This window comes from Excalfactoria chinensis, chromosome Z (assembly GCF_039878825.1).
Source record: "Excalfactoria chinensis isolate bCotChi1 chromosome Z, bCotChi1.hap2, whole genome shotgun sequence".
NCBI classification, from domain to species: Eukaryota; Metazoa; Chordata; class Aves; order Galliformes; family Phasianidae; genus Excalfactoria; species Excalfactoria chinensis.
In genome coordinates, this window is record NC_092857.1 from 65,309,909 (window position 1) to 65,454,087 (window position 144,179).

Here is a 144,179-nt window from a genome sequence, read left to right on the forward strand (position 1 = left end):
GCAAGCAATCCCTGTTGGTGCGGTACTGCTGTCTGTGCACTGTTTTTGTAGCAAGCGGTACCTGTTGCTCTTTAACTCAAATTGTGGAAGTCCTGCCCAGGTGGCACCATGAAAAGGCCAAATCTCTAAAAGACAGCACTCCCCAGATGAATATAGTTTAGAGATTGCAAAACAAAAGAGGAAAAATAATTATCTTTACCGGAACATTTATACAGTAAGCTCAGAGCTTCAGTTGTCAGCTTTTCTAAACCATTCCTGAACAAAAGGAAATAAATAAATAGTAACTGACATGCTGCATTAGTGGCTAAGTTAAAACTTCTAACTCATTGATGTTAGAAAACTGCCAAAAGGTAACAGCTTCTGTCTTCGTTAATTTCATCTGCTTCTGACCAAGTGTAGGGAAATGCCTTATTGGACTGCAGTGTTCCCAGTTATTTGACAGTGTATTGTCAGCAAATCAGAAATAAGGGCACAGAACTGGATCTTCTGTGTGAAAGTTGCCATTTATTCACATCTTTACAATTCAGAAATAAAAGCCTTGGAGCTCACAAGCCTGTGAGCAAATCAGCTGCTGAGCTGACAGCGAGTCTTCGTCTGCCTCCTTTATATTCTAGCTGGGTCAGCCTGAGAAAATATCCATAGACTCCCCAAAACTGAATTCCATTTAGACTGAGTTTCTGCAGTAGCAGGCCCAAAACACAAATGGCATCACTAGCTAAATCCTATAAGTAGGACACTTTAAATTTCTTCTTGGCAAAGCAGTGGAGCGTACTGGTTTCAGCATACAGACACTGGGGCTGTTGCTGGGACCATGCCCAAGCCCAGGCAGGGACTCCAGGCCATGAAGGAATCTCAGCTCACTTGTGGGGCAGTGAGTGCACGGTTGTGCGCTGTTATCTGCCTGACAGGTTCTGTCACAGCATGGAGAAGGGACAATTCAAATTACTTAGCAGAAAGTGATTCTTATGTCAATTCTTACTCTTATGTAATATGGAGTGAAATGGTTTCACAGGTGGCAGCAGAATCAGTTGGTAAAGTAATGAAATTACTTCAGGATCACTTGAGTATCATTTATGTCAAAACCAAATTCAAATCTTATTTCTAGTATTGATGGTAGCAAGCCTATTTGAAACGTTAAAGTGATATGGGAGTAAAGTGTAAAATAAAACAAAATCATTATAATTAAAACAAAACAAAACAAAACAAAACACATTACTAGTTGTGGGAAAAATAATAATAATTAAAGCCATTACTGTGCTTTTAGTTCACTCTTTTGACAGTTTTTTAAACAATCTTCTTTAGATTGTTGTAATAACCTTCTATACCTGCTATATTGTCCAGCTCTTGCAAAATGCTTGCTTAGAGCATGTCCTTAAGGAAACAAAGTTCTGAGGCTGCTTTTGGAACCTGCACACCTTGACAACCCTCACACATGGAGGCTCACAGCATCACAGCCAGGATCTCAATCCCTCCAGCAACAGCTTCCTTCAATTCTCACCGCAATTAAAAAGTGGGACTTCTTACCTTCCTTTCAAATGGTTGGGAGAAGCAGTGGTAAATTACACAACAGTCTTTACCCATCACAGGGGACAGACACAACATCTCTGGTTGTCTTTCAGTTTGATTTCGCTAAGTGTACAAAGAGTCCATCAGTCTCAGTTTAGGGATATTAGAGCACGTTTGCTTCACACATCACAGAAAAATCTGCAGAGAGGTGCATATTTTCTCCATGCTTAAGGTTTTTATATATCTTTCTCACAAGCTGCTTCAGAATAATGCTTATGGTGGTTCATTTCTGCTTTTCATGGATCTCATCTATGGAGATAATAAGGGCATCTTTGTCTAATATGTGCATGTGAGGGGGAAATGTACAGGATGGTAGTGATCCCATGCAAATACTCGTTGTTAGTTCATGTTGAGCCCGATTTCTGCATTCTTATGTTTAATGGGACATCTGACACACAGAAATGCCATCCAAGTCTGAGAACATGCTCATTTCAGTCAGATAGCTCCAGTCCTTACAAGGACTGGGCTAGCTGGGAAAATGAGATTGTAAAAAAGCATTAACACCTGAAAATAAATACAATGAAATAAAATAAATCCAAGGAGAATTTTAAAGAATGTTACAGCATAGTGCCTGTTACAAAGATGAGTGCTCAAATTAATGTCCCACAGAGGGTCTGAAGATGATTGAAACAAATAGAAATTTACTTGTATTTTGATTTTAAGTGTTACCAATGCCCTTACATATCCTCAACCTTCCTGTATTGGAATATCCATTAATGATTAAGAAGCTCCATTTGCTAAAAGCATCAAAACAATAACAAGAAGAAATAATTGTTTTGGGAGTTTCAAATTTAATTCAGAGTGCAGAAGTGTCATTAGGCCGTGGATCTGAGGTGTGAAAGGAACATTTGATCAAGAGGGAACAGTGCAGCATTTATTTTTTATAATTGCAAAAATGTGGTTTAGTGAATGGGGCCTCCTGTGTATGCATGGCAAACTCACTGTCTTCCAAATTAAGCTACTTTCCCAACCTGCTGTGAAAAGTGCTTTCCGAGCCAATTATTTGTTAAGCATTTGTCCTTATGAAGAGATTCTTTTAGTCTATAGAGAAATAATTGGTTTTCTCTCCTTTCTGTTTTACCTGTGAATATGATTTTTGAATTAAATATAATCACAGATGTGGGGGCTGAAGTCAGAGTGGAAATTAATAGCTCTTACTATTGAATCTTCACACTTTGCAACCACTCAGCAGATGATTCGCACATTATTGTCCCTTAGATAAAACCCAGCACCACCTGCCCAGCACCTTAACCCCTCTCTACTCTCTTCTCTGTACTGCTCTTCAAGCTCTTCCTAGTTTACTCTGCCTCAATAACCTGGTCAGCCAGTGCAAAGTATTCTTAAAAGCCTGGCTTAGCAAAGTACCCTTGGTCAGGTCAAGCCACTGAACTAAACTGAGTCACTAATTAATCACATAATTGTTAGTACATTCGATGGCGGATTAGCACTGACTGCAGAATGTGATCAGCCTTGAATTCTGGTGGCAATCCCTTATGATTCTACATCACAGCCTTCTACATAGTGATGAGAGACACCTCACACACAAACGTCTGCATAGGTATAACTGGAGCTGTTGGAAAGGGTCCAGAGGAGAGTGACGAAGATGATCAGGGGGCTGGAGCACCTCCCCTATGAAGACAGGCTGAAGGAGCTGGGCTTGTTCAGCCTGGAGAAAAGAAGGCTGCAGGGTGATCTCATTGCAGCCTTTCAGTACCTGAAGAGAACCTACACCCAGGAGGGGAGTAAACTCTTCAAAAGGACTGATAATAGCAAGATAAGAGGAAATGGATTTAAGTTGAAGGAGGGAAGATTTAGGTTGGATGTTAGGGGGAAGTTCTTTACTAGGAGAGTGGTGAGGTCCTGGAACAGGCTGCCCAGGGAGGTTGTGGATGCCCCGTCCTTGGAGGTGTTCAAGGCCAGGTTGGATGGGGCCCTGGGCAACCTGATCTAGTGGGTGTGTATGTTTGGTGGCCCTGCCAGGCAGGGGGGTTGGAACTACATGATCCTTGAGGTCCCTTCCAACCCCGGGTCATTCTGTGATTCTGTGATTCTGTAACTGCACAGAGCCTGAGGATTGCCCTCAGCAGGTAGTTCTTGTGCGGTCGACTTAGCCACATTAACAACTGTACCACTGTGATGGACCACAAGGTTATACATACATAGTATGATTTCAGAAAATACAGGTTTCATTATTGTAATTTCACTGATGATGGGCATAGAATTTCTTGTTGTAGGTTTGCACATTTACACCTTTATGCCACAAGACCAAAAAGATAGTAAATTAAATTCATCCTAAGATGTGTGAGTGAAAAGCATTTTGACAGTAAAAAGTAGTTTTATGATAGAAAAAAAATGACTTAAGTGTCAAAAAAATAAAAAAATAAAAAAATAAAAATCAAACCAAAACAAACCTCAATTCCTGAAGGTAAGACAATACCATTTGTCAAGCAGCCAGATTAAGAGGAGTAAGCAACGCACAAATCTTTCTCATCAAGATGAAAACCATTCCCATAAGCTCTTTTCTTCTAACTGATGGGGTGTGGAAGGACAAAGAAACTAAGGCAAAGTTCCTTCTTAGTGTTGTAGATGAGATGCTTCATGCTCTTTACTTCAGTAGCCAAAAAATGTAGTCCTTCAGCTTCCACCCATCTTGGGTTTGTAGACATCTTCTCAGCCTCCTACCACAACTCTCAGATCCATCTATTCACTTTCTGTGTGAAACTTCTTTTGAGTTCTTATTCCTTTGACTGTTAAGCTATATTTCTGTGATGTTTCCTGTATTTTTGCATCTAATGGTGTCTGCCCTTCCTCTTTCCTAATTAAAAGCAAAGCCTGTGAGGACAACTGATACAGAGCAGCAACTGGAAGGAACAAACTGGAAACTAACAGACTTCTTCCCATTTATGCGCTTCCCACATGAAAATATGAACAACTTTCTGTAAGAGTCACTGGAATACTTATCCCCTACACCTCCTGGAATAACTAACTCTTGAAGGAGTGGAAGCTCATGACAGTGACAGTGATAACACTGTCCTGGGAGGACAGATGAGAAAGTTGGCATTCCTCTAATCACCATGAGGACATGAAGTGGGGTGAGTCACTTGCTTTTAAAAGTGGGCTTAAAGTGGAAGGAGTGAAAACTAACTGATGTTGCCACTATATCATTAAACAGTATAAGTGCATCGTGACAATGACCGATAATGCTGATGCATCATTAGCCATGACACAAAAAAAATGTCACAAAGTAATGGTTTAGTGGCTCTCTGCAGTGCTGTTTGATGACAAGATGCATCTCCTACTGCTAAAGGCTGGGTACTTCTGTGTTCTGAATAAGACAGTACTCTATTAATAGACAACATTTTTCATACTTTATTCTGAATCTACTTTCCAGATGGTACCTAAATATCTCCAGGCCCCAGGGCAGAAGAGAAAATTGGAAACTGCTTATGCAGAATCTCAAAATGAAAAGCAGAAAGAAACAGACCAGTTCCTGTTTTCTTCAGTTAGGATATTCCCATCGATTTTTAGCAGCAGATGAGGCTGCCACTTAGGGGAGCAATTCAGCTACACTGGGGATGGTAGACCAGTCACCTTTGGTACCAGGAGAAGTATGGCCATCTCAACCTGACAAAAAGCCAAGCCCAAATATTTTTATTTTATTAATATTTACTTTCCAGAATCCAAAATGAAAACAAAATGTTCTGATCCAAATCGACAGTAGACAATGAAGCCTATATTTGTCTTCATTTTGATAATGCTATGAATGAAATTAAATTCTGGAGTATTTATTTGCAGAACCAATAGATACTCATGAAGTTATATCTATAAATAAGCATACACATATGAATTAAAAAGAAAAATATTAGCCATCATCCTGGAAGACATAACGAGAAAAAACCTAGCAAACACATTATAATCTGATGATATCTGCGTTGGCTGATTAAAATTTGAGGGCATGACATTTGCCTAGCAGCTAATGAGAAACTAATTGTTCTGTGTTTGTCATGTTACATAAATAACATCAACCTAAAAACACAGATTGTAAGAGCATAAAATACTCTGAAGTGGTGAAGGCAGATATCCCTATAGGAGATGTAATTATATTAAGAAAAATGCAGATTTATTAAAAGAATTTTGACTCCAAAATATCTCGTGATCAGGCACTGTAACGTCCCAACAGCTGAAACCTCGCATCTGTACTTCACTTGAGCTCATTTACTCTCAGTAATGGACTTTTTTCAGAGATGGGGTCACCTAAATCACCATGAATTCCAGGTAATCTCAAGTAACTTCACTTACTCTCCAAATACTTCCAGTAACTTAAAAGTGAATTTACGTAACAAGTAGGACAGAAATACATGGCAGAATCCAAAAGGAAGCTAAAGACAAAAAGTTATACGCAGTCCAGTGCCGACTGTATAATATTGTCACGGGTTACCTAGATTTACCTGTGCCCGTGACAGGGGCAGCCAGCAAAAGGGAAGGGAAAAAGGGGAATGGGAAAAGAGAACAGCGGCGGCAATCTAAGGAGGAAAACTTATTTTACTAAATACGATATCAGAATACAAGATAGACTCTTGCTAGGCAGCATTTTGGAACAATTATAAGTAGAATATACTTCCAAGTTAGACCCAACTTCCATCACAAGTCACTGTCTCTTCCTTCATCCATCCTACATGGACAAACACTGAACACCAAGGGCTTTATAACTGCCAAATGATGCCTAAGGGCTTTACTAAGGGGTTTGTCCTGTCTAACATTTCATAACACACCATCATCTCCAGTCATTGTGCAGAGGGTCTCAGAAGAAGCCATGATGGAGGAGAAGAGCAACATTTCCAGGTTGATTAGGAATGGAAAAAGCCTAACTCAACACAGACCTCTGTTTTCACTTGAACTTCTTTTTCTGTAGAAGCCAGCATACTGATTTATGGGCAGAACCTTAAGCCCTGGAACAAGCACGGTCCCAAACTCAGGTTCTCAGATAAGACTGCCACAGTCAGCCAGTCATGTGTATTTTTATGCATCTGCTATTTTTTAAGCATATACTTTGTTTACATAATTTCAGGAAAGAAAACATCTCAGGATTTTTTGTGCGTTCTGCTCTTCCTCTGAGGCACAGAGGAATGCAGTTAATGTGCAGCCCGTCCTTCAATACTCATCAGCAGATACAAGCACCTCAGCAGTGTTAATAGCAGTTTATTAGTAGCTCTCACCACATGTGGGGAAGTGATACAGAGAAGATGAACTAAGGTGAATAAAGCACCCACGAGAATTCAAAAATGTGAAGAACTGTATACAGCAGCATATGCCTTTTTAGCAATGCAGCCATACACCTCCATAACATAAACCCCAGGTTACACCGGGTCCCTAAACACACACACCACACACACAGACGAAGTTCAGGAAAGTGATTTACCTATATTCCCAGGATAATCCTGAGCTTAGAGACCAGAGGTAGCATTTGTCCTATTTGTACTAACAAGGGTATAGTTATGCTTTCCCTTCTTCCCCTTCTCCCCGCAATCTTTAAGTTCTTACAACACACTGTCACAAAGAGATAGGCAGTTCCTACACTCAAAGAGCCTCTGTGAGAATTGGCAGGCCTGCCCTTGAGCATCCCAAGTCTAAAACTCAATTCCAAAGTCTTTCCATTTCCTACTCACGCTCTCCAACTGGTAAAGCATCATCTATGAGGTGGGCAGCAGCAGCAGCACCAGTGCCAACCCCGCAGCTGCTAGTTATGAAGGACTGGGTCAAGCAGAGGCTGGATAAGTAATGAGCATGGCTACAGAGCTGTCTGTCCTCTGCAGAGGGTTGATCAGAATGAGCCTCCAGAGTGCCCAAGGCACCTCTCTGCTGAGTAGCATTAGCCTGAAGGTTTTGGCAGTATTTAGGTACCTGGAAAAATGAATCTATCACTTAGGAATTGTTCATTTCAGACAACAAAGTGAAGCTAAGCTCCCCCAGGCCACCTCAGAGTAAAGCATGCTTTAGATGCAGTTTAGAAATTTGCGAACGCCGTCTCTGGCATGCCCAGCTCCTTTTCATTTGGCTCATCCTATGCGGCTCATAGTGAATTCCCGGAGAAAAGCTGCACTGATTGAGTCATTGAAACCAATGGTCTAATTGCTGACCCAACACCAAAGCCCTTCCTGAGGTTGTGCAGTCTGGTGGGAAGAACACTGTGCTGGCTGTTACGAGACAAGGTCAGTTTCTCTCTGAAGAAACTGAAATGTTGCTAAAATTGGAAAAGCAAGAAAATGGAAAGAAAAATCAACAGAATTTAACATCATGAAGTAAACTCAACAGCTTAGCTACTTTTATTTAGCATTATTATTATTATTATTTTGTAATACAAGCAATAGGTTATTTCGCATAGACAATATTCAGACATTCTATTTATTCATACTCCATCCTTCTTGAGAACTACAAATAAAGCTACTGATTTGCTTTAAGCTCCTGTTAAGGAGGGGGAGAGAGACAGAAGAGTGTGAGTGAGAGAAGGCATTAGATCTTTTCACCCTGGAAGATAAGGCTTAAGGGGGACTTCATCACAGCATTCCAGTCTTTAAAGAGCAGTCATAAAAGGGGTGAAGGCTCTCTCTCCATCGGAACCAGATGGAGAAGAGCAGTGGGTGGAGGAGGGGTGGAGGTGTTGACAAGTGTCCTATTTTTTTTACAGTGAAACACTCTACCACCAGAACAGCCTCCACAGGGACTTGGTCAAGTCCTCGTCACTGAGGGCTTTCAAGATGCAACTGGACCCTATGCTAGAAAATGTCATCAGGTCCTCCTTTTCCCACGATGGATCGGATCTGATGGCCTTCTGGGTTCCCTTCCTGCCTGGGCTGTTCTGTGGTTCTGTGATCCTTTTTCTCTCTCCAAACTGGTATTGTGATCCAAAGGAACAGAGTACACCATTGGGCCAGGACAGGGCTTAACCACGCGAAAAGAGCTTAGATTTTTGTTGATCAGTCTTGGGGCATGAAGAAAAATTGCCAAGTGAAATACAAGAAGGAAACAGCAAAAGGAAGAAGGAAGGCTGCAAGAGAGGGCAGATGCCAGCTTCTGGGAAGGAAAGGAGCAGCAGCTTGAGGTGGGGATGCTGCAAGGGCATTCTGCAAACATAAGCCTTCTTGCATGGCTGTTCATGCTGAGCACCAGCACTCCACAGGACACGTGTCGACACCTCCACCCCAATGAGCACAAGCAATTATTGTCTTGGATAGTCATTTTGGGGAAGGTTCACTGAACTGAGGCTGTTACACCTCCCCACCCCCAACAGCAGGGGCTGAAGCAAAGGCCCGTCTCCTGGCGTGGTTTCCCCTTTCTCGTTCTATCTTTCGATTATTACTTTTTTAGCAGGCATTTCCTAACGCCGGGTGGAGTCCGGGTCCTCTCCTCTCTACCCCCGCCTCCAGCCCACCAATGCTTTCCTGCCGGCTCCGGAGGCGGGCGGAGTGCCGCCCTGTCGGTGCGGGATGCTGTGCGGTGCGGTGATTTCGCGATGCAGAGCGCCGACAGTGCCTCCTCACCGCGGTCCCTCCGTGCCCCCAGCGCAGCTGTTCTGAAAACGCGCAGACACGTGCGTGTGCGCCTGCTTTTCCCTAAGCCCGTCAGAAAGCGCTGGGAGGGCAGAATGGTAAGTGATTTAATAATAATAATAATAATAAATCGCAGTTTCTTTTAGAATCAAAAGGAAAACGGCCGGTGCGTCTCCGCGCCCACAAACCCCGCGTCCAACCGCGGTTCGAGACGGGGTTTGCGAGCTGTCCGTGCGGGGGTTGAGGGAGGTGCGGGGGGTGGGCGGCGGTGCGGAGCGGCGGGGCACGAACCGCCTCGCGTCTGCGGCTCCTCCTCGGCGGGGCGGGGGTCTGAGGGCGGTGTCTGCGGCGTGCTCGAGGTCTTGTATGGTCGGGGAGCGCGTCTGCTGATGGAGAGCAGAGCTGGTTCACAAAACCAGCCGTGCTGTACATCCGTCGTCTTATTTATTTCATTTCATTTCATTTCATTTCATTTCATTTCATTTCATTTCATTTCATTTCATTTCATTTCATTTCATTTCATTTCATTTGCTGCGTTTTACTTTGTTCCACTACATTTTTTATCTCATTTTATTTTACTACATTTAGCTTCATGATAAAAATGTTACGACGTTGCTGTATTATTTTACCTTATTTCTTTTCTTTCTGCTTTATTTTAACATGCGTGTTCTGTTTGATTCTTCTTTTGATTTTAGTTTTAATTTTATTTATTTTAGGAGTTGGACATTTATATCTGCTGTAACCCAATCAAGGGAATAGTGAGCTTCTTGACTTTGTGGCTCTGTAGGGTAACTTTCTGATTCTTGGCAGCAGGTCTGGTTTTATTTCATGTGGCAGAATGCAATAACTAACTAAAGCTTACTCTGTTTTCTGTGGGTATCAGAATCCTTTCTGTAGAAAGCAGCTGTAAGTCAGTATTGCTTAACTTTGCCATTACAGAAGGCTGTGCAGGCCTTCTCTAATGATAGGTCTGCCTTATCACTGTTCAGATGACACTTCTGGGCTATTGGCTATCACTGGAACTGATCACATTTTACATCTGATCTACAGTATATAAGCAGAAAACATCAATAACCCCCTTAATAAACAGATTTTGTTGGTTTCCTTTTTTTTTCTGCCTGCCCAAAGGCAGTAACGTGCAGGTTAACACTTCCCACAGGCGCAGTTGGATGGGCACGTGGATGCTCTGCATTAACTTGCCTCAAACCAACTCTTTCTGAAAAAAAACAATCCTTCTTACAAAGACCTGCAAAATGTAAGCACGTGAGTGCTTTAATATTCATTAAGGACCTCAGCACTTTTACGCTGTGCAGGGCTGAAGTCAGCAGAACCACTCTGATGGACTGCAGGTGGTAAACTGCACACACATTTCTACAGCCAGGCTTTTTGCTGCTTCTCCAAGAAAACTGGATATATCAAACGCCTTAATATGTATAAATATATATTGGTTACAACAACCACTTAAGTGTAATTGTGTAGGCTCTCTCACTCGTGGTTCACTTGCCCTTCCAGCAAGAAGGGCAAGTGAGCAAAAGGTGCTGAATTTGTTGGGAAGCTCACCCAGCTAGAAGAAAAGGGATCTTGTTATCTTGCAGTAGTTCTCCACAAGCATCATGAACTTTATGGGTGGGCAGGAGACTGACCTCCTGCCACCACGCAGCCCTTTGTGCTCCCATCCAGAGCTGCTTGCTGCAGTGTGATGCAGCAGAGGACATCCCTTGGGCTGCACATGTCTGCACACCAAGCAGGCAGTGATCAGGGCCCCAGGGTCAGCAGTGCTGGCTGTAGTGCCCTGTGCACAAAGGATGAGACAGAACCATGCACTGTCAGCATGGGTGTTATGGGGGTAGGAGTGAGGAGGGGTGGGCACCAGGATTTGAAGCAGATCTGAGAAAGTGATTTTCTGCAGCTCAAAATAATGTATTTTTTTAAAGGTTTCTTTTTGATGAAAGCATGTTTGTTTGTTTGTTTGTTTGTTTGTTTTGCTGTTAATGGGGTAGAAATAAGAAGGAAAGGAATTACATGTGTGTGTACGTGTGTTTATGTACATGTATAAGTATGCAATAGATGAAACATAATCCGAAATACAAGGTTTTGGCTACCAAGAAAATGGGAAGATTTTTCGGTGCAAGACTTAGTGGCGTTCTCTTGCATGTCAGTGGCTGCAGATGTAGCATTGTAGGTAGCCGGTGGCAGAGGGAAGGCCTTCTGCTCCCTGGTGACTGGAGGCACATGAATTGGAGTTGTGTGCCCTCACCCAAACACATTGCGTGCATTACCTTGCCAGAGAGCATATGGCTGGGTGTTCTGATGGCAGTGTTACTGCAAACTGAAGCAGAAAACCGTGAGCAGGATGTACACAGATACTGCTGTGTGACATCTCAAGAGGTGGGGTGGGAAGCCCACTTACCGACCTTGCAGCAGGCTGGCAGGAAGTGAGTTTAAATTCTTCTGATCCGTGTGTATAACAGATGTTCTTGTCTCAAAACCGAGCCTTACTCTGCAAAGCAGAGTATCTCCCATATGAGGAAAGGGTGAGGGACCAGAGTCTGTTCAGCCTGGAGAAAAGAAGACTGAGGGGGAAGTCAATAAATGTTTATAAATATCTAAAGGGGGTGGGAAGCAAATGGGAGAAGCCAGGCTCTTCTCTATGCTGTCTATCATTAGGACAAGGAGTAATGGCCTAAAACTTGTACATAGGAAATTCTATACAAACATGTGGAAGATCTTCTATATGGTGTGGGTGACAGAATACTTGGACAGGCTGCCCAGAGGGGTTGTGAAATCTCCTTCTGTGGAGATATATAAGGCTGGATTCCTAACTGCGCAACCTATTGTAGGGTACCTGCTTTAGCGGGGGGGTTGGACTCGATGATCTCTTGAGATTTCTTCCAAGCCCTGCGAATCTGTGATTCTGTGAAGTGGGAATCCAAATTAGAGAGCAGTCCCAAAAAAAGTATCGGGACAGCAGGAAATAGTGTGAAGATTTTCTTGAAAATTTAAATGAAGGGAAATCTGATCGTCTCCTGCATTCCGTGGGCTGAAGTTTTAAATGGTGATTTCTTTAGAACTGTCTGAATGTCCGTGCTGGATGCTAGATATTAAGTACCAAACATGCGCAGAGCATGGGATATTTAGTCTGTTAGAAGGAGAAGTCTCACTAAATAAGTTGTTTCACACTGAAGAGACTCGGGAAATAACAGCCACGGGTACCCCTCGTTGGAGCACCTTAGCACAGTTGTAGTGTTAAAGTGATCAAACAGAGAGATATTCAAATCAGATAAGCACAGTCCAAATGCTCCCCTATCTGCCAGACTATCTGTATGACTGTTTATGTTTTCCAGAAGGATAATCAAACTGTTCTCTAGTTCAACTAATACATTTCATTAGTAAGTGAATTTAGCTAATAAGTTTCTCCTAACTCAGAAAAGTGCTTAAAATTTTGTGAATCCAGGCTCTAAATGAGACTCCTTTGCCTTCCTCTGCAGAATCCATGGGTAAATAAGATCACAGCTGTTGCAGGGTTTCCATGTTTAAATAATGCAGATCTCTATTAATCGGAAGTGAGAGAAACGTTTAAAAATGTATCTTAGCCTAATTCAGGAAATCATTGCAGCATCTGACAAATTTTAAGCTAAGCTGATTGCAAGCTGAAGACTTTTGATTTACAAGGTTATATTTGTGGAGAAATAAAAACTGAAATAGCCATACTTAGAAACCACCTGTGCCTTTTTGGATAATATTAAGCCCAGTTAACATTCCTAAAATGAACACTGACTAATTATTGAATGGAAAACTGTTGCCTGAAAAATTGCACATAGTCATGCATGCCTGTAAAGTTAATAAAGCTTTAGGAATGTTGTTAGTGAAGTACAAATACCTTTGTTGCTTCCATCAATAGCGTTGGTACCCCTTGATTAGCATCAGTTCCTGCAGGTAACTGGCAGGTATTCCTGCACAGGTATAGCACCTTGTAGTCATTAAAGAGAACTGAACATTTGTGATTTTGCCTTTGAGTTAAATTTCTTTAAGGATCATGGAAATGCGCTACATGCCAAAATGCCTAAATGAAGAACTGCCCCTTAAGTTCCTAAGAGGTCCTTAAAAACCTGAATGCTTAAAACGAACATTCGCTTTCATATACAAGTCTGTGGTACTAAGGTTAGTACCTCAGATTTCGCATGCTCAGAGACCTCTGCCCCTTGAAAAACCATAGCTGCGAAGAAGGACTTGTACTGAAATCAAATCACTTGGAGTGCAGAGTGCCATTCGCCAGAGCTGTGTTTCTCTTGAAAGTTGGCTCGGCAAGTTGTCTGCTTGCCCTGCATGTTGTTTGGTAATTTGGTCATAAAAATGTCAGACCAGTCTACCATGGGAGAAATAGAGCTGCATTTGTTGGAAATTACAGGTATAAAACTGGGGGTTAACATGACCAGGGTGTTGCTCTATTCAGCAGTCAGTCAGTAAGCTGGGTTTACATCTAGACGAGGTGTTGCTATGCGCAGCACAAAGCCTTGCTCAGTTTGTTTTTATTGTGGTGCTGGTCCTTGGCTTCTCGCAAGGTTACGAGAAGACTCTCATCTCTTCTAGAATCACAGAATTCTGTGATTCTGTGACTCTACAGCTGATGCTTATGTTCAGCCTGAGAGTTAACATTTCTTTTCTCAGAATGAAATTTACAGCAGCCTTCTTTGGCCACAGAAGTGTAAAATTGGGGTATTTAAAATATATATAGAGAGAGTAGAAAATCTAAATACTTAATGCCATTAACAGTGTCAAAATATATGGCCACATTCAGCCTCAGTGCAGGGACTAATTTACAAATATTTCACCATTAAGCGCTTTTCACCCCTCCAACAGTACAATCTAATGTGAACAAAGTGTTTTCATCCTCACCGAGTTCTTTTTCTACTTCGCTTCTGAGCTGCTGGGGTCAGCACAGAGTGGCCATTCCCTCTGGGTATGGCTCCACACTTTCTTGTTCCTGTAGCCCTGCTGACCCGTCAGACAATCTGCAGAGTGGCAGGACTGGGGCACTGAGGTTCACCAAAAACAGGAGGCTGAGTTTTAGCAGTTTATCAGTAAGTGAAGGTTTTGACTCCTCTAGGTTATACGATCCTATTGCCTGTTGAGCTTATTTTGTCTCACTAGTTACAGCCGTTCGTAAAAGCAGGCTGGGGTACTAAGTACATATGTTGTAAAGTTTTTGGACATATATTTTGAAATATAACATGTAACACAAAAACTAAAAACAGGGACAAATAAATAATAAAAAATACCACCAACAACCCCCCCCAAAAAAAGAGGAACAGTTATCAGGGGAAATAAGAATTGAGCAAACCTGATTCTCCAAGTAGTGTCACACTTTCTGTTATGATTTGTTTAAAAATGATTGTCTGTTTCAGTCCACGTTAAACTTAATGTGCTCTAGTTGGGTTTTACATCCCATGGTGTGCTGTGTTGTTCAGTGCATGCAGAATATGGAACAGATGGCTTGGGAAGGCTGTCAAAAAGACCTGCTGGGCCTTTTCTGGTGTTACCTTCAAGCAAGAGAAGGGCTGAGTAAATGTGCTGCATTTTTTGGCCTTAGCACAGCATTCAGTAAGCTGAGTCTCCTGAAAGGATGCTTACTCAATCACAGTAACAGATATCAAAACAAATATCTATTTGGGAGCAATGAAACAATAAAATTATTTTAAATTGAGATGCGTAATGGAGAGAAGAAAAGGGAAAATTGCAGCGGAGGAGTAGGAAAGCGCAGACGTTTGTGTGAAGGGGCTCATCAGAAGGGCTGAATAATGCAGAAAAATAAATCTATTCAGGAGTCTCACCATCCGTCTTTAGGTATTTTAAACACAGTGTAGTAGGAGCTAAATCTTTCAGTCTTTAATTTTGATATATATATGTATATTTTTTAAATGATGATTTCAGAGGTCTCCCTATGGAAAGAGCAGCTGCACCCTCAAGACCTGCTTTGTTTTGGCATCAAGCACCCAGAGCACGTAGGATCTTCTAGCTACAATCAAACTATGCATTTTGCAGGGAGAATCTTAGGCGTGAGAGTCAGACCCCAGGGTATAAACCAGAGTTTACAAAATGCTGTGTACTTTTCAGAGATGTTTGATAAACTGGGAATATATGCATGCACGTTTCTGGTGTTAAAAACAGTACGCAACACAGACTCCTCATGTGCTTGTCCACTGAGATTTGGATTTTGGAATCTCATTCCCACCGCTGCATACTGCCTTTTTAAACTTTGATGGAGGTAAGCAGACATCCTATTTTAAGACAAATCGACTAAAAGTTCTACGTGTTAAAAAATGCATTCTGCCTTTGGGTTCCAAGCTTACAGAAATGATTTCTTTACAGAAGCTCAAATTAGTAAATAACAGAAATGCGAATGTTGCAGAGTAAGGAATGCGGTTTGCTTTGCTGGTTGTTGAATTTCTCTTAACTCTAAAAATGCCCATGCAAGTGTTCACCGAGAGCTGCATTTCTTGTGTTACAATGCGAGGGCATCACGATTTACAACTTACCTGCTCTTTCTGGATTCCTTTTACGTGTTATCATTGTTCACTCGTCTGCTAAAGCTGAAATGTGCAGCAGTATTTCATTTTCCATGGCTTTGCAATGCATTTATCTCAGAGCTCTGGGACATTAATGCCTGTTGAAGATGGTTCTACAACACCTAAGTTTGCTTGTTATTTTGAAAATACACCTGTATGCTGTCTCCCCCAAGTCTCTTTCTTGGTGCTGTTTTTTCATTACCATGTTTTAGGAAAATCCTATAGATGTTGTTATGTTACCACTTTGGAAAGGGGAAAAAAAAAAAAAAAAGAGTGGGGAAGAAACATGTAAAATACTGTTGAACTCATTTTGCTTGTGGTGGTTTTGAATAGCTTTCAAATTAGAATGATTTTCCCAGATTTTTTATAGGCTTGCCCAATCCAGCTGTATATTTTATATGCTAATCTGAGTTCTATTTTTGTTCCCCTTGGGATTTAAAGTGATTATAATTGTTGCTCTTCAAAAGCCAAACAGATGATGATTGCTGCTTCAGGAATATACCAAAAGAAACTGGCTTTCATTAAACCTGCTCATCCACTTCATAATTATCTCCATTTGATCTCACTAAGAAGCGGGAAAATGGCAACTACAGTTCACTGAAGCCAGCTCAGTTATTTAAACGTCACTTTACTGAGATAACAGGAGGTGTTAAAGCAGGGGGCCTTTTTCTTTTCAGGCACTAAGACATAGTCAGCACTATAATAGCGTTGCCAGACCCCTCAAGTCAGCTTGAAATGCAGAGGCCAGAGATGGCAGGAGATGCCATCTCCAGAGGGTGGCTGGGGCCGCTTCTGGAGGACACACATAAAGTAGGTTGACAGTGATGTTGCAGGGCATCTGCTTGTCTGACCCCTTGGCAAGAAACAAGAAATCAGAATGAGCTCAGGCATGTGAATGGAGGAAAGGAGGTCAGGGCAGTCAATAAATAGGTGAATGATAGATATTTTCATCAAGGATTCATGCCTAGATCTGGTGTTCACATCAGACCAGATGGTGTTTGGAGTGGGCTGGAGGGAACCAGGTTTCTCCAGAACTTCAGCAGTAAGATTCAGGCTAATTTCATTATAAGAATGGCACTGGAGAAATTTTGCAGTGAATATATAGGTCAGAGAGGAGCAGGTCCCATGATTTGCATCAAGATGCTGGCAGTCCATGAGCACTAGGAGCAGAGTACAGAGGTTTCCCAACACCCATAAACCTGTTCCCTACTCCACGCAGTCAGCTAAAAAACCTCATGTATTCAAATCTCTGCAAATCTCCTCGTCTTTCCTTTATCTTACCAACAGAAAATAGTTTTGTTTCTACCTGTTCCCTGAAGTGAGGCTCTTGCAGTTAGCTGGAAGAAGTCTGACCATATGCGTTGCCATTTGTCCTCCGTTGCTTGTTTTATGCTGGCAATCAGCGCAGTGCTTTTGCATAAATCACAGCTTACCACTCAAGGGGACCTGTAAAAAACTGGTACCATCAACAGTTTCTTCAAAGACGGACTGCAGCAGCTGTCTGAAAAGCTGGTTCTTTCATCAGAGAGAGCAAGAGCCTTTCACAGCTTCAGTCTCCTGCACGGTATGTTTATGTCAAGCAGATGACCAGGAAGAAAAAGGAAAAGATAGGCGTGCATAGTGAGGCTGATGTGGATTTTCATTTCTTCAATTTAAATGCCTGTATGAGAGCAGAGGATAAACTTTGCTGGGCCATCGGAAGCCCTTCTCCATCAATCACAGGAGCAAAGCTTTTGTCAGCTGGCATCTTTCTTGCTGGAGTGTTGCCAAAGTTTGGCCATAGAGCTGTAAGCAGAGGGGAAAAAAAGAATGGCAGGGCCTGTAGACTGAAGGAAGAAAAACAGCTGCTGCAGATAGAGAGGACGGCACAGAGATATTTATCAGCTGCAGCACTGGGGGCATTCTCCTGCAGACCACTGAGGCTCAGCAGAGAGACTGACCAAGAGACAAATCCCAGAGTGATGGCAGCACGGTGCCAGGAACAGCCCGTGTGCAGTTCCAAGGAACAGTTCCTGCTCAGTTTTGGCTGCAGCACTCTGCTGGCACTGCATGCTGAATGCAGAGCGGCAGCACTGAGGTCAGCCCAATCTGTAGAGCAAGCAAAGGATAGGTGGCAGATGATAAGAGCAGCCAAAGCACTGGTTTGTTAGAGCTATCACCTTCTTCTCATTCATTACCAAAGAAAGATTGGTCATGTATCTTCAATTGGGAAAACCCAGAGTTAACAGGGGTCAGGATCTCCTGAGATGCAAATCCTGTCTCAAACTCTTACTTATTTGCCTTCCACCCTCCCTCATCTGATGTGAAATTGTACTAAATTATCCTCCGAGTGTATTTAGGACTCATTTTTTTTCTACTTCTGGGAATGCAAATTTCTATCTGGAAAATATCATGCCCTTAATAAGGAAAGGAACAGGAGGTGGCTTTGGGAAAGCAGGTGGTACAAAGAGAATTTTTTATGATTTTTTTTTTTTCTTATGTTTAAATGGTTTATCAAACAAAATGCTATGTTTGGCCTTAAGCTTATTATCTTTCTAAGATAGCTTAGTTGCATATCTGCTTCCTATTTGTGCTGTGTTTCTGCACTGGTGGGTTTATGGCATAATGATGAGCGTTCTGTCATACCAGTCCCAAACCAAGGTCTTTGTAAACCCTGCATTTCCTCACTGGCAAATGGTGCTTTGTAGCCCTTGCTGCAAACTAGCTGTGCTATATACCTTTACTCACACAGAGTTCTTGTATTCTACAGCTGGAGAGTTATTTATGCAGTTTCTTCAATCACTTGCTTACATTTACTTCTTCATACACCGTCATTCAGAGTAAGTATTTTAAAGGAAATAAGCAAGGAAGGTACTGAAAACATGTGCAGCATTAGTACCAAAAGAAATCTGTGTAAAAGTAGAATGTTTAATAATGAACTGCAAAATATAATCTGCTGTGTTAGCAGTGCTCCACTCTAATGGAAAACAACCATAGTTTTTGCTTCCTTTTTATTAGTTTGCAGGTTTTGCTTATTTATATTAGATACCTGACCTTAACTTTATATTTTCTGCTTCTTGTATAATTACTTTGTTCAAGTCAGAGTTTAAATTTGCAGGGTTAGAAAATGTTCTTACAGAATCTGTAAACTGTAGTAAATTAGCTGTGGTATTACAAAGAAACCGAGGAATACGATGCCCCAGTACTTTGAATTATACATACAGACTGATCTGATATGTTGAGGAGGGATGCTTTTAAAAATGTGGCATCTTCGTTCTCAAATATGGGTCTCAAAGTTCTACAAGTTGTCAAATAAGAAAAGGAAAAGGAAAGTTCCATTCAGGTAGTGATAATAAAAACACCGCAAGGAAGAAGAAAAGACATAGCAGAGAAATGCCAGCACAGTAGGATTTAAAGAATATAACACAAGGAAAGATGTTTCTTTCCTCAGAAATCTAAGGTAAGCAAAGAGAGAATAAAAATGGGTGTTTTTCACAGTACGGACTGTCAGAATAATTCATGAAAACATGTTGCTACTCAAACAGTTCAAAAAAGTCTTTATTACAATTTACATTAAGGCGTTTGATTTAGGATTACTAAAACAGGTTCAACAGAACAACAATAATATTTTATTTCTTGTGTCACAGTGAAGCTGCCAAATGAAGGAGGTAGCATTTTTTGTGTTCTTCCCTGTTATATCTGGTATGATGGTTATATCTGAAATGCACAGAGCTAAGAGTCACAGGTTCTTGGCAGTTAAGGAGATGAAGTGTTCTGCAGGTTTTACTTAACACACTGTAAATATTTCCATTGATCTCAGAGAGATTACCATAACAAGGAGTGCTAAAAATGTGCTGAAGTTTTCACTGTGTGGTGGCTTCATAGAGCTACTCCCAAGCACTACAACAAAAGAAATGACAGAAGTCATTCTGTGCAAGAATTGGAAGCAAGAAATGAAGCATTCTGTGCCCTCATTGGGCAAACATTTTCTGGATTGGTATGTTTGTTTTTGCAGGAAAAAGAATAGAAACACGTACAATCCGGCAGTTATTTCTTCCTTCTGTTCAAAGCATTCTGACTGCTCAAAACAATACTTGGATATAGTTGAATGTGGAATTGGGGGTTAAGCTGTGAGGGAAAGTCAGAGGAGCAGAAAAGGTGTGAAGAGCAGCCTCAGCACTGCTATTTCAAATAACACAACCTCCCCTTCTCTCAGCATTTCCAAGCACTGGGAAAACCATAGACCTACAGACTTATAAGAGATGTTAGAATGCAAAGAGCAGAACTTGGTCAACATTCCTGTGTTCTCTGGAGATGAAAGTTGGGCTGAATCTCCTTTTTCTTCTTTATTAGCTCAAGAATGACATTCCCAGGAAAAATAAATAATCAGTTCTTTACAGTGAGGAAGATATATTCCAAATCAAGCCTACACTTCTCCACCTTCTCAATATAAATCTCTCCCATCCAAAGCGAAAGTAGGGGAGCAGCTTCTAATTCTGCTTTCAGATGCACAAAGGCAGTCTCTCCCTAAAATAACACATTCTAGCATACTTTCTTCACTTGTTAATCCAGGTGTGCTTTTAAATACTGAGATATACTTAAGAGGCATACTATACTGAAGCTATGGTAAAACTCTACCCAAGTACGAGCTAGAAATATTTCATCTCCCTTCCATATCAAAGATGGAAAACTGAGTTATTCTGGGTACAGTGTGTTCAGTGAGAATAAAAGACTGTTACATGTTACATGATGTATTTGCATGACATAAAATGCTCATGTGCAGAGTTATTACATGGTAGGCTTTTCATATCTGCGCCACCAAGTTCAAATAAGAAAATACAACAAAGTTTTCGCCTACTTGAGGATGCTAAAGAAACAGAGGGATCTGAATACATACAAAGAAAGACACAAAGAATTAACAGGCTCCCATATGAAGACAAGTAGCTGTCACATATCTGGGAGGTAAGTGGTGAAAAGATGGATATAACTTTCAGCGTTAGTTACTATATTCTTGTTTTGAACGCTCCGTGACAGTAATAGGGATATTTTACAAGGATTAATGAGGATCTTTAGCCAAGAAGTATTAAATAATTATTTGTGGAGTGAACTAGCATTTGTCTTTTGTCTTACAATAGCACCTAGGAGCAATGATTAAGTGCTAACTGGAATAAATACAGCTAGCTCTTTTCAACCTCAAGATTTGCCATATAGGAATAAAAAGAAAAGGAGAAAAAGGGATGGATAAAAATATTAAGTAAACCTTCTTACAGGAGTTGTAGTAATTACATCTTAGGTATTTTAGGTATTTTTCTTCTTCTACCATCTTTTATGCACACTGGAAACAAGGATCTCAGACCCTTCAGAAGAATGTGTTTTCAGAACATGAAGAAGCCATCCCATATGTCTGTCCCTCTGTTCCCTGTCAATCAGGCTCTATATGGTTAATGTAGCTTGAAGGTTGAAAGCAGGTCTTAGGGCTGGGATACAAACTTGAGTATTAAGAAAGATACTTCTGATCAATTGGCTATAAAAGCCAAAATAAAAACCAAACCAAAACAGAACAAAAGCAAAACCAAACCAAACACCCAAAAACCAATTTATTCATTGTGGTGGTGAATGGCGTAAAGCGCTAAGGAGCTTCAAGAGATCACAGAATCTGTTCTAGCTCAAAATAAAGTGTATATATAAGTTTGAACCTGTGATCCAGTACTTAATTACCCTCACAGAATATTTCCCAGGTGTTAATCTGGGGTTTACATGCTGTGAATAAAGCCATTTTCCATTTTTTACTCACCTTATGGCGCACTTGAAGACTCTTTGATCACAATCCGTCAATAGTGATACAGTTTAATAGATCCTTTGCCACTGTTCCAAATTTCAAACAAATTCTCTCTTAAAATATCTCTTCGTCTCCATGTTTTGTACAACCTTGTGGCCTCTCCCCACTTTTCTTAATACCTGGGCTGACTGGGCACAGTGTTCACTTTTGGGCTCATCAGTGCTAAACAGGAAATGCATTCAGGTATCTCTCTTTGTTTTCAGCACCACGTTCCCAAGACTCTGTGTGGTGAACTGGTGTCACTCATCCACATATCCTGAAATGTATACTCCAATAAGAAGTTATTCGATGAGACCATCCTTTTTCCCAGTGAACTACGGTAAAATATCCTCTGGATATATTTTTGTATACTGGCTTTATTGTAATCTAATTAATACTATCTTTTCTTGTTATCCCATGAGATTGCAGTGCAGGTTGGCAACTAAAAGCTTTAAAATCAACATATATTACTTCTCTGCCTTGTGCAATGTGCTATGCTTGTAGAAGGAAATAGGTTTTGTCTGATAATTTGTTCCTGGCACATTGAGTGTTTCTTATTGCTGTAATTTTACAATCTTCTTTTGAATTAATAAACAGCATGTTTTGGCATGTTGAAATAAGTCTGAGTGGTGTCCCTTTTCCTGAAGCTCTTTTTACAAAAGGAAACAGTATAGTACCTTTGAATCCGTTCTGAAGTGTGTACACATATTAGCTAATGAGCAGATACATGGGAGAATTTTCAGCCGTGGGTAAATATCCTTGTCAACATCAGAATAATTGGCTGTAATCTTATCACACATTTTATTCCAATAAATCATAATACTGCTCTGTACGTTGCTATTAGTTGGAATAACCTTTTAGATATTTGCAGCTACATGATCATTTATGGTCTGGGTTTTGCTGATGACTCATATCCAGCAGAATCACAGTAGCAGAAAGCTCTGCAGAAACTGATGCAAGAAACTGAGTTGTATAAGCAGAAGAAACAAAACCTCCACCATTTAAAGGCAAGAAAACTAGGGCAGCACTAGTGAAAGACAATAAAGTCATCCACAAGTGAGTAATCTTGATATTAAAGAGAAGATAATGTGATTATTTAGAATACTTTCAGCCTGATCCATACAAGTAAAATCTCGATCATCACTGTGAGATGCTCTTTGGAAGTGCGATCGGGTCTTCATAGCTAAAGAGGGCAAGGAGTATTCAGAAAAGACTACTGCATTTGAATATCGAATCACTGCCTCATACTCTGACTGTAATATAGGTGATTTATATAGTATCTGTAAAAAGAAGAGTGTAAAGAACTGGGTATCATTTTGTCACAAGCATACAGGAGTACATATGAAGAAGGAGGCTTTTAGTGTAACATTAAGAAGTGTTTCTAATATCCTTTCTCAAGCATGCTGCTCATCTGCTCTCAACCACCAAGCCATTAGAGTAGGTGTGTGTTAAAAAAAAGAGATGAACTCTGTTTGGAGGAGGAGGAAAATGTGCAACCTTCATATATCTTCAGAACCCATACGTGTTAGAGCACTCAGTGTGCAGAAACATAATTGCCAGCTGGTTTCTTATTAGCTTAACTGAAGGGGAAAAAGGGGAAAAAACTAAAGCTGATATTTAATATGATACGGAGTGTGTTTCAGAATTGTGCTATGAGGTCAAAAAAAATCTGTCTGCTATGCATGTGATCTGATTATCTGAAGATCATCTAATTACGTACTGTGGAAACACTGGAATTTATCGGGACTTATTCGATAAAATATTGGTAGCAACATCGTCCCCTTTATTCCTCTGTGCTGTCAGCAGGAAATACGCTCGCAGACTTAAAAGCTCTATTTGTGTAATATGTGCTTTTCCCTCAACAAATGAAAACAAATGCATGCTTCCGAAAAAGCAAAATCTATCTCTCAAGTCAATATTGCTGTACCTCACTACCGTAATAGGATATACTAATTACTGTAAGTTTATAACTATGCCTCCCTTTCCTGGAGAAACTTGTTACGGTAGACAACTAATCTAACCGAACTGACAGCATTTGAGATGATTCACAGGAGAATTTAAAAGCACTTTTTATTTTTGGATAACAAACAGCATTAAAAGTATTGATCGCCTTCTTGCTTTCGATTGCCTCTTTTACTCAAGGTTATTTCTCTCCCATCTGCACAGCACTTTGCGGGCAGGGCTGTGACTTCAAGCCCTGGTTACGTGCTACAGATTGGCAGAGGCAGGATGGCATTGCTAAAGCTGAGCTATTTCTCTCTGGTTTGTCACCCTCATTAGAATACCTATCTGTCTGCAAGCTATTGAGCTTCATCTGAAATAATACCATTTATTTTTGGCTTTTGCCATGGACACTTGGCACTAATTTCTCTGTGTTAAGACTGCACAGTCCTCTCAAGTTCTTGTGTGTGTTTGACCTTACCAACAAAAGCCTGCTCTCTGCCACACTGTTAGAAGGGCCCCCAGATTTCAGAGACAAGCACAGAAATGTTTCCAGCAATCTGCAAGATCTCCCAACCCCTCCTTGCTTCCGTCCTTGCTGTTAGTTCTGGTAATGCTTACAATCCTATAGCAAGTAAAAAATCAGCAATTTCCTTGGTGATTCCTCCTTGGTAGTCCCCCTGTGTCAGATATGTTTAATTGACAGGCAAAGGCCAAGTGTATGTGGTTGGATTACCGGGAGGATAGCAGTGGTCTCACCTCTCTGCCCTCCATTTAACAAATCGGAGTGATAAGCATTTATGTTGCTGTTGAAGTTTCAAGTTTCTCTTGGCATAAGTACCCGGCAACTTGTCTGTTGTTAAGAAGAAAAGCCTACCACAAGTCTTAAATTATTATCCAAAGAAAATGGATAGTTAGCTTTAATGGCTAAAATTAGATAACATAATGGCTTGTAAACCCATCTACTTACTCTAGCTCTTAAGGAATCAATCACAAGGAGTCAAGTGATTGTAGCTATTCCTCCTTCACAGCATAATGCTGTTTGACCTCAGTTTACATGCTCCATCTATGTTCATTTTAATTGCATTTTCCACAAAGGCTCCTTTAGAAAATAAATAAATAAACGGGGGAAAAAAAAAACCAAACAAAACCCAAAACAAAGCTGGACTGAAGTCTGTCTATGCTAAGTGTTTCTACTGAAGAAAGGCGGAGCTACAGAAAAGTAATCTGCTGGCATTAGTCAATCAAAGTGCATAGTTTGAAACCAGGTTTTCTACTCCTATAGGATGTCTCAGCATGTAATTTGGCTGATATTTTGTCAAGCAGATATGTTTAAAGGTGGTTATATCTCCTTTACACATCAGCAGTTTGGTTTTGTTGTTGCTTGTTTGTTTTTATACGTGCTTACAGACACATGATTTCTTTTTTTTTGCCTGTTGCGGAACTGAGCTTAAATGCTTTAATGTGAGTGTGGCTGTTGTTTATTAAAAATCACAGTGCACTTCCTTCTCCTGCAGAGGAAATGGGGAATTGGAATAAACTCCTCCATTTCCAGAGTGGAAGATTTTGTTCTTTGGACAGTTTGTGCCATGACTCACAGACGTTTCACAGCAGATGAGGAGCCCACCCCAGCTCAGGTGCTGCTAAGGTACCAATTAGGGACGGGGGTGTTAGAGTATTTTATTAAAGCAGCATCAAGTAAGAGAAACCTATTTCTCTTTGCTGAAAACATCCTAATGACAGTTTACTTCAGTGGATTATCAGCAGCATGCTGGCTGTGCCACCTGAATTTCAATTTCTTAATTTACAGCACAGATAAAACAGAATGGAGCTGCATCTCTGCTGCTCTCTACACCGGGCTGGTCTTATCAAGCGTGAAGTTTGGTGCATTGCAAACCTATTCAAGCGATTATCTGTTGAGGACCTCTTGAGCCATCTCCATCTCTGCAGCGTGCTGATAAGACAGCTGTTTCTGTAGCTGCAGTGTCTCTCTGGGCCTCAGTCTTCTTTTGGTGCAAACTACAGCTTTGTCACTGTGCCGTGATGCTGTCACTTTGCCTGTTGTACAAGTGTTTGATCCAAGCACAAAAGAGGTCGATGGAAGTGATTGATTGGCAGCCAACGCAGTCTTATTATTTCACGATTGAATGCGTATTACACACTGCTGGAAATAAAAATCCTTAATAAAAGAAGCTGCCTAAGCTGTGGTGTAGCAGAAATCTGCCTCTTGTCCAGTCGCATTGGGAAACAAGCAAAAGTACAGCCGTTTCAATAAATAGACAGCATCTTTCAGATGTTGTGTTCGAATCAAGGCAACACAGTTTTCTGCAGAACTCCCTGCAGCTGTGATAACCTTGTGTCAAATGGACTTTTGGGATATCTTCTCAGTTTCAGACAAATAAAACACCTCCATTTCTTTGCGCAAGTGCTAACTCCTATTTGCAAAACAGGTTTTATTCGTATTCAGACACTGCTGCGTAATAGAGAAGAGCAGAGCTGAGTCATTTATAGCATTCATCCCAAAGTATATTCACACAGTTCCCATATCTTATGACCACAGAGAGGCTGAGGAAAAAAGGAGGCAGAGCAATCATACATCTATACTGAAATGCAGCCTCTGCGTGACTTTTGCAGCAGAAAGAGCTGCTCCAAAGCATTCTTCTGAAGCCTTCCAGCCCATTACTGTCCACGTATCGAATTCAGAGGAGTGTGCACTGTAAAAGTGACCCACGGAGGCCCCAGGGTGACCCCCCCCACACACCCTCCCCTCCCCCGTGCACGGCTTCGCACATGATCACCACCGTTTGGCTGAAGTGCCTTCGAGAGGGACCAAGCCCACAGCGACACCACGTACCTTAACCGGAGTCGCTCTGAGGGGAGGAAGGGCGAGCGAAGGGTCACGGTCCCCGCTGGGCTTGACGCTGCCTCAGGAGCCGAACGCTGCCCACGGCGGCCGAGCCGGGACGCTCCGTCGGGGCGCCGCTGTCCGTGGTGCTGGACCTCCGCCGCACACCCGCGGCCGCGGCTCGCTCCCGGCACGGCCCTCCCGGCGGCCGCGGCTCCTCTTCGCAACGGAGCGATGCTTCGTTGCTTAATTCCTCTTATTATTCTCTCTTCCCTCTCTCTCTCTCTCACACACACACTTTTTGTTGTTGTTGTTGACGTTGTTGTTTAATCTCTTTCCCCCCCGCGCACTGCAGCTGCCGCTTTCTTCCCCTCCCTGTCCCAATCCGGGGCTCAGCGTGCCTGAACAAACAGCAGTGAGATCTCTTGCAGTTTTCCCTTGTGCAAAGAACATTTAATAAAGCTGTACACGTTCTGGCTTTAGGCTGTGCTTAGCCAGGCAACTAACACCGATCTTAAGCACCTCTTTGCAAGACGCATCAACACAGCAAGGAGAAGCTTACCCTGAAGAAATGATGCGTCCAAGGAAGGACAGAGTTCAGCTTTACTTCTGCCACCACTGTATCCAAGCACTCTGAAAATGCACCAGGGCCAGGAATGGCAAATGCCAAGACAGTTCACTTTAGCAGCTATTTTCTGGCTGATTTCATCTTAGCACCACGTATTGACAAACGTGATAAACATAAGTGCATTATTGATACAGATATTAAATCCTTAGAAGAAAATGACTCAAATCTGGCTTTTACTGCTACAAGCTGGTCACTAATTACAGGCAGAATATCATTCCCTGTGGTGGAGAAGGGAGAGATGCCATTTGAACATTGGGAATTGGACTTGACAGGGAGGCTGCTTAGAGTGGAGTCCTTTAATTTCCTGGAAGTTCAGAAAAGCCATGCTTCTGGTTTCTAGTAGTATACATTTTGGACTGCTCTTTAAACTAAGTTTCATTTCTCTTGAGAGCATCTCAGCATTTTTTTGATCTTAGAATTGTTATTGTTTTTTTGCTTTTTGGAGGGAGGGGGTAGGGGGTGGGGGGGGGGGTGGGGAAGAGTGATGCAACACATTGAACTCCTATGGAGTTTCAGAAAGTTCTTCCCCTTCCCTCACACACTGCTAACTTTCCACAAAGGAAACTGGTCATTTGCTAAAACACAAAGACTGAATCAGTTGAGGAATCAACCAGCAACCAAACTCAGCAGTTCCTATAACCGCAACAGAGTGCACTAATTTTATGTTTTCTTTTTGCTCCCTAAACCATGCCTCCAAACTAGGCCTAGAAGAAATAAACGCCCCTTTTCTTTCCTTTCCTTTCCTTTCCTTTCCTTTCCTTTCCTTTCCTTTCCTTTCCTTTCCTTTCCTTTCCTTTCCTTTCCTTTCCTTTCCTTTCCTTTCCTTTCCTTTCCTTTCCTTTCCTTTCCTTTCCTTTCCTTTCCTTTCCTTTCCTTTCCTTTCCTTTTCTTTTCTTTTCCCCAGAAGATGTGTGCAAAGTTGGAGATATTTGCACCTACAGTGCTAAGAAGTGGAGTGAGTTTGCTAATGGCGGCATCACTGGGAACCATTCACAAGCAGGTCTATGGTTCCAAGGTGTGAAAGTTGCCACAGTGAAACAGAAATCATCACTGCCTGTATCACATGTATTGGGCATACATGGCATGTGCTGAACTGCTTGAGACGCAGAATTAGGGCCTGTGCAACACAGAGCTACTGCCACAGAGACGGGATGCGGTGATTGCAAGGAACGACCGGTGAGCATCTTTCCTCCTTTGCATTCATCATTTATAAATGCTCAAGGACACTCACAAGGAATACTTTTATGCCTCTGTCTGTAACCGGTGTCTAACTCTGTGCCTTGCTGCACACGAATGCTAGAAAATCCTAAACACGTGCCCAAAGCATTTTCTTTCTGCAAGTTCTCTGCTGTTTGAAGTCTATCACATGCACTTTATCACTGTGTGCACTTAGACACTGTGCATCAGGGTGAGACCTATGCCCAAGTTGCTCATCAGGCTGTGGGGCCAAGCACAGTGCAGGAACAGCACAGGAACATGAGGCCTCGCGGCCTCATGCAGGTGTCTTCTTCCACACAGCTCCATCTCTTCAAACACAACTCATGGTCCATGGAAGACACAGGAGGCATTCCTTTCTTCCTTCCTGGCTGCCTGTCTCTCTTCCTTTCTTTTCCATTCATTTTTTCATCCTTCCTCCCTCCCTTCCTTTCTTCCCTCCTCCATTTTGCCAGAAGCTTTATGCCAAGGAATCACACTCTTTGCACTGGTTCTGCCAGCAGTCAAAGTGTGAGAACAGCCCTTGGGCAGTGGCATAAGCTTTACATACATGCTGCCAACATGCCACTGGCAACAGTGGTGTGAGGCAGGGGAAAGGATGAGAGGAGAGGAGAGGAGAGGAGAGGAGAGGAGAGGAGAGGAGAGGAGAGGAGAGGAGAGGAGAGGAGAGGAGAGGAGAGGAGAGGAGAGGAGAGGAGAGGAGAGGAGAGGAGAGGAGAGGAGAGGAGAGGAAAAAAAAGAAACAAAAAAATAAAGGAAAAGGAAAACAAAAAACAGATAAGTGAGAAAAACTGGGAAAATAAGGAAAAATATGAAAAAGATTTAAAAAAAAGGAAAAAGAGGGAAAGAAATTAATGGGGAAAGGGGGGGGGGGAGGAAGGAAAAGGAAGAAGAAAGAAAAAAGTGAAAAAGGGAAAATTAAAAGAAAGAAAAAATTGAGAAAACTAAAAAATAAGGGAAAAGAAAAAGGGGAAAAAAAAAATGAAAAGAACGTAAGAAATTGAGAAAAAGAGCCAAAGAAGAAAAAAGGAGAAAAAGAAAAATAAAATAAGAAACAAAAAACGGGGAAAATGGACAAAGGGTGGGGAAGGAAGAAAAGGGAAGCGGGGAAAATAAAAAAAAGGAAAAAAAAGGGAAGAGTAAAATGGAACGAGGGTGAAAAAAAGAAAGGAAAGGAAGCCAGAGGGTAAAACCGCGCACACAGACGCATCCTCCCGGGGCTCCCGGCTTCGGGTAGAACCTCGCCCGCTTCCTCGCGCTGCCGCCCGCTCCGACTCCCTTTCCCGACGCCGCGTCCGCACTCGCGGCCTCGCGACCCGCAGCGCGCCCTTCTCCGCGGCGCCATGGGGCCGGTCCGAGCGGCATCCCGCTCGGCCAATGGGCGGCAGCCGTCTAGCCGGCGGGCGGGCGAAGCGGCGGAGGCTGCGCCAATGGATGCGCGCGGCTCCGGCGGCACGCTGCTCTGCGCCGGGCTGCGGGGCGGTGCGGCGGTTGCGGGGTGCGTGTGCGCGTTGGGGAGGGGGGTGCGGACAGCCGCCCCCGCGCCGCGCCGGCGGGCGCGGCACACGCAGCCGCACGCAGCCCGGCGGCGGGCAGGAGCCGGCGGCGCGGCCGCTATAAATCAGCGCGGCGGTCCGCCTCTGGCACGGCGCGGCGCGGCACGCGTCCTCCCCCCCGGCCCCGCACGCAGCCCGCGATGCGGCAGCGGGACCCGGCCCCGGCGGCGCGGTGCTAGGAGAGGCGGCGGCAGCGAGCGGCAGCGCATCGCCCCGCAGCGCATCGCCCCGCGCTCGCTGCTCTTTGTTCGCGGCTCTCCCTCCACCCCTTTTTGTGCAGCGGAGCACAGCGCTGTCACTGCCGCGCCGTTGGGTTCTCCCTGCTGATTTTATCGCTTTTTTTTTTCCCCATTTTTTTTTTTTTTAACCCCCTTTTTTATTTCTCCCCCCTCCTCCCTCCCCTCCTGCTCCCCCACTCCTCCGCCCTCCCCCCCCCCCCCGCCACCCCCAGTGTTGGACTGCAGGGAGAGGGAGGGAAAGGATTTATGTCTGCTTGTTTTATTATTTTATTTTTACCCTTTTCCACGCCCTTTCAGAACTATCCGCGATTTCTCTCTTTGCGCCTTGTCCTGAGCAGACGCTGCCTCTGCCCCTCGCTCCTTACCCGGGAGAGCTGCGCCGTCACTTTTTGCTCTCAGACGAGCGGACGGAGGTAAGTCGTGCTTCGCTCCGGCCGGCCGTGCACCGCGCCGCGCTCTGCCCGAGGGGACGGCCCCGGCGGAGCTCAGACTCGGTGCGACCGCTCCGTCCGATCGCCGTGCGGAGCTGCGGGAGGAGGGGGGGCAGAAGTTGCGGGGTGGGGGCCGTGCCCTTTTGTCGCCCCATCACGGAGGGCCAGAGCCGGCCGCTGCTATTGTTGCTTAATGTATGCCCCGCACGTCGCTCCGCGCCCACCTTTTGCCGTAGGGAAGGGACCCGCACGGTAGCGGCACAGAGCGGTTCCCGGCAACGGAGCGGCATGACGACGCTCCCTGTGTATCTTGCCGGGCGGAGGGGCACGGAGACACGCGTGTCCGATCTCGCGGGCGCGGAGCCGCCGTCGGGCACATGGTGCAGGTGTCCGGCGGCCGCCGCCCCGTCACTCCCTCCGCAGCGGGGAGTGGGCAGCGTGCGGATAGGGAAGGGGGGATCCCGGGGGCGCGGCCCCGCGGGCGCGGGGCTCCTTGAGTGGCCGCCGGTAGTGTCACTCAGGCGGGGGCGGGCGGTGGGCGCTTTTATCGGCCCGACGGTCCGGGTTGCTGGCTTCTTCCAGCGGGGTGATATCTGCGGGTGCGGGCTGCGGTGCCGGAGCTTGAGGGACGAACGGCTGCGAGGCCCCACGCAGCCCTCGGAGAGCCGCGATGCAACGCGGGTGTTGGGGCGGGGGGCGGCGGCGGGACGGGGCGGGAGGGGGCGGCGGTGGTGGTGCGTGGGCACTGAGCCGCGTGGGGCGGACGGAGACCTCACCCTGCGCTGTCGTCGTAGGTAACCTGCGGTTTTCCGGCAGCATTGGATCGCTGCACTCCGAACTTGAGAGCTCCCAGGTATTTGCGGCGTGGCATCACGAGGGCTTACGGCCGCTGGCAGCCCATTCCCTGCGGACAGACTACCCTTCCCCCCCCCCCAGCCCCCGCCTATCCCTCCCCCCGCCTCGAGGTAGATGTTCTGCGGCGCGCTCCAGGATTTTTGCGGACGTTCCGCTGGACCCACCCTTGGTGCGGTGCCGACATCGCCCCAGCACGGCGTTGGCCTTTTCCCCGCTCTCCATCCGTGGCGGAGCCGTTCGCCGCTTCGGTGCGCTGCGGGGCCGCGGGTGGGGTCGGGGCGCGGCTGCCGTCGCGGCTCTTCTCTGCCGCCGGCGCTGTGCGCACCGAAGTAGCATTTTAGGTTTTTTTTTTCTTGTTGCTAGTTTTTTTTTCCCTTAATTTTTGGCGTGGGTTTCGTCCTGAAGGAAGCCTCTTATTCAGAGCTTTTGCTGCGGGGCGTCTGTGCGCTCCGCGGAGCCGTACTGCTGCGTTGTTCCACCCCCACCCGCGGGGATGCGCGGTGTGTTCTGCGCGGTCCGGGCGGTACCACGGGCTTCTCTTTACAGGAAGAAAAGGAAATTCACGTTATTGTAGTTGGTTTAGTCGGAGTCCAGAACTATAAGGCGTTGCCGCAGCTGGGAGTTCGGAGGACAACTCTGACGACTTGATGGAGAATTTCGGTGTCCTGATTTCTTATTAATGGCATTTGCTACGAATTGCACGCGGCAGTATGTGCACATGTAGATCTCTCGAGAGGGAGGTGTGCCGATGTTTGTACTAAAAGCAGCACGTCCGATTCCGTTTGCCTTCTTCTGACTGCCTTCACGGTGAACGTTAAATGAAGCTGATGGAGGTGGGGAAATACTCCTGTGAAAGGGAGAGTTGGGGCGTCAGGCAGCGGACATGTGGCTATAGCGTCCGTTCGGTGCCTTTTGCGTTTTCCTGGCTCTGGAAGTGGTGCTCAGCGCCTCTCCTGCCCTGCCGGTCTTTTGGGATTGCTGCACTGGGGGTGGTAGCTGAGCGCTGGACTGTGAATCGGGGTTAATTTACTCATAGATTATTTTTATTTTAAAGTATAGAATCGTCAGTCAGACTAGTTTTCTTTAAAACAGTGCCGTTCTTGAAGCCTTTTGGTGCGGTACATTGAGAGCATTCGTGATGCAGACAACATACAAATGACCTTGAAAGTGCTGAGGAATTTTATCACGCTCATTAAAATCCAGCCAAGTGCAGCTTTGGTACCATGTTAAATGTGTTCCGACCGTACCTGAGATGATGTTTTCCCTCAGCAATGCCTTAATTTCGTCTTCTTATCTTGGCAGAGTGGCTCAGCATTCCTGTGTGCAGCAGAGGTATTAATTGCTTGGGTTTTAGCAAGTGATACCTCCCCGGCGTGTGTAAATCTCTCCTATTAGTGACTTAATCACACTGATATGGTATTTCTGATGTAAATTTAACTTTCTGTTCCGCTCTAAACATCAACTTCTGCTCATTTTCCTGACTTAGCCATAATGCTGTTCTGCAGGGAGGGGCAGGTCCTTTCCTTACTGCCCTATTTGCAATTTGTATCCTTACTGCTGCTGCACAAACCCTGAACAGCCACAGCTGAGCTCGCCATCAGGTACAGCATGCTTAAATTACTCCAAGCAGCTGCTAACTTGGGAGTGTGTGCTTTTAAAAGAGCCGGGGGGGGGAGGCAGGGAAGAGAAAAGCTTTTAAGCTATTTCTCAGATTTCTGTGTGGCTGTATGCAACCTGCGCTGGTGCTATGGACTCGTTCCTATTAAAACATTTGCAAATGTAAGAGATATTTTTGGGAGAGACGAGGCTAAGCTGCCTTTGTTTAGGGACACAGCTGAAGATAGATGAGAATGGATCAAACATTGTATTTTTAAAAAGGGATACTTCACCTTTTTTTGTTTCTTAAAATAAGTCAGTGCCATTGGAGAGGTGGACTGTGCAGGTAAAAATAGCACAGGGATGCATGCTGAGCTCCTTCCTGGTAGCAGAGATGTTAAAATGCGGCTTTTATGGGCAAAGTCCTTGCTGTCCTGCAGCGTAATGACTTCTGTTTCTATTGCTGAGGTTCTTCATGGCAATAAAACACAGTGCTTGCTAATGGAGAAATCCAATTTGTGACGAGTACATGTTTTAGTCTTACTTTAAGGCCATCTTCTCTTCTTATCTAATGCTTTCCTAATAAATGCTGCTATCTATAGAGGGCAGCAAATGTTACTGGCTGCTGCTATGAGTTTAAAAGTAAGAACATAGTGTTATGCACACCCTTCTTGCCCTGCTAGAAATCAGTGCTATCAGCAGGATCAGCTGATGTTGGTTTGGGTTTTGCTGTCTGCATTTGCAGTCTTGAAGGAAGCAACTTTTGATCTCATCTGCTCAAATCTATCTAATTTCACTTACTCGGAAGGACTAGCCTGGTGAAGCCAGGATAAAGGAGCTTTCAACTGTCCTACCCATTGGGCTGGAGCAAGGTGTGTCGTCCAGTTTCTTGCTGAGTTTGATGCACTGTAAGTTTCAAATGGTAGAGTACCACAGAGAAGCAGATGGGCGTCTTGATGACTTCAGAAGCTCAGGGGAGGTGTGAGCACTGAGCAAGGGAATTGCCAGTGCTAAGCACTCTGCTTTTGCCCAGCAGGCTTTGCTGCTGGTTTGTAGGGACTCCTTGAAAATGATATTTTGGCACCGAGCAACCAGGTGTTGTGCTAACCTTGTCAGAGCTTGGTCATCGTTGTACTTGAAGTTCTCACAGCTCAGCAGAGACTTTCTGTGCAGAAGGTGTACCTTAGGAGGAAGCCCTCATTGGAACACCAGGATCTGGTGTGCTGTAGAAAGTTCAGTTCTGAAAACTTGGTGAAAGAGTTCTAAGCTTCTTACTTTAGGTATCTGGGGGGAATAAAACAAAACCAGCACAAAACTTTTCTGAGAAGCTTTAGAAATTCTAAATGCACATCAATTTTAATTTTTTTTTTTTAAAGTAATTGTTAAAAATCTTTTTTTTTTTTTTTCTGGCAAGATATGTGGAGTTGTAGGAACTGCTGGAGATAGGATAACAGGAATTGTAATAGTAAGTCATTATTCTATACGTTTGAACATGTGAATTGGGAACAAGCATAAGCTTTCTAGATGGAGCTTAAAATGAGTGTCACACTGTTTTCTGTTCTGTTTGAGCCACTGTTCTTTGTGGTATTCCCATAGATAAGCATCAGGGTTCTTGATTTGTTTTGATGATCACAGTGATCCTGGACATATAGAGGCTTGGAAGAAGCTATAGCTTCCTAATCAGAAATCTGCAAGAAGATAAGGAGTTTAAGTATGGCTTGGCACTGCCTTGATATGAAATGCACCAGCTTGGGGGATCACTGGGAATCATTCTAGAGAGTTCTAGGCTATGTTCTGCAATACCGATTCTTCACTGCCTTCTACAGCCCTGGGCTTACTGATGACTCAGATGCTGCACATACAAGTGGTTGGGACAGATGAAGATGTTGCAAAAATAATTGAGAATCTTGGTTTGTTGTGGTTAGCAAAAAGGGTGCGTTCTGGTAAAAAACTGCAGTAGTTGACCATATGATGCAAGCTAGAAAGCAGTGGAGTGCTGTGGGCTCATGAAAGTCCTAAAAGGTGCATGGTGCTTTCTCTCTGGTCTTCATCAAGCGTGGAGTAGATTGAGATAACATCGAGTTACTGAACTGCTGGAAGGTGATTGAGAGTAATACCCTGGTGTAATTTCTTGAGTGCTTAATACCAGAGTACTGGTGAGATGAGAGAACGTGTGCATTTGCTTGCTGGTGTGTTTATCAAGCAGCCTTTCTGCAGGTCTATGCTAGCTGCGTTTGCTTTTGGACTCCATGTAATAAGAAAGATTTCTGCAAATTTATGGGGTGAAACTGCATTTCTGTGACTGCTGGAGTACTTGCGTTCTAATGCTGGTCAAATTTTAATGACAGAAATAATATTAGTTGGATTTATTTATACAGCACAGGTGAATAAAACTAATATTTATGTGGATTTTATGGAAATCTGTAGGTGTCTTAGTTTCCATTCTAAGGAATGGAGATTCACCTGTAGAAAGGGATAAGCGATACAAATTTGACATTTTCACTGGTAGGGTCTGTTTCTTACATTGTTGATATTGCTTTAGCCTCACTTCTCGTGTAATTATTTCAAAAATAGAGCTATAGTCAGTAAATATGTATTTGGGGTCAGTTTCCTTGCATGCTCTGTACTCCTCTGTGGCATGCTGAGCTGATTCTGAACTTTCTGGCCATGTTGCTGTGGTGAGGCTGGGAAGGAGGGAGGGGAACAGATCCCTCCTGCAGTGTCTGCCAGCTGCACGTGGGCTGCACCTCCAGTTGTGAAGGGGCTTGCAAGGACTATTCTGACTTCAGTTGTAGGGAGCAGAGGGTGTGCTTGCTAGGGAAAAAGGTGTGGCTTTGAGTCCTGCAGCAGGAACTGTCTGCAGGATAGGGACAGGGAAATGCAAAGTATGGATATGAGGTGCAGAGGGCTGCAGGGTTTTTTCCTGTGTAACTGCACAGGAAGCTTAGTATTAGCAGGCATTCGTATAGATAAAATCACATATGGATTTCATGGTGATGTGTCATAGCTTTTTTGTTAATATGGAACTATGAAGTGCTATCAGGAAATAATTCTGTTTTAAGCTTGCTGTAGGAAATATCTACAGTGAGAAATGAAGTACATAGGCACCAGTAGAAGATCAAGGATTTGCCTGTCTGTTGTTTAAACTGAACCTTGTGAAGCTGGCCCTCTCTGGCATGCCCTTCCACTTTGAGTGCTGGTGCAGAGCTGTGCTTAACCTCAGAGCACTGAGTGCACCTGTGAATGCTTCTTTGCAGTTACAGTGTTCTCTCAGCAGAAACAGCTGCACCTGATCTGATGCAGTGCAGAAAAGGCTGAATGGTGAAGCAGCTTTTAATAGCGAGTGGGGGCCAGTGGGGCAAGAGCAAATGCACTCAACCGCTCTACTGAAGTTTCCTGCAACTTTAGGTGACCTCGAATTGAGTGCATTTTGGGGAGGAGAAGGAGACGTCCCGTGGAGCTGTGGGCTAGGAGCTTGTTTCTGATGGGCTTGGGAGGGAAGTAGAAAGGAGGGTGCTTGGACATCTATCTGATTGATTGTTTTATGCTTCTATGGGCAGTCTGTCTCTTAAGTAAGCAATAACTGCTACTCCGAATTGCTGCGATTAGCAGCTTCAGGACCTTCCTCCATGTTTTCTTTTTTGTAGTGGAGTCCTTGTTACTCTGCCCTCCATTTTGTTTGTCCACCTGAAGTAGCAAAAATACCTAATGCTGTGACTTGTATTCATCCGCTAGCATTGCATTTCATACATAGCAATGACATTTCAGTGCAGAGCAAGATCTTGGAGTTCCCTTTTTCTATCCCCTGTTTGTGGTCTTGAGCTAGCAAATGTAACTAGATATAGGTATGCAGGAAATACTATTGCACATCAGTAGTTATATGAAGAGCTTTCAAAATCCTAATACCTGCTATGATCGTAATTAAGGATATTATTTTTATCTCTAGTAACATGGTTACAAATCTTGTCAGACTTCCTGCTGCAATTTCTTTCTTCCCAATATGCATTAGAAGCTGTTTTCTGTCTGCTTTCGAAACAGGGACAACTAAAGTCATAACTCTAAAACACCATATGCTTCTCATAACAAACTATGCGTGTACTGCCTGCATACGTAGTGAAGTGAGTTTATTAACAAGCATAACTTTTTTTTTTTTTCAATGTGTTTGTACCTTTATTTATATGTCAAAATATAATTACTGATAAAAAACTGGTAATCTTAATCTGGCCAGAGCACCCATTCCGGAGGGGACTGGAAAATTGCTGACAAAGTGAACTGCTTAAAATGAAGAGTTTAGAAGCTGCTTTTGCATTCAGATAGCTAAACTGTGAAACTTGGCATAGCAAGTTGTGTTGGACTGCATCCATGGTTGAGAAGTTGGTAGGCAAGATGAGAATTACAGCCTCATTAACCAACTGAGTAGTTGAATTTTTTTTCTATAATGATTGAACAAACTGAACTAAAAGTAAAAGGAGTCATACTTGTTTTTAGTAAAGGCTGTTTTCATAAGGGAGCTCTTGTAGTGAAATTTCTCTGAGCCACTGCAACTCAGTGATACAAAACTGGTTGTCTTGTTGGAGATCAAGTGATGGCCAGGAATATCTGTACTGAATTATAACTGGGTGTGGGATTACTTTTCTTGTGTGGAAGGTTTTTTGCATAGCTGAACTCCTATGGCATGGTTGTCTGCTTCCATAGCAAGGAATGTGTAACAAGCTACATGTATAGAATCTCTGGAGGATTTTTGTGTGCAAGATAGCATCAGTTAAAATGTGGATTCTGTTAATACATTTTAATAGACTGGTGGCTGAGGGCAGAGCAATGGGTAGTCTTCCTTGACTTCAGTAACTGGAGTGCCTGTCCTGTGCAGAAAGCCTGAGACAACTGCTTGATCATGGTTGTTGCACCAGGCCACGCTCCGGAGGTGCTTTCTTAACCATTCAGTGCTTCTATAGTACCTCTTCTCATGGCTTCTTCACTTGAGAGGGCTGTGTTGTTTTTTTTTTTATGTGCATCTGGAAAATACGGCTATTGGAATGTCGGGAAGGGCTGTAGCTGTATAATTTGTTATCACTTTTTTTTAACTCTTAATTAAGATAACTAAGTCAAATTGCAGTGCAGGTGTGCAGGACTTTGCACTGAACTACCTAATGTGTGTGTAGCATAGAGGTGAAGAGACCTTTCATGCTGGGATGGTGGATGACTAGTTTGAGCAGTATCTGACTTAGATTTGAGAGCTTATAAAGGTGGACTCTTGGGATATCTGTTCATATATGCTTGATTCCATCTGCCTTGCTATGCTATTGGAAATCAAGGAGACAGCAAATCCTTGGTGTCCAGATGTGCTCTTCTTTCTGCTTTTTCTTTCCCGACATAAGGAAAATGTACTTAACTTGCACAGTTAGTCAGTCCGCATCAGTGCCAGCCTGCAAATGGAAACATTGGTGACATAGTCACGCTCAAGTTAAAAATGCAAAATGTTTACCTTATGATGATAGGCACTAGGTGGGGTGCTTTGCCCCTGCTGAGTACTATGTTATGTAGCTCCAGTAGGCTGGGAAATACCAGCATTGTTTGAAGTTGCGGGGTTTTCACACAGAATCACAGAATGGCCTGGATTGGTTTTCTCACAGTTGCTGTGGATCTACTGAACTTGTTGGATTTTGTAAGGAAATCACAGTCTGTAAGGGTGGTTGCTTCCCCCTTTTTTTTTTTCCTCCAACTGGGAACTTAGTGCTTGGGTACTACTGATCTGTATCTGGACTGCCTGTCTGATCTTCTCTGCTGTGGCAGCAGGAAGCGCTGGGCCTAGCGGTGGGGTTGGTGCAGGAGGGTCCATGAGCTGAGCTCTGTGGGAGAAGGCTGGGGTTGTCCTTTGCACACAGCTGGTTGCCCACCACAGGGCGTGATTGGGTCTGTCAGGAGGCTTTGTAGGGTCCCTGTGGAGGTAGATTTGAGAAGGAGGTGAAATGATATGCAGGTGGACAGGGGTGAGGAGAAAGGTGTGGTGAATAGGCCTGTGTGCACTGAGGTCAGAGTAGGAGGAGGTATTGTGGGCCTGTTGTTTCCCTGCAGCCTGTGGGGAGGCCATGGTGGAGCAGGTAAGCTCTATGATGAAGTACCTGTAAAAACCTGCTTGTCTTTGTCCTCTCATTCTGGGGAGGAAGTGAAGGACTGGAGTGAAGTTGAGCCTGAAAAGATGAGGATAAATGGTGAGGAGAAACTATTGTTTAAGCCTAGTTCTGTTTCGTACTAGCTAAATATTTTAATTGGAAATACATTAATTTTCCTTAAGGTGAGAAGCCTGGCTTCCAAATGTAATTGTCTGCTCTGATATTTGTGTGCCTCTGAGATATAACTTGTGCGTATAGTCTCCTGGTTAAGAAGGAATAATCAGGCTTTAAAGTGGCCTAGGAATTCAAGCTATTAACTATTGAAAGCCCTTTTTCTTTGTAATTTCAGTTTAGGCTTACAGGTGGGGGTGTTTGCTGTGAGTAGGTGTTGTAGGTCAACAGGCAGGATATCTTCTTGATACTCCTTTTGCAGGAGTACCTGACCTGGTACCAGATTTTTGCTTCCAACTATATTGGTTGGCATTTGGAGTTTTTAAATGTCAGCAGAACATGTGTTCTTGGCAGCCACAGATCCTGTCCTTCTTAAGAGGGAGTAAGGTGTTGGAATCTTTCTCAGTTTTTAGAAGGGAGTGTTTCCAAGGCATATGACTTGCTTCATTCTTTTATTGGTTAAATCAGCTGTCAGATTTAGTTCTATCTGTCTGTGGTTTAGGGAACTTTTTGATTTTTGGTAGTGTTCTCTGCCATAATTAAAGACTTGCAGTCATCCATCCTGAAAAGTGACAGACCTTAAAACTGTCTATGTCTGGTAGGTCTTTATTCTTTCTTTAGAATGTGGGAAAGGTGTGAGATATTGGTGTGAGTGTTAGATGGTGTGTCCAGCTGCGTATTAATTGTAACACTATTTTGTAGGGCGAGAGGCCACTGTCAAATATTTGCTATGTCAGAAAGGTTGAGGAGGTTCCTTCTGGTTGGAGCAAAGTCTTACTGCTGTTATGTGAGTACAGTAAGGAGCCTTACTGTGGTCCATGAGTAACTCACTGATTTGTTGGAGTCATTTATTTGGAAGTCGTGGAGAAGCTGAATTGAAGTACCCAGCATTGATTTACCAAGATTAAGTTGTGGAGGAATGCATGCCTTTGAAATGTGGCTGAGGAGAGAGTGATAGATGTAATCTGCCTTGAGTCTAGCATGGCTGCAGTTTCCTGCAGAATCCTCATAACAGTTTAAGGATGTTCACTTCTAGGTGAAGGGATGGATGGAGATGGAATATTGGTGGGATTCTTGAGTTTAGTGGTTAATACCTCCATGATCTTCCTTACTGTGAATGGAGGTCTTGTGTAATCTGTAGTACTGATTATATTTAGTATGGAGGAGCTTTCCTTCATCAGGTTTGTAGATGGTACCTATTTGGGTGATATCATTCATATTCTACAGGACAAGTCTGCTTTCGGGAGGTTCTGGAACTGCTGAGAGACAGAGGCTTTGGGGGACTGCCTTTCAAAGTGAAATCCAGTCTTTTACACTGTTCAATGATTGTAAATTGTAATTCTATTTAAGGTTCTCCGTTATCTCATCCAGGGTCTGGGTATTTGGGATGGCAGTTAGCTAGTATGGCTACATACTATGTGGGCAGCAGCCCTTATGAATGTTCTTTACACTTACATTATTTGTGAAGCATGAGATTGCAGAGCCAAATGTTTTCTGATCCTTAGAGGCTGTACGATGCGGTTTTTTTGAGAGAAGAACTTAGAAGAAGAAAAGGACTAAGTTGTCTCTTCCTCATGTAAGTGACCTAATCAAAAGTAAATACTGTAATCTGTCTGAACTTGTTTTCCTGGTGGGGATTAGCTCAGAGGCAAACAGGCTCCACATTTAGATTTTACAAGTCTTCAGAGCACTGTTAAAGCTAAAACGATGTACCTCTCCATGAGCTACTCTTGAGAGCAGTGTCTGTCAGAAGCCTTTTCTGGAAGTCCCCAAGGGTAGATTTGGGCCAAATGAGGATCCTTTGACAGCTGGAATGTGAAGGTGTTAGTGCTGCACTCTGGGTAAGAGAACTGAAAGAGCTTACTGGCTGACACTGACACAATTTCTTTGTGATAAGGGGGGAGAGTTCAGAGGGCTCAGAGTTTTTACTTGCATATGAGTTTGCTTGGGTTGTGTTTTTTTGTTTGTTTGTTTTTTCCTGACATATTGGTACAGGTTTAGATGGCAAGTAAGATTTTGGGTGTTCTTCCAGGAAGCCAAATGTCGAAGTTTTGGTGAGGTTCAGGATCTTTCAGAGGCAAGTCATGCAAAGTCTTCTGGATTAGAGTGGCTTGGTGTGGGCAGTATTTATCCTTCTAACAGTATTGAGCTCGCTAAAAAGAATCACAGAATCCTAGAATGGCCTGGGTTGAGAAGGGCCATATTGATCATCTAGCTTCAACCTCTCAGACCATGTCTAAGAAATTGGGAGTTAGGGAGGGTCTTACTACCACTTTTCTCTCTTTTTCTCTGTAACAAGCCCTTTGCTTGTTATGTAATCCTGAAAACATTTAGTTTACTGGAGTTGAATGAGGTGGACAGAATAGCTTGTGGCAGGGGCTAGTAACGGGCCTGTCATACAGTCTGGATATGGTAGTGATGATTAGGGGAACCTTGTTCTGCCAGAGCTGCTGGATCTAGTCATGTGAACTGCTACAGAGGGAGCCTGAGAAGTTTGGGAATAGATTGATGTAATGGAGAACAGTTTAAAAAAAAAAAAATATATATATATATAGTCTAGTAGTTGGATGAAACTTTTGTCTGTCCTTGCTTAATACTTTTTCTCTAAGTAGATAGTCGTGGGTTCTTCTGCCACAGTAGCTTTTTCATTACCTAGTCAAAATCTACAACTGCATACCTTGCCAACTGATGTCAAGAGGGCATCATATGAAAGGAACACTCTCTCACGTTCTTCTAAAGATACCTGCTTGGATTTTAAATGTATTTTCTGTCCAGTGAATTACAAATTTTTCAAGTTATGAATAAACAGTAGCTTTCCTTTGAGGTCTGTTTCTGGAGTGAACCAGGATGTTGTCATCTGTCTTTAAACAAGACTAGCATTTGGAATATCTCTCTTAACAGTGAGCAGCTGGTTGTCTCTCTGACTCCCCTTCTAAAAGCACACTTTACAATAGATATCAGCAGTATAATTTCCTTGAGCTACTTCACTGTTCCTTGATTAGGAAGTACTTATGACTTATTGTGCTGTGTGGGTGTATAGATAGCACAGCTTCTTGCTGGCTAAATCAACATTTCCCTGCTTCTTTTGCATTGCAAAACTCATCTCGCTCAGTCTAAGTTTGGTCACTTTTAAAACTTGCGTCACTACTGCTGTATATTAGTTAAACACTTCTGGAGGTGCTGTCTGAACTTGGACCTATACTGTTTTAGTCCTTAATCCTCAACCCTGTATTTTGATAGGTAAAAGATCCTGTAGAATACAGATTGTGACTTGATTTTCAAGCATCTTCAGCTTTATTTCATAGGAAGTAGTGTGTAGACTTGTATGAAGTTGTCTACTTCTCACATCAACACTGTCTGGCTTGGAGAAGGTGGGTGGTTGCTGTGAGGACTTACTTCAGGGTAGCTCTGTTCATTGCTTGTCCTGCTGTCAGTGAGCAAGCAGTTGAGTTTGTGTTCCTTTTCAGCCCAGTAAAGTGACTTTTCTGCTTGTTGTATTTTAGAAAATAGATGATTTAAACTTATTTACATATAAATCTTATGCTGCACCTCTGTGAGATGAGTCCATAAATACAAGCAAAATGTGGACTGGTGCTGTGGAGTTCCTGAAAGCTAAATGTCCGCTTGTGAGTAGTTGTGGCTGATTGTAGTACATTATGTTTCTAATGACAGTTTTCTCCCTCAGCACTAGCAGAGACACAGAGAAAGTTAAGACCACTGGTTATGCAACACCTGGATTGTTAACAGTTTAGTGTTTCCATTCTACTCTTAGTCCTTAGGAACAATGTGGTATGCTTGGACTTCAGTGCCTTATTTCTCCATCATCTCTCTTATCTTGTGCAAGACAGTAGAGTGTCTTACTCAGCTTCAGCTAATTATTTGTGGTTATGGATCTACTAAAGAGGCAGGTTTTTGTGCATTGAAGCAAGCAGTGGTGACAGGTTGACTGTAGATGCTGAACTGGAAGTAATTTGGTAGCTAACTGGTATGATTGAACTGTTGCCCAGTTGCTGTGTTGTCCAGAATTTTGAAAAAGTGCACTGAAATTTCTCAGTGTGGCATCTGTAGGTTTCAGAATGTAGGGTGACAGGAAAGCAAAAACACTGTGACTGCACTGAAGTTGGAGGTGCTTGATTAATTTGGCACTGCAGGGTTTGCTGTAAGAGGAAAACCTGGGTGGGCTCAGTCTAGCAAGTGCTCTGAATTATTTCATGGAGCTGTAGAATAATCTGGTTTGGGAGGGTTCTTAAAGACAATCCAGTTCCAACCTTTCTGCTATGGGATCAGGTTACCTAAAGCCCCATCCACCCTGGCCTTGCATTCAGTATAACACAACTGTAAAATTCAGTGCTTTTGGGAGATATCATCTGAGACTGCTTGGTGAAGAATTCTGTAGGCAGTATTTGATATTTGGAATGAAGAAATCCCAGAAAACCAGAACAGTGATAAACTTGCACAATGGATTAAGCAACAGTTGCTGTTCAAGGCAATTTCCTTCTGCTTCAATTCATTCCCAAGTGTGCTTTTTTCTTTCTTTTTATAGCACATGTACAGCTGTTCCTTAAAAGTGAAGGACTCCGTTCTGAAGCCTCCGTAAAGGCATGACACATTTTGTCTGTCTCTAGTTGATAATGAAGCTGTCACAAACAGCCTAGAGGAGGTAGACTGTGCATTAGTTATGTCAGAGCAGAATTCTGGAGATACAGCTTCAGAAACATCAAATGAGTATGTTTTATTCAAAAAATTTGAAGCCTGAAGGTTTTTCTCAAACTTCCTTGCTAAGTTTGTTCATTTGTTAAGCGAAGTGACTTCCTGAGAAGTTACAAATAGTATTGGCAGGACTTTTTTTATGATTAAACAAAGTCAACATAGGACACCCTGCCCAGTGCGAAAGTTTCTCCTGATATGTCCAGGTAGATTCTGTATCATCTCTGTAACCTCTTTGATGCTTGGCCATTTTCACCATGCGGAGAAGTCTTGTGTTTAAGATCTACCTGTATTTCAGCTTGCCTGTTGGTTCTTGCATCTTCACTGGATACCACTGTCTGCCTCTAGTTTTCCATGGTTCCTTACATCTGCTACTTATCCTAGTCTCACCAGGGGAGATTAAGTGAAGGCACTTGAGTACCTCAGCTTCTTCTGTGACCATTGCTAGCAGGTGTCATGCACTGTGCAGCTGCAGGGTCTTGCTCTTTCAGACTTTGTCTTCCCAAATGACTATCCTGAGTTGAACAAAATCTCTAGCAGTACTGGTAAGTTGAAATAACTTCTGCAGTTTGATAACGTGTGTTGTTTAGTGGGCTAACATATTAGCATCTAGAGGGGGGGAAATAACCTCAATGTTTTTTCCTCCTTCTGTGTTAGGGTGTAAGTTATTTTTTTGCAGTATGCTTTACACTTAGTCTTTGTTGATCACAGAATCATAGGGGTTGGAAGGGACCTCCAGAGATCATCAAGTCTAACCCCCTGTGCCAAAGCAGGTTCCCTATACCAGGTTGGATGAGTAGGCATCCAGGTGGGTCTTGAATATCTCCAGAGAAGGAGACTCCTAGGCCGCCCTGGGCAGCCTGTTCCAGTGCTCTGTCACCCTCACTGTACAGAAGTTCATGTGCACATTCATGCAGAACTTCCTATGCTCCAGTTTGTGGCCGTTTCCCCTTGTCCTGTCTCCATGCACTGCTGAAAAGAGCCTGACCTCATCACTTTGCCCTCCACACCTTAGATATTTATAGACCTGGATCGGGTCCCCTCTCAGGCTTCTTTTCTCAAGGCTAAACAGACCCAGTTAACTTAGCCTTTCTTCATAGGGGAGATGTTCCAGGCCCTTCACTGTTGTTGTGGCCCTCCGCTGGACTCTTTCCAAGAGATCCCTGTCTTTTTTGCACTGGGGAGCCATGATAGTAAAGATTTCCAAGCTGCATTATGTAGACTTAATTACTGAGACGTTGTAAGAGCAGTCAATATCCCTCTGTTCAAAAGTGCAGCTTGGAGTAGTAATTCAGAAGTATCTTGAAATTAGACCCACTCTGTGCTCAGAAACACTGTTGTCAACCACGTGTGTGTCTTTTTTCTCTACAAGTTGTGAGGCTACAATTGGAGACTGTCTGTGGTGTAGGATGCCTGATGGACTATTCTTTTTGAAGTTACTGTTTTATTCATGATGACTTTCCATATAATGAGCTGCATTAGAGGGAAGCACTACATAATGGATATGATTTGTAGTGGACCCTGCATTTTTAGTGTGGCATTAGACAAGGGCTTGTTTGAAGACTTAATTCAAGGAATGTTGCTGCTAGGAAGTCTGCAAGGAAGTCTGCAAGCTAGACACTGCAGTTGTCTCTTCACTCTCTGCAAGAAGACTGAAAGAGGGTTAGGGATAGATCTGTCCTCTGCAGCTTTTTCTGTGGCTAAATTTTACTTCTGACAATAAGCTTCAAACTTTAGTCAGCTTGTGGAACTGCTGAGATTCTAGCAAAACCTGATGTTACAGTAGTCCCTTCTTTAGAAGAGGGAAAGATGTCTGATTTGGTAAGCTTGCATTTCAGTTGAGAGCTATGGAAGAAATTACTTGCAGTGTTCCTTGAAAACTGATTGGATGTTGACACTTAGCTTTTTTTCTTTTCGCTCTTTTGTTTCCATCAAGGTTGCATCACAGTTGCTTTCTGTTCATGAACTGAGTGTCATACAAAGCACAGATATTGATGGCAAAGATCATTTGCTTGTTACAAAAATTGTTTAAAATCGTGGCTACTTTTCTGGTTAGTTCTAACTCATTATTTATTTATTTTTTTTTAACCACAGTGAAGCATTTTTTGCCATCTTGATTTGAATACTGATTCCTAATTGGGGGTGAAAAAGATACTAAGGATTATGCTGGAAACAAAACATTGTAGCACAGGAAATCCTTGATTCAGCAAGGTTATGTAAAACTTCTCAAAGCCTTGACTATATAAGAGGGCTGGTTTTCCCAAGTTTGTATCTGATGAGGTCTGTAGGGTGGAATGGTATTAGTGTACCAATGACATGATGATTGGATTTAAAGGACACCATAGATTGGAACAGAGGGAAAAAAAATCTAGGAGTTTGAAATCCTAGGAATGTAAAAGAAGCAACAACCCAAGAAACACAGAACAAATCCCCCACCATTTTAGTGACATCGTTAGGGCTTTCTGTATGGTTTGAGCAAGAGTAAAGTACCTTGGACAGAAGCTCTTGTGTCAGTTGTCTGAATGGATGTGATAATGTCCTATGCTTTAACTTCATTACTTCTAAGTCGGAGGAACAGCAGATGTTAGATGAGAAGCTGAACCTGTGTAGGGTGGTCTTCCAGAATAACTGTAGGCTTATGGATTTGGGTTCTCTAATTTCCCTAGCTTATCAGAAAAATAGGCCTGGTGAGCACATCATGAATCTTAACTCCTAAACTCACAGGGGAACAAGCCATCTGTTTTGGGGTGCGTATAACTGTCAGTGTTTAAATAACTTTGTTTGGTGCCAAAACTTTCTGTCCTGTGTACCAGTTGAGCTGAGCTGGTGCAAAGAAAAGAAAACAGATTTAAAAGCACTTCAGCAGTCTGTACAAACAAGAAGTGTTATGAGCTGAGGAAAAGTTACTATTTTGGGCCTCATGTCCATTAGCACTTCTAATAAGCTTGAAAATGGTCTATTATATGAGATTTCCTGGTTGTGAGACAGTGCTACCCCTCTACGACAGATTGTGCTGAGGAGGAAGGTAAGGGTTTGATTAGTTGAGTTCACACTGATTTTCTTTCAGTATGTTAACAAATATAAATGGCAGAAGAGCACTTTGAAGACTTAAGTAAAAAGGATTTGGATAGGGTGGCATTTTTGGGAGAAGTGAATCATATGATAGAATGGAATGGGTCAGAAATGACCTCAGAGCCCATCATGTTCCCTCTGCTGTGGGCTGGTACCACCCACCAGATCAGGCTTCCCTAGACCCCATGCAGCCTGGCTCTGTGCACCTCCGGGGATGGAGCATCCACAGCTTCTGTGGGCAGCCAAGTGAAGTCTGATTAAATGGGCTAGCACAGCCTGGCACATTTCTCTTGGTTTGCTGTTTTTTGTTTTGTTTTTTAAGTAAAGTTGCACTTTAGGAGCTAGGTAGTATGGCACACAGTGTGCTGGCTAAGCTCTGGTCTGTTAAAACCTGAGTGCATAAAACCTCTGAAGAAACAGTCTGGAAATGTTTTAAAAGCCACACTAGAGATGGGGTCTGGACTTACTATTTGTAATTTCCTGTCATCTCCTGCTGAAAACAACTGCTTTTTAAAGTGAGGTTTTTCTCAAATCATACATAGGGAAGCTTTTAGTCTCTTATCTGGTGTCTCCACTGGAGTTTGGTGGCATACTTAGTACTGATACATGAAAAATTAAAAGAGGCTTGCTTGAAGAAAAAGCCCCTTGTTGCAGCATTTCTTATGCTATAGGGCTACTGGAACAGTGTCGGGATGCAAAGTGGCTTCTCTTGAACACAAATTAGATTTGAGATATAAACTGATTTCACCTTGTCACTAATTTTTGATACCTACACATGGCTGCTGTTTATTACTTTCATATCTGTGAAATAATCCTGTTTTTGTGCAAGCACTGAATGTTTTGGGCTTTTGCTCTAAAACTTGAGGCATGAAGAAATCTGCCTTTTTAATGAGTTTGAAGTTGCAGGTGTGATTTCAGCAATTGCTGATATGAGAAGGCAGAAAAGGAAACTGAAGAATTATTGAGTATTCCACCTGATACTGTCCTGTGTAGTCAACCATAGTACTGTGTTTGGTTTTGTCTTCCTGATTTATCTTTGTTTACTGCTCAAAGATGCAAAGGGTTGTTGCAAAGCTGTGAGGCTAAGCACAGTGTTCTTAGGCACAAATGAATCCCTTGTGTAGCATCAGTGATAGAAGTGTCATTACAGTATCACAGAAGTGGGATGAAATAAGATGTTGATGAGTGTCTTAACATTCAAACATTATCTCCTGGGTAATAGTATCTAGGGTTTGCATCATTAACGGTTGAAGTCAGATGTTTGTATTCTGCTCATCTTCCATGGGAACAATTTGAAAGTGTATCATAGAGAAGACTATTTGCCTTCTCTTGAATCAGGCCTTCTGGATATATATATATTTTTTTTTGGTTCCTTGTCAATGCATTGAAATTGAAAATAGCTACCAGGGCAGGTACTACAAGTGGTGTGTATGATGCTTTACTGAGCTGGATTTCAACTTCATATAATTTCTAGGAAACAGAAGATGTTAATGTTGGAAGTTGAAAAATGCAGCATCTGTGAAACAAGGGCTTTCGGTCTGGTCCTTAAATTTCATCCAGAGAATTTCTTTTGGAGCCTTTTGTAAAGTCTGACCTAACTATCCAAACTCATTTAACCTGTTTGGCTTTGATTTTGTTGAACACTGCTTCTTGCAGGTGACCATACCTTTGATGAACCCTGGGATTACCTCTCTCACTAGGACCTCAGTCTTCTTTCATTTAAATAATATAACAATTTCCCTAAGTTTAGACAGCTCCAAAAGTCTTTCACCTAGAAAAATATTATTGTATACGGAACTGAGATAAAATTTCCAGGTTAGCTGAAGGCATTTTTTTTTGTCCAGCACCAGTGATTTGATTGTTCTCTCAGTCATCACAGATTGTTGGTTGTAGTTTAATATATGTAAAAGTCACTTCTGGAAAAGCTGTTGACTAACTGACTATAAGAGGCTGTAAGGATGGATAACAGCCTTTTAGTTAGGATAGGAAGTGAAATACTTAAATATATAAGTTGTGAAGGTAGAAGGTTGTGCAACAGGGGGCAATAGCTTATCTTATGAAAACTTTTGTCATTGTCATCACAGCATTAAATGGGGTTTTTTTGTCTGTTTGACTTGGGATTTTTTCCTCTGCAAGCTTCTGCATGTAAATTTTAGTAATTTTTAGATGTGGGAATTCCTGTTCAGTTTGAAGTACAAACAAAATTTTAGGAGCACTTAATTTTGAGTAGGTATTGCTATGAGATACCTGAATGAAAAGATTCTGAGTTTTTTTGGGGTCACACTATGCTTAAACTTGTTCAGCAGAATAACTTGCTCTCACTGGGTGACAAATTCAGTGCTTGCATTGGTGCCTTCTGATTGAATCCCTATGCAAACTTGATCAGTGTTACTTTAGTTCTCTCCAGTCCTGTCAGGCTCCAGTGTTTGAGACTGCACCTTGGTGGGGTGAAGGAATTTGTTTTAAGGAGCTGGTAGGTAAGAAAATATTCTTAGTATGTTCCTGTGATCATATCTGATTGAATAATTTGCAAAGCCAGGAGAAAGGATTCCCACGAGCAGATTGTATGTAGAGGTGAAGAAAATCTACTAAATCAGTTTGTGGGGTTGCAGTTAGTTCTGTGGTCAAGAGAAGCCATGATAATATTCTTGCGAACAGCTGATAGTACTTTTCTCCTTGTCAAGTAGGCTCTCTCAGCCAGCTGAATCATGTCTACCACTTACTCCCTGCTGAGGTCTGTAGAAAGATTCCTGCTGCTGCTTCTCTGGCACCTGTCTTCAATAAATGCCGAACTCCACCCCCAAAGTCATACCTCTTCTCAGTGCTTTGGAGGAAAGTCTTGCTAATAGTGGTAGCCTCTGTAGTTCATCCACTTACTGTAGCGAATGTGGTAGAAAACTATAACAATTTGTACTTTGCATAAGCAAATTAGAATGTAACAGACTGGTGTGACAGCTGGGAGACTACATTTACTGTTTTGTTGGTTTGTTTTTTTTTTAAAAAAAAAAAAAAAAGAGAAATAGCATTAGGATTGAGAATAGCATTTTGTCCTTTACTTTTTTTATTGAGATTTCTGCTTTATACTGCTCAAGAATGGTTTCTCATACAGTATTTTGTTTTTTCCTGGTTGTAGGAAGCTGGGAGCAGTGTTTGTGTGTGTGTGGAAGTACTTACTGTTTGCAGTAAGGTAGGTTTTAGAGCATTTTGCAAAACAGTTAATATTGAGATTCATTTATTGATATTCTTCCTGAATAGAATGTTTCCCCTGAAACTGTTCTTAAGTTTCAATTTCCTTCCAGTTTTTTTGCACAGCACCAAAAACAATCTTTGAAGTTGTAGGCTGTAGTGTTAGTGGTGAGTCTGTCTTTGAAATACCTGTTAGTCTCTCTCCAGTCAGAAGACCTTTCTGTGACAGATTGGTGTGGTTGATCTACCTCTTCACAAGGTTCATCTGGCTCCCTTCTGATGGTTGCGCTGAGGATGTTGACTTAAAGGCATGCATCCTCTGACTAAGGAGGTAAAAAGCTTGAAGCTCTCTGTAGCATGAACAAGAAGTTTGTTGTACTACTTACCAGAGCCAAATGCTTGTTTCTGTCCCTCCCTCCTATATATCCCAGCAGATCTGTGAATCTTCCCATATGTGGATTGCGCTGCAAACAAGAAATGCAGCTGTCAAAATGAAGTTTGTCTTGTTCAACACATGTTAATTCCTTGTTACAGTGTCCTTTAGGCTTGCTGATTTTCTGTGAAGATGGTGCTTTTTGAAGTACCTATTGTCCATAAATCTTTGTTAGAGCTGAAAACTTTTAGTAGTTTGTCCTGCACTGTTCTCTTTCCTTCTCTTTTCCCCTTTTGTATGAAGAGAGTGAAAGAAGATCAAGTAATTGCATTTAAATGTGAATGCTTTAGATTACATAGTGTCTCATAATTAAGTTTATTTTTTAGTGGAGCATTTTGCTCATTGATTGCCTTGTAGCTGTACTGATTTGTTAGAAGACTTGCTGGTGACCAGAGAGGTCCCATAAGACTGTAAAAATGCTTGTAAATAGAGGAGGAGATAGTGGACTTTATAATACAATCCCAATCTTAATCAGTAACCTTCATAAAAAGGTATCAGTATGTCAAAGACAGCCAGCTGACAACTTTTGGTGTCTGCCAACAAACTGCTTAGGCTTGAAGTTCTTTGTAAAACTGACAATATTCTAAAGTCTTGAGTTCAGTCACAGACTTACTGTACTGCCCACTTGTTTTAAATGAACAGTTCTGTGTCGAGAATCCCAGCATGATTTTTGCATTCACCAAAGTTGGGTCATGACTGATGTTTTCAGATTGACAGTAGTCTCTCCTCTTGGAAAGGTTTGTATGATAGTCATGTAGGCAGCTTAGTTTGTTCACCCAATTTCAGTGTGGCTGATCATAGGCTCCTGTGTTGATATTTGTATGTGAATTATCTTTACAAGAAAGAGGACTGCTGCTTTTCCTTATTGTATAAAGTAGATGAGTTATTGTGGGTTTGAGGAATCAAGAGACATGATCTTCTAGCACTGATCATATAAGGCTGCTTACCTGGTCTTATAACATGGCAGTAATATATCCAAAGAGGTTATAAAACAGGGTAGTATTTTCAGTGTTGCGCTTGTTTAGCTACAGTACAGAGAGAGTTATGTACCTAATGGTGAGAACAGTCAACCAAAAGTTGCTGGTAACTAGATGAGTATGCGGCCACTGAGCTCTGAGCTGTGTTGCTTGTATTGCAGCAGAAAGCTTTTCTTTGTGATTCATTAGATGGCAGCTGCAGTGAATTAAAACCATCTTAAATGTGACTTGGCTGATCAACTATGGATGTTCCAGGTATTTTTGCCAAAGGTTATCATGCTTGTTTTTCCTCTAATTCCTTACGAGGAAGGTTGATAAATTATGGAAGCTGAATGTACTTTGATGGAGATGAATAGCTCTTGAATCGGAGTTCTTTCAGTTCCAAAAATTATTCCAGTTGGCTTTTTCTTTATGTGAAAGATTAAAAAGAAAATCAGCTGAGGAGCTGGTAGTTTGGAGACATTTGTGGTTTCTCTAACCTCTGATGCTTAACAGGATAAAAATAGTTACCATATGGAATGTCTTTTTTTTTTTGCCGAGGACAGTCTCTGCTACTTGAGAAACTTTGTGTTCAAGCACTTTCTGTACCTAAACATTTTTAGCAATTTCATCAGCTAGATGAAATACGGCTTTGAGAGCTGCTGTCATTGTCTGTAGATCTAGGGAGGAAGGAAGCTTTCTCTGAAGTTTGTACGGTCTTGATATTGAAGCATTCTGCTTTTGCATTTCCATTAACAACAAGGTGCAAGAACCCCTTTACCTTACACCAGTGAAAAAAGAATAGCAATCTTGGCTCATCTGTTTTTCAAGCCTCTGTAACAATTCTTTAAGATTTTAGCAACATTCATACAATTTTAAGTCACTGGAGCAGTGTTAATGACACTTCATATTAGTAGTAGGAGCTTGAAACCATCCGCTTCTGAGGAAAGAGGAAGATCCGATACTTGTGTGTGCTGAGTCCATTCTCCAGTAAGCTGTTTACAAGCAATATCGTGCTTCAAGAGCAGTTCCATGAGGTGACTGTGAGGAAGGAGAAACCTAAGCCTACATGTGCTTGTGTGACACAGAACATAAGTGCATGCTGTTTACTTAGTGATTTTCCTTTGGCAATCTGTGGTAGTTTTGGGACAGAGACTGGGAGATAATTTACTACTAGTCTACATCTTAGAGGCTAGAAGTCATTCTACAAGCTTGTTTGGTGATGAAATGTCTTCAGTGTCTGGAGGCTCGTTCTCAGCTTTGACTTGTACGGTGTCCTTATGTCATCCTCCTTTTGTCCATGCCTGTCTTGACACAAAGTCTCTTTAAAGTGCCTTCTAGCTCTTGGCTTTAGGTTAACACCTTTAAATTTTCCAGCCTTCCCATGCATTGGCCTTTGCAAGTGTTTGCCGTGTCAGTCATTATAGTTCATGTGGTTAAATGACCTGCAGTCATGAGGCTCAGAATGATGTTCTTAATATTTTTTTCTGTAAGTTAACTAGCATATATCTGTAGATGGAGTTACTGCTAGCCCTATGCAGCTAGTCCTGGTGTGCGCTCTCTGCCAAGAATAAAACAGTTGTAAACATTTTTGCATTACTTTTTGTATTACTGGGCGCTTTCAGATCCTTTATCCCAAGTGCTGTCTTGTATGATGGCCTGGAGGTAACTTGTAGTACCCACGCATTTCATACAGCTTTTAATCCAAATTTGCAGTAAGAGATTTGAACAGTCCTTAATGCTCTTATTGGTAAGCATATTTGAACTTGGTTTTCTACTATTGTTCCCACAAAACATATAATAAATGACTGTCTCATTTGACTTTTGAGTTAACTTAAAAATAACCTACTCCTAGTTATCTGCAGTGTGAGAGAAAATCCTTGCTCTGTCAGACAGTGCAGCGCATTGCATCTACTGATGTCTTTAAATTTTGGCTATGTTTACTTCTGCATATTTGAGTGACTGATGTGTCTATAGTTTTAGTTACACTGCTCTGTTTAAAAATGCACGCTTAAAGCTTAGGGAGCAGAGCTTAAATGAGCTCATGTCTTAATAAAGTGTGGAGTAAATGGTGTTCTTCCAGACATGTCTTTTTTTGAGCTATTCCATGCTGACAACTGAAGAAACTGCTTTTTTCAAACTTGGAGCTGCTGCTATTACAGTTTATTGAGGAACCTGTTCTGTTGAAGTCTGGATGGCATTTCCTTGAAACAGCAATCTGTTTTGTTTTTGTTTTTTTTCTTTGTAAAATTTTAAACTAAGTAGTGCAGATCCTGCCTTTCTGTTTTGAGAATCTTGTGTCTAATGGTAAGGTGGGATCATATAGGACAGTATAAGAACCTATGCCTGATACCAAGGTCTGTGAATGATCCAAATTTGCCCCAGCTGTGACTGCTGTTGTCTACTGTGAGTATGTCTCCAGTGCATAGACTTGGTATTTGTATTTTTATATTCTGGGGAAATGTTTGTATAACCGCAGTTGTGCTTCAGAAGCTTCTGTAGAAAGCATCATCTTTTTGCAAGATGGAAGTGTCTCAAGGGAAGATGCATACTATTTCAGAATAGCTGTTAGTGGCTTACTGATGCCTGATGGATGAGAAGCTAGACATGAACCAGCAGTGCGTGGTTGCAGCCTGGAAGGCCAGCTGTATCCTGGGTTGCATAAAAAAAATGAAGGTGGCCAGCAGGGATAGGAAGGTCCCCCTCTAGTCAGCTCTTGAGCGACCCCACCTGCAGTACTGTGTTCTGGGACCCCCAGCACAGGAAGAAAGTGGAGGTCTTGGAATGGGTTCAGAGGAGGGCCACTAAGATGATCAGAGGGCTAGAACAACTCTCCTATGAGGAAAGGTTGAGGGAGAACTGGGCTTGTTTAGCTTGGAGGAGAGAAGGCTCTGGGGAGACCTCATTGTGGCCTTCCAGTGTTTGAAGGGAGCGTATAAACAGGGAGAACAGCTGATTATGAGGGTGGACAGTGATAGGACAAGGGGAAAAGGTCTTAAACTGAGACAGGGGAGGTTTAGGTTAGAGATTTGAAGGAATTTTTTCACCCAGAGGGTGGTGATGCACTGGAACAGGTTGCCCAAAGAGGTGGTGGATGCCCCATCCCTGGAGACATTCAAGAAGAGGCTGGATGTTGCTCTGGGCAGCCTGGTCTGGTGGTTGGCGACCCTGCACATAGCAGATGATTGTTGTGGTCCTTTCAACCCAGGCTATTCTATGATTGGGTTTTCAGGCTGTTCCATTTCTCCCAGCCCTTTCAGGTTGTTATTCCCCCAGGTTCATTGTTCATCCTGTGAAAATGGGCTTGATGCTGTTTGTAAGTACTTCGTGATGAATCAAATAGCAAAGCTTCAAAATGTAGATTTCTATCTCCATGTCAGAGGAGTGCCATGCTGTGAAGTCTGCTGTGTGATGTATTGAGGTATTTCAGTGCTTGACAGAGGTCAGCCTTTGGGTGTCATGGCGCAGTAATATGATTTGACAGATCTGTTATGATGGGTGTTAAGTGAGAACAGTATCTTAACTTCCTTGTCTCAAACACAGGTGCTGGGTGAAGGTAACTTACCTTAGAATTGTCCATGGCTGTTGTAAAATTCTAAGTATAAACACATGGATTATCTCATGCTAGAGACACAGGCATCTTGAGTCAGATAACATTAGTATGGTGTTTTCAACCTGTTCAAATTTTACGCAAAATTCTTTTTGCTGCATGTTGTAGTTCTCTAGCCAGGCTCATTTTCATCCTGTGGAATGTGTTAGAGTTTTTGGGGCTGTGCAGGAGACTTCCTAGAACTTAATGTGCATTCATATAAAGGCAGGAAAGTATGAAATTATTCAGGGCCATGTGCTGTTGAATTGACTTTGTTCTTGCTTTCATGCAATCCTGAGACTTTTAGGCAACTTTGCAAGCAGTTATCAGCCTGTCCTTTAATATCAAAGTTGGAAGATCTGCAGAGAGTGTTGTAAATTGAAGGAAGGTAGAACTCTATGTACTTGAGAGCTTTCTCACAGCATCGTACTTCCATGATGGCTGTTTGTTTCATTACTGAGTTATACATAATGTTACTGTGGAATGGAGTGCTACTTAAGGCTTTGAGTGGTGAGAAAGATTTAATACAGCTTGAGTCAACCTTTCCAAACAATTTAAAAAGAAAATATGAAATTTGCTGTAAAAACATCTGTATCTCATGCTTAATAGATAGAAAATATATAGAAATGTGTAAATATATTGGGTGGAAATTGTAATAGGCTTGGCTATAGCATCTACTACAAAGTACTGCGTTAAATGATAATAAAATAATTTAGTCTAGCCCATAAAGAAAAAGGGGAATTTTTATTCAATTTAGTGGCATTAAATGTAAAATGGGCTACTGGGAAACACTAGAAATAGAATAAAATTGGATGCATCTCAGTCAGCAGAAAGTTGAGCAGAAGTGCTAGTGTATGGAAACTATGTGGTCCTGGAAACTCCTATTTTATGAAGACAATTATAAGGTATCTGTATTAATAATGATTTATCAATCTGTTAGGTTTTACAAGCAGTTCTGGAAATTTGACTTACATTACTGTTCTTGAATTTCTGTTTTTGCAGCAATTCCATCCACAGAGGTCAAAACTTCAGACAAGTCAGATTTCTGTGCTGATTTCGATCAAGCATGGGGTTACTTTATAGCAGGAAAGTACTTAAGTCTCCCTACATTTTTAGTTGGATTATACAAATTGGCACATAAGACATTTCTGTACAGCATATGGATCTGTCGTGTTCTATCTGTGTTGCATTATTCATTACTTGTATAGCTGGATGAGGAAATGAAGTTCTCATCATCTGCTACTGTGAAAGTCTGCTACATTCATGGGACTGCAGTGATTTCCTCCTCTTGGTAGAACAGGCAGGGTAGAGTGTTGCAGCTGTGTTCAATCTTGTTTTTTCAAAAGCAGGTGACTGTTAGCTTCAGGTGGCTAAGAATGTTCCTTAGGCTACATAGCTTTAATCTATAAGAGGTGTGGTGTTCAGAATAAAATGCAAGAAAAGTCTGGTTTTGGTCATACTTTTCATACCTACTGAGTTACCTGACCATGATTTATTGATGTATTTGCTCATACCTCTGTATGTTTTCAGTGAAAATATTAAGAACTAAAGGAAGCTTCACACATCTGTAAGCAGCACTTGAGCCTCTCTTGGCTCTTAAGAAGATGGAAAATGCAGACTGAGAAGTCTGATTTGAGTCCCGTCTGATTTGATTCTTTCCCCTATGCCCATTTTACTGGGGGAGGAAAGGGGAGGAGAAGGCAGCTCAAGTTGGTACCACATCTCTATTTTTTTGCAATTTCTAGGTCTTTCATGAGCGAGGAGAAGTGAGGATTAATATTTGAAATGCAACAAGCAGCTTAAAATACACTGAGTCGATTCTAGCAGAAGTTAACTAATGTTACCTTGTCCTTTGCTGTTTTGTTTGCTTTCACTGTTATGGAATCCAAATGGAGAATACCTTTTGTTTTTCAGCTTGGGAAGGACAATCTTTATTCTACTTACTTTTCCCTTGTTAGTGTTGTTCTCAAAATGGAAATGTGGCTCTTCATCCTCTTTAAATTGTCTGTCTGCAAATAAGAAACCTGGAAAACTTTACCTCCTGAGACTTCACCTTTTTAGCTTTAATTTTATACCTTTATTTTAGCCATCTGTGGGTTGGTTGTGTGTATTTTGGATTTGTTTGAATGTTTCTCCTTGCACATGCTTTGGTTGTTAACAGTTTTAGAGCTGAGGATAGTGCTGTCTGCAGCCTGTCATGTGGCTCTGTTAAAGGTCCTGGGTGATGAGGGCACATGCAGGTATACAGGTGCACATGCTTACTGTTGCTGTCCCAGCCTGACACTGCGTTGAGAAAATATGTGGAGAATAAAACTACATGGAAGCTGCTTTTTACTTTCCACAGTTTTCTTTTTTTCCTCTGTTTGTGGGATTTAGTAACTGCTATTTAGGCAAGGATTATAGGAAGTGGGGATATCAACTGCCAAACTTCTCCCTCATTACTCTTCATTTATGATTTGTCTGAGGGAAAAGTTTTCCTTTATGGGAGAGGAATCATGGGGATTCACTCTGCTTTTCCAGGGTAGGGAGATCCAGAGCTATTGAAATCTGTTGTTGCTGTATCTGTGGTACTTCAGGGCTTTGGACCCAGATACCTCTGCAGCTAACGAGCTGTGAGCAAGATGAGTGCTGTCATAAAAAACTGAAGGGATGTAAGAGTTTAAACGTGTTTTGAAGGAATCCATTTTCACACCTTGACCTCTTGCATCATAGATACTGGGAAGCCTGATACAAAGTCTTTGAGCCTTGTTTTTCTTTGGGTACATGAGTGGGAGATGAGATGAAGTAGCAGATTTCTTTGGAGGCTTGCCTTCTAATCAGATGTTGTCTTGTTTGCTTTTAACATTAAATGTCTTCTCTGAATCAGACTAAAATATTTTGCTTTCTCCTAGCTATTGATATACACAAATAGTTCTTATGACACCAGGGAGTCAGAACTGGGTCCGTTCTTGTTCAGCATCTTCATCAATGACCTGGGGGAAGGGGGGTGGATAGGGTCTGCCTTCAGAAGTTTACTGGTGGTGTAAACCTGGGTGGAGTGGCTGATGCACCAGAAGGTTGTGCTGTTATTCAGTGAGACTAGACAAGCTGAAGAGCTGAGGCAGATGGAACCTGTTGAGAGTTCAGGCCTGAACTCTGCTTGAGCTAGTGATAACTGTCATGGGACTTGCACATTCACATCAACAAAATTGTCTGTTTTCACATATACCCAATATGACGTGTGGTGAGGAATTAGAATATAACAAATCTAGCTTTGTTCTCAGCTGGCCTAAACTTTTTAAATGAATGAAGGCTGTGGAAAGGAGAAGTACAGTTTTAGGTTGGGTTCTTTCATCTTGTGTGTGAGCTAATGTTGATGTTTTCTTGTGCTGGAAGTAAGTAGTTATGTTGGTAAAAGTGCTCTGATTCTAAACTGACCTGAATAATTACAAATGCTTAGAATTACATCATTGAAATCTCACTTGTACTAATCATTTAACAACATGCTGGCGTTGCAGGTAACTACTAGTGTTGCACTTAGGCTACTTTTTCAGACCTGCTTTTAAGTCTTTTGTGTTGGCTTCTTCACGCAGTAGCAGTGTTAGTGGGGCAGTGTTGACCGTCTTGCAGGTTCAGTGGTCTTTGGACTGCTGAGTTCTCAGAAACATTGCTTTTGTCTAGAGGCTTTCTTTCTGATTCAGGTATACATTTCCAGTGTTCCCTATACATTTCTACTTGCTCTTTCTTCTGTCTTTTTGGTTCAGGTAGTGAAGCTGTGAAGGTGTTGGTAGAATGTGCCTGTACTGATGACAGTGTCCTGTTCAACCATCCAGAACTGCTTACTCATTACCTACCTGAGACAGACGAGTCTGGCTTTTTTTCTTCTTGCCAAAAGCTTCTGCAGATTATTTTCTTCAACATTAATCACAAGGATTAATTTGTCTTTTTGCTTACATCCCATGTGCCCCTTTAATATCTATCTTCTATCCCTTTCACTGCCTTTTCTCTCGCCTCTGAGGCCAAGGTGTAACAGTACTCCTTGTTTTCTGATTCGTGTCAGTGATTGCCAGAAAGTTTTCCTTCTAATATGGTTGACTTTGAGAGACTGCACAGCAAGCTGCTGTTGTTGTCTAGTGACTGCTGCTCTTACTGCTCTTAACGCTGACCGTGTTCGAATTAACAAAGTTACGTTGAAACCTTTGGGAGTCTTTTCTTCAGAAACTTAATTTTATGTTTTCCTGGAGCTGTGAGGGACTGTGATTAATACTGTATCCTAAGATCTCCATACTGTGCATAAATCAAAAGATTCTCTGCTGTTAGTTTTCTCTTAAGCTGAGTGAATTTTCTGTTGGAGCAGAAACTTCCAGTTTTTGCTGCAATTTTCTTTCATCATATTGTTAAAAATAAAAAAAAGAAAAGAAAAAAAAAGTGAACAGATGTGCTACTGGAAGGGTTTTTGAGAAGAAATGCTGCTTTGTTGTGCTTTAAAATAAATGAAAGGGCTGTACTTCTTTGGGCAAACTCTCCAAGCAGTCTGTACATGTGGACACAGGGTAACGGTCAGTGTACAAATAGCAGTGCACTTGGATATTTTTGAAAGAAGTAAATTTGTTGTAGTTGTTTTTAAAGCAAAATTGACTGTGCACCTTATGTCAGGGCTATTGCTTGTTCTCGAGCCTTCAAATAATCCATAGTTATTCTGTTTTAAAGTGTTTAGTGATATTCCTTAGGCAAATCACTTACTCTTGCTAAGAGACTTTTGTTGCTGGTGCATGTCCATGTAGGTAGTGTACTACGGACCAGATGTTAAAAGAAATTACAAGCAGAGGCTAAGTAAAATTCTGGTTTGAATTTCATATTTGAAGATAAAAAGGGCATTGTTCTCATCCGTGTGTTCTTGTTCTACTGCTTGATGTCATGAAATCAGAGTCTGTGTTGTGCTTATCCAAACAGCAGTGTGTGATGCCTCACTTCCATTGCACTGTTTGTAGCCAAAGGCAAAAACATATTTTGAAAGCCTTCTGCTCTTTAGCTTTTTAAGTGGATCTTCATAAGCATGGGTAGAATCTCTTAGGACTTCAGGAGCGTTGTGTCAGTTGTGACTTTTCTTGAGGTTGGAGGCATTTATCTCATGGTGCAGTTTTAGTTGCCTCTTATAAGTGGTAACCTGCCTGAGGAGGCAAGGCAGGTGTTTAGTAAGTAGTGACTGGTCCCTTAGATTCAAGGTGCTGATTTTCTGTAATAACCTTTATTTCAATACCATTTATAATTATACAGCTTAACAGGGACAGGCATATATGCAATGATTTTGATGTGGTATCTCAAAGTAGGAGTAATGTCAGTGTATGAAATGGATTTCCCTCTTGATGACAAGGATGCACAGGAGAGGATGAGAGAATAAAAACGGATAGTAGAGGATCTCCACCTGAAAGTATGATGCCCTGAAGGCTTCTCTACTCTGCAGACCTGAGGTGGTAACAGCAGTCTCTTTCTTTTGTTGCCTCAACTTGTTTATCAAACAAGTTTGATAAACTTGTCAAACTATCAAACTGTTTGATAAACAAGTTGAGGCGACAAAAGAAAGAGCTGCCAGGATGCAGCCTTAGTTGCTCTTTCCTTTTGAGTATAAGCAATTGAATGTGTTCCATACCAAAATACCTATTTTTCAGGGGAAAGGAGTAGCAGACCACTGAATATTGTATTGCTGATCTTCATCTCAGTAGCCTTGCTGTTATTTTCTTAAGCCCTCTCTAAAAACAAAAACTATAATCTGAAGTGTTCCATGGTAAATAGTACTGATGACGTAAAATATGTTCTTTAACTCCTGCTGTATTTAAACCTTAATTATTAAATATATATATATATATATATCAGAAAAAAGCTAGTTCCTTTTCTGTCATGCAGGCAACTTACATGAATTAAATACCAGCTAATTAGAATTAGCTAATTAGAAGCTGAGATTCAGTCAGTGCCACAGACAGTTTTTAAGACTGTTTGGATTTAAAAACTCTGCTTGATAAATAAGAAGTGAATTCAGTTAAAGATGCATGACACAATGCAGTGCATTATCAAAGGGAACCAATCACTGTTTGCTGGACTGCAGAACTTCCTTTGTTTTTTCTTTTAGGACTGAAAAGAAACAGCAGAACTCCTTTTCCGGTTTATTTACTATCAATCTCAATATATTAGACAACCTGCATTTCTTTAATAAAAGGTCGACTGATTTTTGCCCAGTTATTGAATGCAGCGACTGCTAAGCTGTTGTAGTCATCTGAAGAGTAATATTGAGTGCAGTAATGCAAAAAACTGTTACAGTACCATGTCTGGTTCTCTAACTGGGGCTTTCTTTAACTTAGGAAACTTGTTAAAACGCTACCATTTTAATCTTCTAATAATGCTGTTTCATTTGGAAATAGTTTTTTGAAAAAGTCATGACTTTCTTTGGCAAAGTTGGCCATATTCCTTATTTTTCAGGTCAGGTGGAAGTTGTATTGAAAGGGTAAGAATTCTTTTTTCTAAATTAGATGTAAAAAGACTCTAACTTCAAAGCTGTGAAGCAGTGTTAAGCATTCTTGGAAGTACTTGAAATGAGGTACTTTCATTTTTGAGAGGTGTTGTGATTCTCTTAGGGGCTCAGTGATGCCTGCAGTGAGTGCATCTTAAGTTCACACTGATAATAGGAGTTCTCAGTCTGTAGCTCTGGCGTGCAGGGAGCAAGTACCAGTTACTGCTGCTTTGCTGGGAAGTGTTGAGGTAGGACAGGTTCATAGATCTGACATTTTAATGCAGTTTCTCCTTAATTAAACTTGTATAGACATAGCAGAGCTCCCCTGATAAGCAGTTCGTCAAACATGCTAGGGTACCATGGAGTGCTTCAGAAATGCATGTCTGTGCGTTGTTCTTGGTTTGAGGCCGTAGAGTATGTGGCTGATAACAAAGTCTTTTTGCATGAACAGTTGTGGTAATGATTAAAAGTCTAATATCAACCTAAATTAGAAAATAGAGTGTAAAGCCAGTTAACCACAAACGTTTTGGTAACAAACCAACGAGAGGACAGGTTCTTCAAGTGTTTAATAAAAAAAAGAACAACTTTGATAAATGTGTTTGTAAAATGTGGGTGTGGTGTTCTTACAAAATCTTTTTTTTTTAAATCAAGTTAGATTTACTGTTTAGTTTTTTTTATCTGCTGACCAGAAGGAATTTATATCAGCCTCAAGCTATGGCAATGTTCTTACTATTCCTTATAAGTATTGTTGTATTTAAGATCTGGACCAGCTGTAATTGGCTGCAAATGGTCCATTAGCTTTTGTGATATCCTCCCAGCACTGCTCAGTCAAAATACAACTAGACTTGTAGTATTTTTATTTTTAAAGCAAATAAGATGCCATTATAAAGAGCTGCTCCATTGACGATTTTTTCCTGGTATTCCACTTGAGAAACTCTCAACTCTTCTTCTGCAACTTGCATATCTGCAGATGCTCCTTTTGGAAGTACCTGTTGCAGGAGCCTTTCTGAATGTCTTCTGTGCAACGTTATAATTCTAAAAAACTTAGGGATTGGTTAATGGACTGGATCTTTGTCAGGTAGCATGTTCTGTGTTTTTGTGGACTGGGGAAGGCACATAGGAGGAGATGTTCTTCAGTGGTACACCTTACATGCTAATTGAAAACTAACTTTTCTGTTTTGAAGACTGGGATGTGTGGGGGGAGGAGCACACCTCAAAAAGAAAAAAAATAGAAGAATAAAAACAAAATCCCCAACTGTGATGTGTTAAGGTTCATTCTGGGTGTGGAGTGTTTGGTTTTTTTACAGTAGTTTCCAGGGTAGATGGAATGATGGCAGAGGTAATGATCTTTTACATCTTCTCTTAAAAATAATCATCCTAATTCATGTAAGAAAAATAATGAATTCAGAAAGATTAGATTGGAATTGCCTCAAATTCAATTAAGCCACACTGCGTGGACGTGCTGGGAATATAAATGCAATTACTGTAAATTTGTACAAACTGATTTGTTGCATTATCTTGCTAATCTAACATACAGTCCTTTTGTGTCCATATTGCAGACGGCAACTCCAAACTAACATGGCAGTCAGACTGTGTGATGTGGCTTCTCTGCTTAGAAGTGGTTCGTGGGCAGCAGAGCCTTGGACTGGGGTCTGTGGGATTTTTCTTAAATTCTGTAGGCTACTTTTTTTTTACGTGTTATAATAGTGCTGAGGCCATACCAAACTCCAATATCATTCGGAATGCTAACACTGTTCTATGTTTCATTATAGGCTGTAGGCTGTGTTCCTATTCTGTCAGGGTCTAGAGCACACTGGCGTACCATGATAACTTACCTATTATATGGTGATCTCCTGTAGAAATTATACTGCAGTGGCTTGCCTTTCTTCTAATGAGATTTTAGTGATAATTCAAAATATCTGGTGGATAATTGGAGAGTAGTATTACATTAATGTTGTTTTGGTATGGTCTGAATACTAAGTTGCAGTAACTTTAAAAACCTGTATGCTATGTCTTTATGATTACTATTTTTAAAGTGTGTTTAAAAACCTTATTCTAATAAATTGTTAAAAAAATTGTAACTTGGGTCTATTTGGGTAGAAAATACTTAGTAACTTCTGATGGTGTGGCTTGTGTTTTATGAACAGTTGTATCCAACCTATCAATGGAGTATGCATTAATTGTAAAACATGAGTATCACTTCCATCAGAGCAGATGGTTCTATAGCTGGGAAATGCTGTAATTTCAGTACACACGGGCTACTGCAGCTGTTCAATTGAATGTTGGCTTAAGATAGCATTTTTGCCACCTGAACGTGAAAATAAATGTGCAATTAAGTGAGGACTTCTTGTCCTTGCTAACTCCTTCTAATTTTGGTCAGTGAACACTTAAAATTTGATTGGAGGGGGAGAAAGGAAGCAGACATGGTTATGGTATGAAAAGAAGGCATTGGAGGCTATCAATTCTGCTAAATACACTGGAGTCCTGAAAAACAGTTCATCTTGGGATCATCTACATTCTCATCTCTTCAGCAGACTTTTCCTCACAGTGCCAGTAGTAATTCACCCCCTCCCTGGTGGTTAGTCATGAGGGAATCAAATGCTTCTGATCCAGTGGTAGCTCCTCAGGAAAACCAGAACCCATTTCTACATTAAACGTTCTGTATAGATGATCTTCCTTTTCTTTCTCTGTGCTGAAGTAACTTCTTTGAAAATCTGCTCGTATGCAAAACAGAAGTGTCTTCCTCTCAACATCCTTTCATGTTTTCAGGAAATTAAGATTTGCCTTCCCTGACCTAGTCAGTTCTTCAGGTATGCGCTGATTGGATATACTGCTTAGAAGAGGGGAGTTAGGACAAATTCCAACCTGATGCTACTCTACAACTTTACAAAACATTTTCCTGTGTGAGAACTCCTAGAAATTTTAGTATTAGATTGGATTTCAGTGATTACTGAATTTTCAGTGAAATGTTTTGAGTCTTGCTTCTTTGTTAAATGATCTGTTAATGGATAACTTCTATAGAATTTTCTGCTGGCAGTTGTCCTCAGTAGGCTACCCAAGCTTTGTGTATTAGACTGCCATTTAGAAAACATGTTGTCTTTACCAACTGTTATTAGTTGATGACTGTCAGAGAGGCAGAAAGCCTTTGTATGTGTGGATCCCTTCTGCCAATCATAGCAACTAGTCACATTGAGGTGGAACACAGTTTCCGAAGTAGCAGTTGCTCACTTATTTGATACCTAAGGGTAGGTTGAGTTAAAGTATCAAACAGCTGTTCTTAGGGTGCAGATGAGAGGAGTAGTGAGAACCCCACATTATCAATTTAATCCAAATAGATTTAGAAACCCAATTCCAGCCTGTGGTGGCAGAAGAATGATGTAGAAGTTTTGAAGGAAAAGTTTGTTTTCCATTTTAGCACATTCATGTGCATCTCAAGGCATCTTCTTTACATTATTAATCTTCCTTGTGCTCACAGACATAGGGTCAAGATACAGTTATTTACCCACCTATCTTGAAAGTAACATCTCCAAATAATAAAACAAACAAACAAATGAATACTTTAAGGACTACGTACATCACTTGTTACTTGCAAGTTGATAACATTGATGGCTCTTGAAAAAGGGCAGCTCTTCCTTACTTCTGTACTAGGAAGTCTGTGATGTCCTAAATGAATTGGAGAAGGGACAGAGGGAACTAAGTTTTTGGTATTAATTTAATTGAGGTACATCTTCATAATTTTAGTGATTACTTAATTTGCTTGTAAGTTTGAAATTGTTAATCAAGGCAACACTTAAAAGTCTTCAGTAGTGTTTTTGCATGTAGAAGCATTGTCTGGCTGTCACAGTGCCACTTGTGCCTAGTAGCGGTTCTTATAGATTCTTGTCTGGATTTTCCATAAGAGGGTGAAATATGAATTTTGATGTTTCTTATTTTCTGTATTTTTAGCAGGTAATTGCTGCCATGGAAACACAACTGTCTAATGGACCAACTTGCAATAACACAGCCCATGGTTCAAACACTATAAACAATTGCTCTTCACCAATTGATTCTGGAAACACAGAAGACAGCAAGACTAATTTAATAGTCAACTACCTTCCACAGAGCATGACACAAGAAGAGCTGAAGAGTCTGTTTGGCAGCATTGGTGAGATAGAGTCCTGCAAGCTTGTCAGGGACAAAATAACAGGTATGTTGGTTTCATCTTTTATCTTTCCAGTGGTCTATGCTGTCAGACAATGTCTTGTAATTCTGTTCAGTTACAGAATAAATTCAGGGAAGCTAGTGAAGACATTGTTGGTCTGAAGGAACTAGTCTATCGTCTAGATTCCAAACAGAAAACATAAATGCTTGTATTTCATCCAGTTTCGTATAAATGCTAACAAGACTTAAAAATTTTCTGTGCTTTCTCATTCTTTGGAGGGAAGTTTTTAGGTAGCAGCTTGAAACTGGAAGAGAGTAGACTGAGACTAGACATTGGAAATTCTGTACTGTGAGGATAGTGAGGCACTGGAACAGGATGCTCAAAGAGGCTATGAGTACCCCCTCCCTGGAGGCATTTAAGACGGGGATGGATGGGGCTGTGAGAAACCTGGTCTAGAGGGAGGTGTCCCTGCCTATAGAAACAGGTTGGAACTAGGTGATCCTAAAGGACCCTTCCAACCCAAACCATTCTTTGATAATGAAAAGCAGATAAAAACTCAAGTAAGCCTTATATAATTATTCGGCTCTATTATTAGAGTTGTGCCTGATAGCTATAGCTGATTCAAAACTTCCTTTTTGAAAGATGTAGGGATTTAAACTGCTACCTTGGGAGAAGGGTGGACTAATTAATTTAGCTTTTGTGTTGCAGCATTTAAACCAGTTTCTTTAGGGTATGCTCTTGAATTGACATGTGCAGTCTTAGAATACGCAAGTATGAAGTGCAGAGTGATGCTGTCGATTAGTACTTCATTTTACTAACAGCTGGTGCTCAGTGTGCATGTATTTAGACCAGTTGTTTAATTTTGAAAGAACTACCAGATGGATGCCTACACTTTAATAACCAAATGAAAGGATCGTTGGCAATGTTCAGTTTGCCTCATTTCCATTTGTGAACTCCAAGCTCTGTCAAATTAAAAAACATTGATATACAGTTTATGTTGACATTTCATTATTTTTATTCAGAAAAAAATGACTTTGGCACTCTACTTCTTGGTATCTTTTTTTATTTTGCAGAGCTGTCCAATACCTGATTTTCAAAAACATATCTGAACTTAGATGCAGCTCTTGAATATACTGTGCTTAAAGCTACTCCTTTCTTGGTTTGGGAGTTTGAAACCATCACTAATGGAAGGTAGTAGCAGAATATTAGCATTTCCCCCATATGGCATAGACTTCCTTGTGACTGAGTATTCCCAGGGCAGCAGTGGTAGATAAAGGCTTTAGGTGATGAAGGTTGCATGTAGCCTCAATTCATTCTCTGCATGTGCATGTTGACACCTTGGCTGTGCTGGGGATGTGTTCCCCAGCTGTATACATGACTTGTGGTGACTGAGGCTAGAACCTTCTGGCAGCTCTGACACCAACCCTAGGACTTGTCTTTGGCATGATTGACGTGTTTTCTTCTTGTCTTTATTAAATATTTACTCTTGTAACAAAGTAGAAATTCTCCAACTTTTCCCCTGTTGGTATGGGTGCTGCTGTGATGCTGGTGAAAAGGTGATGCTTAAGCAGGAATCTAACAGCAAACACTTTTTGCCTTGCCTAGGCTGCAGTAAGATGAATTTGTCTTGGGCCATGTGTAAGATAGCGTTATAATGTAATAATATAACTTATGAATATTAATTGTGAACATAGAGTTGTGTTTTTGGCTTTGGTTACTCGTGAATGTAGGTGGTGCCTATTGTTCTTAACCGTAGATGGTTTTGTTGATGAGATACACTTTTGTGTCACAAGGTAGATTCTCAAGCCTCACTTTCTTGAAGTGTTCTTGGCCTAGAGATGTGTTTTATTTCGAAGATGGTAAAAACGGAGTTCTGTTGAAGTCATGTTTTGTTTTTTTTCTGCTGACTATAATACACGTAGTTTATAAGTATAAATTTGGAAGCAAATTTTCCACAAAAGGCGGCAGTCCTTCCTGAAGAGCATGACTTCTAAAAGACTGCCAGAATGGATCCATGTTGGTGAATTTGCTAAGTTTTGTACTTATGGTGATTCTTTTCAGTCGGCATTTGACAATTTAGCCTTAATAAGGCATGTGCTATTCAGTGGCACAAAATGGATCAATCTGAGAGGCCGCTCAGAGCCCTGCACTTGCTTTCTTCCTAAACAGTCTAACTAGATTTTGTGCATTTGAATTAGGATAGTTTTTCTACCCATTGGAACTTAATGATCAGCACTAATCCATAGCAGATGACTTGCTCTTAAGACAGTGTAGCAACATTATTAAATTGGAGGTTCATGCTCTAGCACTGTGGGTTAGGCTACAGGAACTACTTTCAGTCCTACTTATTTGACTTTGCTACCAAATCATACACCAGTATCTTCACTGTAGTTAGCACCAGAAGTGACTGGGGTGTCAAAGAAACCATAGATGATGCCACATCTTGCTGTCTTCAGGAAAGCAAAATGATGCTTCTCTGTAGGTACTGACTTCAGGGCCTCAGAATAGAAAGCTTCTTTTCTTAGCTGCTTCCTGACCTTTTGTTCTAAAAGTAGAAAAATGTAAGTGGTACTTCACTTTTTTTTTTTTTTATGGGATGTCTTTTCATGCTGTTTACCCATATTGCAGTTGAGAGTTAACATTTAACATTCTTTGTTAAATTTGCTTAGGGATTAGTGCTTGTCCCAATTATGAGGCTGCTGCAGGCTAACAGAAATGAGCCTTTGGGTCTTACTGGTGGATGTGCAAATGGTCCTTCCTTAAGCAATAGTTCTGATGCTTTTTGTGCTAGAATGCTACTACTTAGTATCAGGTGACTTCTTGTCTGGGAATAGAACAGGAAAACTTAATTGCAGGCCTTGTTTGAAAGCCTGATGCCTTCTGTATAGCACAAAGTGGTGCCTGAGAAAGATCATTAATTTAAATGCAGTCTGCAGTGGGGGCTAAATGAGCTGATGACAGTCTTATCGTTTGCAACTGTTACGAGAAAGAGATCATATTTGCCTTTATTTGAGGGCTACTCCTCAGCTTTGAGGCATGTATTTAGCTGACAGCAAAAGCATGAGGTTAGTCTTGTTCCAAAAGTTGTTAGTTACAGATGAGAAACTGTATTTCTAACCTGCACAGGGAGCAGTACTTCTGATTTAAGCAGTGTAGCAAGATAATCTTGTGTTAGTGGATACTTGGTTGAGATCTGCTTTGAGATCTCAACTGCTTTGAGATCTGTGCTCATTCATCTTCAGGTTTTATGCAGCCTGCTTAGAGATAATTTTCCATTTATTTATTCAATTCAGATCAGAGATTATTAGGAAGAGTCTTCTCATGGATTTCAGAATTACTCTAATTCTTGTATTTAAAGAGTTGATCATAAATAAGCTGCCATGAGTGCTAAGGACTTGGTGAATACCTTAAAATGATGAGAAGCTTGTGAGTATGGAAATCTAAATACATTTTCATACAGACTGAACAGCAAGTGAGAACTGATAAAGGAGCAAAACACTGATCTGCCTTCAGCAGTCTAATGCAGGTTGGTCCACATCAGTATTGGATGCATACTCTACTTGGGAAGTGAAACTTGACACATTATGTGTTGGGACTGAGATCTGTTTACCAAGCCAGTAAGACATTTCCAGTATACAGTGCAATATTTCTTAGTATTCTTATAAATGGATAATCAATACAAATGCAGATAAAACTTTCTGCAGCGGTGAATCACTAACTCATGAAGAAAACAAGAGATGTTGATCTTCCTCTGTGTATTGGCAGATACTATTAGAGTCTCAGACATACATCCCTGCTGTGATCTCCTAGTATCTTTTAATACAATAATGAGCTATAAAGTTTGCTCTGTATTCCATTTTATCTGGAGTTTTTGCTTGGGAAAGAGAAAGTTGACATACAGAAGTTTGCTGCTGATGTATTCAAGCATGCAGTTTGCATGCACAACTTGATAAGCTGGGTTCTTTGCTGTGAAATGTCAGTGTTGTTATGTTAGCTAAGCATGAGTTAAGCCACCTGGCAACTAATTTACTTACCTGTTTTTCTTAAAGTAGAGAAATAAAGATGTGATATTGCCAAAGATTAAAAAGTCTCCATTTAGGGAGTCCCCCCCCCCTTATTTTCCTGCATCATTTTCTGCTGACAAGCTTCCTGCCTTCTGAAGTTGATGACAGGTTTGGTTTTTTTTTCAGATCATTGTTAACCATTATTATATGAACCTGTTTTTTAGATTCAATCCAGCTGTCCTACTATCAAATTCACAAAAACCCAATCTTCTAAAAACTTTTTCTCACTTGCTTCACATCCAGTAAATATTTGAGTTTAATAGTGAGGTTTCTTAGTGCAGGATCACATAATTTGTGGGTCAGTGCTAAACATGTTTCATTTTGCTTTCTGCAGATTCTGATTTCCTAGATATTTGGAAGTGTTGCCTCATTATTATTTGGTTATAGATAGTACAGATAACAAATGCAGCACAAAGCTCAGCAGATTTCTAGAACTGTAGTTCTGAAAAAATTGAATATATCTAGAAAACATTGATGAAGCTGTAGTCGGTATGCTTGCTGTTAATGTTTGTATGGAAACAGTTTCTAGTAGTAAAATCTTGTGCATTTTTGAATATTGCTTTTGTTGAGGAGCTGTGGCAATGAATTCGAAGGGTTCTGGGCTGATCGCAACTGAAAATGGAAAGCATAAAAGGAATTGCATATGTAACGATCAGAGTTGCAAATTGGATGTGTCATCTTCAAAGTTGAGCTTACGTGTTAGGTGTTATCCATAGTAGTATTTCTTACCACAGTGTTCATAATTCAGTGTGTATACAGTCACTGGGATGTTAGGAGAAACTGAAGTCATCAGCTGTTCGTTCATTGCTCTCTGGTTGTACAGTGTCTAAGAGGAGACATCTGGTGACAGTGCTGCATTGTAATATACCCAAACAATTGTTAGATTCAATGAGATGAAGGATTTTCTCTTAAGGTAAGCCCAGTATCTCAGCAGAGCAGGGATGAAACATTGATCTCTTAGTGTTAAGTCGCATGGTTGTTCAACTGTAACTGCAGTCCTTTGGTAATAAACCCAAAGATCTTGCTTCTTCCATGGGAGCAGTAGGAAGTTCCTTGTCTGTCTGTCTACTTGGCTCTAAATTAGTAGAACCTGTTTTGTTTTTTGTATTGTGTCTGTGCAAGAGCTGTGATTCACTTGGGTTTCTGGGTAAGAATAGAGCTGTTCAATTGGAAGCCTTTTTTTTGTCAGTGCTACTGCAGATCTCCAGATTTCCTACATATGAACTCTTTGTTTCCAGGTAGTCTCTTGGTTTGCTTGAATCTGGTCTTCTAATTTGAGTCTTGTTACCAGTTTGAAGTGTTAGCTTACTTTCCAGCCTTAAATCTTTCTCTTACCTTCTTACTGCTTGGCTAATTCCAGGATATCTAAACTAACATTATGGGAGAACAGGAAGAAAATAGTCATAGTTACTACTTTTAGTCTAAGACTCTACACATGTTGCCTTCTTGAAGTACTCAGTGTGAAGATGCGATGGGAGACAAACTAAGCAAGTTCTTTTCCTTTGTCTTCATATGTCAGGGAAAGAAGAGAAGAATACTGTGGGGTTCCTATGGAATGTCGTAGTCTGGAAAGTGGCTGCTTAGTTCACTCACAGGATAGGAAATCTCATATGTCCCTGTCAAAATTAAAATCTCCCTGGGTAAAAAAACCTGAGGATGGTAAGACTAAATAGCTGAAATTTCTGGTATTTGCTTTACGATGCTGATACCTCATACAGGGAGCATTGCAAGAGCAGATGCCAAAAGTTGCTTGCTGTTTTTTGTAAAACTCTGTACTTCTTTTTGCCTTCTCAGCCTTCACTCTCAGTGTGTGTGGTGTTGAGAGTCCCATGGCAGTCTAACCTGCCACATATTTCTGCAGGGTTTTGAGCAGGCTTGAGGTGGATGAATAGTTTGGCAGGTAGAGAAGAAGCCAGGTGAAGGTTGCTGCAGTTCTCTGGTGTGCTGACTTAGTGGCAGTGGTTCTTGGTAGCTGCTGACAGCCTGACAGTAAATGATTGGGGCAGGGATATGGACAAAACGTATCGTGTGGCAAGATATTTTGCAAGCAGGATGCCTAGAACAGACTGTAACTAAATCATAAATGGAAAGCTAATGGTATTGCAGACCAATTTAAATGTGAAGGCTTAGTTTCTTTCTGAAGTTTCTTTTTCTTCTTAGTTTTTTACATAACCATAAAACACTGGATTTTTTTTCTCCTTTTTGTTTCTACAAGAGTGGATGAGAAAGAGCTGTTCTTAGTATTAGCTTTTTAATTTTTAAGGTAAGTTTATATTGTAAACTGTACTGCTATTAGATTATGGACTCTGAGGCCTGGGGGACCCAGTGTGTATTAGCAGAAGGGCAGCAATGATCATTTTAAACTTTGCGGTTGCAAGTTTATCCCGCAAGCACAGAGGAATTGGTCTGCTTAGCTGGTGATTGAAATACTGTCCTATTGTCTGGAGTGCAGGAATTAATCCTGTAGAAGCTTTCAAACAAGCCTTATGAGCACTGTTAATGGAGACTTTCTTTAAGCCCGTCGATGCAGTATATTTTATAAGTGCCTTTTCTCTGTTTCTGCATATTTATTGTTTGATGGTACTGGAAAGAACTTAATGACATTAACTGTTCTTTTCCATGATGAGCCACGTGATTTATTGCATAGCATGCACTCTCAAAAGTAACTCATACTTGCAGATGAAGTAATTTGTTTTACTTATATTACTCAGTAGCATTTGATTCTTCATGTTTTGACTTCACTTTTCACTGCTTTGCAGGAGTGACACTGTTTTTTGACTGCTAAAATTTTTTGAAGCTTCACTTTTATAGATAAGGTAACAAAAATGTTAGATTTTACGTGCATAGATGTTATTTTCAGGATTTCAGTTAAATTTCCTGCTTGGTCAGCTGTTAGTACTGACATTGTCAAAACAAAGTATTTTTTAAGGAGTTAGATGGTTAGTGTTAACTCATATGTCAACCCACTAGGACTGACCTCAATATGCAGCATGGGAAGTTGATGTTTAACAGTAATTCTTCTTTTAACATTAAATATGGATGAGTATGTATAGCGAATCATAATGTCACCTTCATAAAACTGTTGCGTTCAGCAGCTGCCTTTTATGATTGTGATAAATGCAGTATACACTTCCTTTACACTTCTCTGTAAGCAAATTCAAATTTTCTGTTGTCAGAGATTGCAGTAATGTATGAGAAACCCATGAAAATGTTGGGTCTTTGATTGTGTCCTTTACAGTGACAGCAGACATGCTTCTGTGTTTCTGGAAGGGTCAGGGCTCTGCTTCCCTCCCGGAACCATCCCAGCTGCCTGTTACATCACTGATTGTTTGCTCTTCCTTAGCTGCCTGTAGATAATGCTATTTTCTACTCATTTTAGACATGAATAAATGTAAGTTCCTGTGCAAACTGAAAGAAGAAGAGACCCTGAAATTTTTGTAGGCCAGCGCTGTCTTCCAGGGTAGCTGTGCTGTGAGATTAGTGCCAAGTATTTATAGCAGTTGTGATGTATTACAGTGAACTCTAGCTCAGTTTGGACACTAGTGTTACTGTATTGCTCACCCTGAATCCCTCTGTTTGAAATGATATCATAAGGATTGTATGGTCCTTCTATCAGCAGGGATAGTATTTGGCTTCATAGGGGTTCCTTTACATACTGAAGTAGACACCATTACATACTGAAGTAGACAGCATACAGTGTTAATACAGGCAGAATAACAAGAGTGTAACTTTCTTTTGAAGAAGTGATTATTTTAACAAACTATATGGTATGTTTTCACCTTAATGTAGTAAGTAGCTTCTACTTGTCCCTAATTGGAACTGTTTTGGGCCAGGATTTCCTATTTGGAGATAGTGTATCTGCTTGTAAACCTCAATTACTGTACATTCTGACTTACTGTGCTTATTTGATAAGGTTTCTTCCTACCTGTGACTTTCTGTCTGCTGTGGAAGGACCAGAGCTTCCCTTCTGTGTTTGAATATGACATCAACAAACAATGAAGTCTCTAGGAATAGTGGCTTGTGTTGAATAGCAGCATTCTTCTTGTATGGAAAAAACTGTGTGAGATGTAAGGCAAGAAGATGAAATTAAGTTAATGAAAACAGAGAACTGAACCTGGCTAGAGTGAAACTTCTGCATCTGTTGCTGAAAGAAGTCTGCTTTTAGAGTAATTTAAAGCTCTGGTGATAGCTGTTTAATCAGACATTGTTGTCTTACTATATGGCGGAATAAACTGTCAAGTGTGTTGATTGGCATTTGATAATCAGTCATTCATTTTGACTTCCTTTTAATTCAGAGCAATAGCTGAGGGTCCAGATGCCTGAGAAAGAGGTGGCGTAGTATCAGAAACAGATATCTAATAGGGATCACAGGTTACAGGTTACCTTGATAGCTGTGTAGCTTGCCAGCACAGTGTACGAGCTGTGAATGTTCAGTAAATACAATCCATCTACAAGTACAAATTCCTATTAAATTAGGAATTGCTTAGTGGTTCCTGCAGGTTTTTCTCATTTTGCTGAAGCTGATTATAAAACACAGTTCAAACTAAAGTTTGAACTTGAAATATTAACTTGAAAGGACTGTAGAACTTGAACAGTGATTTCTATTGAAGGAAAATGGTGAGATGGGAACAGTGCTGCTATTCAGTACTTAGTTTTTCTCAATAGAGGAGTACAATTTTGGGTACAAAATTATGGTTGAGTGACTTGCATCGTAACCAGATGTGTGCTCCCTAGACTTATTCAGTGTCAGAATAATGCTGGTAGTCTTAGTGGCTTAAAATGCATGCTCCTTTGACAGTGTTGATTTCTGAAGATGCAGTAACTTATTTTGGAGTGGAGGTGGTGGGTAGCAGCTGGGTGATAATGTGGCGCACAGTACCCTGTGGCCTTGTCACTCAGAAGGATTAGCCTAGTGTATTGTGGAACATCCTGATGATTTCAACTGCAGATCAAGACAACTTGGCTGGACTATTTCATGCTCCTGTACCTGAAACTCCTCATCGAACTTGCACTTGTGAAGTTGGACCTGTATCTTTATGTGCTGCTCACTGATCTTTCCTGTGATCCCTATGGCTTCCCTTCAGGACATTGCTGCCTTATTTTTGTGTATAGGCTTTTAATGTTGTCTTTGGTTTTTCTTCTAATAGAGTTCTTACACCAGTGTTGACAGCTTTAGGCTTTCTTCTGCCGTTCATCATGTCCAATGTTAAGTTGCTGTGAACTTGATACTGTTTAGAAGGTTAGGATACTAGCTTGTTTTAGCAGTACTTCAGGGAATCTTGACTGCTTAGCTTTGTACACGGAAGAAGAAATGTGGATTTAAACAAAGTTATTCTTAGTTAAGCATCTTTGGCACAAAATGAGCATTTGTGAGTGTTGGCATAAAAATAATATTCACTAGGAAATAAACAGTCCCTGATAGCAGACAGATAATTTGACATCTTGAAGGAGTGAAGTGCTGAAGGTGTAACATACACTGCTGAAGTTCAGTTATTTAAAAATAAAAAAAGGAAAAGCACCCAGTCAGAATTCTTAAGTATTTAATTACTAGGTTTTACTTAGCTTCAGTAACATATTCGTAACATGTCAAATACTGATGCAAATAGTAAATATATAATGTTATTCAGTATTTTCTGTGATATTTGTGTTCTTAATGCTTACATTCCTAATGCTTACGTACTACAGTATTTCATGATAGAACTTCTTAGCCTAGGTTGAAACAGTCTTGAGATTTCTGAAAAATGCTCATACTAGAATTGTACGGTTTTTTGTTTTTTGTTTGTTTTTTTGGAAGCCTGCCTTTTCTTCTTTTATTCTGTACAGAAAGTAAATGCACGAGGGTATTTTAAAAAGATTTATCCGTTACTTTCATCTGAAAATGAATTATACTTTTAGGTTTTTTGTTCTAACAGCTTTTAAAGTTAACTTGTGGAGGTACTTCATGTGTTGTTTGTAAAGTTAAATGGAGGAGAGGTGGAACTCTTAAACTTAACTCTTTCTTCTTAAACCAGGTTATTCCATAGAACTCATTAGGTTGCACATTTGAGTCCATACTGAGAAGGCTTGCAGTGTTTGTTATTGAGCACGATAAACTCAGAACATATATATATTCTGAGTTTATATATATATAGGACACAAATATATATATATATATATATATTGTGGAAAAAGATTACCTGCAATTGTGTTACCTATTCTACTTGGTCTGCAGACCCTACTGATGAATGTTTAAAGCTTAGCAGGATGAGCTGGATGCTGTGGCAGTGTCACTGTGGGGGCTAGGAAAGGGAGCTTGTTCAGCCCTTATGTTAGCTGCTCGGTAGCTGTGAAACAGCGCGGCCAAGGACTCCCTCGTGTGGTGGGTGTGCCAAGATTCAGAGGCATCTGTCTGAATTTTTGTTAGAAGTCTCTTTTCTCTCCGGAGTGCAGAGAGGGCTCGACAGAGTCACACCAGTGATAGACTTCAATAAGAAATGCAGCAGTGGAAACTCTTTTTTAGTACTGTAGCTGCTGTTTTTGGCATGTGTTAGTCATCTGGTTAAGCTAATAGTGTATGCTAATTGAGTAGTGCTGGAAAAACACTGTGTTTGCTGAAGCAAAAATGCTGAGTTCCACAGCATTGGTTCTGGATTTTATCTGGGGTATAAACAAAATAATTTTCATCAGAGGCTATCTTAGGTAAACAGTTATGAGTAATTTGGTTTAGGAGACAGCAGGAGAATTCAAGGCTGAGAGATAAGCAGGCTTGCTGCTGGCAGAAATTTCTGGGGGAGAACTGGATGGTTTTGCAAAAAAACAAGGCAAAGAAATAAGTTCAGAAAACTTTATAATTTACCAGGATGTTTTAGTCAGTCACGAAATCTAAGCACCAAGCTGATCAACTGCTCGCCAACCACATTGTCATGCAGTATACATTCTTTTATGTAAATGTTAAAGTAGTGCTAGCAGTTGAAAATGCAACACTTGAGTTCACTTTATATCTGTGACCTCTTGAGGACTTCCATGTGGTACAGCCATAACCATATTTTAGAAGTAGTTTTAAAAGTGACTTGCATAGCATCTATTATATCAAAGCTCACGCTTGTCAGTGTTTCAAGCTTTTCTCTTAAGATACAACAGACTGTAAATGACACTTGAACACTTTCAGGCAAACTCTTGTTAACAGGACTGCGTAGCTCAGATGGCTGAGCTTCCTCTTAGTGCACATCCAGTTCAACAGCATTGAGTATAAAGCTGTTGAAGATGCTGCTTTTGGCACTTGTCTGAAATAGTATTTCTTATTGGTTCTGAGCTGCCTAGAGGGTTCAGAAGTATGTTCTTCCTGGAACTAAGTGGTACCTCTTGGGCTGAAAACATAAGAGAAACATTTTTTCTGCCATCTTAAACTTATGTTATAAAATACTGTCATCTTTTGCCCAATGCAGAAGGGAGGAGCTATCCAGACATCTGTCTCCTTAGAGGTTTTCTTTTGTTGCATTTGCTTGTGTTGGTTTTCCAGGTACAGTAGTTGCTGTAGTTTAAATAAATAAATGCATTTTAAATAAACCTCTTGTTTTTCAAGAAAACTGTCTGATATGGGGACTCTTTTCCTTTCTGTGCATCTATGGAACTCCAGTAAGAGGAAATTTAGCTATTATGTGTCAGTTCTAGTAAAGTTTTAGAAGAGCATGCATTAGCTGTGGATGCTGTAGCTGTTTCCAAAAAATCAAACAAGAAAGATTTGCAAGTGTACTTTTTCTCATTGCCAGCAGTCCAGTTCCTAGAAGAAGCTATAATAAGTGTCTTCATTGCTGTCTTGCTGTGGTTGGGCTGAGTGCCGGGGTTTAGCTGGTTGCACAAGTCTAACATAAGTGAACCTTAATGCATGTTTTCTGGAAGAAGGGGACTAGGCTTGACGGAGATGAATAATTTTGTATGCTTCAGTTTTCCTTTGCTCTTGTGGACTCAAAATTACTGTTTAGAAATGAGAAACAGAAAACTTGGATGAAGCAGTACAAATGGCTTCAGTCAAACTACTGAGAGAAAGCAGTCTGTAGATGATCTTAGGAACTGCTGTTGCCTTGGACAGATGATCAGTAGATAAACATTAGCAAGAAGATACCACCAGGTTTAGATCAGGAGCACTTTATTTGAATCTAAATAAACTCTGCTTCATCTTATAGTTAGAATATGTTCTCTAAATTGGTAGCAAGTCAGAAGGGTGTGCCTATACAAATGAGAACCTGTAGGAGGTGGTACGAGAAGAAAGCGATGTTAGGTTTCCACTTCAGTTGGAAATGAACTGTACACACAACAATGGTGGACTTAAAGTGAAACTTGTCAGGAAGGAAAGGGTGGAGAGGTATTGCTCTGTCATTGACTGTATGCTCCTAGTTTTCCCACCTAAAGCAAATTGAGACAGATCACACTAGCTAATGTCTCCTAACCTTGAACTGGGGTATACCTCAGAGTGCAACAGATATTTCATGCAGTTAAGTACTTCAGGCATGAACTTTTTTTTTTTTTAATGTAATATTTGGACAGCACTTGGGCTTGTTTTTTTCTTTCATGTCTCCCACTATTTCTTACTTAAAACTTCATTATGAGAAACTTGTATAGTAATGAGGGGAAATGACCTTGTCCTTCCCCAGTCTCTTGGGAAAACTTTACATGAGTGGTTCAGTATGGCCAAGTGAAATGAGGTAGCTTGTAGTGGATTTCAAGGGTTCATTAACCCAGCAGCAAGCTCTTAAATATTGTATGTGCTTCTGCTTCAAGGAAATGCATGATGCTGTTTAGTGATGTGCAGTAAAAAATCAAAATTTGAGGGAAGACTAGACTTGACTTGCATTTGGCTTGGCAGACAGTTAAGTTGCTCAGTCATATTGTCATTCCTTCTCTCTGGAAGAATAGCCTGAGGGTCTTCATCATAGTCTTTGGTTCTAGCATTCTGTTCTTGAGAATAGGACTGTGGTATAAGTAGCCTCCATAGAGTTATCGAAATTGCTGAAAATAACCAAGAAGTTCTTCAGCAGAAGTTACAAAGAGATACACAGTCCGATTATTCTTATTCAGAAACTTGAGCATTTTTGTTGTTAAATGGAGGGAAATGACTTTTCAGCAGTTATATTAAAAAGATGCTATTGTGCTTTATGGAATATTGCTGATACTTTATAAGCAAGATGTAAGAAGGTACAACAAATATCAGTTCTCTGACATCTGTTTTGTACGGCAGTTTTCTCTGTTACCAAGCAGAGGATTTTCTTTTGAATTTTTGCTGCTGTATGTAGTACTTGAATAGGCTTCCTTTTTAGTAGGCATTTTTAGAGCTGCCTGTTCAAGGTAGAGCTAATTAATTACTGAGTCTTCCTCTTACAGCTATTGAGAATTAGCACGTGTGCATTTTTAAAGCCAAAAAACCATGTGATGCTTCCGAAGGCACAGTTCGCAGGCACCATGGCCGTAGTTGTGCCTTCTCCCTGTTTCTTCCGTCTCCTTGTAACTTTAAACTTGAGCTGCCCACAGTGATACAAGTTAATGTACTGCTTTTTCCTAAATAAGAAATTAGTGTTCTTCTCTTGCATCTTAGTGAACGTTGAAATACTTAATGTACACTTGTCTAGAGTTTACATGGATCTCCACTCAGTCTTTCAAAGGCTTATTGGAATTGTTTAAAATGACTTCTTAACCCCATTCTCTTAGAATCCATTCCAGCTTCTGATTGTAGTGCCAGAAAGTAACTTTGCATTCTCTTAAGATGCAAATTAAAGAGTAATTTATATGTGGTGATCAGTAGAGATTTATGAAGCTCAAAAGCTTGAAACAGGAATGGAGTAGTTTCCCATATCAAGTGGTGCTTTTTCTAGGTTGCATGCTTGGAAGCTGTGTATTTTGCAGCGACTGACAGATAGCATGCCTAAGTTTGGAGAAATGCTAAAATCCTGAGGGATTTATTTTATTTTATTTTATTTTTTTACCACTTACCCATGAATTTGGCTTTGTTGCAAGTGCCGGTTACATAGAACATAGTTACTGTGGATTTTCAAATGTTAATATTGGTTCAAGTTAATGAGACTTCCTTGAAGGAAGACTCAAATGAAACTGCTTTCCTTCATTTTCATGATGTAATGAAAGAATTGTTTATCTTCCTGTTTATTAGCATTGCTGCAATGCTTTAATAGTGCGTGGTTGTGATTGTAGGGCTTTAGTAATTCATGGTGGCAATTATCTTCTATATAGTGAACAGCTTTAAGGTCCACGGGAGTCACTTTCACACCTGTTCTGTTTCTCTGAAAGTGAAGAGGAAGTAATGTTCTGTACAGCTTTGCTGCCCATTCCTGTGCATTTTTTTTTTTTTCTATGTTTTTTTGGTAGTACTTGTAAAGATACCTGGTAAGAAGCCTTGTTTCTAAGAGTGTTCTATCAGATTTTTCCTTCCAATCGTCTCTCTTCTTTGGCTTTTCTTAAGTGATTTTTACTTTACTTTTAGTTGATTGTTTTAGTCTACACCACAGGCTACCGTTTATACTGTCTCTATGTTCAAACCAAAGCACAAAATCCAAAACAAAGTATACGGAAACAGATTTTTAAATCTTAATAAGCTGTGAAATGACTGCAAGAGCTGTTGAGGTGGAGAAGCTCAGTTGATGCAGATGAGCATGTAGCATGTCAAGTGTTACACAATTGCAGAAATGAGCAAAGTAACCTTCTCAAAGGTATAATTTTTCCTTTGTGGGAGTATTAGTAATTCATAATAAGAAACAAGGTAGCCCCGAGAGGCACCGGTGACTTTCAAATTGCTGGCAGTGCCATTATGCACAAATTGGGAAGAAACACTTCTGAGATTAAGATCTAGATGCAGATGAACTTATTCTAAAGTGGCAGCTAAAGCTACTTTTTGATTGTTTGAATCCAAGGATTAATTAACTTAGGGAGAACTGAAGCTTTACCATTCTTTCTCTTACCTATTTGGAGACTTCAACAAACGTACTTATTAGGCATGGGAACATATGTAAGATGATTTGCAGATGACTTCTAACTTGGTGTATGAAGTTAGTGGATCTAGAAGACTCACAGTCAGAAAAGTCTGGAGCTATTTTGTTTAATCTTTAGCTTCACGCAACAGAAATTAGTGATTTTAATAACAGCATATTGAAGTCCCTTTTCTAAGTATTTAATGTGGTGGACAGCCTAAGTGTCTAGTTTCTTCCTAGCTTCTTCTGAAAGCAAGAAGTTTCACCATTAAAGAAGATGTATCTGCACAGAATGAGAGTCTATTTGTATTATACTTGCTAGATAATTCCATTTTAAGGAAAGTGAAATGTGTGTACAGTAGACACGCTATTCTTCCTTCATCTGAAATGCACAGTCAGATGGGACTTCTTGTATGCTTTTTACAGATACCATTAGTGCTAGCCAAGCTTAAAATGTAAGTTTTTATGGCTATGAAACACTTAACTGAATTCCTAAATCCTTATCTTTCTAATCCACATTATATTTTCTAAAAAGAGGGAAAACAACCAGCAAATGTTGAACATAACTTTGCAATAATTGGGAAACCTATGGATTGCTTGAATTAGATACTTCTACTGGTTTGTGCGGAATGTTTGGCTAGATTTTCTAGAACTGAGCCACCCGTATATGAACTGAAAAACTCCTTATGCATTTTCCCTTAACAAAAGCTGGAGAAGCAAACAGCAGCCCTGGAAGAGATGCTGTTCAACTTCCAGCTTTGTATTGCTTGTTGCCAGCCAAAATTCATCTTCCTGTGGGCTTCTGTCTGGGCTTCTCTGTTTCTTTGACTCAAAATTGTTAATTCAGGAATTACTGTGACATCCACAGTTCTTCTGGGGAATCTTTTCCAGTGCTTCAGTGCCCTGTAAGTAATATCTGTTTAATATAGCCTGAATCTTCCCTGTTTTAGTTTGAAACAATTCTTCCCCCTTGTCATATTGCTACCATATTGTGTAAAAAGAAACAACAACAACAACAAAAATGAAGGCTGATATGGAGCTTTCCTTGGAGCCTGCTGTTTTCTAGGCTGAACAAGCCCAACTCAGTTGGTCTTCCTTCATTGGGAGAGGTGCTCCAGCCCTCTGATAATCTTTGTGGTCCTTCTTTGCACCTTCTCCATGTCATTCTTATGCTGGGGGCCCCAGGCCTGGATTCAGTACTAGAAATGGGACCTCACAAGGGCAGAGCAGAGGGAGATGATTCCGTCTCCCTGCTTCTACTCCACTCTTCATGCGGCCCAGCATCCTATTGGTCTTCCAGACTTCATGAGCATGCTTCTGATCATGTCCAACTTTTTGTCTATCAGGACCCCCAGGTCCTCCTCTACAAGGCTGCTGTCAGTAAGTATCTCTGTCTGTACACATCCAATTGCTCTAGCCCAAGTGCAGCAGCTTGCACTAGATCTTGTTGAATGTCATTAGGTTCTTACATGCCTGCTTTTCAGTCTTGTCCATATCCCTCTGGATGGCATCTCTTCCTTTTGTTATGACTGCTGCACCACTCAGTGTAGTGTCACCAGCAAGCTTGCAGAGGGTACACTGTATATTCCACTGTTGATGTCACTGATAAAGATGCTGAAGAATGCTGGTCCCAAAACAGACCCCTGAGGGAAACCACTAATCAGCAGCTCTCTTCATGAACAGCAACTTTCTGACTACAGCCATTCAGCCAGTTCTTTTTAGACCACTGAGTAGTCTATCCATTACATCTATCTATATTTTTGAGATAAGGGTGTGGTTCAGGACTGTGTCAAAGACCTTGCAGGAGTTCGGGTAGATGACAGAAGTTGCCCTTTCTTTGTCCAGTGTTGCAGTCACTCCTCCATAAAAGACCACAAGACTTATCAGACATGATCTGCCCTTGATGAAGCCATGCTGGCTGTCTTGGATCACCTCCTCATCCCTCATGTGCCTTAACACGGTTTCCAAGATAATCTCTTCTATGATCAAGCACAGGCATAAGGCTCATTCACCTATAGTTTTATTGGGTCTTTTTTCTTTAAAAATGGGAATGTTTCCCTTTTTCCATTTATGGAGGACATGACAACCGTGGCTCCTCAGATATGGTCTTCGTTTGGTCTAGCTGTTTTTGTGTACAAAATGATGAAACTCATGTGCAGGAGTTATTTCTGTTCCTCTGTTTACCTTCTATATTCTAGAAATAGGAATATATTGGGAGCATCTTACATGAAGTAGCTTTGTCTTAGATTTAACTTTCTTATAAAGTTGTGGCTTAGATGAGTTTTATCCTAGACCATGACTAAGAATACCGAAGTTAGCATTTCTGCTTTAGGAAGTAAGACATTCATTGAAGTTGCTTATTTTATTTTTATTGGAAACAGTGCTTGGGAGAGTTTCTGCAGACAGTGGGAGTGATGGAGGCGACAGGTGTAGAAATTGCTCTGCTGTAATCAAACTAATATGGAAAAAACGTAACTTAAACTCAGTTAAGTTATCTAGGTAGAGTCATAAATGAGCACAGATCATACTTCCATGGGTTGCCATAGTATTTGTTACAGAACCACTGATACTGAATGCTGTAACAGAAATCATAAAGTACAATTCCTTACTCAGAGCAAGGTTGTGTAGAGCAGACTGCTCAGGGCATTGTCCAGTAGAGTACTGATGTTCTTTTTGTTAATAACTTGGCACTTTGTCCATGTGCATCCATAGCTGCTGCTAGCCATTTTTTTTCTTGTGCTTCTCCATATTATTTTAGACAAGCTGTAGAAGTGTGGCTTGTCTGCTAAACTTTTGGTGCTATGGTAGTTTGTACAAAATACTACCAACAGTGATGGGCTTGTTACTGAAACCTCTGGTCTCTGTCCATCAGGTATTTTTGCTGTGTATGTTTTGTTATCTAAATACCATATAGGAACTTCATACATCATGGATGCTTTTAGATCTTTTCTGAGATAAATGGATTTGCCACTTGTGCATTATGTAATACTGTTTATCCCTTTATCAGTACATTGCCAGGTAACATCTCAAACTGACATTCTGTGAGTGGGCTGTACTGGATGCTTCCCGTGGCTTTGACTTGTTGACTCAGGTTTTTGGATTACATTTTTTCAGGTTCTTAAAATAATCTTGAAAGACCGTGGGACTCTGTATTAAAATCTGTGCTAATGAAGGGTATGTTTACTAGACAGCATCCTGTTGCTATGTTACATTTTTGTAGCTGTCTGTTCTTGTGTGCTGAAAGTCTTTTAAAAAATATAGGCTGAAGGCAGCTGGCTAAGGATGTTACATGCTTGCTTTAGACATTTTCAATAGATAAACCTCTAAGTGCTTACTAGGTGCTTAGACACAGCTCACTGATTGAAATAGGCCGTGGCTCAGGAAGAGTTAAAAGTGCTCTATAGCCGTCTGTGATCTGGACTGGTGGTGCTAGAAGAATCTGATGACATGGCATCTTTGTTCTAATGATATTTAATTGATGTCTGGTCATTTGTATGAGTTGATAGAAATATAGCAACAAAGTGGTCTTTTAAAACCCCTTGCTACCAGGAGGCTGTATTCTCTGTGAGTAACATCTGTGGAAGCAGTCATCTTCAGAGATCTCATGGCTCAAATTCTGATACTGAGATGCCTTTGAAATTCCCTTAATTTGAAGTTTTGTTATGGAATCTTACCATTATGCTTTCTGTACTCAATTAAAAAGTTAAAAAGTGGATTTTCGATGTTTTAACTCAGAAAATCGTGTGTTACTTCTTGTTTCCAACAGTTCATAACAAATTACTGAACATATTTCATACTATTTTTTTCAAGTCTTTCGTTAAATTTATGGTAGCCATTTCTTCATTGAACTTAGGGCAGTCCATGGGAAAAGAGAAAGCTAATTAAAAATATTAGCCTTACTAGAAAAACAAAGCATTGTGAACTTTTGTTGCAGGCGACTGTTTCTCAATGTAGTTATTTTGTTGCATGTCCATTTAAGGTTTAAGTATGTTCAGTTGTGTGTTAGACAGTGTAGGAATACTAATGATCACTTTTCCTTTCTTTAACCAGGGCAGAGCTTGGGTTACGGTTTTGTGAACTATGTTGACCCCAAGGATGCTGAAAAAGCTATCAACACACTGAATGGATTGAGACTTCAAACTAAAACAATAAAAGTATGTATTGCTTTCTATGACTCAATTGTTTTTGACTTCTTATTTTTAAGTCTTCTTTATTTATCACTTGTTGTTCTTCCAAATAAAATTCAGGCATTCTGCTGTTGGCAATAAAATAATGTAGGACTTCATCATGAAGCAGATTAGTCCTTTGTAGTCTAGTTAGATTTAAAGCAAGATTGTAATTAAATGTAGAAAATTGAGAATTGCTGAGTTCTTAGCACTTGCATGTGACTGTGATCTAACTGAGAAATCAGATCAAATCTTTGTTTGCTTGAGTTACAGAAGTGCAGTATTTCATGTCATCTAAAGGCTAAACTGTGTGCTTCCTACCTACCCATTCAAATAAGATGGTATAACTCACTTAGTAAATCAGGCACTCACTGCCTGAAAGTATTCTCCTTTATGAATATCCTTAAAATGAAATGCTGAGATAACTGTTATGGCTACAAAGATCCATGAATTACTGGTCTTTGCAAGGTTGTTCTGAGCTAGTGTTTCTATGGTTGTTTGTTTGGAATTTGTTTTTGTTTTAACTCTATTGTAGATGAAACTGTACAGTGCTCTTGTAAGAGAGCAGCAGCAATACATTTATTGTTATAAAATAGTGGTTTAGCAAAACTTAATTGTGAGTAAGACAACTTCACAAGGTTTGAGATGGCAAGGTACCATAGATTAACAAGGTTTATAGGATTAAGCAGAATTCTCAAGGAGACCCTCCCACTGAGTCACAAGGTTTAGAAGAGACTCTTGTTTTGTAAACTCTTACTTGATCTAAATATGTTTGAATCCACCCCTAGTTTCAGACTTGACAATGGTTTGTGTCTAAGCGATTTCATGTACACAGTCAATCTAATATACAATCTTAGCTTTTAGGATTCGTGAGCTTTGCTGTTAGTCACTTACTGAGGATCTGTTGCAACAGAGTCTCTTGATGTCAAGGTATATGGTGTCACTGCAGTGTATGTAGCCTTGAGGCATCCCTACTCAGAGGGACATCCTGTTGTTCGGTCTGCTGTCATACAGGAAAGCTTGGAGTGCTCCTGGGCTGTTTATTATTTATGGGGTAAGATGACTGACTCATAGCCAGGTGCTGAATACGATTTTGAGCTGGATGTTAGTTCTTCCAAAACTTAAGCCAGTGGGTTCAGCACTGTGGCTAAGATTGTTACTGGCTCATCTAGTCCTTAGCCGTGAAGCAAGATGCCTGTTTGTTGATCTGTTAGCCTGGGCCAGAAAGTAACCAGTGCTGTGGTCACCACCCATCTGAGAAAAGTTGATGTTAAGTCAGGATGGAAAGAAGAGAGCAAGGGATGTGCACGCTGCCACCCTCCTGTATCTTCTATTTATTAAATTCGGCTTACTGAAATTCTGAAAGTACAGATACTGAGACTTGGCTCATCAATTGTTTTTTCTTGTTTCATTCTCCTGATTGCATCACTTTCTTATAAAATGGTTTTCTCCAAATGTATAAAGGCAGGGCTAAGGTGATGAGGAAATAGCTTTATAATTAGCATGTGTTTCTTATCTGTCTTTTGTTACTAATACTTCTAAAATGTAGCTTTACACAGTTATTCTGTTATCAGAAGAAGATGCTCATTCAAACAATTGTTTGGGTTCTGAAATGTGGGCATTGGAGATAAAATAAGTAAAAAAACCTGTCAGAAAATGGAGACTTCCAAATCTGTATCACAGGTGTTGGTGCCTGCGGGCAACATGTGTCAGCCAGTTTCTTCTTCATTAAAGAGCAGGGTTTGCTAGCTGATTTCTTATGTAGTGATGGCCCTCAAACTTGTAACCAAAAGTTCACCTCTTAACATGTTTGAAGTTTAATTGAAGTTAAAAGCACTGCTAAGCCAGTTGAGCATAACTGGAATAAATACAAGGTGGCTGTGATTACAGTTAGAATTCCCTACCTGTTCAATATTGAAGTTTAATAAGTATGTGACACTATTTGAAACATACATACACTGCTGTTTGACAGACTCTTGAGTTATGGAAAGATTTGGGTAGGAGTTTGGCTGTGGCAGCTCACCCGCATTATTTGGGGGGAAATGGAAGAAAGTCATTTGGTGCTCCAAAAGCTTGTGCAGATGTCGAAGGAGTCTTCAAAAGGGAATAAATTTGTACTCAGTAATGTTGCAAGTATATACTCCTTAGCATTGACTGGGATAAAATATCTTGGTTTGTAAGAATAAGAAATGCAGTTGCCCAGGCTTTCTTGTGGACTGTGTTAGAAAACAAGTAACTGAGTGGTGGCTTTTTTTATGGGGCACGGTGGCAAGTCCTGACTTTTCTTGCCCATGCTCAGTTCTGGTCAACTTCAGCAAATTCTTTCAGGTTTAATGTACAGCAGCTGGGAAAAGACTGCTTTAGTCCCTTACCCTCCCTTATTAAGCATAAGCTGGGTTTCAGGGCAAGTTCTCATGATTGTAGACACCCCACATACTGTTTAAAGTGGCTTTACCTGCTTCAACACTGTGGGGGAGAACATTGGTTAGGGATGTTTCTAATGTGTTTCAGGACTTAGGGTATTTGTACGCTAGAAGGTTGCTTCTGTTAGAATAGCTGAGATGACTCTGTGGTTGAGAACTGTCAAGGATGTCTGCCTTTATCACTGAAGCAATACAAATACTCAGTCACCTGGGAAGCAGGCTGTATTTCATATTCCCCTCATCAGTGCAGAGACTAACCTGAAGAGAGCTGAAGTTGATAACAGAGCTCTTTGTGCAGGAACCTTTGAGGGGAGCAGTCATTTCTGAGCAATCAGCAGGAGAACCTTGGTGGAGCCTGCAGTATTCCTGCTTATCTGGAGCTGACAGCCCAGCTAAAATTTTTACATATATATATGTATTTTATATGTATATTTTACATATATATATAAGCAAACTCAAAATCCAGCTCTTGGTTTAATTTTATTTGAAGCTAGATTTGAAAATTAAAACATGGATATCAGTCAGGTTTTAATATGCAGTCCTAAAAAATGATAGAATAGTGTCTTCAGTGGATATTTTTACTTCAGAAGAAAAGATAATTAGATGTATATTCTCCCTGCATTTTTGAAATTTCTGTAAAATTTTCTCAGTTTACTAGATAAATGGTTGAGAGTGCTTGTTTCCTTACTGGTATGCAGTTGTGGAGGGAATTTGTTTAGGTAATGGACCTTCATGTCATGCCTGAACTCTACAGAGCCACTGTAGATTTGTGTTTGTATGGTGATTGTTTGATTAGCTGCATGCTTTTACATTAATTTTTTTTCATTTATGTCCTGAAAAGGTAATTCCCAAGCATGGAAAGCTTAGAGGTGCAAACAACATGCAAGTATCTCTTCCTTTCACGTAGCGATAGGTGAACTCAGCACATGTTTTGCTAGCTAGGTTTTCTGCATAGGGGAAAGGAGGAAATCCTCAGTGAATTTTCCTTTGCCTCACTACAGGGAAAACTCCTTCAGAAAGATAGATTAAATTACAAGATGATCTGAGTGGTGATATCTTTTGGTATGTTGTGACTTCTGCACAGACAAGATCCTTTCTCTTAAAAGGAACAGAAAAATCAGTGTCCTGTTTTTGAACTGGTATAAAACTGTGTCAGGAGGCAGATGTTATGCTGATTAAGGCTAGTAGAAGGACACAAATCTCAGAGTTTGGTTTTACTTCTTGTGGATGCCAGTGTGATTGAATGGTGCATGTGGGCTTGAGTGGGTTGGAGCTCCCAAGGGGCATAGCTGATGTCAGTAACATGATGCTTGCTTCTGTCTCAGAAGGTGAGATGGGGCTTTGGAACATCCCTCGGCTCTCCATGTGGCAGAGCTTCCCCATGAAGAGGGTAGCAGATGGTTTTCTAAAGCAGGTGATGTGTGATGTAGTCACATATGCAAATATGAATTGGAAATGGGAATGAAAATGATTTGTCAAAGCTACAGGCCTATCAGTTAACCTTATGTGAAAGATAGAAGGCAGTTAGATAATCAATGCTACCTACTTTTTAAAAATCAGATTTAGTAAGTTTTTTCTTCTTTCAAGTTCTGTACTTGACTATTAGTGTTTCCCTGTCAGGAGAATATGGATTTAATGCTTTATCTAAAATATTTCTTAAATCTATAGGTATTCTTCCCACTCCTTCATAGCTTTGCATACATTCAAAGAGATAATTGTCAGACTTACATGTAATATCATTTCCAAAAGGAAGTTGGAAGTAAGTTTCACTGATTTTCTGGCTGCGTGCAGAGAAGTCCCACTTAGCCATCAATTTTTTGCTAGTTCATACTTTATTGTGGAAAGATGCGCAATTAGAACAGTGAGCTGTTGGTTGACTATTGGAAATACAGCAAGGGAGACTTGAAGGCATGTGCAGCATCCTTGTTCATGTCGTCTGAGACAGCATGTCCTTAAGCACTTGGTATTATACTGTGCAGTTTCACTGATTCCCCATTATCTAGAACCACCCTTCAAGGGTCCTTTCCAAACTAAACCATTCTGATTCTAAATACACAGGGGCAATTGAGCTGTGCAGGTGAAATAAACCCTCCTTTACTGCCTCAGTCCTGTTCTTACAATAGTAAGGAACAATGATGTGGTAAGTGGCAAAAGGGGATTCTGTTTAGAGCTTTAGTTAAAGCTAGTGAATTTTATTGATGCTGTCAATCAGCAAAGACAGAGGGGGTATGGTGCCAGACAGTTTAGTGGTCATGACAGTGTAATTAAGCACCTCAGGACTATATTCTTGAGGTAAAATTGAAACTCTAGTAAACCTGAGGCAATAGAACAGTTTATCTTGGAACAAAGGTAACGATGTGTTTTTTTTTCCATAAATTTCTTCAGGAGTTACATAAATGGTAATTATACAACTTTCTAGCTGTGCTATGGAAATGCTGTCAAAGCTTTAACTATTTTAAGCCCTTTCCTTACCCCACATGTACCTTGTCACCTCCAAGTAAAACTTGTTCTTCGCTAAAGTTCAAATCCCTTCAGACTATCAGATGATGAATGTTATTTAACTGGCTTATCTGAATGCTTACTCATTGTGTTAAGAGGAGACTGGTAGAATCATAGGATTCACTTGTGAATGCATATTGTTATGTCTTGTAAACCATGCTAAGATGACATGGCTCTTCATTAATGCTAAACTACTCCAAGGAAAACAACACAGACTGTCAGACTGGACTTCAAACTGCTCTTCACTGGTTCCATTGCATAGCTTTTTTCCTATTTAGACCAGCTGATTTGTTACTGCAGGAGTCTGCTGCAATTTTCCCAGAGTTGGAGGCCCCTCATACCAGTGCAGCTTGCCCTGAGACTGCTGAGCAGGTTTGTGGCCAAAAACCTCTGTGGTGCAGGTTTTTTCTGAGCCTGCACAAGAGGTATCCAGCACAAATAGATGTGTTAGGGCAAACCAGGACTGAAGGAAGACTGTAAATGTTTCCAAAGAGCTTAGTTATAAGAATACAAGAAAATAATCAAAAATAAAATACTGGCTCCAGTATTACACTTAAATGTCCTCAGCCCCCTCCATGCTATGGAAATTCTGAGTAGGATGTGACTTTTCTGCAGGTGTCCAAAAAGCTACAAACGTCAAGTGTGAACATCTGTTTGGGCTTATTAAAAACCAATTATTTTTTTTCTCACCAAGTGTACTTTTATTACTCTGAAGTGTAGATGCACTTACTTTGGCAGTTACAAAAGTACTGAGAATCTGTTTGACCTCTACAAAATAATAGGCTTTCCAGCTACTTGACACTGTAAATATTGATGGGAGGCATCTTTCATTCTTAAAATAAGACTTTTTTTCTGAAAGGCTTCATAGGTAAATGATAACTGGATATTTATTTTTTTTTAACATTTGTACAAGGTGTGTGGAGTGACTAATGCAGGGCAGACCCAATGATGTGCTTGTCGGTGTTTCTATGTTTGGAGTGCTGCTGAGGAATGTGGAGAACTTGAAGTGCACTTCCTTTCATTCATCCTAGCTTCTCAAATGAGCAGAATTGAGGCTACTTGCTTTGTTCTTTGTATATTCCTTTAAAGGGCTGGATATTATACTGTGTAGTCTTGTCCTATTAATTTTTATTTTTTTTAAAAAACTGGAGGTGTTTGAAGTGTGTAATGTTGTTAAAGCTGTTGGGTATGAGTGAAGAGGAGAGTATACATATATCAGGAATAATAAGGAGAGGAAAGGTCTCAGGACCGTCAAAGAGTAGGAAAGCCTTTTCTCCAGGTGCAAAGAGGGACGTTTGGAGAGTGTCTCCTTTTACTTATTGCTCTTCATTTGCACATAAATTAGGTGTTGTAAATAATTCTTATAAAAAGACAATAATTGACTGCAGATTTTGAAGTCTTCCATACTACAAATCCTTTAAGGGTAAAATGGTCAGAATTGTTATCCTGGGATTACCATAGAATCCTTATAGTTGGGAAGGACATCTGAGGACCATCTAGTCCAACTCCCCTGCAATGCACAGGGACACCACAGCTTGATCAGGTTGCCCAGGATCTGATCCATCCTGGCCTTGAAAGTCTCCAGGGATGGAACATCAACCACATCTCTGGGCAATCTCCTCCAGTGCCTCACCACTCTCACTGTGAAATACGCATTCCTTATATTTTATATTCTACTATCCTTTTATGCACTGGAGTGCACAATCTTCATTTTATTGTAGAAAGACATCAGTGATCTTAATTGCTTTTTCTCTTGTAGTACAATAGATTTCTGATAGTACATCATTTTACCTATGTTATCTCAAGCACTTTTATGAAAACCTGAATCTTTTTAACACAGTTTCCATTTGGTTCCTGTGAACTTAGATGTTTCTGCCTGTATTATTTGGTGGATGGAGGCAACTTGAATCATAGAATTGTAGGTGCTGGAAAGGGAGATCAGTGAGTCCACCCCCCCTTACTAAGGTATGTTCCTTACAGTAGGAACTTCTTGTATCTACTTCAGACCATGTCTTCTGAAACCTGTTCTTGGTGTTCCTTTGTGGTAGGTAGTTTTGTGAAGTGTTCCTCTTGAAGAAATACACTGTACTTTATCAGTCATATTCTAAGAAGTGTTCCTAGTTACCTTCTTCTTAATCGCATTAAGACTGATCTGAAGAAAAGGCATAACATAGGCGTCAGGAAATACAGCTGCCAACAGATTAAAATCTGAGGTCAAGTAAGTTAGAGAAGAGCTGACTTTCTTCATTTGTTAAACTCTGTATTTCAGTTCTTTTCCTCATCCACTCTTTTCCTAATGTAGAATACACATTTAGGATTACAGAAGGAATAAAAAAAAAAGAACTGCACACTGCAGGTTGGGTGTCTGTCAAACCCAAAGTACCATACCTGTCCCTTCTCATTTCCATGTTTGAAGCAAATGGCACCTTTTGTTTTCAGCAGTACTAATTGCAAGAAACAGAAGGTTGTCAAGGGCAACCGCTCTGGGCACTTAGTTTAAAATGCCTTTATTCATCTTTGCAGAAATTAGTACCCAGAGGTGCTCAGGGGTTTCCTTCAGTTTAATTGTTTATCCTTTTTCTCTGTCTTTCTGAGACCACCAGTGTGTCTTTAACCTAAACTGACCATGTTCTTAAATAGGTGGTGCTACTTCTATACACCAAGCTGCTACTTTAAACAAGGCCAAAGACAGATTACTGTAATGTTTGAAAATCTCTGCTTGATACTATGACATGCTGCGTAGAGATTTCTCTTGTTGACTATTTTCAAAACCTATTGAGGTTGTGAAAAGTGTTAGTAACTTCAGGGTTATGTTTAGGACACTTATAACTCACATTGCTAATATGTTGGTAATGTCTCCAAGGATTTTGAGGGGTATGCTGACTGTATAAGCATACAAAACACCGGAATAATGTGTTTAAGTACAGTACCAGCTTGATCTGTCTTTGCTTATGGGGTCATGTTTTATCACTTTGGCATGAAGGAGATTCAGATACCTTTGACATAGTTGCTTGCAGAGAATTCTGTTACGAATGGGAAGTTTTTTTCCTAAGGTATGTTTCTCCTGAGAATTGTAGAACAGAAGATAGGATTTTTTGGTAGCTGCTGTAAGTTATATCAGACTTTCTAGTTTAAGCATCTCCTCTGTCCAGAGAAACCAATGAACTGCAGTTGCTTTTCCAAATGAAACATGGTTCTTACGTGACTCAGTGCTATCCAGGGGTATGGAACTGAGAATCAAAGCTGGTTACTAAGCAGAGTGCATGCATCTATCTGTGAACCCTGAATGGGTATTGGGACAGAAGGGCCGCTTAAAGTATTTCATGAGAAAGAAGCTCTTATTCCAGTGTGCTGTTGCTATGCATTGAGTATAATACTACTATTGGTCAGTAGGGCTCCAGACAAGTGATGAAGATAGGCCATATTCTGTTTGAAAACCCACAGCTTAATGACTGGCTAGATAGTGACAGGTAAGAGTTGATGACTTAGTGATGTAAGACCATGTGTTGATCTTACCCATGTTGACTTGACTGCTCAGCTGCTGCATACAGTGTGTCTTCAGCAATTGAAAAAATGTCTTGTTTTCATAATGAGATATTGCTGTTTTTTATTTCTAGGTACTCCTGGGAATTGTATTGGGAAGAAATGCTTTCTTTTCTGACTAGAGAATCCTATGCTTTACACCGTGCAAGATGTTTTTATTTCAAGGGATTGCTTGCATGCTTTCTCAGTTTCTCAGACTGGTTGTCTCATTCCTCTCTTTTCCCTTTCCTCTCATCCAAATAGCATCTGCTCATGGTCTGTGTCCATTGTAAAGCTTGCATCTCTGTACTCAGCTTGCTGTTACATCTGCTTTCATAATTATTAAATTATATTAAGTTTTGGGGAAATTGCAAAGGAAAGAGGGAAGAGTGGGTTAAAATGTCTAGCTGGGATTTAGAGATAGAATTGAAACCAAATTTTACCCTAGGTTTCATGCTGATCCAGGTTTTCTCAGCTGCTGGCCCAGCTTTTATGTGGAGCTGGATCTTTTGCTCTTCTGTGCACTGGAAACCTGACTCTTCTGAATGTGGGTTGTACTGCAAGGGAGAAATGCTAAGTGGCTCTGGTGGTTCTCCTGCCTTTCAAGTCAAACACAGACTTTCACAGTGTGGTCAAAGAGGAGTGAAAGTGTAAAATCCTTAAGTGATCTATGCTTGTGAGCTCATTGTAATAATCAGTGACTTTTTTCTCTTCGGTAATGAACTTTGAAATTGGAAGCCTGGTGTTTGAGACATCATATCCAGTGTTCACACTCTGCATTAACATGCTCAAGTGAAACATGCTTTGGTCACCAAGGATCGGGATAAGGCTGAGGTACTTAATACCTTCTTTGCTCCGGTCTTCAATAGTAAAACTTGTAACTCCTTGAGAACAGCCCCCTGTGCTGGTAGATGGGTAGGGTGAACAGAACAAGCCCTGTATGATCCATGATGAGATGGTTCTGGACCTGCTTTGAAAGCTGGATGCTTACAAGTCCATGGGGCCAGATGGTTTGCACCCTAGAGTGCTGAGGGAGTTGGCAGATGTGGTTGCCAAACCACTCTCCATTTTTCGACAGTCTTGGCTGACAGGGGATGTCCCGGTGGATTGGAGGCTGGCAAATGTGATGCCCATCTTCAGAAAGGTTTGAAAAGATGATGATCCTGGCAGCTACAGGCTCATCAGTCTCACCTCGGTGCCTGGGAAGGTTATGGAAAGGATTATTCTTGGGAATCATCATGGATCAACTAAAGGTCAGCCAGGGGATCAGGCCTAGTCAGCATGGGTTTATGAACAGCAGAGGGGAAATGGCCTCAGGTTGTGCCAGGGTAAATTTAGGTTGGATGTTAGGAAACACTTCTTTATAGAAAGGGTAGTTAAGCACTGGAATAGACTCCCCAGGAAGGTTGTTGAGTCACCATCCCTGGATGTGTTTAAGAGCCATTTGGATGTGGTGCTCAGGGATATGATTTAGCAGAAGGTTGTTAGAGTTAGGGTACTATGGTTAGGCTGTGGTTGGACTTGATGATCTTCAAGGTCTTTTCCAACCTGGGTAATTCTGTAATTCTGTGAAGATGTTAAAAATGCAAAGGAGAGGATTTTCCAGTGAGCAGCTGCAGGAAGCTCCATCTATAAGGAAACTTCACCATTTTTATTTACTCAGCTTTTTTTTTTTTTTTTTTTTTTCAGGGAATGTCAAAGTTCAAAGGAAGCTTTTTACAATATAGGTCCTTTTTGTTTTTGTAAGCTACTGTTCCTGTCAGTAATCTCTTTTAACATCTTAATTAGGCTTGCTTGTAAAAGAGCTGGAGCTTCTGTGTTCCAGCAGAGCTGTTGGTGTGAACATGCAAGAGCTGTGCCAGTCAGCATAGCTGTCCTTGTGTGCTACTGTGTGGGATCCATTGTCAAGAGTGTGTAGAAACTGATACTGCTGTGATGCAGTGTCCTGAGACAGTATCTTTGCATGTCAGTGTTCTGATGAGCCTAGTGTCTGTGTAAATCATAGATCCCTCTGACCAGGATTTTGTACAGGTGACCACTGTGTCCAGTTGTGGTTCTGATTGTGCCTGTTTTTCTGGGTGGATAAACTTGCAGATTGATCTGTTCATTCCCTCTGTGCTGGGCATGGAATGGACATGTACTACATGACTAGCCTGCAACTCTGGCACTGGGTTTAGCTGGCATTCTTCATAAGATGAGGACTAGAATAGCAAAACATCCTTTGATTAAAGTACTGAAAAGGCATTTCTGTGCCACCACAGCATGAGTTGTGGAAGCAAAACCTGTTATCAGTCCTTATTAATTTAGGCACATATCTCCAGTTTGTGTTTGTCACAAATGTTTTTGTACAAGATTTTACCACCTACATAATCTTGGTATAGCGTGAATGTGTTAACTTAACAGTCTTGCATATACTGGGAAAACCAGCCTTCAAGCTTTCTTTGGAATGGGTCCATCTTTAATTTGAATAAAGGCAGAAAGTAGGCTTGATAAATGCCCGCTCTTCTGTTTCTGGCAACCTTTTCCTGGCTAGTGACAGCTGAGACCAAGCTCACTGTTCTGCTTCATCATTCTATTAGAAATACATGAAGAAGAGTTCTTGAGTCACAGCATCTCATATATTGCAGGTTAAGACACTTGCCTTGTACAGTCACCTCTGAAAATATTGCCCAAGCAGAAATAATATGTCTGTATTTTAATTGTGCTTACATTCCTAATGTCTTCCCGTTCCCAATATACACCTGTCTGCTTTGCAGAAATCTTTAACCCACTTTGTGGATGTCTCTTTGGTATTCTCTTTTTCTCTACTAAAACAAGCATTTAAAAAGAAACAGGTAGTATACATAAGACAAAGCAACCTAAATTGAAAATTTACACTGGAAGCTATTGAATATAAATATATATTAAAATCCTGACTTATAAAATGCTAATATCCCAGAATACCTTAAGCAGAGGGTTTTAAATTCTACACTTTCTCCTAAAGTTCTTGCAGGCAACATAGGTTCCCTCTTGCTCTCTAGACTATTAAGTAGCTTAGTAAGTAAAGGAAAGAGAAGTACAGTGTTCAAGGTATGAAAAGGTAGTAGCTAGCAGATGGTAAGAAACTGAGACATTCTATTTTAAAGGCGTGATCTTTGCATTCTTTTTTGGCAACTTCATTGCTTAACCTGCTAGCTTTCACAGTTGTGAGCTGAAAGCGGTAAATCAGTTCATCTTGATGCTGAGAGATGAAATGTTAAAGCAGTGAAAATACTTGGGTTTTGTATTATTTGAAGTTCTAGAAGCAGGTCTTTCCTACTAACGGCAGCGGAAAATTCCAGGAGAACAGTTTTTAAATTGGTTTCTGCAGAGCAAATATGTTCTGTTTGCTGTCATTAAATATTTAAAAATCAGACTTTCCAGCTGCTTCACAACTTGCACTGTGTTTAATAGTTATGAATTTGTGAACTCTAATGTTTATTGATAAAATGTTCACTGGTTGAAATATCTGTGAAATACCTTAGCACAGCTGTTGACTCAGTGTATGTATATTATGTAAAAGGAGTGAATCTAGAAGGATCAGGGAGTAACTGAACTAGCAAACTGACAAATATGGAGATGAATCTGGGAAGTCTTGCTTTAAATCTTACAAGTGAAATAGTTGGACTCTGACATCAACATCAAATAAAACTAAATGTCCTGTACTCTATACAAGTTTTGCATGCGCATTGGTTCTCCTGTACCATTAATGTTTTGTGCATCGCTGTTTTTCTCTTAATACTGACTTACAGTAGTCAGAGGAAAAAGTAAACTCTTCAGTTATACTAGTTGCTTGAACCTGTTATTCTTCTGATTTTTCCTGCCTGGTCAGAATTTCTGGTGCTTAGCAAGGTGGTTAGAGGTAGTTTTTAGTTATTGAGCCTGATGTGCTGATTTCTGTTGTATATTCTTAATGTGGCTGATCTGTGTAAATGCCAGTATGTATGAATCAGGAGGGAGGAGTACCTCTTAGAGGTTTCCCTACATGGATAGTATGTTCCTAGATATGAAAAATACTTGAATGCCTTGAAGAATTTAAAGAAATTACACTGAAATTGGAGGACCATTTACTAGTTAGAGATTATTGCTTTCGTTTGGTTGCTTTATTAAAAGGATTCAGTATAGGCCTTGACTGTAATGTCAAACTATTCCAAATGGCACTTATCAGCCTTGGCAGTTGACATCAGTGGATCGCTAAGAATGAGCATTCTCATCATTACTGCAAGTTCAGCAGTGGATCTGTTTTTCCTGGTTATCTGCTGTTGATGCATTCATTCATATTCTCATCTTCAGCTGTTCAAACAACTTCTGTATTCCTCCTTTGTCATCTGCCCTTGTTTTCACATCCTACATGCTTCAAGTTTAACGTCTTGTATATGCTAGCAGGTATCTGGTCACTTTGGGTTGATTTGCTGTTTGCTAGAATGGATCTTTGGGCTGTTAAGAGTTTGATTTGGAAGAATTTAATGGGATTTAGACTTGGAGGAAAATGTAGTTTAAAAAGTGTTGATAAGTAAAAATCACACCCAAGCCCAAGTCTGCTCTTCTGTGGTCCTGCCATTTGTCCTGCTCCATCCTTACAGTGTCCTAAAATCCTTCAGCTGATGATTACTTTAGCCAAAATGCACTCAAGCTTTGCATCCCCAGCCAACTCTTTGCTGTTTGGAAGTATTGTGTCCAGCAGTGTGTCCTGCTTTTGGCTCTGTAAGGAACTCGTCATCAGTGCATATCTGAAAATTCTGGATTGCTTGTTCCCATCCTCTTGTGTTCCTTGTCAGATATTGGTGTGGCTCAAGTTCCTCAGGGAGCAAGAGCTACTGCTTCTTCCAACTGTCAGGAGTAGGATTTGTTTATATCTCCCTGGTCAGACTGTAGCAGTTGCATGTCAGTGTCTCTACTGTTATTTCTACTAATCATGACCCATCAGCTCTCTTTGGACTTCTCACTCCCAAGGCATTGTTCCATGCATTCTTCGCATCTCACAGAAGGAGCACAAGCATCTTGGTGTCCTTCCTGGAGAACCTGCATCCATGTTTGGTAACCCCCTTGCTGCATAAGCTGTTAAAACATCTGTGACCTCGGTGAGATCCTAGCCTTGCAGACCCAAAACCTTGCATGTAGACCCAAAATTCCTCCTGGTTGCTCCCAGTGGTGTGTTTGTGTACATTTGCTTAAGGTGCTCACTTATTGCTTTCCTGGACATCAGCATATCTAACCCACTAGTGTGCACTTGCCACGTTTCTTTTTTTCACGTGGGGATTTGGCCCTCTGAAGCTGTTTCACTGTTTTAAAGATTCCTCTTGCCTACATCAGTCTGTGTTTTGTCAACCTGTGTCACTTACCTGCGTCTTATCCTCTTTGCATTTCTAACTTGAAGCTCTCAATAGCAGATTGGTCAGTCTTTAAGCATGTTTACCCTGCTCCTTTCTGGCAGTACTTGACTGTAAGGGAGTTTTGTGGCCAAAAGCCATTTAGATCTCATTTTGTTGACAACAGTTGCTCAGCCTCTTCCTACCCCACAGTACCAACCTCTGATTTTCAAGCACTCTCCCCTTACTTGCAGAATTTGAGGTGACATCTCCTGGACCAACCTCTCAGAGCCTTGCAGTCACTTATAGGGTTTCTGGGATCGTTGGTGTCTGCAAAGGGGGTTACAGTTTGGGAGCTCTACATGCATCAGCAGCATCTCTGTGATGTATCAGATGCAAGCTTCCACAAAACAGCAGTCTCCTTGAGCCAGCAGATCAGTCAGTGTGTGGGAACCTTTACCTCACACAGTTGTTTCTCACTCCTTGTTCTTCTAGCACTGCTACAGGGCTCCAGCTTCTGACAGTCCTGATCTCAATTAGGGCTTTTTCCAAAAGCCTTGCTACTGGAGCCTAAAATGTATGTAGAGAACTAAGCCTCCTGCCCAAAGTCACAAGGACTCGGGCCCCTCCTGGTGAGAGTTCTTGTGCTGTGAAGGTGACTGGCTTCCTGGGTGCTCGTTCTTTGAAAGAACATCATCTGCAAGGAACAACAGATGCTTCTTGTCATTCCTGGAATACCCGTCGTGCCCTGACTGTGGGAATGTTTTGCAACATGTCCTGTTGTGCAGCAAAATGCAGAATTAAAGCAGCAGAGAGAGAGATAAAGGGTTAGGCACAGGCAGTTATGGCATGTGATACTGCTACATGATCATGCTGGAGATATTGATCTGGAAACCAGCTGTAGTTGGGGACATCATCATGATTCCAGGCCTATAAAATCTGTCCCAGCAGCTTTATTTGTGAGAACTGTTGCTGGGTTGTATCATCAACAGGGAGATCTAACAGGCAATTGTAGAGTAAGGTGAATTTTCATTCTCTGCAATGCTGAACTTGAGGTGCTAATCTGGCAGACCTTTTTGGGATGGCAGTTTGGTTCTAGCTCACTTTAGTATGGCTGAGCAAGAGGAAAACAGATACTAAATAGTTCCTCACAGGTCAGTGAACTGACTTAAGGTTTTTCTCTGTGAGGGCTTCTTGCACATCTTTCTCTTTTCATAACAAACAGCGCTCTCATTTCTGCTTGAGTCATTTTACTCTATCTCATGTGTTGAATCAGAATGATTTGGACAGTGGGCAGCTGGGTAGAGAGTTCAATTACTACATTAGATTGTGTAGAAAATGGAGTTATTTAATCTGTCAACAGCTATATAACTTCTGAAACAAAGTCAAGGCAGTCTGGGAAAACTGCAGCAGCCTGATGTGTATCATAGGCAAGCTTTTGGGTATCTTCTGTTCATATAGGCTTTTTTTTCCTGTTCAGAAGCAGTTTGCAAGGTCTATGCTTTGCAGCCACTGTTCTGTAAACTTAGAAAAATGCACGCTTAGAAAGCTGTTGGGTAATGTGTTTATCTGAGTTCAAAGCCAGACACAGTAATTCGTCAGAAAACTTAATCTTGAGCAAACTGTGGGTTGTTTTTGCTAGTGTTGTTTTTTTTGTTGTTGTTGTTGTTTCTTTAAGTCTCTCAGCAGAGAAATGTTTGGTCATACAGCTTTCTTCTTAACATACAAAGATAAGTCACTGTTTTTCTTCTTTTTCCAGCCAGTGCTCACTCCCTGGAATGCTGACTGTTCTCTAGAGGACATGAACAAATGTATATAGAAAACAAAACTTGTCTGACAGCTAAATTCAGACTGGATAAAGCAGCTTTCAGCCTATCTCAATCGCAGAGAATGAAAAACAGTACAGTAAAATTGAGATATGCCAGTGATCCATGGAGCTATGTAACTTCTTCTACTTTTGTGTAAAGTAGAACCTGTCTGTTCCTGCTTCCTTTGGCATCAATTTTAACTTGGAAAGTTCACTGTGTTCCACTAACAAATGGATTTTGCTGTGCCTCTTTATGTGCTAATGGTGCTGAATTCTGGGGAGTGCAGGGGTTCATTTTTGAAAACAGACATGAACTCAGCTGTTCAGAGCTACTTGCTTTTAAGTGGGGGTTTTATTTTGCCCGGGCTGCTGCCCAAACCTTGTTAGGTTAGGCAGGTTAGTATTACTTAATGCTTTTGAACACTCCTGCTGTGTTTATCTTACTCTAGCTCTTATGTCATGTAATCTTCCAGGAATAATCCTCAGTTGTCTTTTTATGGAGTACTCCCTGTTTAAGTTCTTAGTTAGCAAAAACTGACTGTAATAGAAACTTTCTCTGTTCCCAGCTGTTGTGCATAATCTTCAGAATGAACTAATTTAGTTTGCAGTGTATTTAAAAAGTTAAAAAAACACAAAGAAATTTTTGAAGGAAAGAAAAAATATAATTGAAAATAATATCCGTCAGTGTATGCTACTGGATGACAGAAGAACTCTGAAATGTTAGAAGCTGAGACAATCACAGAATGTTTTGTGTTGGAAGGGACCTTTAAGATCACCTAGTTCCTTCCCTCTAGACCAGGTTGCTCCCAGCCCCATCGAGCCTGGCCTTGAATGCTTCCAGGGATGGGGCATCCACAGCCTCTCTGGGCAACCTGTTCCAGTTCACTACTCTAACAGTAAAGAATTGATTCCTAATATCTAATCTAAGTCAAGCCTCTTACAGTTTTAACCCATTTGCTCTTGGTCCCTCCCAAGCCCACTTCAGGTACTGAGAGACTCCTGTAAGATCCCTCAAAGTTTTCTCCAGGCTGGATAGCTCCAACTCTTCCAACCTGTCCTCAGAGGGAAGTTTGATTTAGATTTGTCCAAAAAACTGATAGATTTACCAAGAAATCACATTGCAAATTCCAATTCCCAGTATTTTGTGGGGTGTTTTTGTTTTTTCACTCTTAGCACTATAGAATCTGAATCTGTTTTTCCTGAGAAAGGATCTTTGGCTGCCTCACATCTTGATGGTGGCATCTTCCATCGGTCCTTTTGTGGACAGTTCCCTAGTGCATATTTCTAGAACTTGAAAGAGGAGAGGAAATGACATCTAGAGGAAGTTAGGCTCAGCTCCAGTAAAGAAAGTTCTAGTGTGAAGGATTGAAACTGTGTGTAAACTGGGAACTTTTTTCATTCTTGCTTTGTGAAATTGGGAACTGACAGCTTTTCTCTTTGAAAATTGAAATTTAACCATCTTGATTAAGCTATTCAGAGTAAATGAGAAAAGACCACTGTTATTCCCAGCTGCCTGTGCTATAAAACAAGGGCATGCTTGTTGTTCTTGTGTCTCTTTCATGTTAAAGAGAAAGGCGGTGCGGCTCACAGGGTTCTGTGTTGGAGCATGTCATGTGTTGGACATATAGAATTTTTGTAGGTCAACTCCATTCAGCAACTCAGCATTTCATAAAGGCTCTCTAGAAGGTCAGATGATAGAAGCAGCATTGAGGATACTGCTTGTTCAGTTACTGGGGCTCTCAATCTTAATTGCTTTTAGTTTTGCTTTCGCCTTATGCAGGAGTCTTACAGTTCACTGCCTTATATGTGAATGAGATGGGAAGCATTTGAAAATAGATGCCAAAGGCTTAGGCAAAAGATAGATTTGCAGAGTTGAATTCCCTGCCCAGCAGCTGCATCCTGAATTATGAAGGAGGAAGGAGATAAGTCTGACTAATCCTTGAGAATCCTTTTACCTTTATATTTTGTACAAGGAAAACCCCTAAGTGTTTTCTATCCTGTTCCACTAGTGTGGGTGCCCAATTGTGATCCTTTTTGTAACACAGATAAAACTTGTCAGGACTTCATTGGGAGATACTGAACCCTTAACTGAGTTGAACATAATTGATTTTACAGAATTTCTAGCTGGCAGATGCTTTGAGGCAGCAAGTAAAATTTGGAGCTGGGTGGGCTTTGAGGTCCTTTCCAGTTTAGGCTGTTCCCTGTTGCATTCTGCTGCACATTCCTAGTGATGTGACTGTTTATTTTCACCTTCTGGGTGGTGTATATGCCTGGCTTGTCTCCTTTATTAAGAACATTGCTTAAGTTGCAGTTTACATGTAAACGAGTTTATGCGGTCAACTTCTGATCTGTGTTGCATTCCCTTCTTACAGCTGTCGGCGCCAAAGACGACTTAGCTGTCATTGTGAAGTAAGCTGGCTGTCCTTAAAAACATTTCAGTATCTCAGAACAGTGTGGTTTGTTCTATTCCAAGTACTTTGGAAGTGTTTATTTTTATTACTTTCTGTTCTTTTTAGGTTTCCTATGCGCGACCAAGTTCAGCTTCTATCAGAGATGCAAACTTGTATGTTAGCGGACTTCCCAAAACAATGACTCAGAAAGAACTGGAACAACTCTTTTCCCAATATGGGCGCATTATTACTTCTCGTATTCTAGTTGACCAAGTCACTGGTAAGTGGGCAGCTCTACTCACTCTCATTCTTGGACTAGCAATTTGAAAAATATTTCACCTTTCAGTACAGTAGTCTTGTCTCTGGAATGTAGAAAAGCTGTATAGGGGCTAAAAAATGATTATTTTTGCTGGAATTGTTCATAAATATGCATGGTCAAAAATAGGTTGCTGTGTAGAATGAGCTATCTTGAGTCATTTCTACCCTAAAGATGTGGGTTTGAAGACTGTTTCATGTATGGTAGTAAATCTACAGCTGCTGTCATCTTTTCCAAGCTTCTATGTGAAAGTTGTCCCCATGCCCTTATGAAATGCTACTAAACACTTCCTCTAAAAAATTAAATTTTATGCAGAAATGCATTTCTGGTTCGTTGAGTCTAGGATTACAAGAGATCTGAACTGTTAATTGCTATTACGACTGTCTTCGTGGTTCCCTCAGTCACTTGAGGCGCCTCGAAGAGCATGAACTTTAAGCTTCTCAGGAGCAGTTAAATTCTGCATTTAGCAATGCCTTAAAGAACCACAGAATGATTTGGATTAGTAAGGACACTGAAAATCACAAAGTCCAGCTGTCAGCATAACAGTAGCAAGCCCACCACTAAACCATGTTTCTAGGAGCCACGTTCACTCACCTTATAAATGTCTTCAGAGATTACATGTGTAAGTAAAGGTAAGTTCTAGTGGGTGAGGTACATCCTAGGTTGTGTTTCTATATAAGTAAATGAATGTCAGTGATGCTTATGGTTACTCTTCAGACTAGGACTATAACACATCTATGCTGTAGTTTCATGCTGGCTTGAAGTTTTCAAATGACCTTACTCTGAAAATACTACATGTATGTGTGTTGTCTGACAGTTGGCTGACCTATAGTTGACTGTCAAGGCTTTTTTTTTTTTTTTTTTGCAGTTCTCTTAACAGAAATCTCAGTATTGACGTTTTGAGTATGGAGAAGCAGGAAAAAGAACATTAGATGCAAAATTGAAGATGCAGACATATTTGTAATCATTTTTCAACAGATAACTGCTTACAGAGTGCTTTTGTATACTATTGCACAGAAAGAGTGGCATTTGATATGGGCCAATAAGTACATGTCAACTTCTGAAAATGAGTACTGTAGTTCTAAGTACTCATACTCATCCTACTATGAATATGATGGTTCTCTGGCATGTTCAGGGTCGAGCTTTTTTCAGAGTTGCTAAGAAGGAGAATGGAAGAGAGACTCAAAATGTTATGAATAATAAGGTTGTGACAAAAACTGATGGATGAAAAATGTGAAGTTGAGGTTGTGACACTTGCCTCTAATACTTTCTTATGCCTGTTCATTGCCACTTTCATTTAAATTATCATTTATAAACAGAATATTTCTCCTAGTTAATGCCTTTCTAAAGTGAGGACGAACTTCTAACTTGTCTACTTATTCAAAAGCAGAAATGTAAGAGGCTTCTAAATGGATTCAGGAGTGTTAAACCAAGCACACAACAGCATAGTACCTGACATAGAAGCTTTAACAGTAGTTGTGCAAGTATTAACACCTCAGTATGTTCATATTCAAGCAACAGAATGAGGTTTTGAGTTATTATTGCCTTAAGACCTTTTATAAGTACTTGCTGATCTCCTTGCCTGTTATCTTTAACTTGCCTATACCAGTGAGTCTGTGGGCCAAAAAAATCAGTTTCCTTCAAAACCATCCCCAACAAAAACCTGTTCGTATGCTGAAAAGGGACTGTTTTACTTACAGGATTAAGCTCACCTTGTAATTCCTATTACTGCAACCTGCAACACTCTGTATTAATCTACCATATTTGCTCCAAAGGGAATTTCAAGGCATGCTACAAGAGAGCATAAGGCATATAGAAGACTATATTCATGGGGTCTCTGTAAATTGTTTAGATACTACAGAGTAGCACCAACCGAACAGAAGTTACAGTGCAAATGAGTTCTGCAGTTCTGAGTTGACTTCCATCCCTCTAAAATGACTGTCTCAGTGTATACTTTTACTCCTTAAGCTGCCTTGACAGTATTATTCATTCAGCCTTCAAAGATTTCTTTCAAAGCAGTTTGCCTTGTTTAATTTAAAACAAGCCAAAACAACCCAAAAAACAAGCGCTGCAACAATTTTCTAAAAGTCTTACTTCTACCAGTATGTGATCAGTTCTAGTAAGGTAAAAAAAATCAGCAACTGTGTATAGCACTTATTGAGAGAATCAAATATTGTCAAGTGTGCCTCTGAATTTAGTAGTTTCCTTCATTGTGTGCAGGTATGTCAAGAGGTGTGGGGTTTATCCGATTTGACAAACGTATTGAGGCAGAAGAAGCTATCAAAGGCTTGAATGGCCAGAAGCCTCCAGCTGCCACAGAGCCCATTACTGTGAAGTTTGCTAACAATCCAAGCCAAAAAACCAATCAGGCCATCCTTTCCCAGCTGTACCATTCTCCAAACAGAAGGTATCCAGCACCTCTAGCTCAGCAGGCTCAACGTTTTAGGTAAGTCAGATACTTCTGTTTAACTGAGCTGGAAAATATGTCTTCCCAGAGGCCTGTTGGTTTCCCTGCACAATTTGATTTCTCCTCTGTCCTCTTTCTGTCCTCTGTGATTTGTATGAAGGAAACCCATGGAAACGTGGAGTTTCTGCAGCTATGCTCCAAGAATAGAGTAGAAAGAGAAAAATGTGTTCCAACCTATTGACAGCAGGAAAACATCTAGTAAGCCTAGTTAGAGTCAAAAACAAGATAACGTTCTTTTTATTCTACACTGTCAGTAAAAAATACGAATCACTTAAGGTTGCTTTTAATTTTGTACTTTCTTGATTAATTTGAAAGTTGATTCAGTTAACAGTGATATGAGTAATTAAATTTGTCTTAGCCATGCGATACGCCGCATCCATCCTTCACTTCCCAGCCCTTGTACTTCCTCCCCATTCTGGCTTTCAGATTCTATCCTGGCTTGTTTTCTGAGTGTAGGCTACTGTTTCCCTTACTCCAAGTTTCAGATATCTTCTGTATCTGTTTTTCTGTGGCTATATGTTCTGATTATGTGGAAAATACAGCACTTAGCTCCCTGTGATAATTCCGTGTATTTAAAAGGACAAATGGCAAGGACAGAGTGTAGCAAAATCTGTTATCTACATTCCTGAGTGTTTTGCTGTTTTCAGTGACTTTGATAGCTTATTTCCAGCCCCAGACCATGTTACTGGAATGTGCTGTATGTTAGTACTCTCCAAGTTGTGCTGTTGGATCTTTCAAGCAACAAAATCAACTTGTTTGCTTAGAAAGAAGAGAACATAACAGCCTTGAAAAGCTCCGTGTGGGCCACCCTTGCTTTTAGATCCTGGTGCTCAGAGCTCATGGACAGGCTTCTGACAAAACATCCAGACTGTTTCCATCCAGCTTGTCAGCCTTTGTACCACAAGTGCCCAACAGCAGTGGAGATCATCACTGAAGGGAGAGATACCCAGTTGTATTTAGTGTTAGGGGAATGTTCATGCTGCTTCTTAGGGAGGAAAAACAATGTAATTGCAATATAATACCCATCTACTGCAACATCAGGCATGGCATGGAAACTTTACATTTTTGGTTGTTCATGGTTCTTTTTAATAAACAGTGCACTTTTGTGAATGCCAGTTTAAATTTAATTGGAAGTTTTAGTAAGATGTTAAGCTTTTAGTTAACAACCATGAGGAAATGTTACAATTTGCTCCACTTAAATGTCGCAAGTGGATATCAGGCCTGCTGTGGGGCAGGAAGGGCAAGTGATTGTGGAACAAGTAGAAGGTTGAGCTGGTGGAGAACCACCTGGTCAGACAGTGAAAGTGGAATAGCAGACATTAATTCTTTATTTTTCATCTGGCTTCTGTTTGCTGGAAGAGGCAGCCTTGATAAATTTTAAGTGTTGGTAACTGTCAAGGGAGATGTCTTACATTTGGGCTTTGCTTATGTGCTGTTGTTGCAGCGTTTCAGCTGCTGCTAATGGTGTTGTTCTGACAGCTCAGGTCTTCTGTGTCTTTCTCATTCAGAAAAAAGAAAAAAATCCTGGTTGTTGAAATCTCAGATGTTATCAGGTTGACCTGATGCAGTTGTACTGTCTGCAGTTAAGCTGATTGAGGCCTGAGAATGTACAGGCAGAATATACGTAGTGAGGAGCAAAATGCTTTTCTCAATGTTGGTTTGGGCTTTTGAAAGCAGCTCTATCTATAATTGCTCCTTGGTTCCTATAGGTTGTGTAACAGAAAGCATCCTTAAAAATCACCAGGTGAATTCCATCTTTCCCAGATCTTAAGGCCCAGCTGGTAACCAGTGGAAACAGTTGGGTTGGCATCATTACTGTATGAAGTCCTCAGACCCTTGTGCAACAAAGACCTGTAGGTGGTGGTATTTCTGGAACACATCTTTCTCTCACCTCCAGATCTTAAATGAGAGTAGACCTATGTAATCCACAAGCCTACTGATTCTTGGCAGGCAGCTTTCTTTTCCCCTTATGCTCTTGAAGGCGATCAGTGCCTTACTGTCTTATCCATACATCCTTTAAACCCCATTCACTGCAAAATCAAGATATTTTGTAGTTTGAACCTTACTTACCAGCAAGTACACAATTTCTGCCCTTGACTTTGGATTCCTTATATTACCAGTGGCTCTTAAATCTTAGGGCTCATTACCGTAGAAAAATAACAGTGAGGCACAGATCTGCAAGATAGCTGTAAGCTAAAAGACACATATGTAAGTCTTCATTCTCTTAATTTTGTGGTATCCTGGGGGTAACCATTCAGCAAAAGGTGTTCTCTTCACATCTAAGCTTTGCTGGGAATAAATGAGCTGCTTTAGGGAATATATTTTTCTTGAAGAAGCAGGTTCTATCTTAGCACTCTTAAAATACAAATAGAAGGTGCTGCTTGCTTCAGATATTTGCTAGGTAGCTCCAGAGGGTCTAGAGATAGGACTGCATACTGAGAGAATATGGAGGAGGAAATAACTTGGAGAAAATTCACAGCCTGTAATGTATATGTCAATATTCTGAGGAAGCTTATTCCAGAAAAGAACGAGAAAATAGTTAAAAATAATACATATTTTAAAAATGCTTGTTCTAATACTTGCTGGTGTTCCAGAGCCTTATGTCTATTTAGATATTCATGTCAGCATACTGAGAGAAGTCTCAGTAAAGTCTTCATCAGAAACAAATTCATAATCTGGAAGGCTTTGCTGAAGTGTACACACAGCAACTTTATGCTGCCGGTATTATTTGTCTTACCATAAGTTCAGCCTTTCTGAACTGAACTAGTTGAGATTGTGGATGCTGAAAAAGAACATCTGTTTAGTATTACATTAACTGTGTAGTAAGGTGCTGCAGCTTTTGTATTGGTGGTATTCAAGCTGTGGAAAAAGCACAGAGGAGCTGGTAATAATGTACCAGATTTCCTTGAGACTTTCCCAGGCCTTAATCTTAAGACAGTTTTGCTGTTTTTCAGGTTGGACAATCTGCTAAACATGGCTTATGGAGTGAAGAGGTAATAAAGAACCACCCAATTCATAATAACCAATTCATTAAGAGTAAATATTTTGATTATCATTACTTTTTCAGTAAGACTTACTTTTGCTTGTTGAGACTTGACCTGAAGTTACCCGTTTTGGTTCATTGTGCATGAAAGACAAACCTTTTGTAGTAGTTCCATGATCCAAACAACTTAATCCTCTCTGTTGTTGTAGCATGCTTTTATTTTATTCTTCTGCGTTACTTATTCCATTTCATCTAAACCAAACACCATTCCCACTGTTCCGTGTTGTCCCGTGCATTTTGTACAGCTGACAAGAATGATAAAAATCCAAATTACTGTTCCAGCTGATGAGTCCCTGCCACCTGTGGGAAGAGCCCCCTACTCTTTCCTCTTTTTGCAACTTCTTTGCTTTTGATTTTCTTAAAGTTGCTGCTCTGTTTTTATTTTGTTTCCCCTCATTCTTCAGTAGGTTTCCCCCCATGACCATTGATGGAATGACCAGTTTGGCTGGAATTAACATCCCTGGACATGCAGGGACTGGATGGTGCATTTTTGTGTACAATTTGGCCCCTGATGCTGATGAGAGTATCCTCTGGCAGATGTTTGGACCCTTCGGAGCAGTAACCAACGTGAAGGTCATCCGTGACTTTAACACCAATAAGTGCAAAGGCTTTGGGTTTGTGACTATGACAAACTACGATGAGGCAGCTATGGCCATAGCTAGCCTGAATGGATACCGCCTTGGGGACAGAGTACTGCAGGTCTCCTTTAAAACAAACAAGACACACAAAGCCTAGCAAGTTATTCTCAGTGCATTAACATTTGAAATCTATACAACAAAGGCAATTTATGGGAAGCTTTCTGCTGGTAAATGCCTCTGTTGTATATCAGTGTGGATATGGGGATAAAATGACTACTTAGCATCCTAAGAGTATGTGAGATTTTTTTATTGCTAATATTTGAATTAGAACTTCTTAAATACCTTTTGTGTTTGAATATTGAAAAGAGGTACAGGGTTTTTGCCTGTCACAGTGCATTCTATTGCCTTCTTTGAAGAAGGTGGACCTTTTAAAATGTTTCATCTAAGGGAAGAAGTTTTTATTTTGTTTTGTGTTTTTTTTAATTACATGATTTGCCATTAACCTATGAGTGAATATTTGAGGCTTTGTGTTAGACTACTGAAGTTCGTTTTGTAATATCTCGATCCACCCTGTGTTTAATTTACGACTTGATGAGTTGCTGTTGTCGTTGTTGTTGAGAAGTATTTTGAAGTTTACATCTTATTTATAAAATTACAAGCAGTATTTATTTTCTAGTTAGTGTTTGGGTTGGGGAAGGGGAGCACATTATAAAAGCTTATTGTAAGAATACTGGAGAACTTTTCATAAAGCAGTACCTTGCCAAAGAGATAAGAGCCTCTTTGATGTGGGTTTAAGAAAAAAAGAAAAAGAAAAAAAAAAAAAAAAAAAAAAAGCCTCTATTTTTATATAAAATAAAAAGGTTAAAAAAAAAATTTGGAGAAACTTTTTACTGGTCCTGGAACAAATATTTTGACTTGAATACTTTGAGAAATCTCTTCATATGACACCTTGTGAGCTTTTAAAACTTACCAGGAAATTTGCAGCTGCTGGGGGAAAATTTAGAAAGGTTTATGACATAGAAATAAATTTGAGACATTTCTGTTAACAAGTAGAGTTGATGGGATGCACTGTTGGTTTCGTTTTTGTAATCATCAGTGGAGTTTTTGATCATCCTGGTTATGTAAGCAGCTCACATTAACTTGTGATTTTGAAACAAGAGAAAACTTAAAAAAAAATAAAAAATAATTTAAAAAAACTATATAAGAGCAAGCAGGAAACTTAAATACTAAGAGACGGGGGAAAAAAAAAATCTGTTCTTCCTAAAGAATTCCCTTCAGATAGAGCTCATGGTGTTTAGTGATGTACTCGCTATTGTTTGAAGAATTGTTTTGTCTTAAGAAAAGACATGTGCATGGTTTGCACAGCAGATGGGTATGTTTGGAGGTATTTTGGAAGTTATGTTCAAGGCTAACACCTGAGCTTTGTGTAATGTAAATAAGACCTTGAGTTATGAACCTTTCAGCTAATTTTGATTATTTTGTTTATTTTTCAACTTACATGCCAAGTGATGGTCAATTCTGAATGTTTCTGTATGAGTTTTTTCTTTGTAAATGGCATTAACATTGTTACTTGAGGTCTGCTTATTCATTTTTGTTGTCCTGAGGACTTGAATTTACAGTGCATCAGATCTGTTGCTATTTTTGTCTGTAGATAGTCTAGCTTCAGCTGTTTATAGTGATGCTACATTTTGGGTTATAAATATGTTTGTGGTTAAAAACGAGTATAGTCATAAGTTTTGATCAAATTTCCTTACATTTTTCATACAAATCCCATAAATACCTGTATGCTACTGAAATTTAACTTTGTATAATGCTTAAATCACTATCTGGGGACATAGAAAGTCTTTACCATATACTGAGGAAATTAAAGAATTACAGAATATTTTCTGATTAGCATCTAGCTTATATTAAATTTTTGAGGAGGAAAAAAAAAAAAGCTGAGGGTTTTGATGCCTTCGCCAGGATGCACTGACAACTATATAGTTACGTCCTGCTTTTTGTATTAACTGAGATGCTCATATGCTTCCCCTTAGAAGAAAGCAATGTTCTATGCATAAACATAGTTGTACACTATCTTTGCAGTTGCGTTTGGTTCTTATTCTTTTAAATTGTAGTTATAAATTTTTCAGTATAGTACAGTACATATACTGTGAAGCGCGTGCTAAAGTGAATAAGCGAGTTTTCATGCTGACCCACTCAATGCTATTCAAAAATCAATTGGCTTCCTGAGCACTTTCTCATTCTTAGGTGCATTTAGATTGTTAAAGCTCTTCTGCATTAAATTGTATATACTGTAGGAAACACAATCTTTCCAATATAGGGAAAACAGTAGCAACATGCTTCTTTCCTTATACTACTCTAGCAAACAACAGCATTGATGAGAAGGCATGTAAATTGGGCTTCACTTTACAGTGTTATCAGAGCACTTAGTAAAATGTAAGGTTGGTATTTATTTGAAGATGTATAGTTAATTCACATCTGTTGGAATAGAAAATATATTCTGTTGAGTATTTAAAGAGGTTGTACATGTTTTCTTTTGTGTTTGGATTCTTTGTACTTTTTCATGTTCAGTACATCAATAAACAAAGTTGAAGGGAAAACAGTCTCATGAGCACGTTTTATTGTGTTGTCTGCCTTCACAGGTGAGCAACCTGAGTGGAAGGTGTTTGCAAAGCTTGTTTGAGCTTAGCTTAGGTTGCTAGTTGCCTACAAGGCAGTGCAGTGGAGATTCATACCAGTTCTGTTATGTTAGGATTCATTTCCAGTGTTTTCAGTTTGTCTTCTCAGTGCTGAGGCAGGTATAATAAATGAGGACTGTTAAATACTTTGCATGGAAAATGAATTTACTATCTGTCCAGCCACCTGCTATCCAGCATAGCTAAACTAATGCTGTATTGTGTTGGGAAAGTGCAAAGAAGGGAGAAGGATTTACTCTTTGTTTCAGCGTTCTTTAGCTGTTTGATCACTGAATTTTCTCCATTCATTCTTTGAGTACGTGGCTAATGGATATCCAGTTACCTCGTTCTTTCACCTTCTCAGCACTTGAAGAATGCTTACATTTATTACTAGCTTTTAAAGTACCTGTGTTCCCAAGTTCACTGGCCTTTCTTGAGTGCAAATGAATTTTCATCAGCGATAATAAAACTCCAGTAGTGGCATACAGTTCTTTCACTCTTTTGTTTACATTTCCAATGCGAAGGTGTTTGCATTGATAACTGTGTAGTATATGTTGCACTGTGGAGCATCTCCCATCAGTGCACTGCATTGGAATCATGTTTACATAGAAGATTCACTCCGAAGTGTGAAGGACAGATCCCTCAAGATGTCTGTTAGTCACAACTGTTGTTAAGAAACTATTTACATGCAGAAAGTGTGCTGGTGACTTCATATGGTTATGTGCTTTGGTAGCTAGAGTGCTGAAATGAGGCAGTTGCAGGGCTTGGCAACAAACGAGTGGCTGTATGTGGAGTTTGTATTCAAGCAGAGACCTGTGTTCAGCCTGCACACTTTCACAGAAGGGTGGTTTTGGTTCTCAGATCAGCATGAGTTGAGTAGCTGTCCTGGGTTGAATTGCTGTAAGGACAAAGTGTGTTTTAGTAATTTCCTTCAGTTTTAATTTTAAACTGTTTATGTTTTGAGGGTTAGCTGCAGGTAAACAGGCCATCAGAGAGCAACACAAAAAACTACCAGCTGTAAAGGCAGTTGTCCAGAAGAATGTTTTGTTCTGGAATGTGATTGCCAAGCACCTTGGGTTAGTCAGTGCTGGTGAATAAGGGAACCTGGTGGGATTTCTTACAGACGGGGCACTTTTCTCACTATGTTTAAATTTTTCGGTGGAAGAAAATGTGAAATCCATTCATGAGGTTGTGGTGGTGGTGTGTTGCAATTGTAAAGAGTTCCAGGAACCTCCCCTAAAGTTAGAGACGGATGGTGGCAGATGAGACAAGCAGGAAACAGCAGAGGGGAGAACTGTGACCTGAGGACATGTGGAAGTATGGGGACTTGTGGAAGGATTATCACAGCAGAAGCATGCTTGAGGCTCGTCTGCCCTTTGCTGCAAAGTATAAACATGATGTTGTGGCAGATCAGCTTCCCACCTGCATCTAGAAAGGCAGAGAGCATTTTCCCATTGTGTGAAGAGGGAGCATGCTTTTTTGAGTGGTCAGCTGTCTGTTAGCGCTGGCCGTGTTTATGACATGTTTGACATCCAGTGGCCATGAAGTACTGCTCTGTCCAGCTGTACTGCTGGGAAGACCTGAGAAGTGTTTAAAAGTCTGTATTTTGCTGCATCATCACTTAACATACTGCTTGTGGGCCTACTATATGGGTGGGAATGGGGACTTGAGCTAAAAAGTGTTGAATAGAAAGAATTAGGTGTTACTTCCTGACAACAAATTTTGTAGCTGCTTCTAAGGCAAGCAGAAGAGTGTTTTTATACATCCGCTGGAGAAATGAAGACAGTTTGAACTGTTCCATTATGCATAAAATAGCCCGGAATTGGACACTTTGGTCTTGTCGCTTTTGTTGACCCAGTATTGCAGTTTTTCTGTATGCTGCTGCATTGGGGCACTTGGAATTTGTTAAAAGCAAGAATTATCTCTTTTTTTTTTTTTTTTTTTTTCTATTAATTAATTGTATTAATTAAGCTTTGCAGTAGGTGGCATCTTTCTTAAAGCAGCACTGCACTGATGACTAATGCTTTGGGCCAGCAGGTGTTGTAAGCACATAGAAGGTCATCAGAGTGAAGCAGCTTGAAGGTGATTTGAGGTCTTCTGGTGGGAGAAGATGGAAGAGGGAATCTAATAATGTCTAAGAAGAGTCTGTTGTGGGGGGAAGTGCAGCCTGGATCTGAAAGGCTTGAATTCTGTTGCCCCCACATGTGAGAGAAGAAAATATTAATGAAAAAATGCAAGCCATCTAAGCTGGTTGGCACTTTCAAAGCACCATGAGTAATTTCAGTGGTATAGGAGATAGTGTGACTTTAGGCAATCGAGTCTGGTACCTTGCTGTATCATCTTGCATGTTCTGGTTTTGACCAGTATTTTGAGTCATCAATAGAAACGTGGAAGACTTTATTCGTAAAGGACCCTGCTTTAAAAACCAAGCAATACTGCAGTAAGTTCATGTGAAGTGTTCTATTATGTACAACATAATATTTCTGTTTACAGCATGATTTCTGTGCATGCGTCGATGTCTGTGTTTTTTGTGACCCTATAGTACTGCAAGGAAAGCTGCTAGAAATGCTCTCCCAGTGTAGATTATAAATGTTGTATGCTTTACAAAGACACCAGAAAAGCTGTTTTTTCAATCTGAGGCAACTTGTACAGTTAAATTATCCTCATTTAGGCAGTAGACCCTTACAGAACTTGCTTTGAGTGCAGTGATTTAGTTATTTAATGCTCTGCCGATAGGAACTTCTGTAGGTCATCCAGCTGCTGGTACAACAGGATTACTTATCAATACCTCTGGAAGACAACAGCCTCAAAGATATATATATATACACACATATATATATATAGCCCTGAAAATCAGTTCCTTATATATATATTTTATGCCCACCTGTCTGCAAAGTCTGGTGATATCTTTTAGAAAAGCCGTGTGTTCCCCAGCAGCCTGTTCTCTCAGAAGGAAGGGGATTTGTCAGGGTGACGTGTTTGTTTAGATTTTTTCCCCTGCTGCTGTCTGTCCTTTGTGTGGTGGCAGACTTTATTTTTTATTCTTGGTGTTAAAATACACAGGGCCATTCTGCCTTCCAGTTCCACCTGCCTGTCTTCTATGTTAAATAGTTGACGTTTTATGAGGAATTTACTCCAAAGACCTTACATTGTCATTTTCTGTCTTGGTCTGATGTGCTGCATATCCATTGCAAACAGCTGTGGTATCTGTATTTATTACCAGAAGCAAGGTTGTTACAGATCTGAATTTCTGTTTACTGTTTTTGAAATAGGCAGAAGATTGCTTACATATAAAACAACAGATGAAAATACTGATGGTGGGTTTTCTTTAACCTTCTGTATAAACAAAAGGTTCTCTAAAGTGTGGTATACTTCTTGGAGACTTCACCTGATCGTATTCAATCTGTAGAGACCAAGAGACTGCAATTTAAAAACTGTTCAGATTCCTTAGCCATTATTAGAAAAAGGAAGAGATGGGAGCAAGTGATGAGCAAATTTCCTCCCTCATGAATTTAAGGCGATTACTGTGTGTGTCAAAATAACTTTATGTTCTGTTTTCTATGCAGATGTTTCTCATTGGCAGGAGCTCTAGAGGACTCTCTCTCTAGGACAATGATGGAAGTCCTGCTTAATGTATAAAGGCCAGGTTAGAATTCTTTGGGGGAAAAGGAGTTGGCACCTCTGACCACTTTAGTTCCTGATGATGATACTGCAAAGTCTTTTAGGACTCTCTTCCATTGAAGTAGACCAATTCTTTACAGTATTCCAGATGGGGATATTTTCTTTCTACTTAATTGGACTAAGGCTGAGATCATCTTAAAGCATTGTCTGGTTCTTAATCTTTTGTTTTTGTAGACTTTGAGCATGAAGCCTTGCAAGATCTAATGCAAGGAACAGACATAGTGTAAGATTTTGGGGGGGATTTTTCAAGGTGTTCTGTGATGAGTGTTCCTCCATCCAGAGGAGGTCAGCAGAGTGCCAATAACAAATCGGATGAAACAAGCAACTGAGTCTGACTGTAGGAGTTGAATGAGCCTATTGAATGAAACAAAATGCATTCCATCTTCTTCAACAGGTCACCCTGGCTGTGGGAGAGTCTGATAGATGCATCCAATGTGAATGTCCCATCAGACTTGCTGGTGCTCTTTCAGTGGATGAGCCCACCTGTATACCCGAGCTGCCTCATGGCAGCATGTTGATACTTTCATCTCTGCTTGAGTAACTTCAGCCTAAGAATATCAGCCTGGTTTAATTCTGTCTGCTCTGGTTCAAGCTCCTTTGCCTAGCAATCAGAAATTGTCATATTCACGTTAAATGGTACTTTAATTTAAAGGTTGTAAAGATTTTGTTCCTCATTATGGCCACTTAAATGCCTTCAGATATTGGCAAGTCTTACAGATTCTGGATATCTAAATCTAGGCAGCTACTCGCCAGCTGAGCTGTCAGCTCTGTGAGGACTGATAAGCCAGCAAAGTTGGTTTAGGGGAGGTGTGTACTTTTTGCATCTCAGCTGTAGCTGGCTGTGTTGTTGTTTCAGCTTCAGCCTGCTGCTTTGTGCAGAATGCACAATGGAAGGAACATTGCTTCGAATTCAGATTTTTTTACTATGTCAGTATGATGTCTATGAAGTTTTCAGGATCCAGTGTGAAGAGGTGAGCAGAAAGATAACAAAAGTTTCATTTGATGTTGAATAGCTGGTATGTTTTCTGTCCTTTTGGCTGTATTCTTCTCTATTGTGTGGACTGAAATGCAGTGTTCAGCTTAAGTCTATGTTCCTAATGGCTTTGTCTTAAAATTACAAGAATCTCCTACTTCATGTGTTAAGATCATACGTTACCACTACTCCATATTAACTTATGGAAGAACTACAGCAGTGTCAGTAGATTTGCAAAACAAAAAAAAAGATTTCCCTAAGCATGATGGAGTGATGCTCAGGAAGGAATGAGAGCTACTTTGATGTGTAAATACTATCTTTTCCTTTGTTTTAGGCTGCATCTGCTGTTTTCAATTCCTGCAGGATGTATGAGTGCAGTTGACAAGATGCATCTGTTTGAGGTGCTGGGAGAGAGAAGATTACAGAAGAGATGATCCAGCCCATGTCACTGATTGCTGAGAGTGGAAGAAGCTTTCTTAAATAAAGGAAAGCTCATCTGGATTTCTGTGCCAGAAGAGGTCTTCACAGGTGAGAAAAGTTGTTCATAACATCATCATTTACTATGCAGTTAAGCACGATCTTCGCTTTTCTCCAGAGCTGAAAGATTAGAGAGGAGTGTAGGACCAGGAGCCCAAGAGATTTCAAATATCAAACACTGCACTGAACCTTTTGCATGTTTAGCTTCCAGAGGCAGAATTCCCTCAAGGCATAGACAGATTAATCACAAACTTTTTACACATGACAGTGTTAATATTCCCGTGTAAGGGTGGTGTTTTCATACAATTTTTCCACTCTTTTTGGTGTTTCCACTGTTGGAAATAATACAGTGATTTTTTTCTAAATGAGACTAGGTTCCAAACATGCTAAACAGCTCCCTGAAAGCATACACTGGGAATTCATCGCAGTCTTAGTGTGAGAAAGTTACAATATTAACTATACGGAAAGAGGAAAACAATCAATCTCATTTTTTGTGTAACGAGAGTTTGGGTGCTGTGTTGGTTGTGTGTTATCCCAGGTCCTCGTCCTGGGAGCTGAAGGTGGGGAAAGACAAAATGTGACCTCAGATGTAGCACCAGAAGCGCAAACACTGATCCTTCAGTCAGAACAGTTGCCAGTTCTTCTGTTACTTTGAATGAGGTGGGTGCACTGGTAATGGAGGGCAATGAAAAGGCAGAATTAGGGAATGCCACCTTTGCTTCAGCCTTTACTGCTAGGACTGCCCCTTAGGAATCCCAGACTGTGGAGATAAAGGTGTCTGGGGAAAGGGAGAACAGTCTTTTTTGCCGAGAAGTATCTGTTCAGAGATCATCAAGGCAAACTGACACACACAGGTCCAGGGGCCACAACAGGATGCATCCACTAAGTGCTGAGGGAGCTGGCAGAAGTGACTACTGAACTCTATCATCTTTGAAAGTGAATGGAGAATGGGAGAAGTGCCTGAGGATTGCAAGAAATCCAGTGTCAGTCCAACCTTCACCAAGAGCAGAATGGAGATGCTGAGAAACTACATGCCAGCCAGCATCACCTCCAATGCTGGCAAGGTGATGGACCAATTTACTCTGGATGGCATTTACAAACAAGTGGAAGAAAAGGTTATTGCAAATAGTAAACCTCCCTTACAAGGAAAGGTTGGGATCATTCAGCCTGGAGAAATCTGAGAGAAGATCGTACTGACACTTATAAATATCTAAAGCCAAGAAGATGGGGCCAGACTCTTTTCATTGATGTCCAGTGATAGAACACTGAAACACTGGGCCACAGGAGGTTCCATCTGAAAAAGAGGGACAACTTATTTGAGAGTGAGAAAACACTGGAACAATTCGTGGAGTCTCCTCCTCTGGATGCTTTCCTGTGCAACCTACTGCAGGGAGCCTGCTTTATCAGATCTCCATCGATGTCTTCCATCCCTTATGATCCTGTGATTCTGTTTGCCTTCTGTTGCTGACCATGGCCAAGAAAACATCCATACCTCAAAGTGTAGCATTGGTAAGCTGATTCCAAACACATACTACGTCTCCACAGCTGTGATTGGATTGATGCTGTTTCCTTCTTTCATGGGAGATTGTGAAGCCCTTGCACGTGTGCAGAGCAGGAATGCTCCCCTAGTACTACACAAGACGTGATCCAAAGGAAAAATGTTTTTGAAGAATTTATTTCCACTGGTGGGAATAAACTCTACTTTAAAAGTTTTGAATGTCAGAACTAATTTACTAAAGTTGCACAAAGAAGTAGCGCCTCAAACTGGATTTAGATACTTTGTCCAGACTGTGAATGGTTTCTGTAGGTGCCTCACCAATCATCTAGAACATTGTATTCGCTTAGCTGGAGATGCACAGTGATGTGCAAATTCCTGCATAATCATGTGCTATTCTTCATGGTTTGTGTTAACAAAAACTGCAGGGAGCATCTTTGCTAGTACATTCATACTGCTGCACCACTTTGCTTCATGCTAGACCCTTCTGTTTTTGAATGCCTCATCAGTGACTGCTAAACAGCAAATCTGCACTAAAGAATTGCTAAAGCAGCTGCATTCGTCTGGAGTAAGGCACAGTGATGTCCTGGAAAATCTGCTAATAAGCTCAGTGAAAAGCATTCTCTAAAGCAAGGAAAACAAAGCTAGTATCTGTGCTGAACTTTGACTGAGATATGAACTGCCAAAAACTTCTTTGAATCTTTTCTAAACCACGCTTCCATTCTTGCTAATCTGTACAAATTCTGTACGGGAAGAACAGTTTTAAAATAAATCTTCAACTGGAATTTAGCACAGACAGCAGCTACCTAAAACTCCATTAACATCTAACTGGCTGAGTGTCTTCTTCCCATCGTGATTGTTTATCCTCTTTGTTACAGGGAGTAATTAGCCAGTGCAGTCACTTGCAGCTGTTAGATACTTTGAGATCCAGCAGAGATCATTGAGGCTTTGTTTACATGTAGCTTCAGCATGGAATGCAGTGAGGATCTGGAGTGGTCTGCATCAGGGATTGCTTGTGGCCATCAGTGGGTCCACACAGAAATGAGATGAGATCTGTGTGATCCTAGCTCTGCTTGTTTTACTTTGCAGCCTCGTGGCTTTATTTAGAAGGCATCCTCTTGACCTGGGTTGGTTAACAGTAACAGACTCAGCAGTTTGCTCAGTAATAAATTACTCTTAGTTTTCAACTGAGCAACTGTGTGTAACTGCATAACCCAGTTTGGTGTGTGTAAAAATACAGGTTGACCTGTGTGAGTCTTACAGGTGTTACTGCATGCATATCTGTAGATCACTTCCAACCGCATATTCTATGATTTTGACAGAAGAGCTCTGAATGCCCATCATGCCAGGTGAACAACTGTATCACATATTCTGCTCTTGTGTGTGTAGGAAGGCATTTATACAACAGTTTTCTGGAGTAATAGATGTGACTGTCTGACACCTGGAGTAAGATTGTCGTCAGCATCAGTTGGTGAATTTTTCTTCCTGCTGTGTTAGAAAATGCAGCTAGTAGAAAGCCATAGTTCAGTTTTTAATCTCCTGACTTCTGCTGTCAGCTGTCTGATCAGGAAAACAGATGGCCTTATTTACTTTTCATGGCCCAACTGTGAGAAATACCTCACATGATTTTTTGGAGACCTGATCTCTTGTGAAAAAGCTTTAATTTGCAATTGGAATGGCGGGACATCTTACAAGCAGGAGCACCTGCTGTATGAAGAACAAGTTCTTATATCTCCTGGATCCAGATGCTGAGTCCCTCCCCTGCTGCCAGATTAACATTCTTCATACCCATGTCCTCCAGGTAGTTGATGAAGCCCATCTCTTTTGTTTTTTTTCTCTCCAAGTAAGCAGAATCCACAAAATAGCCACCAGGCCACTATCTGAACCATAGGTCATACCAGATAAGTACCTTTCTTCTTGTGCAGTTCTGGGTGCAGGTATGTGTCGTACAGTCCTTGCCTTTGGTCATCCCTCAACCCTACTGAGATCTCCCCAGTGGAGGAGAGTGCACAAATTAACACACCAAACAGACTTTCCTTTTATCTCACCAGAATGTGCATACCTTATTCCTTAGCCATAGAGGTATCACAGGTTTTGAGGTATGTCCCTTTGGTACAACCTTCTATTACATATGCAAAAGCAGCGTATCACCTCCCACACCACCGATTGCAGCAGCTAACTGCAGGAAGATACCACGTGGGAAACTGAGTTCACAGAAGCAATAAACAAGTTGTTTCTTGAAGTTCTGTAGTTTGGTTCATACTGAGTTTTCTTCGAGGATATAACATACGGAAAAGTCTGTGTGAATCCAGAACGCTCTTCCGTGGCTATTCAGATTCAGCGTGACTGTCTGCTCCTTTCAGAAAGTAGAAGAGTACCAAAGTTGGGGAGTTCTCGTACTTTTCAACTACTTGTAAAGAGCTGATGGTGTGTCTTTGATTCTTCCAGTCTTTTCGTTTGTGCACCTATCTGTGAAGGGAACATCAAGAAGTTGCTACCAGAAAAGTGTAAAATTCAGTTGAAGCTCGTGTCTTTTCTTCTCAGTTATGGCAGTTACAGCAGCTTTCCTATCTCCTCAAGGAACCAAAGAATTGTCTTGATGGAGAAGATATGCTCAATATTATCAAAGTTCTTTGAAGCATAATAATTTAAGTTTTGAGAGATTGGTTTTAGTGGAAGAAGCTCTCTACTTGCATTTCTGTTGACTTTATGATACTTAAATACACACATTAATAAATTCAAAGGGAAAGATAATATGTGGAAAGATGTTCATGAAAGTGTAAATGTTGGGGGAGTTTGTAAATCGCAAACATTGAGGAAGAAGTAAAGAGAAGTTCGCAGAATGGTTAACTACCGACGTCCTAGATTTGAAATGTGTAATTGTTTATATAAACATAGAAAGGTAATGGGTGATGTTCTTTCATCTTTTCAAGTCTGGTTACAAAACCACTGCTTTTCTCAGTCATTGCATGCACAGTAATGTGCTTTAATTCATCTCATTACTGCCTTGATGTTGTGACAGCTGTAGCAGCTAACTGTTTAAAAATTTAAAAGGTGTGGTTTTAATAAGCTCTGGAAATATGAATATATACTTTAAGAAGGTCTGCAGTCTCAGCGAGAAGTGGTTTGTCTTCATTTAAGAACCATTTGGAAGATGATGTGTAGAAACTATCTTCACTCAGCTTGTAAGTGTTTATACATGTCTGCTTCTAGCAAACCGAGCACAGTGTAAACGAAGTACAGATTATCCTAGAAAGCAGCGTTATCATTTGTCAGTATCATTTGGGCTATCCTGTAAACAAAGTCAACTTTAGTGTGCTTTGAAGCAGGGCTGTTTTTACAGGTTTACAGAGTAACGTCCTGGCATCAAGGTGAAGAAAGCAACATCCTTTACATCTGTGCTAGCACTTCATGACGCACAATGAAAAGGTAGCATGACTAAATATGACTAAATACTTACAAAATGGATCACATTCTGATTTTTTCTGATGTGATATTCTTTCCAGATACGTGTTGATGATAAAGTATCCCTGAAAGGAATTGTGATTCCAGAGTTTGCAATCCCCTTGTGATCAGAGCAGTTATGTATTCCCAGTTGTTAACCAGTGAGCGTGTGTGGACTAATGATCAAAGGAGAATAAATACGAAAGAAGTCTTCTCCCAGTAAGCCACTTTTTGTCACAGAATTGTTTGAGTAGGAAGGGGACCCTTAAAGGCAATCTATTCCAACTCCCTGCAATGAACTGGGATACCTCCAGGGACATCAGGTTGCTGAGAGCTTGGTCCAGCCTGACCTTTAATGTCTCTGGAAATGGGGCATCCGCAGCCGCCTCTTTGCAAGCTGTGCCAGTGCCTCACTGCTATTGTAATAATCTTCTTCCTTATATCCAGTCTGAATCTCCCCTCTTTTGGTTTGAAGTTCTATTTCCCTGCTTTTGTCGCTCAAATGTCTGTCCTTTTCTTTTTTCTGTCTCCCCTTTAGATACTAAAAGACTGCTGTGCAGGTCTCCACAGAGCCTTCTCCTCTCCAGGCTGAACAGCCCCAGCTCTCTCAGCCTGTTCTCACAGGAAAGGTGTTCCATCCCTTGGATCATTTTTGTGACCCTCCTCTGGATGCACTCCAGCAGCTGCACATCCTTCCTGTACTGAGTGCTCCACATCTGGATGCAGATGAGATCTGGAGGAGTGTATTCACTAGTAACTAGCAGGTAATGTCTCAGGTGTTTAATGCTAAGACTGTAGGAAGTCTGCTTTTGAGAACTGAAGTCCAAGGAATGTACTTACATTTTTGTTCAGAGATCCTGCTTGACAAAACACTAATTCCCGCTGGCAATTTGTTCTAATACAAGTCTTTGCTACTGGTATGCAGATTACCATTTAAAGTTGTGTGCCCAGCATTCCACTCAGGCTTTCCAGGAACTGCCTCTGTTGGGTGCTTGTTTCCCCTTATATGAAACAGTGTGGGGATTGTTAATGGGAACTGGTATTTTTTTCTCTTCTGCATCTCTAGTCTTTATTACCTTTTCATTCAAATGTAACTCTTCAGTGCTTTCATTTTCTTTAAATTTTCCTTTTAGTATTAAATCTTTTCTTGAGTAAAGGCAGTTTCATTTATCTCAGATTTCTTTGAGGTTTCTGTGACCACACTACTTGTATGTCCACCTGTCCTCCGTGCTTACCTGAAGATCCCTAAACATTTTGGCAAATAATAATCCACGCTCATACAGTACTAACGCTGGCATGGATTCTACTGTTCTGCATTAAATATCTCTAAAGTAAAGGCAATTAGTGGCTGTGAAATACTTGTCTCTGTGTGGTAAAATAAAATACAATCCTGATATTAACTGGTTTTATACATGATATGCTGGAAAATATTTGTAACAAAGCATGACTGAAGACTTAGAAGCATTGAGCGATCAGTACAATCTAAATGTAAATGTATTCGGTAGTAAACTTTACCCCTTTAATGTTAAGTCTAACGTTGTAGTAGATGTGATTATTACAAGACCAAACTCAAATGCAAAGATTCTGTGAACTGGATTAAAAGTAGGTGTTCTGTGGACTAAATGAGCGCTTCAAAGTTAACTATGATAAATACCAACATTTGACTTGATCTCTTATGTCTGAGTATTTTTTCCTGATTGCTTTCTTTTTTTAACCTCACTAGATTGAATTCCTCAGAAGCTGAATCTACTCTTCTGTAATCAGTAGTTTCTTAGATCTTAGCAAAACTTAAATAAGCTGTTAGAAATACTGCTAACAGAGCCTGCAGCAACACAGTCTCACTCCCCTACACACACACGCACACCCTAATGTCCCTCATGATAAAAGTGAGAGAAGGGGTCTTCTTAGAGAATAGTACTGAATCCAGATACGTAGCAGAGCCGAGGCCTATCCCTTGTTTTCCCCTCCTGTGCATGAGCTTGTCTCTTACAGGATAGCCTGAAACTCATTTATTGTGTTGTGACTGATCTCCATTGCAAGCATTAACCGTGGCTACTTGCCACAAGCAGACAAGTGAGACCACGTTGTTCATGAAGACAAGAAGTGATACGCAGTGAGACAGGAAGGTGTGACTGTAATTTGCACCTCCACTTCATTCACCCAAAGGATCTGCATTTTCTTTGTTGGAGTTTCAGACAAGTGACAAGGTGACACGAACCATTGGCAGCGCTAACAGATATAGCGGTACGCTCAGGATCTATCATTCACACTTACAGCTTCCTTGGTAAACATATGCATTGCAGGGGGGCTGCTGCCAACAGAAAGTATTTCCTTATTGTCAGCCAAATGCTGCGTTGTGTCACTTCCTACGGCACTGTTCTTGAAGTGGAGCTTCTGTGTTGTGAGGGAAGGATTAGGATTTATCCCCATCAGTCTTCTAACAGAGATCCTGGGTGCCAGAGCACTCTCCTCCAGCACACGCGGGGTGATAGTATCAGTCCTTGCTGAACAGCAGAGCTAATTTTGCTAATGAGCCTCTCTCATTAATGCATCAGTCAGCTTTTGTTGAACTGACATCGTAACCTCTGCCTCAATGAGTGTCTATGTTTAGTAGAGATATTTAGGTAGGAGCCTATTAATGGCACTGTCGTTATTCATCACTGTAACTGCTGATTTTGCTCACATTAAGACAGTCACATTTTAAACATGGCAGATGAACTGTGGCTGAAATGAGGGACAGATCTGCATCTGGAGTTTGCTTTATTCTTCTATGACAGAGCAAATGCAGAGAGGGATATTCTGGCCGCTGGCATTCTTTAATCACATGCATTATTAAGGCAATAAGGCTTCTGTTTTACTACTTCAAAGGAATCTCTGGTCTTTAACGTAATTCAGAAAAAGGAACCTTTGGTCTTTTACGTAACTCAGAGTTACTCTGATGTGGATTGGTTACATTTTTCCAGCTATTACTTTACAGCCACTGAAGTCCTCGTGGAAGGCAGCATCCAAGTAGTGCATTGTTCTCTAATGAGTGTCCCAGAAGCTGTAGCTGCTTGTCTTCCTCATGGCCTGTATGCTGACTGGTGTGCCCGTAAGCCATGCAGAGTGCTGTTTTTCTCACAGTTGCCTGGCTGTGTGAAAGATGTGAATTATGCAGACTCCTGGAGTGAGAAAAGAAACCTGCTTCTTAATGCAGCCAATGCTCTGTACACATGCTGCTGTAGAAATCATGCTAACCAAGGTAACTTCTACAACCTGTAGTTATCTGTGCAGGTGATGTTTCACATCCCCATGTCTTGATGTTGAATTAAGGCACGTAGCTAAGTTGCCAAATGATACCTGAAAGTGGGACTACCTCTCATCTTTCTCAGATGAAAAGGACGCACTGTTCCAATGAGCAGTCAGACTCAGCCATGTGCATTATCCTGCAATGTGTCTTATGCTGATTTGTGCATCCCACAGCAGCTTGCCTTCATGTGATCATCTGAGAGAATTTTTGTAATTGCACTAAATGCATCTTTAGGTCTGTAACAGCAAAAGCTTCTCGTGTGCAGCTGAAATGAACTGTGTGAGATTTTAGCTGTAAGTATTGATAAGTGTAGAACATATCTGAACACTGCAAGAGTAAGAAACAATCCAGCAGTAGAGCTTTCTCCTGAGGTCCTGAAATGCTTCCTTTTGCATGTTGGTACATGAGAAAGTATCTGAGTCCAAGACATCTGTTTCTCAACAAAGCAGTTGATGTGTGTGTTTGGGTTACAGTAGGAAGAGAAACACTTAGTTCCCTTGTCCCTATTTATTGTTCCCTCTTAGGTATATTTGAAACGCACCCTTGAACCCAAATCCATACATTCATAAAGATGTTTTGCTGTTCAGAAATAGGTGAACAGAATTCCCTTCAGTATGTTATGTGCTTCTGTTGTAGGTGTAACGAGTAGGGTTTTGCAGATCCTTTTGGTTACCTTCTATAAAATGTGTATGTATTTGGTGGCTGAAGTATCATCTGAAACTATGGAAATGCTTTAGATAATCAGTGAAGCATAAGAATGACCAAAAAACACTGATACTTTGTGCAGTAAAAAGCTATTTTTAGAGCATTCATTAAGTGTTGGTATTGCTGGAGACCAAAGTCGTGACTTCAGTAAGCTTTATTCTGTGCATGCCATTGTGCTAATGGATGAGCACAGTATTTTTCTTGGCCTTCAGTTCTTCTGCCAAAGGAATCCAGCTGCCAAAAAATACGTTATGGTGGATTCCAGTGTGTAGTACAGGAGACTTCTGGTTTGTTTTCTCTCTTAATTATTTAATCTTACCAATAAAAATGACTTGGGAATATGCGGAACTGAGTGTGATGCTCACAGAGACCTCATCACAGCAAATACCTGCAAGCAAAACTAATTCCTAGGAAAAAAAAAAATCCATTTGACAGACTGGTACGCTTTGCCAAGCCCTGGCGTTTAACATTTACCCATCTTCATAAATCAGAGCACTGCAGTGTTGTAAGTCCTCCAGCTTATGCATACATAGTCAGAAAAGCAGTTGCTATTTGAGCACTGCCTGTGTTTTCCGTGATTGTCAGTGCAGGTCAGAGTATTGATGCTAACTTCCAAACTACACAGCTTCAAGCGTGAATTTTTATTTCTATATTTGAGGAAGCTGTTTTGGGGCTATTTTAAGAAAAATGCATACTTTGTGCTTTCGCCTTAAAATAATACGTATATGTATATATGTAATAATATGTATATAATATATACACATGTGTGTGTATATATATATAAATGTACTTTAGATACATTTAAAATAACTTAACTGAAAGTATAAAATGTATCTAGAAGCCAGCCAGTTCTTGCACATGCTACTTAAAGAAGAAAGTCATCGTGCTACAGTACACACTGCTTTCTGAAGCTTTGCTCTGATCCAGACTGTAGTTGACTTGAAATGAAGTATAGATTAATGCTTATGTATTTGAAATACGTGAATGTATTTAAGTGATCTATGTCTTGATGATCTCCAGATACAAGCTTTTTAGGAAGTCATGAGCCCAAGCTCTGGATTTCTAGCTGCAACATTTACGAAGCAATTGCAGTTCTCTTGCCAGGGGGTTTGTTTTCACTTGTTCAGTCAGAACAAGAAATCTTGCTAGTTCTCGTTAAAGCGGAAAATGAGGGGAAAAGTGCATAAACAAATGTTGTAGCCAAACTCATAGTCTCTGCTGTCTGGCTATTATATTACCCAGTGGAAAATTGATCTTAATGTGATAGTGAATGAAAAAAAGCCAGCTACCAAGCTGCTGTTCTTTTTCTGAGTTTGTCAAGCTTTGCCTTAAGAAGGAGAGAAAAGAGAACAAAACAATAAAAAACAACACTGACAAATGAAACCTGTTATCTCAGTTATTGTGATTTCCACCACAGGCACTGGCAACCCAAAGGTACAGCCCGTTACTCAGTTAAAGTTTGTAACCCTGGTTATGATTTGAGCCTCCTTTAAACATCCATCCACAGCTGTTTTTGCTGTTTCCCAGATTTTTCTGTACAGCACTGCAAGCAGGTATTACAGGCTTTTAATTTCAGGACTTTTTATTATAGGAAAATGAGTTTTCTGTAGTGCTCAATAATCAGCATCAGGGGACACACAGAGGGCGTGGGATAGGTGTGGTAGGATCGATGGGGGTTTCTTGGGAGCAGTCCCATGCATGCAGAATTGCCATCAGCACAGGGGCCTCACACACCCACTCTTAGTTTGTAGTCTATTTGCCAGTGTTCCCTGTAGGGTGGAAACTAGTGAAGCACTGTTGGTCGGGAGCAATTGCAGACTTTTATTTATTGCAGAAATTTGTTTTGCACGTAAATGAAGCAAGGCTTTGGAAATGTTACAAGGGATGCTCCAGATAGTGGTGGTGTGCCAGGAGAGGCTGAGCTTTCCCACCAGTATCCCATTCTGTGTTGTTGCTTGGACAGATGGCAGCCTGACTGAAGTGTCTGACATGGGAGCGTGGATGGAGCAAAGGGGTGGAACTGAATTCCTCCATGTGGAAAAAACGGCACCCATTGACATTCATTGATGCTTGCCGAATGTTTATGGACACCAAACAATAAATGTGAGCACACTGAAGCCGTGGTGTGTTTTAGCAGTGGCAAAAGCAATGTAAAAGACAAACTACCTTCTGGACAGCTGTGTAGATTTTTATGGGCACAGCATGCAGGCTGTTGTCCATCACTGGTGAAAATGCATAGTTAATGGTGGAAGCTATGTTGAAAAGCAGTGCTTTGCTGCTGAGAATTGGTTCTATCAGGTAGCGTTATTGTTTTCTACTGTGGTTTCCATGGAAATAAGTTGGAGGCATTACTTTCAAAGCAAGCAAGTAGAATTAGTTTACAACTTAGTCAAGAAATTTGAGGTGTAGTGTCTCGTTCCATCCCATGTACAGTTTAAGATGTAATTTAATTGACGTCTCTGGACCCCCGCATTTCTGATAACTTTCATATGTGAATTACAAAGAAGGTTGATTTATTGCATAGGGCAGTAGGGGATGCGGGAGTAAAAAGGGTGAAAGAAAACAGGAAAAGTCATTGGCTTTTTTTTTCTTCCCAAGATACTGTGAAATAACTTTTGTCCTTTTTGATTATCACATATTAAATGATAATTTGGGGTACTGTAATATGGAAATGCTTTACAGAAAATGAGACAATGACTTTACAGCTTCTGCATTCTTTTCCCCCACCCTTCCGTGGTTAACAGGTGTTGGCTGTTGAGATGGAGAGAAATACCAGTTCAGACTGAATGCAAAATCAAAGCAACCTGCACAATAGCTTCTGCTGATCTTCTTTTTCCTCCAGTGTCTATACAAGCCAAGGGGCTGTCATGTTATCCAGGTACTTACAGATAATGTTCAAGACAGTGTCTTAGAACAGCACATGGTAGTCAGCGTGTGATGAAATTTATCACATGGGCATCCATTTTGTATTGATTAAAAGCCTCTCTTTGGGAAAGACATGGTGTATTTGAGTAGCCAGAGAAGAAACTGCTTCGGAGGAGACTGCATATGCAGTTGATAGGTGGTTAAACAGGAGTAGGTGTTACAGTTGGTGTGTGGAGGACCTAACTTCTCTACTTTCTTCTGTACTTACGTTCTCCTATATTGGGGATTTCTCAGGAGGAGGTCAGCATCCATGATGGAACAGACTTAGTGAGCAATTAAGAAATGTCTTTGCCTAAACAAAATTGACAAAATGAATCACTTACGTCATATACTTTGTTAATGACTGAATGTGGAATGGACTACACTAAGAAAAGGCAAGGCAGAATATTTGCATTACTTTGCTGGCTTACCAGGAACAGTTTCCATTCAGTGTCTCAGCTCAGCATGCAAAAGTTTTATTCGTTCCATGTGCAACAGAGAAGTGAGTTGTGGATGGGCTTGGAACAGTTGTTCATGGTGCTGCAGGGAAACAAACCATCCATCTTCCAGTGCCACAGCCATTGGAATGCCTGAGAATCATCCAAGAAGAAAAACTGCGGGCTGAAAGTGGCAATTTAAAACCATTTTCTTTCTACTCCATTGCTCTGCTCTACAGAGCAATTTATTTCCTTCGCCATAAGATTTGGGAAGGAGTATGCAGATGAAACTTTCTTCATTTCAATTGTTTTTTCAGCGTGAGGCTGTTGATCCTTATGATTTAACTAATATACATCCTCTGCCAACGTTATACATGAAGTAGGTTGATAAATTAGCAGTGCATGGAATTTTTGCTTTTAATTTCCAGAGAAGCGGTCGTGTTTGTGCTGTTGCTGCAGTACCCTTCCCTAAATGCTCACCAAGCCTTAGTTGCTCCTTTCTTTTTGTAAAAGAAGTGACTGTAGAACATTTCCATGCCAATCAATGATGGACAGCTTTGTGCCTGCATTTACACACTGAAGAAGACAGATAAGAATGTGGGTAATACTTTCCTTTCATGACGGTGTAGGATTAGCTGCAAGATACCTGCAAAGCTCTTTTCTGTCTGCAAATGGACAGCAAACTTGTATGGGTTTTTGAGCATCAGAGCTTAATGGTGTGTGTCAGAGGGGGTAGGCACTCCCCTCCCAAATCTTTCTGCTGTTTTCTGATTCATGTGCATGCCTCCTGAAATAAACAGCTGTTTCTTCTTCACCTTCCTCCAGTCAGATATGCTCCTTATGGTGCACAGAGAGGATGCTCCTACTGTTTTGCATTAATTTTGCAGATGTGACAACGCATCTGCAGTTCAGGCTTTGTTCTCTATATCGGCTAGGCTGATCTGTCCCACTTTGCTGTAAAGCAAATTGTTTATTCATAAATTTAGAAGCCCACAGCTTCCGTTGCTTGTCATACTGTGCTTTGTAATAGCAGAAGATAGCTCTATTGTTATCCATAACAATAATTACTTATTCACCAAGATATTTATAGCTGTTTCTTCAGTAATTAAGGAATAAGTAATAGTTTTCCCTTTAAAAAAGGATGCATATAGATGTGTTTTACTACAGAGTAAGTGAATAGCATTTCAGTTTGTGGGTTTTTTGTTTTTGGTTTGCTTTTACCCATGTTTGGAAGGAACAGCAGGGTGTTGAAGGCTGAGACTTGATCTTTGCATGTAAGAGTAATCACTATTGGCTAGAAGACCATGAAAATTCAAGTGTAGGTAACATAGCTTCCCTTTCAAACAAGAGGAAGGAATTGGATAAATTAGGAACAAGGAAATGTTGACTGTCTCCTGCATAGGATCTCATGATTTCAGTATATAAATAGGTTGCTGGCTTGGCGGAGGTGAAGCCTGGGGTTCCCTCTTCCTATATTGAAAGTACCCCTTCGTAGCTGGCTTTTAAAAATTGATGTACTGAGATATCCTAAATTTGTAAACCACGGTGGGGAGAAAGTTGGGATGGTATCTATTAGCTTGCCCCAAAATAAAATTGCTATTGTGTGTGTTTCACTTGCATTGAGTTGTGCTTTGAGTCAGCATATCTGCAGCAAGTCAAACAGGTGGAGTCTGGTGGATGTGCCACCTCACCTCAGCAAGGGCTCACAGTGCTCAGTGTCTCTAACTGTGAAGCAGGAAAGGGGTCTTTGCAGGAACTGAGGAAACCTGTTCTACTGTATGTAAGTTTGAAGGCAGAAGAGACCATTTTGTGAGGCCTGCAGAAGAGAGGATGCTTATTCCGGTAGGCGATGCACTGCCAGGTAACAAGGCGAATCCTCTGCACTTTGTTGACTTGAACACTTGGCATTCAGTGTGAATTTTGTTTCTTTGAATGGTTATATTTTCCCCTGATTCAACTGCTAACTTGATATTTTTGTTTACATCAGGAGTTACGATGCTTGACTTCTAGAGCATTCACGTTGCTACACACATCCTAAAATTCCTCACAGACTTTCAAGTTTTCAGTTTTGTTTCCATGTTTTGATAAGAAACGAAGTGCCTGTAGTTCCTTTTGGAAACAGCAAGTAATTCCTGTCACCGTATCTTTGGAAAGTGAAGTCTGCACGTGTTTCATTCAAATAGCCTTCTGTGGCTCACCCAGTTCTGACTGTAAGATTTCCTTAGCATCAAAGCACCCTGATTTCAGATAGTGGAGTATTTCAAGCAGCTGTATGGAGCTTGCTGAGATAGAAATCTGTTCTAAAAGCAATAGAAAATGTGACATTTCAGTTCCATTGTATACGGAGCTGGAATTTAAGAAGTTAGATGCCACTGAATTCATTAAGATCTCTTCATAATTTAGATCTCTTTGGGGATGGCTGCTGCCAGTCTCAGGCTCATTTTTATACCCCAGAGAGTATAACAGGACTGTAACCTGTGTGATCTCAGCAGCGGTGATTTTAGCTTAGAATGAAGCTGTCCACATTAACCAAAGGACGCTTGCACTTGTCCCAGATTGGGAGGATATTGTTAAAACAGCGTTACCTACTTCTCACTGTGAAAAAGTTGTAGAAATTAGGTCAGTTCTGATTTTGGAAACTATTTCCTCCAACTCTTCACTGCCATCCTCCAGAAAACATACAAGACACAGCTGGGAGAGAGGTCTGGCTTACCCTTGTTGTTTTTCCAAAGACACTGCACAGAAAAAAAAAAGAGAAAAAGTAACAGTGGAGCCAGCAGACAGTTAAGTTTCTTGGCATACAGTTACCATGTCTTGTTTAAGCAGAGTTCTTAGCCTAAGTGCTGACTTTTGCCCAGTTCCAGAAGACATGAGGTAGCACCTGCTTTGTGCAGAGCTCTGATTTCCCCTTCCAGCAGAAGCAGTCTGCAGCAGCTCCTCCTTTTGGCCAGTGCTGGTCCAAAGGGCTTACAAGCGTAGCACTTCTTGCAAATCACAGCTCCGTGACATGCTACGGATTTGTATCCTAAAAAACAGAAAGCAGCGAGCTTCCCACGACTACCTAACACCAGAATTATGTAATGCAACTATTTATGATGCTTTTTAACTACAGCTGTAAAACAGCCTCTCAAACCAACAGAAAGGAATGGAGTTCAGAAGCAATGGTTCTCGATGTTAGGGGTTATCTCTGATTGAATTACCTTGTGGGCGAGTTCTTCGCTTGGAACAGGGAGTACCTGCTAAGTACACACTTTTCCAAGCCACAGCATTTTAAAATCTGAGTTAGAAAAATCTTCCTGCACTGCAAAGTAAAGCCTGATGCACTGTGTTCCTAATCCGTGCCTTTTCTCCACAAATTGCCATTTCTAAATTTCATAGTTGCCTTGTTCCCATATTTAGTGCGGCCCAAACCACAGCTGTGTGCACCTCTGGCTTAATTACCTGCTACTGAGCTTAGTAAGATAACAAGAATTGAATTCTTGAATACATGTTAAAACCCAGAGATCAGTTCCTGACAGAAATAACTTCTATTTAAATGGGAGCAATTAGCGTTTCCTTTTACTTGCATATAAATATCTCAATCATCAGAATGTTTCCTAAGTGCTTATGAGTTACAGTATTTGCACTACGGCTTTTCATCTGCTCTGTCATAGCTGCATGTTAATGGTGAATGGCTTCATACCTTGTGCAGATGATCAGACAGCTCGTAAAGCAGAGACTTGCTTGTGTATGACACGCAAAATATCTGAGAATTACCATCAGATCACCAAGGCAGGAAAAGACCTCCAGGATCATCCAGTCCAACCATCCACCCACCACCAATGGGTCCCAGTGAACTGTGTCCTCTAGTATCAAATCTACATGTCTCCTGACACCTCCAGGGACAGTGACTTCCCCACCTCTATGGGCAGCTGTGCCAGAGCCTGACCATTTTGTGGAGAAGAAACTTCCTACCATCCAACCTGAACCACTCCTGGCACAACCTGAGGCCATTCCCTCTCATCCTATAACTGTCACCTGGGAGAAGAGGCTGACCCCCACCTTGCCACAACCTCCCTTCAGAAAGTTGTAGAGGGCGATAAGGTCTCCCGTAAGCCTTCTCTTCTCCATACTGAACAATTCCAGTTCCCTCAGCTGCTTATATGCCTTGTATCATTTTCTCCGAAGTAACAGTGCAGTTTTTACACTAGATTAGTGCAACATTGAGCCACGTCTAGAAAAGGATTTTCTAGCTCCTGTCTCCCAATAATTCTTCCTTGCTATCCTGAAACTCCCGTAGAATCACAGAATCATAGATTCACCAGGGTTGGAAAACACCTAAAAGATCATCCAGTCCAACCTTTCACCTATTACCAATATTTCCCACTAAACCACGTCCATCAAAACAACATTCCAGTTGTTCCTTGAACGCCCCCAGGGTCGGTGACCACTAGGTTTCATGAAGTTGTGTCTGGATTGACGGGACGCTGTTCCCAGGGATAATTGCCTTCCTCCCCTTTATTACACCTGGAAAATGGCATCATGGGTTTTCCACAAGGTAGGAAGGTTATTATGAGCTGGTAGTTTTGAAGTTGAAAAGAATACAGGAAACGTGCATGCAGGAGCGAGAAAATTAGTTTTGCCATAGAATGTTTTGGAAAATCCCTTTGGAGCATTACATCTGAAGCACAGCTTCAATTATACATTGTAAGTAGGGCATTTTCTAATAGTTCTTTGAATAAAGAACTATAGCATGTATTATTAAGTTCAGGTGAGCTACAAACGTCACATTTAAAAATAACTGAGGGACCTACTGTTGCTTTATTTGATGTGCATAATGTGTATTGTGTATGTAACATAAACTTCAAATTAAGAATTCCCTTGATATTTTTTAGTGTGTGAGTGGAATTTCTGCGCAACATACTAAGTAGTGGTTTTTCTACGCAGATCTTTTTCTGAATATAAAAGGATAATGACTTGCTAATAGAGTAGTCATTGTAGCCCTTTATGGCCCTCTTCCACCTCCCATCAGAAAAAGACAACCCAAGGAGAAGTTCTTAGTCTGTATTGAATACACAACTCAGAAGATGTCTGGTGTGCTGTAAACAGCAGAAGAAAATCACAGGTCTGATGGATTCTAAATTTTCTTCAGAAACATCAGGTTGTCTTTTTTAATCAGCACAGAACCTTCATTAGAATGCAGTGCTTAATCCTGTTCCAGCTGGCTGTGTTTTCCTAAAAGACGTGAGCCTTGGCACTCTAGAGCAAAACCTCCTCTAACGGCACAGCAAAATGAATGAGCACAAATGAAGGTTGAAGTAGGAGGATGATGCTGTTTTACTATATTTTTCCCAGTTAAGTTACTGCGTGCGCACAGTAAATGGAGTGAAACTCAGTTGGCAGCAAAGCATGTGGGTGAGCTGGCTGACCTTTCCTCCCTGAGTGGGGGACTGAGTGCTTTCAGCTGAAATTAGAATAGCCATTGAAGCAAGTCCTTCCCTGAGCCACTCAAAATGCCAGGAAAACATGAAGTAACTCTTCTTGTCCCCGAGCAGTGATGGAACTCTCAGTTTAATTTTGAGCCATTCCTACTGCAGTGTTTTTGAATGCTTGCTGCAAGAAAATCACCATCATGTAACACCGGCTCTCCTAGTAGCTTTAGGGATTGCATCTGTCAATAGTTACTGACTTCTTACCTGCACTGATCATCCCCCTGAACTGAGCCTTGGTGAGTCCACATCTTTTGAGTACTGTGTTCAGTTTTGAGCCCCTCGCTTCAAAAAAGACATTAAGACTCCTGAATGTGTTCAGAGAAGGGCATCGAAGCTGGCGAGGGGCCTGGAGGACAAGTCTTATGAGGAGGGAATTGGAATTGTTTAGTCTGGAGAAGGGGCAGCTCAAGATCTGCTCAAGAGATGTGGATCTGTGGCACTGAGGGGCACAGTGGGGATGGGTTGATGGCTGGACTTGGACTTGCACAGAGAAGAAGTACTACACGTCCCAGAGGACCTCACAGTCAGAGATGGAAACACATGGAAGTAAAGCTGGCTCTCTCTCTCACTGCCTGGCAGCGAGTGTGGATGTGCTTCCAAGCCATGGCACCTTCAATTTCAAAGTAGGATTCTTGGTCTTCAGAGAACTCTTTCTCTCTTATTTTACTTGATTTATCAGCCTCAATTTCAATGAGATTGCATTACATTGTATTATCTTGCATTCTGCCATCATAGTTAGTAAAATAAGTTTTCCTCCTTAGATCTTTGCTGCTGCTCTGTTTGTTTCCTTGAGCCCAGCTCCCATCTCCCTACCCCTTTTCCTCTTCCCATTTTTGGGGTCAGGGGGCCCATGAGCCTACCTCCCCCCTGTCACAGGCATAGATTGATCTAGATAACTCATGGAACATGGAACCAGAGTCATTTTTCAGATATAATCAGCCTGCTGCATAGGCATGCCCTTAGTAATGTCAACATACTCAAGTCTCTTATGTTTGGCCTGTTATCCCACATCAAGGTACAAAATCCTCTTTACAATGACCAACATCACTACTTTGGGCCCCATGGAGGCACCAACATTTATTTTTAAAATCAGTCTACAGAGACAGTGAGAAGCTGTCACTGGCTTGTAACTAACCTGTTTAGTTTAGTTTAGTTTAGTTTAGTTCAGTTTTCCCCTTGGCTTAAGATATTTTTAAGGAAGTAGTGTTCACAGTTTGTGTGGAGGAAAAAAAAAAGAAGCAATCCCAATGACAGCTCTTCAGGCTGCTGGGAAGTTAAAGGTAAGGCTGTGGTGGAGGGATGCTGGCCAGGGTACAGCCCGCATTCCTGCTTTGTAGGTGCAAAGGAAAAGGATGAAGAAAATCACATTTTTTCTACATGGAAGTGACAGCTGGTCTCCAAAGGCAAGCCTTAAGCAGCCAATTAAGAGTGCGCCTTGGCTGCACAGTGACAAAACCCAACCAAATGAAAGAAGCACTTGTCTAAAAATAAGTTTGCCATTTTTGCATTAACCTCTGTTCTCTCTGTAAACTCCAAAAGAGGCAATAAAAGCTTGAGGTGCCATTTTTAGGTTTTTATTTATTTATTTATTTTATTTTTAATCAGATGAAATCTACCAGCTGCATAAAAACTTTATCAGATACACCAAGTTTGAAACCCTGCCTGAAATACCACCTTCAATAAATAGTGCTAAATTATTCACAGGGAACTTGAAAGAGCCTCAAAACGTGCTTAACTAATTTCATCCACTATTACTTTGATAGAAACACCTGTCTTGTAGGTGATGGGAACCTTTTGATTATGGAGCATCTCCTAATCTGAGATGATAACATTTTGTTAAAGAAACAGTTTTACTGACTCAGGTTTGACTGGGTTTGGCTGACTTGTTATGTAGCTTCTGGTGGTTTTGTACATCAAAATACTTTATAAGGAAGTAGGAAGCTTGCAGACTGTTTTGGATATACTGCTGAGCGCTAACAGTACCATGACAAAAGATGCTACTTATCTGAAGTCACCAGGAACATACAAACAGCGAAGTGTGTTTGCAAATACAAGCTCATGCTGTGTTCTGAATCACGCCTCCTTTGCAGTGCCCTGACTATCCAGAGAAGCCTGTGATCTGGTCTGTAAAATCTGTACACTCAGACATCTCTTGTAGTATGTGTAGCAGTTAGCATAAGCAGATCATTATCTCAACGTGTCTCTCTAACTACTGCTTTAAAACAAGCAATTAAGAACGAAATGCCATTTATAGAGTTAGAAGAAAGTTTATTACTAGGCTAGAACGGATAATTATAGAAGGAAGAGAACACATAGCTGGATTTAAAGGTAAGGGAGGCTGTAAGTTCATAGAGGGCTCTTTACTGCTAAATGAGAGTGAATTTCTCTCACAGGGATGGCTAGATTCATGCTTTCCTTCAGCAGTGCTATACATTCTGCTTCCTCTACATATTAATAGTATTCATTAAAATCTTCAGTCAGTTTTGCAAGAAAAGATAGAATTGTGTATGCTAAGTAAAGTTTAAATACATTAATTTTAACGTTTTCACAAGTACAGACATGCATCTCTCTCTTCATAATATGCAATTTCCTTAAATCTAGAAAGTGCATTTAATGGGTATTTAAGTTAGGTATACCTCCTTACTATTAAGTTAGAATGAAATGCCTCCCACAGCTGTAATGCTACCTATGGGCATAAAATAACATGATTTGTTTTGTAATCAAATGACCTCTGTTAGATGATGGACACTATGAGAGAAGCAGCATTTTATTAACAGCTGAATCTGTGCATCTTCTACTTGTTTTATTTCATCAGAGTATTCATTTTGCAGCAACATAGGGACTGGAGTTAAACTTTCCTGCTTTCATGTACACGAGGCACTTCCAACTTCCAGCTGCAAAAGGATCTTTTGTGTTCCTGTTGCTGCTAAAATGTGTGAGAGAAGAAGGAAGAAAAGCAAAAGCAGAAGGGTGTGTGGCAATAGGCTGTTCAGCAGCTGTACTGCCTCAGGCAGAGATCCAAGGAGCTAAACTGATGCTGGGAGGCTGCCCGGAGTAGCACCTGCAAAGGAGGCGGGTGGTGAAGAGGAGGAAGAGCAGCAGTGCATGGATGCTGCTCTCAGGAAGGGGTGTTGTCTGTCAGAATTTCTATAGAGCTTAAGGGTTGCAAATTGCATTTGTGATGGCATTTAAGAGCAGGAATAAGATTCTCACGTTTGTGCTACGTTCAGGATGATACCATTTTGTCTCTAGTACAGTGAAATAGTTTTAAATAGCTTTGTTTTCCAGACCTACTGGAAACATTATTCTGTGACCTTCACAGAGGCTATGACTATTACTGCAAATAGCCTAGCACTTTAATTCTGAATAATGCTGATAATGATCATATCAGGTGCTCTCTGTTTTGCATGAGTTGCATATCCACATTTTAAACCTTATCAAAGGACAATTAAGGTTGGAAAAGACCATTAAGATCATCAAGTCTGTCTGTCAGCCCGTCACCACCATGCCCACTAAACCACATCTCTCCCTCTGTCTGACAGCAGGATTCAGCTGTGATTAGATTTCTAGTCTCTATGGCCAGTCGTCTGTCTGTATCTCCTTGTTGACTTCATTAAAGCCTCCTGGGTGAATGCTGAACTTTCAAGATACCTCACGAGCTTACATACCGCTTTTCTTTACCACACAAACCTTGAGAACATTTTGATGTTCAGGGCACGTAGAAGAGGAAATACACAATTTCTCTGACTTATAGTGGCTTTGTGCGCTCTTAATTTCAAGTGGGCAAAAGAGATGACTGCAGGTGACAGCTAGATGAAGCCAAGATTTCCATGGCTAATATCTTCACCCATCTGTGGTGTGTGATTAAAGCCTTCAAGAGTACGCTGTCCTTTTACCAAGCCATGACACGTGTCTGCTTTAGCTGGCTGGATTTCTTTCATCTTTGCTATCTTGCGGCCAAATGAAGGTTGTTTTTGCTGTGAAAATAAGCCTGTTTGTTTCTCTTTTCCCCAGGACCTGCTTCCTCTTTAAGTACCTGGAGTCCCCTTTCATGGAGCTTTCAGGGGACAATTCCAACCCTTCAAACATCTCTGCAGAAACAGTGGGGATATCCTTGTTCAGCTTCTAGTTATTTCAGTCCGGATGGCCTGGTTGGCTCTCACATTACTGTGTAGCTGAAAAGATATCTGCCTCTTGTGCCCTTGATGGTCATATAAAGCAGAGGACAGGAAGCAGTATAGTTGCAAGACACTGTGCTATGCAATCTCTCAAGTCAATTTAAAATCCTTAGCTTTGAACACAAGTTCACAAGGTTTTCACATCCCTCAGATTGCCGGAATATTATTTCTGGTTTAACCATTTTGTATTTGGAGGTTGGAATAAAATTTCCAAGGTTACTCTCTACACAGCACCCCTTACTTACAGACTGAGCCACGCTGCTGGCAACAATGAGAAAATAGGGCATGTGAAGTAATGGTGGATAGTTACAGAGTATTAATAGCGGGCTTTAATTTAATTAATAGTAGTCGTTTCACTACTTGGGCATTTCAATTTGCAATCTTCACACTTCCTCAGTACAGAGATTGTTTTTTACTGAGTAACATCATGCAGGTTGCAGCCTTCCAATGGTGAATGCGCTGAGACACAAATAAACCCAGGGGCAACTGGTAGTGATTCCTCCATTTGTTTCCTGACACGCTGCGCTATAGAAAGGAAAGAAGACTCACTAAAAACACGTAGTGACTACTTTATGAAATTCCATTGTTTGCAGGAAAATCTAAGTCTGTTAAGTCCAGTTTGTAGTGGTGGGGGAAAAGAATCCCTTAGGTGTACTGAATCCTTACATGCTCTGTAACTCTGCTGTCACATTGCACTTATAACTTCTCAGTGCTGCAGTACTCAGATGCCCACACAGATACACACAGGATGATAACTGGTATTTATCATACCATATCAAATCATTTTAAGTAAATGCTCCTGTACAATTTTAAATCCTTACACATGGATTCCTTGTCCAGGCATGTAACCTGTATATGGAGATACCACAATGTAGCTATCATATTCAGGTACCCAAGCTTCCTTCATCTGGCACCTGAGGAAAAACATAAATAAATGCATGTATAATCTGTAGGTTTATATGCACCGGTTCAGTAAAATCAGGCTATTGGGTTTAAGTGAGAAACTGTTACTTGTCTGGAGGAGTTATCTGTGCACCTGTCCTCTGCTGTTTACCAGGTCTCCTTAAAATAAAGTTTCAGACAAGAAGAAAAAGATTGCTTTTATAGAACTGATAATTAGCCAACTGTGTATTTATTAGTGGAAGTGCAAGGTATTGCTCCTGCCCTCAGACTGGTGCATGACTTGTACTGAATTTTCCTATTCCTTACAGTAATGAGAACTGACAAGGAACAAAAGAATAAAAATAAATTAACTCTGACTAAAATTAATGTAACAGTGCCTGGTGTGAAGGGGAACGTGGGTCCTTCATACACACAAACAAGGCAGCTAAGCTAAACGCATTGCTATACAGAGCGCGGGCCAAACAAAGCAACTAAATGATGCTATTTGCAAGTGCTGAGCCCACAGTGTCTATCGTTTGATTTCCTCTTTTCCCCTGTGCTTCCAAGCACCTTTGCCCACACTCACGTTGCTAATCATCATTTTATTTAGGCTCAGTACTTCCTGTAAATTGACTGCTGTAGGAGCGGAGACTTTTAGATACCATTGAGCTAATCAGATTAGGGACACGAATACTGCTGTGAATAACTACTGTGTGTGTGAAAAGACAAATGGAAAAGTGCTCCCTTAACAGTGCCTGTAATGAGCTGCTGTTGCAAATGCGAGGCTTGTCAGGACTCTGGCAAGAGACTGATCTTTATTTCTGGTCTCCAGCCACTCACCATGGTTCAGGGTTACAAAAGGCTCCATCTGTCATGTGGTAGGAATCACTATTCTGGGGGCTACTACAAAAGCTGTATGTATAAAATACCCTGTGTGCTGTGTTTTTGCTGCTGATGGCTCATTGGGGGGAGGTTTTATTAGGAAAACTCAACAAAAGGGCATCATAAGAGCAAAACATATTTAAATCCTATGTGTGCTGCTTCTTGAAAAACCGATTAACAAAATTGCTCCTGCAACTACCAGATAAACCATCTCATTTTGTAAAATGAACTTCTATAGCACTAACGAATTAAACTGGATGGACTGTTGGACAGCAGGTGAGTGAGGCGGCAGTTTCCTTGCTGGAAACAGTCACATTTGTACAGATGGATGGTGAAGCTGTTCAGATTTTACCTTTCTAGGCTTCCTTGTCTGCTAAAACAATATTACCGTGATAACCCTGGAACCTTAAATCTAGGTTGATACGGAATGTAGATCCTATCTGTCCTGACACTGCTTTAATTTGTAGCATTTAGTTTATTTGAAAGGCATTCCCTGCCATTATCTTGGTCAGATATACACTTGATGTGTTGATGCTATTACTGCTAATGATCCACGAATTCGGACAAAAATATATCAACTGTAAAGCGCTACGTTATTTACATCAGTGTTATCTGTATTTACAACACAGTACCTTAGCATCTCATCAAAACTACTGTCCTAGTTTAAGGAAACTGATTTTTTTCACTCCTAGTTAGAAGATAGGAGCTGGGGGGAATTGCTTCCAGCACCATAGGCGAAGTAGCAAGTGCTGACCAAGTTTTTGGTTGCATCACAAGCAAATAAAACACCTCCACAATAAGCTTTCAGAATTAGCAGAACACTCATCACTGATAAATGGGAAGGGTCTCTGAAAAACTGGTCTTGAACCATTTTTCTATTTGAACTGTCACCTGAGGTAGGAAAGGTAATTCACTTGAGGTAGCTGCACTAGGAAATACGTGTGTGCAAACAGAAATGCTTAAGAGAAACAAAAAAGATTCCTTAGAAACATGACAGCAGTGGCAGGCTTACTTGATGTGCTGTACCAGAAAATAGTTAATACTGCACTGAAAAGCTGTGCTCTGTATTTTCAATCTCTCTTTCATGAGGGCCCCTGCCTTGCTGCTGACAGTGACTTTGTTTAGAAAGTACAAGCCTGATTCATTAATGCTACCGTAAAGAACTGCTAAACAAACACACAAGTAGGTGCAAGAAAACAGCAACACAGTGTTGTGTGAGGCTGGGCTCTGGCTGCCTGGCAGCACAACTTGCTATGGCCTGTTGTCCTCCTGTGGGGAGAAGATGTTGCAAAGAACATTTTCCTCATGCTCAGATGGAACTTTCTGTGCTCCTGTCCCTGTTACTGTTTGTTGCTGTACTGGGCAGAGCCTGACCTTATCCTCCAGGCACCTGCCTTTTAAACATTTACAATCATTAGAGCAGAAGCTGGGCTTCCTACCTGTGTGCTGTGGCTGCCAAGGATCCGTGAGCATTCTGGGCAACAGAATGGGCACCTCGTTTGGTAGTGGGCCCACATTTTCCCAGTTTCCCTTTTCTGCTGATATAACTTCAAAACTTTCCTTGCTATCCTTTATCTCCTTTGCCTGATTAAATTCCAAGCGGGTCCTAACCTTCCTTATTCCATCCCTACAGGCCTTGACAACATTCCCATATTCTTCCCAGGTGCACAGGTCATTTTCCCATGTTTTGTGGACCTTCTTCCTTTTGATTTTATCCATCAGCTCCTTGCTCCTCCACACAGGCCTTCTGCCTTCATTCCCTGATTTCTTAGGCATGCACTGATCTTAAGCTTGCAAGTAGAGTTTGAGTACTGACCAACCCTGATGGATTTCCTATCTTTACAATACTCTAGCCCACAGGATCCCTCCAAATTGGTTCTTAAAGAGACTGAAGTCGGCTCTCCTGAAGCCCAGAGTTTCAGTCCTATTTATTGCTTAGCTTCTTCCATGTAAGGTCCTGAACAACACCATCTCATCACTACATCTCAAGCTGCCTGCAGCCTTCACATCCCTGACCAGCCCTTCCATGTTAGTAAGAACAAAGTCCAACAGTACACCTCCTTACCTGCCCAACCACCTGTGTTAGAAACTTCTCTTCAAAGTATTGCAGAAATCATTGTACATGCCCAGCCAAGTTTCTTATCCAACAAATATAAAGATGGTTGAAGTTCCCCAAAAGAACCACGGCTGTGGATAGTGAGCCTACCTCCATCATAAACTTCTTCCTTCTGATCAGGTGGCCTGTAATTCTCACCCACAACAGCATCAGCCAAATTAGATTCCTGACAGTAGACACTGCTGTCTCCAACTGACACTTTGCCAAAGTTTTTACAGTTCAGCAACCTGCTTGAAGGCATCTTCTAGCTCTGTTACAACAGATACTCTCCAGGTGCAGAGTGCATGCTTCAAGCCCAGTTAGTGTGCAATCATTTTCTGAAGAACAGAACAGCAATTCTACAAGATGTAATAGTTAAGGTTTTCTATCTTGTCTTGCAGTCACTAGAGCAGAGCATTTTGGAGCATTGCTCTGAAATTTCAATAAACTAACAGTGCAAAACGAGGAGGGCAGCTCCAAAGTCAATAACACCTATTTTCTGATGTTGGACCACAACAGATGTGGATGCTGGCAGTGTGGCAGCAAAGGTCGAAACTTTCAACAGTATTTCATTGTATTTTGATGGCATCTGACATGGAAGCATATATGTGGAACTGAATTCCTCCAAGCAGAAAAAATGGCACTCACTGACATTCACTGATGCTTACTGAACATTTATGGAGACCAACCAGAGGATGGGAGTGCAGTGAGGCAGAGGGATGTGTGTTTCAGCAGCGGTGACAGCAAAATGAAAGAAAAACCAGACATTCCAGACAACAACGCACAGCTGTCACACCACAAAATGAAGAGCATTTCAATCAGCCCATCCATGTGAATCGGCAGATTATTACTAGGGATTTGTGTGCATAGCTGAACATCAGCTTCAATGCATTCGAAACTTTGGTGGCAATACCAGAATATTGCAAAGTTTGCCCTGTCAGGGTCCCACAGATGCTCTCAGGGGAACAGAGAGAACGCTATATGCAAGTTTGTGAGGATCTACTGAACAAATATGAGGCTGAAGGTGACAGTATCCTGGATCATCCTGTTACCAGTGACAAGATGTGCTATCACCACTAAGCACCGGAGTCAAAATAGCACTACATGGAGTGTCGACATTGTTAATTCTCAATCAAAGAAGAAATTCAAGATGCAGCCTGCAGCAGGTAAATATGTGCTGTCTTTGGGGGCAGAAATGAGGTGATCCTTCTGGATCAACTCTTTTACATCTCCACTGATTAAACTGAGGGCTCGGACTTGCAGAGTTGGGCTAGAGAAGAAGACAGCCTTCCTCTTGCAACGTGACAATGCTGGGCCCTGTACCATTTTGGATATGTTGCAACATGCTGGCAAGCTTGTCTGAACTGTCCTACCATACCCAACGTATGGTCTCAATTTGGTGTCTT

At 40.8% G+C, this 144,179-nt stretch overlaps 1 protein-coding gene across 24 annotated transcripts; it reads left to right on the forward strand.

Moving 5' to 3' along the window:
- Positions 1 to 29,566: 29,566 nt before the first annotated feature.
- On the forward strand, positions 29,567 to 111,785 carry ELAVL2 (ELAV like RNA binding protein 2). 24 transcript variants are annotated; one of them, XM_072359037.1, is made up of 11 exons: positions 29,567 to 29,603; positions 30,198 to 30,313; positions 31,126 to 31,184; positions 49,976 to 50,029; positions 63,050 to 63,140; positions 65,436 to 65,676; positions 84,698 to 84,801; positions 102,908 to 103,061; positions 105,318 to 105,543; positions 108,519 to 108,557; positions 109,012 to 111,785. In XM_072359037.1, the coding sequence occupies exons 5-11, from the start codon at positions 63,069 to 63,071 to the stop codon at positions 109,340 to 109,342; spliced, it is 1,167 nt and encodes a 388-aa protein (XP_072215138.1). In that variant the 5' UTR covers positions 29,567 to 29,603; positions 30,198 to 30,313; positions 31,126 to 31,184; positions 49,976 to 50,029; positions 63,050 to 63,068; the 3' UTR covers positions 109,343 to 111,785. The 24 variants fall into 24 exon arrangements, with proteins under 24 accessions (XP_072215138.1, XP_072215139.1, XP_072215140.1 ...); XM_072359038.1 differs by lacking the exon at positions 31,126 to 31,184; XM_072359039.1 differs by lacking the exons at positions 31,126 to 31,184; positions 49,976 to 50,029.
- The last annotated feature ends 32,394 nt before the right edge of the window (positions 111,786 to 144,179 follow it).

Bases quoted from the DNA above. Each gene is read 5' to 3' on its own strand.
- ELAVL2 (XM_072359015.1), top strand. From the start codon at position 30,147: ATGTCTGCTTGTTTTATTATTTTATTTTTACCCTTTTCCACGCCCTTT. The intron at 63,141-65,435 runs GTCTGTGGGATT...CTGTATTTTTAG, and splicing joins CAGCAGAGCCTTGGACTGGG to CAGGTAATTGCTGCCATGGA. The intron at 108,558-109,011 runs GTAATAAAGAAC...CTCATTCTTCAG, and splicing joins ATGGCTTATGGAGTGAAGAG to TAGGTTTCCCCCCATGACCA.